The sequence below is a fragment of the Bos indicus genome, chromosome 15, assembly GCF_029378745.1.
Source record: "Bos indicus isolate NIAB-ARS_2022 breed Sahiwal x Tharparkar chromosome 15, NIAB-ARS_B.indTharparkar_mat_pri_1.0, whole genome shotgun sequence".
Classification (NCBI taxonomy): domain Eukaryota; kingdom Metazoa; phylum Chordata; class Mammalia; order Artiodactyla; family Bovidae; genus Bos; species Bos indicus.
The window spans coordinates 47,053,227-47,192,045 of NC_091774.1; the positions used below are offsets into that span (position 1 = coordinate 47,053,227).

The 138,819-nt window shown below is 48.9% G+C and overlaps 6 protein-coding genes across 15 annotated transcripts in view; 4 read left to right on the forward strand and 2 right to left on the reverse strand.

Annotated features, from left to right (window-relative positions):
* The first annotated feature begins 3,038 nt into the window (after positions 1 to 3,038).
* DCHS1 (dachsous cadherin-related 1) lies at positions 3,039 to 39,688 on the forward strand. The gene is made up of 21 exons (XM_019975273.2): positions 3,039 to 3,244; positions 17,634 to 19,544; positions 25,406 to 25,594; positions 25,686 to 25,917; positions 26,027 to 26,263; positions 26,587 to 27,612; positions 27,834 to 28,027; positions 28,236 to 28,332; positions 28,437 to 28,594; positions 28,800 to 29,664; positions 29,753 to 29,992; positions 30,086 to 30,211; positions 31,015 to 31,224; positions 32,980 to 33,858; positions 33,983 to 34,096; positions 34,265 to 34,476; positions 34,565 to 34,719; positions 34,919 to 35,049; positions 35,165 to 35,448; positions 35,805 to 35,943; positions 36,609 to 39,688. The coding sequence occupies exons 2-21, from the start codon at positions 17,754 to 17,756 to the stop codon at positions 39,218 to 39,220; spliced, it is 9,891 nt and encodes a 3,296-aa protein (XP_019830832.2). The 5' UTR covers positions 3,039 to 3,244; positions 17,634 to 17,753; the 3' UTR covers positions 39,221 to 39,688.
* A 726-nt stretch (positions 39,689 to 40,414) lies between these two features.
* TPP1 (tripeptidyl peptidase 1) lies at positions 40,415 to 48,348 on the forward strand. The gene is made up of 13 exons (XM_019975624.2): positions 40,415 to 40,551; positions 40,665 to 40,736; positions 40,983 to 41,122; positions 42,396 to 42,546; positions 42,756 to 42,883; positions 43,041 to 43,219; positions 43,400 to 43,598; positions 43,746 to 43,934; positions 44,184 to 44,253; positions 44,711 to 44,831; positions 44,916 to 45,074; positions 45,243 to 45,368; positions 45,567 to 48,348. The coding sequence occupies exons 1-13, from the start codon at positions 40,508 to 40,510 to the stop codon at positions 45,705 to 45,707; spliced, it is 1,719 nt and encodes a 572-aa protein (XP_019831183.2). The 5' UTR covers positions 40,415 to 40,507; the 3' UTR covers positions 45,708 to 48,348.
* An 868-nt stretch (positions 48,349 to 49,216) lies between these two features.
* On the forward strand, positions 49,217 to 50,633 carry TAF10 (TATA-box binding protein associated factor 10). The gene is made up of 5 exons (XM_019974229.2): positions 49,217 to 49,476; positions 49,615 to 49,769; positions 50,011 to 50,075; positions 50,165 to 50,279; positions 50,463 to 50,633. Exons 1-5 carry the CDS (start codon positions 49,245 to 49,247, stop codon positions 50,550 to 50,552), a joined length of 657 nt encoding a protein of 218 aa, XP_019829788.2. The 5' UTR covers positions 49,217 to 49,244; the 3' UTR covers positions 50,553 to 50,633.
* ILK (integrin linked kinase) lies at positions 50,602 to 58,072 on the reverse strand. 5 transcript variants are annotated; one of them, XM_019975449.2, is made up of 13 exons: positions 57,959 to 58,072; positions 57,386 to 57,503; positions 53,205 to 53,370; positions 52,943 to 53,038; positions 52,676 to 52,772; positions 52,497 to 52,580; positions 52,312 to 52,397; positions 52,079 to 52,188; positions 51,844 to 51,971; positions 51,627 to 51,748; positions 51,432 to 51,531; positions 51,194 to 51,324; positions 50,602 to 51,013 (listed from the first exon to the last, which is right to left on the reverse strand). In XM_019975449.2, the coding sequence occupies exons 2-13, from the start codon at positions 57,472 to 57,474 to the stop codon at positions 50,864 to 50,866; spliced, it is 1,359 nt and encodes a 452-aa protein (XP_019831008.1). In that variant the 5' UTR covers positions 57,475 to 57,503; positions 57,959 to 58,072; the 3' UTR covers positions 50,602 to 50,863. The 5 variants fall into 5 exon arrangements, with proteins under 5 accessions (XP_019831008.1, XP_019831010.1, XP_019831009.1 ...); XM_019975451.2 differs by having other exon boundaries at positions 57,386 to 57,498; positions 57,959 to 58,070; XM_019975450.2 differs by having other exon boundaries at positions 57,824 to 57,962.
* Positions 58,073 to 58,122: 50 nt separating this feature from the next.
* On the forward strand, positions 58,123 to 72,224 carry RRP8 (ribosomal RNA processing 8). Of its 4 annotated transcripts, none has more exons than XR_011570868.1 (8): positions 58,125 to 58,372; positions 59,524 to 59,893; positions 60,116 to 60,575; positions 60,666 to 60,795; positions 60,925 to 61,031; positions 61,115 to 61,211; positions 61,439 to 71,081; positions 71,395 to 72,224. XR_011570868.1 is itself a non-coding variant. In XM_070803757.1 (7 exons), exons 1-7 carry the CDS (start codon positions 58,274 to 58,276, stop codon positions 69,361 to 69,363), a joined length of 1,338 nt encoding a protein of 445 aa, XP_070659858.1. In that variant the 5' UTR covers positions 58,123 to 58,273; the 3' UTR covers positions 69,364 to 72,224. The 4 variants fall into 4 exon arrangements, 2 of the variants coding, with proteins under 2 accessions (XP_070659858.1, XP_019830928.2); XR_011570869.1 differs by having other exon boundaries at positions 71,791 to 72,224; XM_070803757.1 differs by having other exon boundaries at positions 58,123 to 58,372; positions 69,289 to 72,224.
* Positions 72,225 to 83,957: 11,733 nt separating this feature from the next.
* DNHD1 (dynein heavy chain domain 1) overlaps positions 83,958 to 138,819 on the reverse strand; it is a 63,518-nt gene continuing 8,656 nt past the window's right edge. Inside the window, exons 6-45 of one of the 3 annotated variants that reach the window (XM_070803760.1) lie at positions 137,306 to 137,509; positions 137,115 to 137,225; positions 134,037 to 134,193; positions 126,178 to 126,432; positions 125,932 to 126,069; positions 125,735 to 125,786; positions 123,797 to 124,062; positions 123,463 to 123,706; positions 118,598 to 118,755; positions 117,979 to 118,104; positions 117,617 to 117,893; positions 115,676 to 115,803; positions 115,378 to 115,576; positions 114,904 to 114,998; positions 114,157 to 114,364; positions 112,253 to 112,378; positions 111,861 to 111,958; positions 108,865 to 111,760; positions 108,478 to 108,664; positions 108,112 to 108,304; positions 107,582 to 107,870; positions 102,110 to 103,706; positions 101,634 to 101,842; positions 101,230 to 101,503; positions 101,051 to 101,153; positions 96,907 to 97,056; positions 96,481 to 96,663; positions 95,918 to 96,349; positions 95,231 to 95,702; positions 90,275 to 90,547; positions 89,924 to 90,076; positions 89,568 to 89,746; positions 88,484 to 89,446; positions 88,103 to 88,289; positions 87,815 to 87,937; positions 87,525 to 87,726; positions 86,735 to 86,826; positions 86,424 to 86,573; positions 85,415 to 86,202; positions 83,958 to 85,221 (exon numbers count right to left, since the gene is read on the reverse strand). In XM_070803760.1, coding sequence (XP_070659861.1) covers positions 84,871 to 85,221; positions 85,415 to 86,202; positions 86,424 to 86,573; positions 86,735 to 86,826; positions 87,525 to 87,726; positions 87,815 to 87,937; positions 88,103 to 88,289; positions 88,484 to 89,446; positions 89,568 to 89,746; positions 89,924 to 90,076; positions 90,275 to 90,547; positions 95,231 to 95,702; positions 95,918 to 96,349; positions 96,481 to 96,663; positions 96,907 to 97,056; positions 101,051 to 101,153; positions 101,230 to 101,503; positions 101,634 to 101,842; positions 102,110 to 103,706; positions 107,582 to 107,870; positions 108,112 to 108,304; positions 108,478 to 108,664; positions 108,865 to 111,760; positions 111,861 to 111,958; positions 112,253 to 112,378; positions 114,157 to 114,364; positions 114,904 to 114,998; positions 115,378 to 115,576; positions 115,676 to 115,803; positions 117,617 to 117,893; positions 117,979 to 118,104; positions 118,598 to 118,755; positions 123,463 to 123,706; positions 123,797 to 124,062; positions 125,735 to 125,786; positions 125,932 to 126,069; positions 126,178 to 126,432; positions 134,037 to 134,193; positions 137,115 to 137,225; positions 137,306 to 137,509 — 13,288 coding nt within the window. In that variant the 3' untranslated portion in view covers positions 83,958 to 84,870. Of the gene's footprint in view, positions 85,222 to 85,414; positions 86,203 to 86,423; positions 86,574 to 86,734; positions 86,827 to 87,524; positions 87,727 to 87,814; positions 87,938 to 88,102; positions 88,290 to 88,483; positions 89,447 to 89,567; positions 89,747 to 89,923; positions 90,077 to 90,274; positions 90,649 to 95,230; positions 95,703 to 95,917; positions 96,350 to 96,480; positions 96,664 to 96,906; positions 97,057 to 101,050; positions 101,154 to 101,229; positions 101,504 to 101,633; positions 101,843 to 102,109; positions 103,707 to 107,581; positions 107,871 to 108,111; positions 108,305 to 108,477; positions 108,665 to 108,864; positions 111,761 to 111,860; positions 111,959 to 112,252; positions 112,379 to 114,156; positions 114,365 to 114,903; positions 114,999 to 115,377; positions 115,577 to 115,675; positions 115,804 to 117,616; positions 117,894 to 117,978; positions 118,105 to 118,597; positions 118,756 to 123,462; positions 123,707 to 123,796; positions 124,063 to 125,734; positions 125,787 to 125,931; positions 126,070 to 126,177; positions 126,433 to 134,036; positions 134,194 to 137,114; positions 137,226 to 137,305; positions 137,510 to 138,819 lie in introns of those variants that run through there. The other 2 variants (XM_070803761.1, XM_070803762.1) reach the window with 2 other exon arrangements.

The following is a 138,819-nucleotide window of genomic DNA, read 5'->3' on the forward strand; positions in this document are numbered from 1 at the left end:
TAGGGTCTGTCTCAGGCCACCTTCTCTTCCCAATGTACATTCTGTCCCTGGGAAATCTTACTCACTCCCTTAGCTTCATTTACCACATTTCCCCTATAAGTCAACCCAAACGTAAGATGATTTCTCATTTTCCCAGTGAGAAAACCCAGAAAGCTTTTTGACCAAACTGAAAACATGTACCTTCATGGATGAGGCTGAAACAGCCAAAATTCTACTTCTATCAGTTAATGGACTTTATTATACATATATTTAAATTCATATATCATCACAAAGGGCTTCCCAGGTGATGCTAATGGTACAGAATACTGCCAATGCAGGAGACACAAGAGATGCAGGTTCAATCCCTGGGTAAGGAAGATCTCCTGGAGTAAGAAATGGCACCCCATTCCAGTATTCTTGCCTGGAAAATTGCATGGGCAGAGGAACCTGGCAGGCTACAGTCCATGGGGTCACAAAGAATCAGACACAACTGAGAAACTGAGCACAGCACAGGATCATCATGAAATATAAATATTTATGAATAATACATTGATTCATAAATATGGCTTTCTTTCCATATTCCTAGTTCAATAAATAATTTAATGCATCTTTTAACATGAATTAGCCAAAGCAGTATCTTCCTCATTATTAGGGTCACTTTTTCAGCCATCTTATCTATTTTCCAAAACAGATGACCTTCTCTTCAGTCCGAGGGCAGAATTTGGGCGAGGACACAGCACAATTTGAATCCACATGTAATGCAGTCATTGGAAACTTTATCCCAAGTTACAGGTCCCATTTGCATCACACTAAGACAGTTAGTGTTTGGCTTGCATCCTGCAAGAGTATATTCATGACCTCTAAAAACCACTTAATTTTTTTGCCTTTTAAAAATAACCTTTTAGATTTTTTTTTTTTACTGAAGTATAATATTCATATAGAAAATCATCTAAGCCATAAGTGTTTGGCTTAATGAATAGTCACAGAGTAAAACATCCATATAGCATCAATCAGGCCAAGAAAGAGAACATTTCCAGCAGTCTAGAATCCCTCACAAATACTACAGTATTGCTTTTTAAAGCACTGTTTATAAAACATCCTTAGAAACACCCAACACATGCAGTTGTAAGGCTGTATTACCAGGAATAGTTATCAAAGCTGGGACTATCGATTCTGTGGCAAGTGACCTATACAGGCATCCATTATTGAGGACATTTCAGGTTACTGTTCTTGGTCGAACAGTAAAAATAGATAGCGTTTATGGACCACTTACTATGTGCCAAGTATATTTACATATATTAAATAATTTAACCCCAAGTCCTGCTTTGTAGATGAGAAAACTGAGTCAAAGACAGGTTAAGTGAATTTCTAAAAGCCACACAGCTTGTAAATGGCAGGGTCTGGACCCCAAGTCAGGCAGTCTGGCTCCAGAGTCCACAAGCTTAGTCACCATACCATACTGCCCTATCCAGTGGTTTGTTGTTCAAAATAAAGTAAATGAGAGCAAACCCTGTAATATGAGAGACTTTGTAAGGACTCAAGTATAAGGTTACTCCCTCTTTCCTTTGGTATGATTTTGGAAAAACAAAACAGCAAAAACCTCACCCTATATTCAAGCTTATATGGTATTTGCAGATGATTCCCAAATATTTATGTCCATCCCAGACCGCTGTTCTAAGCTGCAGACCCACCTAGCCAACAGGCACTTCAAAGTCAGCAGCCCAAATCAAAAGTCATCATCTTCCTAAATCAGCCTTCTGCAAGGTACTCTTCCTCCTTTCGTCCAACGCAGTGAATGTCACCACCAAACCCAGCTGTCCAAGCCAGAAACCTGGGTGCTATCAAGGATTCCAGCGTCTTCTTCATTGCTCTTGAAAAAAATCACACTCCCTTCTGCTTTCATCGAAACTGATCTCTCTTTCCAGAAGTTCCTGATTTCTTTATACCACTTGCACAAGTCTCAAGTCCAGAATACCTTTAGACTAACAGCCTACACTCAGTCATAAGGAAAGACAGAGAAGAGGGATCAAAACTCTTCTAGTTCTTATAACACTGTACACCTCCATCTGATGGACTTATTTTCATTTTCTCTCCCAGTTGGCCCCTCAAGACCCTTCCCACCTCCCTGCCCAGTTTCCATCTCGCTTTCCTTTTCTGAGAAGTATATACCCTGAGTGAGAACACCCACCCTAAATCTTTTCGTTCCAGTCCCTTCCATCTGGAGCCTCAACTTTGGGATAAAAGAGGAAGCGAGGAAGGGAGAAGTAGGCGACGAAAAGGGGGAAAGGAATAAAGAGCATGGGATAAACAGAAGTGATCGGAGAGAATGGAGAGATTCACTAGGAAGAAGAGGATGGGGAAAGAGAGATGACAGAGGAAATTGGGAGGTAAGGGGATGTGGGGATGAAACACGGAGAAAGGGAGAAGGAGAAGCGGTTGGGGGGAAAGGTGGGGAGACAGGAAAGGAGAAGGGCAGGCAAAGGACATGGGGAGAACTGGTGCGGAGAAGAGGTGAGGCGAGAGGATCCAGGAGAAGGGATGGAGGATAAGGGTCTGGAGAGGAAAGAACGGAGAGATGGAACGAGAAGAAGACGATGGGAAGAAGGGAGAGGGGAACGGGGAGAAAAGGGTTCGCAGGGGAGGAGAATAGAACAGTGAGGGAGAAGAGGGGACGGTGGCGGAATAGGGGGCGGGAAAGAAGATGGAAGAGCAGGACGAGAAGGAGACTGGGACTCAGAGAGGGGATGCGGAGAACGGGACGGGGAAGGGGGACCGGGCGGTTGGACCGGGAGAAGGGAAGGGAGCGGGGACGCGGGGCGGCGCTGGGGCCGGATCCGGCCGGGGATGGGGCCGGGAAGTCGAGGGGCGGAGGGAGGACGGGCTGGGGGGGCAGCGGCGCGGAGAGCGGGTGGGGGCGGAGGCGGGGGCTCGCGGGCGGAGGGGCGGGGGTTCGGGTTACCGCGCGGAGGGCGGGGGAGGGGAAGGGAGGGGAGGGGAGGGGGCGCGGGGCCGCGGCGGCGAATCTCGCATCCTCCGCGGGGCGGCTGTGGAGGAGGCGGCGCCCCGGCGGCGGCGGCGGACGGACCGATCGACGGGCGGGGGCGCGCGGACCGACGGCCGGTCGCCGGGAGCTGCTCGCGGACTGAGAGACAGCGGCGGCGGAAGATGCGCAGCCCCAGGCCCCGCACGGGCGGGCGCTGCCCGGGGGGCTGACCGCGCCGGACGGCGCCCCAGGACCGGGCGAGGGAGCCCGCGCGGCGCGGAGGTTAGTGCCCGCGGCTGCCCGGCCCGTCCGGCCGCGCCCGCCGGCCCGCCGGCCTCTCCCGGGCGGCGGTGGCGGCGACCGAGCCGGGGGCTTTGTTCTGAGCCGGAGACAATGGGGGAGGGGGGGCCTGGGCCTGCGGGATGAGGGCTAGCGTGAACGTGAACGTGGGGGCAGGGCTGGGGGTCTTTGTGCTGCGTGTGTCATCGCGTCGGGTGTGTGGCGGCGTGAGTGTGCCGGGGGTGTGGGCAGGGTGTGTGTGTGTTCCTCCGAGTGTGAGTGTGAGCGCGAGTGCATCGCCTAGTGTGAGTCAGTGCGTGTCACTGGGAAGTTGTGTGTCTGCGTGTATGTGTCTGGCCGTGTGTACGTGCGTGTCACTATGATGGGGTGTGGGTCAGAGTGAGTGTGTGTCTGGTGAACGAGTCCTTGTGAGGGAGTGTGGGTGTGTGTGTGTGTGTGTGTGTGTGTGTGTGTGTGTGTGTTGCCCGCCTCTGTGGGAGCCATGTGTCAGAATGTGGAGGATGGGTGTGTGACAGACAAACTGAGACAAAGAAACTGAGGAGGGAGAAGTAAAGAGAAACAGGGAAGAGACAGGCCAAGCCCAAGCTGGAAGCCTGTCACCCAGACTGTTGAATTTGGGTCCAGGATGCCTAGATCAGAATCCCACACAGGGGACAGAGGGAGGTCACCACCAGCCTCAGCCCACGTGGAGGGGGTGGGGAAGGGGAGGTCCAGAAGCACAATGAACTCAGTGTGGCGTGGGCTGGGCCCGCAGCCACGGGGTCATAGGCCAGAAAAATATTGTTGCTAATGTCAACTCCTCAAATACCCACAGGGGACACAGTCACAGGCAGCACACATCCACAAGAGATGCCTTCACAGCCATCACATGCCCCTCGGAAGCACTGACAGAGCCAACATACGTTTACAGAAGGTGCTCTGAGAACAGTGCACACCCACAGCAGAAATGGTGCAGCCAACACGGGACTCTGTCAAAGCCAGCACACAGCAAGGGAGACACGGTTGCTGCCAGCACCTTTCCTGAGACACTGCCGGAGCAACATGCATCCACTGGGAACCTGTCACAGCCCACCAACATCTAGGTTGTACTTCAGGGCTGTCTGTACATAGCAGGTGTCTCAGAGACCTGACAGTAATGGGATGCTGTGTTGCAGTCACTCTTACCAACACCTTTTTGTACATCCCATAAGAAAAACTTTTAGGTGTCATGCACACGCCACAGACTGAGCAGTCCCAACTGCTGAATAAACTCCCATTAACTTATGATGCTCACACCAAGTCTTCTCACCCATAGACCTCCCAGGGTTACCCTCTGGTTCCTTGAAAACTTGGGGACTTAGATCAATCCTTCCCTCACCCCGTACCCTGCCATGGTTCTAAGTGTCCCTCCAAGTGCAGCCTCACAGTCTTGAGTTCTTCAGCTCCTATTGCCATCTCCTCTCCCAGGACCACTCAGTGCAACTGGTCTGTCTCTGAAATTCTGTACCTGCATTCCACTCTGCCCACAGCCTCCTGAGTCCTTTGAGCTCCCTGATGCCCTCACTCCCATTCCACTTACCCTTCAACCTCACAGTGATCCCTTGCCCTTAACCTTTTTGCTTTTTCCTAATCTTCTCTTTCTGGCTTTATACTCTCCTTCCAGTTTATATGTCCAAGACCATCACTTCACCCACTCTTTGACCGCTCTGTTCCTTTGTTATTGTCTTTAGACCACCCGTCCCACAAAGTCTCAACCCAGCTGGAATCATTTCCCAACCACACCAAGTGATGCTTCTATAAATTCATGCTTCTATAAATTGCACCCTCAACTGGGCCCTCCATAAATAAACAAATAGATGAAATATTTTCTAGTTTTTTACATCCCTTCACCTTACATCCCTCATTGTCTTCAGCAGATTAATTAGTCAACCCACTGGATCATTTATTCTGCAAACACCTATTAAGCACCTACTGTGTGCCAAGCAGTGTGATAGATGCTAGCATTACAAGGGTGAACAAAATAGATGTGGTCCTTGCCCTTATGGAGCTTACAGGCCATGGGGTGAGCACGGTGATGTGGCAGCACGTAGCAGGCCAACCTGAGCCCTTGAAGGGGAACTAGACGAGGGTTGGGGAAGGAAGTGGCATTGAAGCTTATGCTTGATAGATAAGTAAGAGGCTACCAAGCAAAGGAGAGGCGGCGGTGAGGTGGAGCATGTGGAGAGTATGCCAAACCAATGGAGCAGCACTGGAAAACCCACATTAAGAAAGTATTGTATGTCTGAGGGGAAAAGCAATCCAATGAGCCTGGCACTGATAGCACGACGTGAGGGTGGGTCAGAGAGTCTGGGAGAGGTGAGAAAGGGTTAGTTAGGTTGTGTGCTTCTTCTAGGTCACATGATTGCTTCCTGAACCCGGGGAGAATTGAAAGTCACCGAATCATTTGAAGCTGTGGTGTGATATGATCAGATTTGTCTTACAGAGACCACTCTGACAGCAGTGTGGAGACTAGAGGGAGGCATCTGAAAGGAAGGGGATAGCTGGCTGTTGTAGGAACCCAGGAGGGGATAATGCTGGGCTGAACTGGAAGAATGGCAGTAGAGGTCGAGATAGTAGGTAGCTTCAAGAATGCTTTAAGCAGTGGGGTCAGAAGGACTCAGTGACAGAATGGATACGGGGGCTGAAGGAGAGGGAGGAAGGAAGGAAGAGCAGACACAACAGACAGACCTGGTCTGTCAGCCACCCGGAAAGTTGAGGCCATCCAGTTTGAATTCCCTCAACTGTTGCAGATCCCATCCACTTCAGCCTCAGGGGAGACCTCACTCAACGAAGTAATCTTGAGTCTTATCCATGTGTCTGGTTTCTCCCTGTGCACTCATTCCTCCTATGAGCACATGAAGAGCCTCCAGGCTCTCCTACTTTCCTGCACTCTGAAATACCTGACTATCTAAGACGCTCTCTCGCTTTGCTTCACTGCCGTGTTTTGTGAAAAGCTCTTCTGCACCAAACTGTTCCCACCTCCTGACTTCCCATTTATTCCTGCCCCATCTATGTAACTGCTCTCCCTAAGATAACATGACTTCTCGTTTGCCAAATTTAGGGGCTTTTTTCAAAAGTCCTCAACTGCTTGACCTCTTGGAAGGGTCCAACATTGTTGACTGTTATTTCCTCTTTGAATCATTCATGTCTTATGCCTTTTGAACCACTATTTTATTCTGTCAACATTCGATGAGCTCTCATGTCCCAACCACACTGCTAGGTGCTGGGAATATGATGATGGAAGACACTGTTCCTACCCTCGGCAAAGGAGACAGGCAAATAAACAGATGATGATACAGTAGGGTGGGATCTGTGCATCCCTCTCTCAAAACACCTCCTGACTGTTCCTTCTCTGTCTACTTTGGGGGCTCCTTTGGGTGGCACCTAGGGCTTCCCAAGTGGCGCTAGTGGTAAAGAATCCGCCTGCCAATACAGGAGACACAGAAGATACGGGTTTGATCCCTGAGTCAGGAAGATCCCCTGGAGGAGAAAATGGCAAACCACTTCAGTATTATTGCCTGGAAGAACCCATGGACAGAAGAGCCTGGCAGGCGACAGTCCATGAGGTCGCAAAGACTGGACACGACTGAGCGACTGAGCATGCATGCATGCTATGTGTGATTGAGTGACCCCTAAGTGTTACGATTTATTAGAGGTCTGACTTGGACCTTCTTATCTCACTGTATACACCCCTCTGGGTGATCTATCGCATTCATTTCCAGGGCTTTAGTTATCATCTGAGTAAGCTGATGACTCCCAAATAACTCTTTCTTCCAGATCTCTCTTCAGACGCTCAGACCTGCAGACTTGCTTCCTTTTGGATTTTTACTACTGAGCCCATACTATAGAGTCCCCTAACATGTCCCAGACCTGAGCTCATCTTTCCTTCCTCCCCAAAACCACCGTCTCCACTCAGTCAACAAGCTACAAAGCCAGAAATTAACTGTAGCCACTCTCTTCTCTACATGTCCTATAACCTAGAACCTCTTAGTTCTCCTTCCTTCCCAGCTTTCTCTGATGTGCCATCCCCTTTTATCCATGGGCTCAGCTACTGCCTCCATCTCACCGTATTTTCACTTGAACTACAGCAGGAGCCTCCTAACTTGTCTCCCTAGACAAGTCTACTTCTAGTCTGCTCTTCCCTCTTCCAATCCAATCTTTTCCGTAAAATGCAAATCCAGCCATAGCATTCCCTGCTTGCGTTCTTTAGTATCCTTACACTATCTTGGGTGAGACTTCTACATTAATGAGGCTTCAGAGATCTGTCACGATCAGACTTCCCCCAGCCTCCCCAGCCTCATAGCCTGTCCTGTTTCCATAGTTCCCTCACATTGCAAGTCCCAGCCATGCTGAATTCCTTGTCGTTCTCCAAAGACGCTGCATTCTTCCATGCTTCTGGCCCTTTAGACATACTGCTCTCTGCCTGAAAAGCCCTTTACTCCCTTTGTCTCCTGGCTGACCCCGTCCCATCCTCAGCTCTCTTCTCAAGCTCTCCCTCTCCTGACCACCAGACCAGCTTGGAATCCTCTTGTCTCACTGTTGTCATTGCCTCTTTGCTTTTTCTCTCTCTGCCTGGGCTGGGGCGTCCTTAATGGCAAGGTTACATGTTATTCATCTTCACATCCCCCAGGTTCCTCTATAGACGCTTGGCAATGAACAAATGAATGAATGAGGCACCTCACAGCTCCTCCCTCACTCTCATTCACTCTTCAGAAGACTGACTCCTGGTCTCAGCTGCCCACACAATAGAGTCATTTCCACACATGCCCACTTACCCAGTAGAGACGTTTCCAGTCCCCTCCCCCACAAGTTGTCCTTCCTCCCCCTACACTCTCCTCTTCTTTCTCTTTCACCTGGGCTTCTCTTTTCCTGGATCCTCTTCCTCTCCCCCAGTCTGTACTTTATTTCTCTTTGATTCAGCTGCCAAATATCTAATAAACACCAGAAATTTGCAGATCCAAATCTGTAGGACCATGTGGTTGTTGGGGTTCTTGGAGGGAGTGGAAGCTGAGGAAGCTGTGACATGCTATCAGGCCACAGAACCTCGGTTCTGCTCCATCTGTACTACTCCACCAGGCCCCCTTCCTAGGAGGTGTCACAGGCTGCCCCTTCTGCTAACAGCCCCCTCAAACATACCACGCTGTGCCCTCCTGTTCCTGGCACCCAGACCCTTCCCGTATCAGGTTCCCAGATACTTGTGCCCTCTTCCTCTTTTTTTCTGTCAGTAGTAACAGAAGTAAGATCAGACTTTCTGATGCCCTGGCACCTGCAAGCAAAAGCCCCTCTGATGGGTTCAAGCTATTGGATCCCATCACCTTCCTGGGTTCCTGCTGCCTGCCCCTGCCTTCAGCTCTGGTGTCTGTGTTTCCAGGTAATCCTCTTCCTTCTGGACATTTAAGCCTCTGCCACTTAGGAGGGGTTTCTCAGTTCCTCTGTCCCCTGTTGAGAGGGCATCTCTTCCTGGCAGTCCACCTAGAACCCCCAGGCCTGTTGTTTATGTTTTTCTGTCTAAGTTGCTCAATGGAGGGAGCTATTTCTTCTCAGAGCCTGGAACACACTCTCATATTCTTGGTGAGGAAGGAGGAAAGGAAGGAGGAAAGGAGGGCTATGCTTCACACTTTCCAGTCACACCATTTGTCACCTGGATCACCTTAGCTTCTCTGAGCTTCCCTTTCCTCAGTTGAATATGGAGGTAACAGTAGAGTTGTTTTGAGGATTGAGAAAGAAAACGGCTATTAAATGTTCAACTCTTAATTTAGTTTGTTTTACTTCCACAATCTCAGTCCCTCCACTACTCTTCTTCTTCTCAACGTCTCATTCCCCCAAACTCGTTCTTCCCTCTACATCTCCAACTTCTCTGCCTTCTCACCAGCCTCCTGTGTAGCCTGGACTCTCCTTGTGAGAGTTAGACCTTAAGACCAGGCTCTTGCTGCTCATCCCGCTACCCCTAGCTCCCTCACCCTGCCCTGCCCATCCCTGCCCAAGCCTCCCAACCTGTGAACACCATGAAGGCAGGGATGTGGTCTGTCCAGGTACTGCTATGTCTCTACTGCTTAGTATGGTGTTTGGCACATTGTAGGTCTTCAATAGATACTAATTGAATAAATGTATCAATGAATGCCCTGGACCCATCCCTCCTATTTTTCCCTCTGTCTTCTAGAAACCTCCAAGCCTCCTCTGGTCATTTCCCCTCTCACCACCTGACCTCACGCCCACCTGACCCTCAGCCTAGACTCGTAACTGCCGTGTCACTGATCACCTCTGATCCACCTTGTGTGCGTGCTGGAATTACTCTCCTACCCAGAGTTCTCCTCAGGCACCTTCCCTGTTTGGTTGCCTGGCCACTTCCATGACCCTTTATCAGGCTGCTCCAGGTCCTCCAGCAGAGAAGCAATGTTGTAGATGAGAAAGCACTAACTTTGGAGTCTGTCGGAGCTGAGTTCCAGATAATCCTCTGCTACCTGCTCTGAGTTTTTGTCTCCTCACCTGTAGAATAACACTTACCCCAGGGTTATTGTGAATGTCTGGCACGCAGTAGCAGCCAACATTCATTGAGCCTTCACTGTGTGCAGGCCACCATGCTAAGTTTTTGTGTCATTCTTTCATTTAACTCCCCTATCAACTATATAAAGCAGGCACTTTGATCCCCGTTTTACAAAAGAGAAAACTCAGGCCTAGAAAGATTAAACAATTTTCCCAGGATTACACCATAAGCTGCAGCATCTGAATTTGACTCAGCAGAGCCCATCTTCCTAACCACTGTAGTAATAGTTCATGCTTGTGCACTTATAAAATGCCTACTCTATGCCACACACTATTCTAACTACAAGTACACTGTAGTGTTATTATTGTTCCTATTTTATAAAGGAGCAAATGGAAGCACTGAACATTTAAATGGTTCACTAAAGGTTACATAACTAGCAAGTGAGAAGCTGGAGAGAAATCCCAGAGTTGGTTTGGCCCAAGTCCAGACTTTGGCACTGTCCCGTCCTTCCTCACCGTGACACATTGCCTCTCTTTTCGAGGTGTGCAGTAAGCACATGTTGAAGGATGAATCTATGCTGACATCTTGTCTATGGCTAGTTTATTCATTCCCTGTCGTTTCCCATTGCAGGAGGCTTGCTCCCTTAGGAGTCTCCTGAAATGATTCTCCCCAAGATCACTATGACCTTATTACTGCTAAAACCAATGGGCATTTCTCAGTCTTCATCTTACTTGGCCTCTCAGCAGCATTGGACTCTACTGACTCCTCCATCCTTGTTGAAATGCTGTCTTCTTAACTTCTGAGATATGGCCTCCTCTTTGTTCTCCAAGAAGAATCAAGCTCTCCTTGGCTGCCCCTTGAATCTACTCTTCCCCAGCGTTCTGTCCTAGTCTCTTTTTTCTCTCCACACATCCTAGCTGATGGGTCTCCGCACCCATGGCTCTCAGTTACTCCTTGGTTGGTCCAAATCCATATCTCCAAACAGACCTCTCTCCTCAGCTCCAGACCTGCAAATCTAACTGTGTGAGGGACATCCCCATGAGAAGACCCCAACAGGCACCCCCAAAATGGCTCTCCTCTGTGGTATCCTAATGGCCCCACATTGGTCATCAGACCAGCACTAACTGGAGTCAGTCTAGAGCTCTTTTATTCCCTCACCCTTCCTGAAGGGTCGGTGGCCAAGTCTTGTCAACCTCACCTCCTCACATTTTTCTTCTGTGTCTACTCTGTCCCACTGCTACTGGCCTGGGCTGCAAACACCTTATCCTTGGTGCCCCTCCTCCCATGGGTTCTCTTCTCCAGGTCTCCACTGTCTTGCTAGGTCTCTCCCTTCAGCTCCCCTGTAATTTCTGCCTCGCTCCATCTTTCCCTTCTCCGTGAATCTCAGGCAGTGTGGAGTGCATACTCCTGGGATAAGATCAAGGCTATGTCAAAAGGAGGACAAAAATAATCACTTTTTAGGTTTTGGTAAGCTAAGTCTAGATGATCAAACTTTAAAGATAACCACAAGAAATAGAGAAATAAAATGGATAACTTTTAAGTCAGTGAAGTGCTAAAGACATACTAGAAATGATAAGAACCTAATTCTGAAGAGTAACTTTTCAGGGGGAAGGAGAAGCCATGCAACTGGAGTGGGTACAATCCGCAACTAGATTAGTAATCGTTAAATAAATAAATGTTTTATTTTAAAAAAAAAGAAAAGGGTATGTTAACTCAGGACAGTTGTTTCACTCCCAGCCCGTTTCCTCACTGAAAGGTGGGACGCCTCCCTGACCCGGGCTGTTAGGATGATTAAGATGATTAAATAAGGCACCGTCTATGAATTGCCAACACACTAACAGCTCAGAAAAGAAATTTTCCTTCTGCCTTCTCTGCTCACATCCGTCCCGGCCTCTCCCTGAGGTGCCTAATGGGAACCAGTCCACGGGAGGGACAGAGCCAGGCCCAGGCACTGCCCAGCTGCCCATCCATGAGGTTGTCCAGGGGACATCCAGGGGAGCCAACTTGTCAGCCTTCTCCTCTTCCTCCTGTCTTCACTCCTCCTTTCCTCTTTTCTGCTCCCCACACCCGCTCCCCAGCCCTAACTCCTTCCTTTATTTATGCCCCCCCTCACTCCAGCCCAGCTGTTCCCATCTCTGACTTGCCTCCCCTTTCTGTGTGAACTCCTCACTCTTTCCTTTGCCGACACACACTCACTCTCCCCCAGTCTTGCTCTCAGTCATCCCCTGTGAGAACTCTCGCCTCTCTTCCTTTCTCCTTTATGCCTGGCCCTGTACCTCCACCTCCCTTTGCCCAAGGCTACCCTCTTCTTCCTCCCCTTCTGGGCCAATCTGCCTTTTGCAGCCCCCTCCTCACCCTGTTGTCTTTCTGGTCCCTGCCCCTTCCTGGCCCTGGGACAGGAAGTTGAGGGAGGAGGCCTGCGAGGTGCCAGCTCCCCAAGCCTGCTTCCCCTCTGCACCTCAGGCCACTCCTCTGCTTCCTCCTGGAGCACCCTTCCCTTATGGTCCCCCTGCGACTCCCCCACAGCCCACCTCTTTCCTCTCCCATGTTCCCCCTGCTCCCAGGTCCTGTAGACACACAGGCTGTGTGTGTGTGTTGGAAGGGCGGGAGGGTGTGGATTGACATCACATTGCAGGCCCCAATGAACAGTCTCGCCCCTCCCCCTCCTAATGAGAACCAGCTGTGGTTCCAGAGGCCCAGATGTGGGGCTAGAGGGGGAGAGCAGGATGGAGCCAGAGGACAGAGTAACAGGCCCGGGACGGGGCAAGGGCATGTAGCAAGGAGATCTGAGCGGGGGAAGCACTGTGACCAGTCTAGGGGGAGAAAGAAGACAGATCTGGGTAGGAGGCAGGACAGACTGGGAAAACAGACAAGATGGATGGTTTAGACCAGATCTGGGGGAAGGGGTGGGACAGACCTGGAGAGGGAAAGAGACAGGAACAGGGAGGAGGAGCAAGTCTTGGGGAAGAAGCAGTGAGAAACCCTGGACAGATGGGGAGATGGTGCTGAGAAGAGAGTTGGAGAGAGGATGAGACAGTCTCGGGAGAGAGTCTGGAGTTCGAGTTTGGAGCTGGAAGCCCTGGAGCAGGAAGTGATGAGGCACAGTCCAGACAGGCCTCAGGGACCTCAAGGTCACAGCTGCAGCCGCAGAGCTGACCACGAGTGCCCCGGCAGCGTGTGTGAGAGCGTGCCGGCGTGTGGGTGGGTCTGCCAGTGAGAGTCTGCGCACGGGTGAATGTGGTCTGTCTGTGTCCATGAGAGGAAGGGTGTGTGTGAGTGTGTGTGTGTGTGTACGTGTGTGCGTGCTTGTCTACGTGAGGCCTATGGGAAAGTGTCTTTCTGTGTGTATGTGTCTGTGTGGACAAAGGCATGCCTGTGTGTGTCTGTACGTGTGCCTGCATGTGTGGATAATGGAGGAAGGTTCCAGGTGAATGAACGCGTGTGTGTGAGTGATAACCTGCTTCTCTGTATGTGTGAGGAAGGGTATCTCTGTATATGTAAGAGTAGCCTCTGTCTGTGTGAGTGTGTGTATGGAGTGTGCCAGTCTGCCCGTACTCGAGTCTGTGCATCTGTGTGCCTGGCTCTGTGTGGGCCTGTGACTTCATGAGGAGGCACCTTTGTGCGTCCACTGTGAGGGTGTATGCAGGAGTTTGCATTGGACAGGGACCCAGGATGGCACCAGGAGGGCACCAAGGTCTGCACAACTTGGGAGAAGGGGCATCTGCCTGGGCCTGGATGCCTCCTCAAGGCTGATCACTCACCTGAGAGCTACTTCACACCATTCATGCATCTTTTCATTCAGAAAACGTGCTGATCATGTGCCATGCCCTGTGCTACACAAAACGGTGATTAAGATACAGTCCTGGCCCTCGAACAGCTGACATTCTGTCTCTGGGTGCAGAGAACCCTAATATAGAATGTAAGAAGTACATTGACCTCACTGTCCGTTATCTTCTCTGCCCACCCTGCTTTCTCTGCACTGACTGATTAAATGAACAGGACCCGTTCCTAACCCTTGACCCTTACCCCAGTCTCGAGGCCTAGATCCCTGACCCTGGCCGCTTCACCACCTCTGTACACGGAGCCTCTCCCCTCTCTGGTCAGGCCTGTGTTCACTCTGGCCTTCTTGTTCTCAATTCCTCTGATCTGTTATTCCATGTGGCAGCTCCTTAGGCTTTGCAGACTTGACCTCTGGGAAGAGGGGTCTTAGTGAACCCTCCAACTCTGAAGCCAGGATGAGGCTTCATCCCTCATCAGGGATGGTGCTGGGAACCCAGGTGAGAGCACCTACAAAGTGCCCAACTCTGGGCTCCCATTTCCATCACCTGTGATTTTCACAAAACCACAGATAGTAGGCATTACCATGGCCGTTATATGGATTAGGAAAATAGCATTCAGACTGGACTCAAACTTCAGGGTCCCAGCTCTTTTCATTGCCTCACACAGGTGGGAGAGATGGGGTTGGAAGTATAAGTAGAGGGTCAGAAATTCTTATCCCTGGGGAGGACAGGAAGTCCTAGAGCAGAGCAAATCTCGAAAGACCAAAGGACACACTTCAGTAGCCACTTCTTGGCCACACTTCTGACCATGGTGCCTCGGGGCACAGGCTCACGTGCATCTGTGTGTGACCGAGTTGGCATGTCCAGGGACATTTCCCCTTCTGTCAGTAGGTGAAGGTGGTGGTGTGCAGTTATGAGATTCTGGCCATGCATTCTGCACTGATTGCCTGCTCTCACGATACCTCTACCAAGTGCTGGAGAACCTGAGACTAAGACCCTCAAGCTGCTGCCCTTAGGGATCTCCTGATTGAGTGTGGCAGGAGAGGAGAATCGGGCAGACACATGAGCAAAACAGGGCTGCTATGCAGTCTGTTGTCAGTGTGCATCCAAAGCAGTGAGAGCCCAGTAGGCTACACAGTAGGCACTGCAGGGAGGTCAAGGAGATAGCATAGAAACATCCACAGAAGACAGCATCTTGAAGTTCGAACAGGAGACGGCCAGTTGGACAGGACCTTTAAAGGATATCTCAGGACGAGAGCATAGTTCATACAAGGCAAGAAGTTGTGGGGGGAACAGTTGAGGGGTTTAGTGTAGGAACGCAGGCTGCAGTGGGGGAAAGTGAATGTGAGGCACAGTGGAGAGATGGCGGGGCTCAGGTCAGGAAGGTGTATTAAGGGGGTTGGGCTTTGTCGTGTGAATAGACATTCTATACTTAGTGTCCATGAACCCTTAAAACTGCAGACACAGTTTGGGTGTATGCATCTGCTTTCTTTTTATCCAGAGTGGGCAGCAGTTTTCTGCCATCAGCAGCGGTGAACCAGTGGAAACCTTTTGTCAGGGGTGGTTTGGTGAGAATTGTGAGGATAGCTCCAGTGAGGAGGACGTGGATTAAGGGATCCAATCCAGGAGGCACAGGGAGGATAAAGGACTGTGGAAGGAATCGAAAGGAGGGATGACAGTGCTTGGACCTGGACAGCAGCAGTGTGAAAACAGGAAAGTGCAGGCTTGAGATAGTGTCTCATTGAGATAGTCAGGTTTTGACTGAAGAAGAGCAGGGAAAGCAAGGAGAGTTTCTGAGTGGTGATGCTGTTCGCAGGAAAGGGAAGGGAGGAAGAAAATCAGGTTGAGGTGAAGGTTAGGAATACCTTGTAAGGGAGTCCGTTTTCTGGGGGGTTACATGTCTCCAGCACTCTCCAGAGCTGGAGATTGCAAAGTCATCAGCAAATAGACATAAAATGATCAATACTAAAGCTGAAGTTCCAATACTTTGACCATTTGATGCAAAGAGCCAACTCATTGGAAAAGACCCTGATGCTGGGAAAGATTGAGGGCAGGAGGATAAGATGGTTAGATAGCATCACCAACTGAATGAACATGAGTTTGAGCAAACTCCAGGAGATAGTGAAGGACAAGGAAGCCTGGAGTGCTGCAGTCCATGGGGTCACAATGAGTCAGACACAACTGAGCAACTGAACAACAAAGAAAATAAAATGACTGATAACATTTTTAATTGAAGGCATGGGAGGGGATAAGATCACCGAGGCAGTGTGAAAAGTGGGAAGACGTGCGGCCCTGGACTGAGTCCTGAGGGGCACCAGTTTTTAAGGGCAGAGGAAGAACTTGCCCAGGAGACTGAAGAGTGGACATAGAAGCACAGTGGAAGCAAGAGGTGGGGTGTCACCATGTGAAGCCAAGAGGGCTAGGCTTCAAGAAGCCAGTGATCAGTGATTCAGTATTCCAGAATGATGCAACAAGATGAAAAAGTGTCCATTGGATGCAGAGTATAGTGATGGTTGGAAACTTAGTGAAAGCAGTGTCACGGGAGAGGAAGCCTCTCTGCATAGACGGAGGAGGGTGTGAGAAGTGAGAAACTGGCAGAAGTGAGCAAACCTTTCTCCACTGATTCTGCCCTCACTCAGTCACTAAAGGCCTTCCTGGGACTTTAGGCCTCCTTCTCCTTGAATATCAGCAGTATTGGAAATGCTGTCTCCCTTAGCATTGTTGGCACCACCCTTCCCTGGATTTCTTTCTCTCTCTTTGGCCAGTTAAGGATGCCTCTGTTCAGCTAATGGTTCGGGCCAGAAATTTGCCCATCATCCTTGACTCTTCCCACTCCTCATCCTCTGCCTTCAAGCCATCGTCAAGCCCTGGCCATTCTACCTGCTAAACCTTCCGCAGAGCTATCCACTTCTCCCCATGTTCATTGCTGACACTCATCCAAGACTCCATCAGAGCCACACCCTGGCCTGGTGTGTCATGAGGGCTGTCCTAAGATAACTTCCCCATCTGTGTGATCCTGTGTTTACAAAGGGGCAGCAGCGGTGATTTTCACAAGATGTAAGTCATATTGCAGTACCCTCTCTTAGAATGCTTTCATGGCTTCCATTTGTCCTCAGCATAAAGTTCAGATCATCAGTATGGCCTCTGACCCCCTGCCCCATTTCATCCCTTCTGCCTCGGCACTCTATACCTCACACACAGGCCCTACACACCCCCAGACACTCTCAGCCCTTTCTTGACAGTAGACTCTAAGCCTCTCTTTCTGTTCCTTCTTCTGAGTCTTCTCTCATTCTCTTCCCCTTCTCTGCCCACCGTTGTCTAGCTAACACCTACGTTAAGTAGATCCTGACTTGAATGCTGTTTCCTCGGAGAAGCACTCGCTGACTCCTTACTGTGATCAGCCCCTCCTTGCTCTCATAGCTCCCTGCACCTCTCCCTCGAGGGCCACATCACACTGCTAATTACTTGTCCAGTTCCTGGACTGTTTTCTTTATTCACTGGTATGTCTTCAGTTTCTCCACAAAGCAGGTACTCAATCTCTTGTTGAATAGAGTAGAGAGGGAAGTGGAGCCAAAGGGGTGTGTGTGTGTGTGTGTGTGTGTGTGTGTGTGTGTGTGTGTATGGGGGAGAGGGAAAAGGAGACAGAGAGGAAGGGAGAGAGAGATTTAAGCATATTTAAATGTTACTAGAATACTGGCAGAGAGGAAAATGTTGAGGTTCAGATGACATTGCCAAGCACATGGTTATTGAGGTATTAGTCCTGAATAAGAAGAAAAATGAGAAAGAACTGGCCACATGTTTAAGTCTAGAGATGGAAAGAAGGGAATCTGAAGGCATTCAGACCTGAACAATAGGAATAAAACAATCTGCTGGGAGATGGTGGGGAGCAGGAATCAGGATGGATAGGACCTGTCAGTTAAAGGCTGCGGTGGATCCTGAGGAGCTTCCTGGGCCCAAGATGGTTTGAGGCAGCATGAGGGCCCTGTGGGGAGCTGAACACACTTCAGTCCTGGTGTGGCCTGGACCCCAGCCTCCCTGGAATGTTGATTCCTCCCCCATCATGACTGTTTTCCTTCTAATTTTCTCCCAGGTCAAAGAGAGTGAGCTGGAGCCAGGGTCCAAGTTGGACCTGATCCAAAACCTGAGATCAGGCTGCTCCTGGAGCCTGGCCTGGAGCTGGATCCCAAGGCACAGCTGGATTGGCCCTGCCATGCAGAAGGAGTGGGCCACTGCACCTTCGTGCCCGGGCATGCAGATCCCCAGGCCTCTCCCCCTGCTGTCATTGCTGATGCTGCTGCTCCTGGGGGCGGGGGCTCCAGGTGCCTGGGGTCAGGCTGGGAGCTTGGACCTGCAGATTGATGAGGAGCAGCCAGCGGGCACGCTGATCGGGGACATCAGTGCAGGGCTTCCAGCGGGCACAGCAGCACCTCCCATGTACTTCATCTCTGCCCAGGAGGGCAGCGGGGTGGGCACGGACCTGGCCATCGATGAACACAGTGGGGTGGTCCGTACAGCCCGTGTCTTGGACCGAGAGCGGCGGGATCGCTACCGCTTCACTGCAGTCACTCCCGACGGTGCCACTGTGGAAGTTACCGTGCGAGTGGCTGACATCAATGACCATGCTCCGGCTTTCCCACAGGCTCGGGCTGTCCTGCAGATACCTGAGCATACAGCACTTGGCACCCGCTACCCACTGGAGCCTGCTCGTGATGCCGACGCTGGCCGCCTGGGAACACAGGGCTATGCCCTGTCTGGTGATGGGGCTGGAGAGACCTTCCGGCTGGAGACACGCCCTGGTCCAGATGGGGCCCCAGTGCCTGAGCTGGTAGTTACCGGAGAGCTGGACCGAGAGAACCGCTCACACTACATGCTGCAACTGGAGGCCTATGACGGTGGTTCACCCCCTCGGAGGGCCCAGGCCCTGCTGGACGTGACACTGCTAGACATCAATGACCATGCCCCAGCTTTCAATCAGAGCCGCTACCACGCTGCTGTGTCCGAGAGCCTGGCCCCCGGCAGTCCTGTCTTGCAGGTGTATGCCTCTGATGCCGATGCAGGTGCCAATGGGGCTGTAACTTATGAGATCAACCGGAGGCAGAGCGAGGGTGATGGACCCTTCTCCATTGATGCACACACGGGGCTGCTGCGGCTGGAGCGGCCGCTGGACTTTGAGCAACGTCGGGTCCACGAACTGGTGGTGCAGGCTCGGGATGGAGGGGCTCACCCTGAGCTGGGCTCAGCCTTTGTGACCGTGCATGTGCGAGATGCCAATGACAATCAGCCCTCCATGACTGTCATCTTCCTGAGTGCAGATGGCTCCCCCCGTGTATCTGAGGCTGCCCCCCCGGGCCAGCTTGTTGCTCGAATCTCTGTGTCAGACCCAGATGACGGTGACTTTGCGCATGTCAACGTGTCCCTGGAGGGTGGAGAGGGCCACTTTGCGCTCAGCACCCAGGACAGCGTCATCTACCTGGTGTGTGTGGCTCGGAGGCTGGATCGGGAGGAGCGCGACGCCTACAACTTGCGAGTTACTGCCACAGACTCAGGCTCACCCCCACTGCGGGCCGAGGCTGCCTTTGTGCTACACGTCACTGATGTCAATGACAATGCGCCTGCCTTTGACCGCCAGCTCTACCGACCCGAGCCTCTGCCTGAGGTTGCCCTGCCTGGCAGCTTCGTGGTGCGGGTGACGGCCCGGGATCCTGACCAGGGCACCAATGGTCAGGTCACCTACAGCCTGGCCCCAGGCGCCCACACCCGCTGGTTCTCCATAGACCCCACCTCAGGCATTGTCACTACAGCTGCTTTGCTGGACTATGAGTTGGAACCTCAGCCACAGCTAATCGTGGTGGCCACGGATGGGGGCTTGCCCCCTCTCTCCTCCTCTGCCACAGTGAGCGTGGTCTTGCAAGATGTGAATGATAACGAGCCGCAGTTCCAGAGGACTTTCTACAACGCCTCGCTGCCTGAGGGCACTCAGCCAGGAACCTGCTTCCTGCAGGTGGGTAAGCCCCCCAACACACAGTGGAGTGGTGCTGTGGACGGGAATGGATCAGAGGGTCGCAGGGGACCTCAGAGCAGGAACCAAGACTTGAAGGTGCTAGCTGTTGATGGTGACATTTGCCAGAGGGTTCAGTCTTATTCAGTGAGCTGCACAGTCTGTGCAGAGGGTGAGGGTTACTGAGAAGATGAGAAAGCAGGGTGCAGGAGCTGGGCCAGGTGATCAAGGGGTTGAGAGAATCAAGATTGGATATTGAGAAATGTGTCTTGTGGTGTGAGGAGGTGAGAGGGGACTCTTTAAAGTTTCAAAGCTGTTCTGCAAGGGCAGAGATGGAGATTCTGCACACCCATGTGGCTCCTGTTCCCCAGGGGAGATGCCAGCATTTACAGAGCCCTCCAATCCTAGATCAGTGCTGGACTGTCCTGGCAGATATATCCATCCATGCTCTTGGAGCTGAGCCCTAATGCGTCTTGGGATCAGGCACAGGGATGAGAGATAACAGGAAGTATTCAGTGAGATCCCAATGTCCAGGAAGACCTCTCAGAGGACGAGGCAGGAGCCCTGGACAGGCTGAGGGAGCCACAGACTTCCTGCAAGTCAGGCCTGGAGGAGATGGGTGGGGAGGCATGCAACTGGAAAGGCAGGCCAAAGCCAGATTGCAGAAGTCCTTGGACACCAAGCTGTGAGGGGTTAGGACTTTACTTGGAAGGCAGAGAGGGTCGCTGAACTTCTTTGGTCCAGAAAAGGCAGGATCAGATGGTTTTTTCTTCGTTTAAGACTTTATGTTTGGGAGGCAGTTTTTGATTCATAGCACTATTAAGTGGAAGGTGTAGATTTTCCATATGCCCCTTCCCTGACTCACACACTGTCAGCATCCCCCGCCAGAGTGGTACATTTGCCGCAACAGATGAATCTACATAACCATCATTATCACTCAAGTCCATAGCTTACATTAGAGTTCGCTCTTGGTGTTGTACCTTCTATGGGTTTGGATAAAAGTATATTGTATGTGTATAATGGACATATATAATGACATACAGTGTAACACATAGAGAGTAGTTTCACTGCCCTAAAAATCCTGTTCCCCTCATCCTTCCCTCCTCACTACAGATTGTTTTTGTTTGGTTTTTTATTTGTTTGTTTTTGTTGTTGTTGGGCTTTATTTGGCTGTGCCACATGGCATGTGGGCTCTTAGTTCCCCAACCAGGGATTGAACCCATGTCCCGTGCAGTGGAAGCATGGAGTCTTAACCACTGACCCACCAGGAAAATCCCATGTTTTATGTTTGTTTGTTTGTTTGTTTGGAAGCTAACTTGCTTTAAGGGTGAAAATAGATTAGATCAATGGTAAGAAATACATTGAAAACTTAACTTAGCACTGTAGGCCTGGCACTGTGCTGGGTCCTGAGAACAAGGAAAGGAGACAGTCTTGTTCCCAGGCAGGTCACAGTCTAGGCAAGGAGATACACCAGTAGCTAGTGATACATCATGTGGCATATGAAGCGCTATGGAAGCCTAGAGGCAGACCTTTGCAGAAGCGGTGATACTTTGCCAAGGGGATAATATGGGGTGTATGGACAGGAACTCCAAGCTCACAGAAAAAGCTGAAGGACACCATGATATGTGTTTATGGGCAGCATTGTTCAGGTTGGCCTCAACTGTGCTGATGAGAGAGTTATGGGGAGACAAGAGAGTAGACAGGGACCGGATCATCAGCTTTGACTTTATTTTAAAAATCACAGGGAACCAATGGGAGGTTCTAGGCAAATCTGATATGTCTTCTGGAAAGATTGCTTTGGCTCTCCCACAGAATTATGGATGCAGGAGAGGAGACTGGAGGCAGGGAGGTCTCTTAGGAGGAAATGTTTATGTCTCAGAAGACCCCTGATCATCTTCTAGAAGCTGCTGTTTGCCTAGACTTTCAGGCCAGTGCCTGGACCTGGCTGACCTCCCATTTGGCCAGACTCTGGGTGCTTGCCTGCCTACTGCTGTCCAGCTTCCACCCACTCTCCCATGTGTTTACTCTCCCTCTTGGCCCAAGACCAGTGGGCTGTGGCTTCTAACTTCCCTCCTCACTAGTGCCTGAAGCAAGAGGGCATCTCTCCAGGTGGTTTCCTGGAGTTTTTACTAGTGGTAATCATAGGGAAGCAGGGGTGAAATTGACCACTGGGTGTTCATAACCTTTACAAGAAGTCTTAATATTTGATTCATTCAATATTCATTTGAATATCTGTCAGTAGGGACACAGAATACAGTAATGATTGAGTAACTGCTACCTAATTCATAGAATTTACAGTTTAGAGGGGAGATTCATATGCAAAGAAACAGTTCTACTGCAATAAAAGAAACTTCCATATGGAGATATATATGAGTTACAGATGGGCAGTTTGAATGTTTTCCCAAAGGAAAGGACCTTTGAGCTGAGACAAAGGATAAGCAGGAGCTGACGAGGGAACCAGATAAGGGAAGGGTTCCATACAGAGGTGACATGCAGAGAGAAGAGCAAGAGCCTGACCTGTCTGACTTGTTCAAGGACCTACAAGTGGCTCAGTGTCTCTGGAGTTTAAGGTGTGAGATGGAAGAGTGAGATGAGACTGCAGGAGGCCAGACAGTGAGGAATGAAGCCAAGCCAAGGAGTGTGAGCATTTTTATTTAGAAGACATTGAAGCTTTTTGAGTAGAGGAATAATTTGATCATATTTGTTCTCTCAAAAGATGCTTTTGTTAGTGCAGAGCAGTGGTTCACAACAGCTGGTGATTCTGCCCTCTGGAGGGGACATTTGTCAACATCTAAAGACATTTTTGGTTGTCACAACTGGTGGGATTGATCAGTACCTAATGGATTGCATGCGTGCGAGCTCAGTTGCTCAGTTGTGTCTGACACTTTGCGACCCTTTGGACTGCAGCCTGCCAGGCTCCTCTGTCCATGGGATTTTCTAGGCAAGATTACTGGAGTGGGTTGCATTTCCTCCTCCAGGGGATCTTCCTGACTCAGGGATCGAAGCCACGTTTCCTGCATCTCCTGCATTAACAGGCAGATTCTTTACCACCAACTGGGAAGCCCATTTAGTAGATAGAGATGCTGCCAAGCATTCTAAAATGCACGTGACAGCACCACAACAAAGAAATGTTTGGTCCAAAATGTCAGTCATGCGGAGGTTGAGAAGTCCTGGTGTAGAGGACAAGACTGGAGGGTTAGACACCTATCAAAAGGGAACTATAGTAGCCCAGGGGAGAGACGACTCAGGCCTGAGTCAGAACAGTGATAACGGTAATGGAGAGGAATAGACAAATAAGAAGGATAATGAAGATTTACTTGGTCCCCAGTTGACTGATATGTCGGCAGAGGAAAAGGGAAGAACAGATTTCTGGCTCGAGCAGCTGCGTAGATGGAAGAATCATTAGAGAGAGGTTGGAATGATCATGAGTTTAGTTTAGGACAGGTTGGATTTAAGGTGCCTGTGGGACATCCAAGTGGAGATGTTGAGCAGGCATCTGGATGTACAAGTTGGGAGCACAGAGGAGTGGTCTGGGTCAAAGTACAGATCATCATCAGAGCCACAGCAGTGGAAGAGAAGGCACTCAGAGAATGTGTAGAAGAAGATGCCAAGGAAAGGTTCCAGGGAACAACAGTGTATAACAGACAGAGTAAGGGGAGGTGGAGGAAGGCTGGACAGTGGGGAAGCAGTGGCAGGAGAAGCAGGAGACACTCCTGGGAAGGAAGTCAGCATGGAGCAAATGCAGTAAGTTTGTGGTCTAGTAGGAATTTTAGATAGTTCACACATGAAGGTCTTTATTTCCTCCTTGCATTAATGAATTTGATGAGAGCTGGAGGCTGGGGGAGGGTGGGGAAACAAGAGGAGAGAGGTGAGGTTAGTTACAGCTTTCAGGCAGAGCTGGAGAGGGAGCTGACCAAGGTTGGACTGTGAAGAGGGGCTGAGAGCCTGCTAACAATGGAGGCTGTGCCTTTGCAGTGAAACCTCTGAGCAGAGGCTGCACAGGCCAGAAAACTCACTTCTGCCTTGGTCATTTCCAGTCACTGACCCCTGTGCCTTTTGGGGTCACTTCCTGACAACCTCCTTGACCACTATTTATTGCTTTCTTCCTGCAGCAGGTCAGAGGGCAGAGGTCTTTAACAGCTTCTGGAGATGGTGCCGCAGCTGTGCTGCTGCCCACCAGATGGATGTGGGGGAAGTTTGTCTCCTGGGATATCCGGGCCCATGGCCACAGTAAAGAGTTGGAGCAGGAGCCGTTTCCAGGGCTCAGCATGGCAAGGTCTTAGTGTCTCTCAGGAGAGTAAACAATGGCACAAATCACTTCTGTCAAGGGCCTGGGCAACAATCAGAAGTCCTTGGCTCGGCTTCTCTCTGAGCAACATTTTCTGGCTGAGAAAGGGGAACTCTCCAGCTTCCTTTCCACAGCATATCATGACCCTGAGGCCCTCATAGCCACAAAGAGTACTTTGTCACAGCTACAGCAGTCTGCACCAGCTAACCCACTGTTGAGGGCCTAATGTGCACCCAATTTATAAAACTTGCTTTGAAAGAAGTTTTTGTTGTAAGGCAGGGCAATCCAAATGTCTGTTTACTCAATGAACAAATTTACATAGAGTGCCTACTGTGCGCCTGGCCCTGTCTTAAGCTCTGAAGCTTTTGGAATGGGGTTTCCCGCTGATCTGACTCTGAAATGTTCAGAGGCTCCTGACTTTGGTGTCCAATCATAAACCCTACCTGAGCCAATCTGGGAGATGTCTGAGAAGTCACCAAGAAAGCCTTTCCCTATTTCTTAGTTTGGGAGAACCCCTGGAACTTAATGACCTGAATATTGTCCTATAGACCTGCAGTTCTCTGTCTCTCATTTCCAGTGAGATTGGCTCAAGAGATGAAGGGATGTGAAGGATGTATAAGCCACATCCATAAATGCATAGAGCAGACCCTCATCAGCCCAGCGATCAATCAGATCCCACTTAATGACCAAACTCAATAAAGGGCAGGCCTATAACAGCAGTCTGAATAACTCTGTAGGTCAGCCAGTGCTCTGCTTGGAGTGATTCTGAGACTTGGTGATGTTTATTAACTTGTTGTGACCCACCTGGAACTTGCTGTCACAGCCCTTAGCACTTTCCTTTTAAATATAGTTGGTCCTCATCCATTTGCAGATTCTGTATTTGTGAATTCACCAACTGTCTAAAATTTCTCTGTAACCCTTGAATCCACACTCATGGAGTTTTCACTGTCATTCCCGGACATGTGCAGAAGGATGGAAAATTCAAGTCTCTCGATGAGCACATTCCAGCTGAGGTCGAACAAGGCAATGCCCTGCCTTCGTGTTTCAGCTCTTATGTTGTAAACAAGGGTCCTTTTCGTGGTCTATTTGGTGCCACATTTTTCACATTTTTGTGCTTTCTGTTTGGTGACTTTGTTGTTTAGAATGGTCCCCAACTGTAGTGCTGAAGTGCTGTCTGTGTTCTTAAAAGCAAGAGGGCTGTGCTGTGCCTTATACAGAAAATACATGTCAGTTTCACTTAGATATGAGTTGTGCCATTAGCCCTGAGTTCAGTGTTAGTCAGCCAACAATATATATTAAATAAGGTGCCTTTAAACAGAAACACACATAAAACAAAGTTATATATCGATCAGTTGACAAGTCAGTTGTGATCAGAGGCTCATAGGAACCTAACACAAGTGGTGAGATCTGAGCTGGGTTTAGAGTTTAGCCCGTAACCTACCAGTCCCTTCTGTGTATCCACCATCCAAAGACTCTGGGCACCAACTGGCCAAGGGTCTGCTCCTTCTAATTGATACTTAACTATGGCTTTTCTGGCCAAAAAGATGGGGCATCACTCACCCCAGCCTCTCCCCAGGTGACAGCCACAGATGCAGACAGTGGCCCATTTGGCCTCCTCTCCTATTCCTTGGGTGCCGGACTTGGGACCTCAGGGTCTCCCCCGTTCCGCATCGATGCCCACAGTGGTGACGTGTGTACGACCCGGACCCTGGACCGCGATCAGGGGCCCTCAAGCTTTGACTTCACAGTGACAGCTGTGGATGGGGTGAGTGGGCAGACTGTGGGCAGGTTGCGGGGAGGGCACTCAGCAGGGCCAATCAAGACCCACCTGACTTAATGGCTGCATGTCTCACTAGGGAGGCCTCAAGTCTATGGTATATGTGAAGGTGTTTGTGTCAGACGAGAATGACAACCCACCTCAGTTTTATCCACGGGAGTATGCTGCCAGTCTGAGCGCCCAGAGTGCACCAGGCACAGCTGTGCTGAGGGTACGTGCCCATGACCCTGATCAGGGACCCCATGGGCGACTCTCCTACCACATCCTGGCTGGCAACAGCCCCCCGCTCTTTGCCTTGGACGAGCACTCAGGTGAGGATCCTCCCATTCCCAGGGCTTGCCTCCCCACCTGCCCTCCACCCCAACCCTTCCAGTGATATTCTGTTTCCTTATGTATCTCCACTTCTGTCCCTCCTCCCAGGACTATTGACGGTAGCCTGGCCCTTGGCCAGACGGGCCAGTTCCATGGTGCAGCTGGAGATCGGGGCTCGGGATGGAGGTGGCCTGCAGGCGGAGCCCAATGCCCGAGTCAACATCAGCATTGTGCCTGGAACTCCTGTACCACCAGTATTTGAGCAGCTTCAGTATGTCTTTTCTGTGCCAGAGGATGTGGCACCAGGCACCAGTGTGGGCGTAGTCCAGGCACACAATCCACCAGGTATCCCTTATCATTATATCCACGTGGTGCCGTACCCAGACACCCCAATGTAAGCCTCAGGTATAACACCACTGACAGTCCCAATACAAAACTCTCTGGTTCTAGTCTGCCACCTCCTTGGGCGTGGTGTAGGCACTCTGCTTCATCCCCAGGTACACGAATATCAGCCTAGTGCCACCCAGCTTCTCTGCCAACACCTGCCTCTCCCCTAATACTTTGAGAGGCCCAGATGTGGACACTACCTAGCCCTTTTGGGGATCAGAGTCTGGGCTCCAACTTAGAAGGTGTCCCCATCTCTTTTCTGACTGCTCTCTTTTCCCTAGGTCGCTTGGGACCTGTGACCCTTGCCCTATCGGGGGGCGATCCCCGAGGACTCTTCTCCCTAGATGGGGCCACTGGGCTGTTACAGACACTTCGCCCTCTGGACCGGGAGCTGCTGGGACCAGTGCTGGAGCTGGAGGTGCGGGCAGGCAGCGGAGTGCCACCGGCTTTCGCTGTAGCTCGGGTGCGCGTGCTGCTGGACGATGTGAATGACAACTCCCCTGCCTTCCCTGCGCCTGAAGACACAGTGCTGCTGCCATCGAGCACTGCCCCAGGGACCCTCATCTATACACTGCGGGCTCTGGACCCCGACTCAGGAGTTAACAGTCGAGTCACCTTTACCCTGCTTGCTGGGGGTGGTGGGACCTTCACTGTGGACCCCACCACAGGCCACATACGGCTTATGGGACCTCTGGGGCCTCCGGGGGGGCCAGCCCATGAACTGGAGCTGGAAGCCCGGGATGGAGGCTCCCCACCTCGCACCAGCCACTTTCGACTGCGGGTGGTGGTACAGGACTTGGGGACCCGTGGGCTGGCTCCCCACTTCGACAGCCCTACCTACCGTATAGACCTGCCCTCAGGCACCACCCCTGGAACTCAAGTCGTACAAGTGCAGGCTCGAGCACCAGATGGGAGCCCTGTCACCTACCACCTTGCAGCAGATGGGCCAGGTAGCCCCTTTGGCCTGGAACCACAGAGTGGATGGCTGTGGGTGCGGGCAGCACTGGACCATGAGGCCCAGGAGTTGTACACACTGAAAGTAATGGCAGTGTCTGGATCCAAAGCTGAGTTGGGGCAGCAGACAGCCACGGCCACCGTGAGGATCAGCATCCTCAACCAGAACGACCACAGTCCCCGCTTGTCTGAGGAGCCCACCTTCCTGGCTGTGGCTGAGAACCAGCCCCCAGGGACAAGCGTGGGTCGGGTCTTTGCCACTGACCGAGATTCAGGAATCAACGGACGTCTGACCTACAGCCTGCGACAGCTGTCAGAAGACAGCAAGGCCTTCCGCATCCACCCCCAGACTGGTGAGCACTGGGACCCAGAATCTGAGATCCCATAGCCTCATCCTCGGAATGGTGAACACCCAGACACGATCCCCAGAGCCTGGTCATGGGGACCAGGACTAAGCTCGGAGTTTTCCCCAGGCATTCCTTTCCACACTCCCCCAACCCTAGCCTCTCACAGACCCCAGGCTCTTCATCTCTGGCTACCCCATACATGCTCTCTGTCTATCCTGCACTTGCAGGAGAGGTGACCACACTACAAACTCTGGACCGTGAGCGGCAGAACAGCTACCAGCTTCTGGTGCAGGTTCAGGATGCAGGGAGCCCACCCCGCAGCACCACAGGCACTGTGCACATCGCAGTGCTTGACCTCAATGACAACAGCCCTACCTTCCTGCAGGCTTCAGGGGCTGCTGGTGGAGGCCTCCCCATACAGGTATGTGAAGCTGCAGGGCCCTGCCTTGAAGAAGTAAGAGTATGTGGGTGTCCACTTATAACTCTAGACAGAGGTAAAAGAAACTGCATCTTGGAACAGGTGTGAGAGTAGAAAGGGGGCTTTGTCTGCACAAAGGTTAGGGGAATATATCCTGGGTTGTCTCAAGAACAGAGGGAGACAACTGTAGATGAGTTGTGTGTTCCCACAGGTACCAGATGGTGTGCCTCCAGGAACATTGGTGACAACCCTGCAGGCCAAGGATCCAGATGAGGGGGAGAATGGAACCATCCTGTACATGCTAACTGGTATATGGGGAGTGGAGAGAAGGGAGTTGGTGGTGGATGGCCTGTCCTCATGATACGCCCAGCTCTGAAATGGAAGCCCTCACCCTTGCTCTGCCCATCCCCAGGTCCTGGCTCAGAGCTCTTCTCCCTGCACCCTCACTCGGGAGAGCTGCTCACGGCAGCACCCCTGATCCGAGCAGAGCGGCCACACTACGTGCTCACATTGAGCGCTCATGACCAAGGCAGCCCCCCTCGGAGCTCCAGCCTCCAGCTGCTAGTGCAGGTATGGCTGCCCTTCCTCCAATCTATCCAGGTCTCCTTGGCCACCAACGTGGGCACCCCCTCCCAGAGTGCCATCTTCCTAAGCCCTTGTGCCCTCTCCTCTAGACGGCTACTCTGACCACCCCTCCTAATGCTCAGCAGTCCAGCCCAGATTCCCTTTTACTTGGGTCGCCCTGATTCCGTCCTCCTTCCCGGGTCCATAACAGGTGCTTCCCTCCACTCGCTCGGCTGAGCCTGCACCGGAACCCTCAGAGCCAGACCCGGTGGCGCCTGTGCCTGTCGTGCTGACCGTGACAGCAGCCGAGGGGCTCCTGCCCGGCTCCCTGTTGGGCTCTGTGGCACCGCTGGAGCAGGCGGGGGTGGGCGCCCTTACCTACACACTGGTGGGCGGCGCCGACCCAGAGGGCACCTTTGCGCTGGACGCGGCCTCTGGGCGCTTGTACCTGGCGCGGCCCCTGGACTTCGAGGCGGGTCCGGCTTGGCGCGCGCTCACGGTGCGCGCCGAGGGGCCGGGAGGCGCGGGCGCGCGGCTGCTGAGAGTGCAGGTGCGCGTGCAGGACGAGAACGAGCACGCGCCGGCCTTCGCGCGCGACCCGCTGGCGTTGGCGCTCCCAGAGAACCCGGAGCCGGGCGCGACCTTGTACACTTTCCGCGCGTCCGACGCCGACGGCCCCGGCCCCAACAGCGATGTGCGCTACCGCCTGCTGCGCCAAGAGCCGCCTGTGCCCGCGCTTCACCTGGACGCGCGCACCGGAGCGCTCAGCGCCCCGCGAGGCCTGGATCGGGAGACCACTCCCGCTCTGCTGCTGCTCGTGGAAGCCACTGACCGGCCCGCCAACGCCAGCCGCCGCCGCACAGCACGCGTTTCCGCGCGCGTCTTTGTCACGGATGAGAACGACAATGCTCCAGTCTTTGCCTCGCCCTCACGTGTGCGCCTCCCTGAGGATCACCCGCCCGGGCCCACGGCGCTGCACGTGGTAGCCCGGGACCCCGACCTGGGCGAGGCCGCACGGGTGTCCTATCGCCTGGCAGCTGGCGCGGACGGCTGTTTCCGGCTACACCCCAGCACCGGTGAGTTGGACCGCTGGGAGGGATGGGAACGAGGAGGATGCTAATGCAGAGCGAGTGTTTTCTTCCAACCTGCCCACCGCTTACCTAGGAGCGCTGTCCGTGGTGCGGTCTCTGGACCGCGAACAGCGAGCTGAGTACGTGCTGACTGTGGTGGCCTCTGACCACGGCTCCCCACCGCGCTCGGCCACGCAGCTTCTGACTGTCAGTGTCGCCGACGTCAACGACGAGGCACCCGCTTTCCAGCAGCAGGAGTACAGCGTCCTCTTGCGGGAGAACAGCCCGCCTGGAACGTCTCTGCTCACTCTGCAGGCAACCGACCCCGATCTGGGTAAGCGTGAGGGGATAAGTTGGAAGAGGGAGGGACTGGGTCAAGAAAGGGTATATTCACCCTGTGATCTTACCCCACGCTGGCTCTCCTCAGGGGCCAATGGGCAAGTGACTTATGGAGGCATCTCTGGCGAAAACTTCTCCCTGGATCCAGACACCGGGGTCCTTACCACTCTTCGGGCTCTGGATCGGGAGGAGCAGGAGGAGATCAACTTGACAGGTATACACTGACAGGCTCCCCAAAGCCTGAGGTGGCATAAACACCATTGTTACATGGGCAGGACCCCCAAAGTACCTTCAAGAAACTTCTACTCTTACAGCACAGCTTGTATTTTTAATCCTTTGGGGGAGTTTGTCAGAGTACAAGGTGAACTGACTTCTAGGCTGTAACCACTGTGATTATACTCTCAAACACATAATGTCACAGCTGTGCCTTCTAGGATTCCCTCAGATTACACTGCAGGCATTTAACAGAGGTGCATATGGAGAAGGCAATGACAACCCACTCCAGTACTCTTGCCTGGAAAATCCCATGGGCAGAGGAGCCTGGTAGGCTGCAGTCCATGGGGTCACGAAGAGTCAGACATGACTGAGCGACTCCACTTTCAGTTTTCACTTTCATGCATTGGAGAAGTAAACGGCAACCCACTCCAGTGTTCTTGCCTGGGGAATCCCAGGGACGGAGGAGCCTGGTGGGCTGCCGTCTGTGGGGTCGCACAGAGTCGAACATGACTGAAGTGACTTAGCAGCAGCAGCAGCAGCATATGGATACTGAGTACCAAAGAGGTTAGCTCAGGCTAACACAGCTTGGAAGTGGCAGAGCTGGGACTTGAACCCAGATCTCTTGTTATTTCATTTAGTGCCTTTCCTGTTACACCACCACATATATGTATGCATGCCTGAGTGCTTGTGGGGTGTGAAAAGGTAGACATATTCTGATTTTTGTGTGCACCTGGTGAACACATGTGGTGTGGATTCCTCCATGGGAGCAGGATAAATCTCATTGACTTTGCTTCCCAACAGTATATGCCCGGGACGGGGGCTCGCCTCCACTGTTGACCCACGTCACAGTGCGAGTGGCTGTGGAGGATGAGAATGACCATGCCCCAACCTTTGGGAGTGCCCATCTCTCCCTGGAGGTGCCCGAGGGCCAGGACCCCCAGACCCTTACCACGCTGCGGGCCTCTGACCCGGATGTGGGAGCCAACGGGCAGCTGCAGTACCGCATCCTGGGTGAGAACCTTCCCGTACCTACTTGCCCAGGGCTACTTCTTGTTGGCCTGTGTCCCAGACCCAGTGTGCCTGGATCCCCTTTTCCTTCCCTTTATGTTTCTGGGTCTCCAAGCATCTCTTTCTATGCCCCTCCAGTATTTGATCTCCCTCTTTGTCTCTTTTTATCCTCCTGTATCTTTTTTTTTCTTGATTGTCTCTCCCTGTAGAGTAGTTGTTCTCAAACCTTTTCATCTCAGGAACCTTAACATTATTTTTTTTAACTTTTTATTTTATATTGGAGTACAGTTGATTAACTATAACAGTTGTGATAGTTTCAGGTGTACAGCAAAGTGATTCAGTTATCATAAACATGTAATCTATTCTTTTTCAAATTCTTTTCCCATTTAGGTTATTACGTAATGTTGAGTAGAGTTCCTTGTGCTATACAGTTGGTCCTTGTTGGTTATCCATTTTAAATACAGTAGCATGTACATGTCAATTGCAAACTCCCTAACTATCCCTTCTCCCCACCCTTCCCCTTTAAGGTCTCTAAGTCTGTGAGTCTGTTTCTGTTTTATAAATAAATAAATTTGTATCATTTCTTTTTAGATTCCACATATAAGTGATATATATTTCTCTTCCCTGTCTGACTTTCTTCACTCAGTATGACAACCTCTGGATCCATCCATGTTGCTGCAAATGGTGTTATTTCATTTTTAATGACTGAATAATATTCTATTGTATATATGTACCACATCTTCTTCACCCATTCATCTGTGGATGGAAATTTAGGTTGCTTCCATGTTTTGGCTACTGTAAACAGTGCTGCAGTGAACACTGAGGGATGCATGTATCCTTTTGGACTATATTTTTCTCCAGATATTTTCCCAGGAATAGGATTGAAGGATCATATGGTATCTCTAGTTTTTAAAGGAACCTCAATACTGTTCTCCATAGTGGCTGTACCAGTTTACATTCCCACCAACAGTTTAGGATGGAGGAACCCTTATATCTTAATTTTTAAGAACTGTAAAGAACTTTGGCTTATATGATATCAGCATTTATTGATGTAATAAAATATGATATAATAATTGAACATATAAAATATATAATAAACACATACCATTATTTACCACATTTGATATTAAAACTGAGAACACTTTTAAATATCATTGTAAAACAAGCCAATGAAACATACCACTTGCTGTATTTCTGCATAGGCCCAAGGAGATTTACTGTCCATTTTGTTGGACAATAATGAGGTTGCAAAGATTAAACAGGTATGATTGAACACAAGCTAACAAAAGCTGAGTGAATCTATTGAAAACACATTTATGCTTTAAACTTTTTACCTAGAATATTCTTGAAATCACAACATTACATAAGCACACATTCCATTAACCATCCAAGTTATGACATCATCACATGTCATGCAGCATCTGGACTCCGCTCTGCATTTGTGAGTTGATGAGAATGGAAAAGTCATATAATGTCTTAGTATTGCTATGAAAATAGTTCTGATCTTATGTACTCCCAAAAGGGTCTCAGGGGGATTCTTGGGGCCCCCAGACCACACTTTGAGAAAAACTACTTTATAGTCTCTTTCTTTACCTTCTGTGTTTCTCTTTGTTTCTCTGCCTTTATTCCACTTTCCCTCTCCTGCCCTTCTCCCTCTCTCTCTCCCTCTCTCTCCCTTTCTTCTCCGTTGCCTGTAAATCACCCTCTCTCCCATGGGCTGACACAAGTATGTTTCTGTGTGCATGCCCTTCTCTGCAGATGGGGACCCCTCAGGAGCCTTTGTCCTGGACCTAGCTTCTGGGGAGTTTGGCACCATGAGGCCACTAGACCGGGAGGTGGAGCCAGCATTCCAGCTGCAGATAGAAGCCCGGGATGGAGGCCAGCCAGCTCTCAGCGCTACGCTTCTTGTGACAGTGACAGTGCTAGATGCCAATGACCATGCCCCAGCCTTCCCTGTGTCCTCCTACTCTGTGGAGGTGCCTGAGGACGCACCTGCAGGGACCCTGCTGCTGCAGCTGCAGGCTCATGATCCTGATGCTGGGGCCAATGGTCGTGTGACCTACTACCTGGGTACAGGTGCAGCAGGAGCCTTCCTGCTAGAGCCCAGCTCTGGGGAATTGCGCACAGCCACCACCCTTGACAGAGAGCAGTGTCCCAGCTATGCCTTTACAGTGAATGCAGTGGACAGTGCAGCTGCTGGGCCCCTAAGCACCACAGTGCCCGTCACCATCACAGTGCGTGATGTCAATGACCACGCGCCCACCTTCCCCACCAGTCCCCTGAGGCTGCGCCTGCCCCGCCCAGGCCCTGTCTTCAGCACTCCAATTCTGCCTCTGGCCACTCTGCGAGCTGAAGACCGTGACACTGGTGCCAATGCCTCCATCCTGTACCGGCTGGCAGGCACACCACCTCCTGGCACCACCGTGGACTCTTACACTGGTGAAATCCGTGTGTCCCGCTCCCCTGTATCTCTGAGCCCCCGAGATCGTGTCCTCTTCATTGTGGCAACTGACCTTGGCCGTCCAGCTCGCTCTGCCACTGGTGTGGTCATTATTGGGCTGCAAGGGGAGTCTGAGCATGGACCCCGCTTCTCCCGAGCCAGTAGTGAAGCCATGCTCCGTGAGAATGCACCCCCAGGTGAGTCCCTAACCATGTCTCCCAGCTTTGTATCTCTGGATGGGCTGGGGTTGCTCAGTGAAAATGTTCCCCAAACTCCCTCAGTCTAGTGCTCACACTTCAACCAATGCCCTCCTTTCTTTAGGGACTCCCGTTGTCTCCCCCAAGGCTATCCATGCAGGGGGCTCGAGTGGACCCATCACATACAGCATTCTCAGTGGGAATGAGAAAGGGACATTCTCCATCCAGCCTAGTACAGGTAAGGGAAGGAGCAAGGGGCTCTGGGGGACAGGTTCCTGGGGGAGCTCCTTTTTGGGCCCCAGGAGACTCCGGTTGAGGAGGGGCTGCCCTGCAGTGGTAGGCCTCAGAGACAGAGGCACTCGGGCAAGCAAGAGGTCTGTCAGTGATCCATTCTGCCTTCCCCTAGGAGCCATCACAGTCCGCTCAGCAGAGGGGCTGGATTTTGAGGCAAACCCACGGCTGCGACTGGTGCTGCAGGCAGAGAGTGGAGGAGCCTATGCCTTCTCTGTGCTGACCCTAACCCTGCAAGATGCCAATGACAACGCGCCCCGCTTCCTGCAGCCCCACTACGTGGCCTTCCTTCCAGAGTCCAGGCCCTTGGAGGGACCCCTGCTACAGGTGTGGAGTGTGATAGGAAGATGGGGGCAGGGCTGGGCAGACTTTGTCTGCCACCAGCCCAGTGCCAGCAGCCTCCTGTTCCCGCCAGGTGGAAGCAGATGACCTGGACCAAGGCCCCAGTGGACAGATCTCCTACAGTCTGGCCGCATCCCAGCCAGCCCGGGGATTGTTCCATGTAGACCCAGCCACGGGCACTATCACCACCACAGCTATCCTGGACCGCGAGATCTGGGCCGAAACACGGTGAAGCTTGGCTCTGTAGACCCTAAGACTCTTTCCTGGGTCCATGCAATTTCGAGTCCTGCATTAAATCCCCTTCAATCCCTAGGCCACATCCTGAGTTCCCCGCTTCCACCCCTGCCACCTGTCCTGAGCCCTCCTGTCCCTGCCCAGGGTTCTCGCTTATCCCAGGCCCCACCCCCTGATTGTGCTCTGTGTTCAGGCTGGTGCTGATGGCCACAGACAGAGGAAGCCCAGCCCTGGTGGGCTCAGCTACCCTGACGGTGATGGTCATCGACACCAATGACAATCGCCCCACCATCCCCCAGCCCTGGGAGCTCCGAGTGTCAGAAGGTGAGGACTGGGTCAAGTGAGAGGTATAAAGGGTGGTAGGGAAGCATTATTGCCCACCATGGGGCTCCAGGACTGTATGTGACTATAATAAACACACTCGTGCCATGTACTGCAGATGCACTGCTGGGCTCGGAGATCGCACAGGTAACGGGGAATGATGTGGACTCAGGACCAGTGCTGTGGTATGTTCTGAGCCCTTCTGGGCCCCAGGATCCCTTCAGTGTCGGCCGCTATGGAGGCCGCCTCTCCCTCACGGGCCCCTTGGATTTTGAGCAGCGCGACCGCTACCACCTGCAGCTCCTGGCACACGACGGGCCTCACGAGGGCCGGGCCAACCTCACGGTGTTCGTGGAGGATGTCAATGACAACTCCCCTGCCTTCTCACAGACTCTCTACCAGGTGCCAGTGCCCCCACCACCACCCCCGGGCCCAGGGCTGCTCATGATGGAGGGAAGTGACAACGCTAGAAGGAGCTGTGGTGGGCTGTATGTTGGAACTGACTTGGGGACAGAGCTTGGGGGGGTATAAAGGTCCCATCTCAAACCAGCCTTCTAAGTCCTAAGAACTGTGTCCAGGTTCTGCATTCAGGGCCCAGAAATGGGGGAAGGGGGACAATTCGAATATTAAGGGGTATAAGGGCTCCAAGCTGGAACCGGTGCCACGCAGAACTCATGGGACCAAGCTGCAGAACGCAGGCTGGGTGAGCAGCAAGGCAGCTGAGAGGCTCAGCCGTAAACCTTTGTCTTATACCTCAGGTGATGCTGCTCGAGCACACACCCCCGGGCAGTGCCATTCTCTCCGTCTCGGCCACTGACCGGGACTCGGGCGCCAACGGTCACGTCTCCTACCACCTGGCTTCCTCTGCTGAGGGCTTCAGCATTGACCCGAACAACGGTGTGTCCTTCCTGGCATCTACCCCTTATCTTTGACTGTGCTGGGGCATATTTTGACCTCATCCCTAGAATTTCTTGCCTGAACTCCTAATTCCTAGATCTCTGACCTAGGGAGGACATTTCCCTGCTTTTGTATCTTTTCTTTAAAATTAATTAATTTATTTGTTTTTGGCCATGCTGCATCTTCATTGTTGCTTGCAGGCTTTTGTGTAGAGACAGTGGGCAGGGGCTACTTTTCATTGCAGTGCATGGGCTTCTCAATGTGGTGGCTTCTTTCATTGTGGAGCATGGGCTCCAGGCACACAGGCTTCAGTACTTGCATCATGCAGGATCAGTAGCTGTGGTGCACAGGCTCTGGTTGCCCGCGGCATGTGGGATCTTCTTGGACAAAAAATCAAACCCTTCCATGTCCCCTGCATTGGCAGGTGGATTCTTTTCCACTGGGCCACCAGGGAAGTCCCCCTTCGTCTCAGTTTTAAGCACTGTCCAGACTGCATGTCTAGAAGCCATTCCCTGAATCCTGGAGCCCCTTCCATAATCTCCCAGCACACAGGCCATTCCCTGGAATCTGACTTCCAAGGCTAACTCCCCATCCCCGGAGGGTCATTTTGCTCACCCACAGTCTCTACTGATGGCATATTTCTCTTCATTCCGTTTTCATCTCAGGGACCCTATTCACAACAGTGGGGACAGTGGCCTTGGGCCATGAAGGGCCAGGCATGGTGGACGTGGTGCTGGAAGCCCGAGACCACGGAGTGCCGGTTCGGGCCGCCCGAGCCACAGTGCACGTGCAGCTGCAGGATCAGAACGACCATGCCCCGAGCTTCACGCTGCCACACTACCGCGTGGCTGTGACTGAGGATCTGCCGCCCGGCTCCACCCTGCTCACCCTGGAGGCCACAGATGCTGACGGGAGCCGCAGCCATGCCGCCGTGGACTACAGCATTGTCAGTGGCAACCGGGGCCGAGTCTTTCAGCTGGAACCCCGGCTGGCCGAGGCTGGGGAGAGTGATGGACTAGGCCCCCGGGCCCTGGGCTGCCTGGTGTTGCTTGAGCCTCTAGACTTTGAAAGCCTAACCCAATACAACCTAACTGTGGCAGCAACTGACCGGGGGCAGCCACCTCGAAGTTCGGCTGTGCCAGTCACCGTCAGCGTGCTGGATGTCAACGACAACCCACCTGTCTTCACCCGAGCAGCCTACCGTGTGGCGGTGCCTGAGGACACGCCTGTGGGAGCCGAGCTGCTGCACGTGGAGGCCTCCGACGCTGATCCAGGCCCCCATGGCCTTGTACGCTTCACCCTCAGCTCAGGCGACCCTCTGGGGCTCTTTGAGCTGGATGAGAGCTCCGGGGACTTGCGACTGGCCCGCCCGTTGGACTGTGAGACCCAAGCTCGACATCAGCTTGTAGTGCAGGCTTCTGACCCTGCCGGGGCACACTTTGCTCTGGCACCAGTGACCATTGAGGTCCAGGACGTGAATGACCATGGCCCCGCCTTCCCTCTGAGCTTGCTCAGCACCAGCCTGGCTGAGAACCAGCCTCCAGGCACTCTTGTTACCACCCTGCATGCAATTGATGGGGATGCTGGGGCTTTCGGAAGGCTCCACTACAGCCTGCTGGAGGCTGGGCCGGGGCCCGAGGGCCGCGAGGCATTTGCGCTCAACAGCTCAACTGGGGAGTTGCGGGCACGAGTGGCCTTTGACTACGAGCACACTGGCAGCTTCCAGCTGCTGGTGGGCGCTACAGATGCCGGGAACCTGTCCGCCTCAGTCACTGTGTCAGTGCTGGTGACCGGTGAGGATGAGTATGACCCAGTGTTCCTGGCTCCAGCTTTCCACTTTCAGGTGCCAGAAGGTGCACGGCGTGGCCACAGCCTGGGTCACGTGCAGGCCACAGACGAGGATGGAGGTGCTGACGGCCTGGTGCTGTACTCGCTGGCCGCCTCGTCCCCCTATTTTGGTATCAACCAGACTACAGGTGCCCTGTACCTGCGGGTGGACAGCCGGGCACCAGGCAGTGGAACAGGCACCTCCGGGGGTGGGGGCCGGACCCGACGTGAGGCGCCACGGGAGCTGAGGCTGGAGGTGGTGGCAAGGGGGCCTCTGCCCGGTTCTCGGAGTGCCACCGTGCCTGTGACTGTGGACATCACCCACACTGCGCTGGGCCTGGCACCTGACCTCAACCTGCTCTTGGTGGGAGCCGTGGCAGCCTCTCTGGGAGTCGTGGTGGTGCTTGCCCTGGCAGCCCTTGTCCTGGGACTGGTGCGGGCCCGGAGCCGCAAAGCTGAGGCGGCGCCTGGCCCGATGTCCCAGGCGGCACCCCTGGCCAGTGGCTCACTGCAGAAGCTGGGCCGAGAGCCACCCAGCCCGCCGCCCTCAGAGCACCTGTATCACCAGACCCTCCCCAGCTATGGTGGGCCTGGAGCTGGAGGACCCTACCCCCGCGGTGGCTCCCTGGACCCTTCACACTCAAGCGGCCGAGGCTCAGCAGAGGCTGCGGAAGATGACGAGATCCGCATGATCAACGAGTTCCCCCGAGTGGCCAGTGTGGCCTCCTCCCTGGCTGCCCGCGGCCCTGACTCCGGCATCCAGCAGGATGCAGACGGACTGAGTGACACCTCCTGTGAGCCACCTGCCCCTGACACCTGGTATAAGGGCCGTAAGGCAGGGCTGCTGCTGCCGGGTGCAGGAGCCACTCTGTACAGAGAAGACGGCCCCCCAGCCACTGCCACCACCTTCCTGGGGGGCTGTGGCCTAAGCCCCGCGCCCACCGGGGACTACGGCTTTCCAGCAGATGGCAAGCCCTGTGTGGCGGGAGCGCTGACGGCCATCGTGGCCGGTGAGGAGGAGCTCCGTGGCAGCTACAACTGGGACTACCTGCTGAGCTGGTGCCCTCAGTTCCAGCCGCTGGCCAGTGTCTTCACAGAGATTGCCCGGCTCAAGGATGAAGCTCGGCCATGTCCCCCGGCGCCCCGTATTGACCCACCGCCCCTCATCACTGCCGTGGCCCACCCAGGAGCCAAGTCTGTGCCCCCCAAACCAGCCAGCACGGCCGCAACCCGGGCCGTCTTCCCACCAGCCTCTCACCGCTCCCCCATCAGCCACGAAGGTTCCCTGTCCTCGGCGGCCATGTCTCCCAGCTTCTCACCTTCACTATCTCCTCTGGCCGCTCGCTCACCCGTCGTCTCACCGTTTGGGGTGGCCCAGGGCCCCTCAGCCTCAGCTCTGAGCGCAGAGTCTGGCCTGGAGCCACCGGACGACACCGAGCTCCATATCTAGGTGTGGCCCGGACCGGGCCCCGACCTGGGATGCACACAGTGTCCCCAATGCAGGCCCCATCTGAGCCTGCCCGGGCAGCCTTGGACCATGATTGGCCACGGGGGAGGCCAGCTCCCCACCCCAGAGTCCTCCAGTAGGGGCAGGTCTCACGTCTTGCTCCAGCACTGGCAGAGCCCCAGTACCGCGAGGCCCGGTTGGGCGCTGACCTATGGCCAGGTCCGACGCAGGGAGAGAGATGAGGAAGGAGGCAGCAGCCCCGGGGTTCCCCTCAGTGAGGGCTTCTTGCCCTGTGCCAGCACCCTGAGATGGAGCTGAGACTTTATTTATTGGGGGGTAGGGGAGTGGGGCCAGCCCCTGCAACTTTGTTCAGGCCCAGCTCCTTTGGGTTCCACTGACACCCCTGCCCCTGCCCAGAATCAAGTGCCAATTCTCACTCTGGAGCCTTAATAAACTGCAGTTTGTATCCAGTGTCCGGATCTGTTCTCTGGGCCCATAGGGACGGGGCAGTGATGGAAAGGCTCCTGACACCCTGTAGACACCTCAGGAGGCACAGAGTGGGATGGACATAGGGGTTTCTAGGGTGGGGGTGAGTGGGGATGGCACTGGAAACCAGAGCCTAGCCTGAGGCTGTCACATCTCTCTGAAGTCAACCTTTCCCTCTAACATGGGCAAGAGGCCAGACGAAGGCAGACAGCAGGAGCTTGCTTGTGGCAGCAATCCAGAGAGGAATTGGCTGGCTGGGGAGACCTTGGAGATGACCAGCTCTAGGCTTGAGGGTCTTCAAAGAGGTGGGGTTGGATACAAGAGTAGCCAAGTGGTTTATTTGTTTTTTGTGGGGTCATTACATATAATATATTCATATATAATAACAGCTCACATTTGTTGAGCTTCTGCCATGTGAGGCTCTCCGAGGGGTTTGCTTGCTTTATCTCTGTAAATTTTCAGTGCAATCTGCTGAGGCAGAGCAGTTTTAACCTAACAGTCTCCATATTCTACATGAAGAAACCAAGGCTCCGAGAAGCTGTGACTTTCCTGATATCATACTTCTTTTAAGGACCCGGATCTCTGGGTCTATGGGCCTCCAGAGCCCCTTTCTTAAGCACCGCCTACACTGTGGTGAGTCCTGGGCTCACCCAGTGTTTGACAGTCCACAGAGGGAGCATCTGAGTGGCCGCCCCACCCCTTCTCCAGCATTCAGGACCACCCATTTGAGGGCGGGGCCAGCACGTCACTAGTTCCTAGGCAGAGGTGGTGGTGGAGGACTACAGGGTTCATGTGATCTGTCACATGACAGCCGACAAGCCGAAAGGCAGAATGGGACCCCGATCCGGGTGAGAAACTGGGGGGCTCCGGGAGAAGGGAATCACGTTGGAGGGAGTTTATGTTGGAGGGTGGGAACAGCAACAGTCCAGCTCCTGCTGAAACCCATGTGCTGTCCCTGCAGCCTCCTAGGGCTCTTTGCCCTCTTTGTCGCTGGCAAATGCAGTTACAGCCCGGAGCCTGACCAGCAGAGGAGGTGAGTTGACTTAGCACTGACCGCCCCTTCTCCATGGCTTGTCCTGCATCTATTATCCTGGTTCTAGCCTCCCTCACTGGCTTACCAGCTCCTGGTACCCCCCACCATAGTTCCCAGGCTCAGTCTGATCATCCATCTCCTGTGATTCAAATCTGCTTCCGGAATCTTCCCCCAAATCTAGGTCTAGTACTGAACCTTCCCATCCCCACTTTAATAATGAAGTCTGTGTGACCCCTGATCCTGCAGGCTGCCCCCTGGCTGGGTGTCCCTGGGCCGTGCGGACCCTGAGGAAGAGCTGAGTCTTACGTTTGCCCTGAGACAGCAGAATGTGAAGAGACTGTCCGAGCTGGTGCAGGCTGTGTCGGATCCTGGCTCTCCTCGCTACGGTGCTTGACGGGACCAAGGGGCAGGATATGGGATGCAGTGGAGGGACACGGGGCTGGGCTGAGCATGGGACAGTGCAGGTCATGTCAAGGGCATTGTCTTGGGGCCTGCGGAGGGGGTGGTATAGGACAGATGAATGGCAGTGACCCTCACTGAAGAGTTTCTGAATAAAAAAGTGAATGGGAAGTAGACTGTCCAAAACTAATTCACATTCTTCCCTCCAAAACTTTCCACCTGTGTTCATCAGGCTAAAAAACTGAAAGTGGGTATGGTTAAGAGCACAGGCTTGGTGATCAAACCTGAATTTAAATTATGACTCTACTGCTTACCAGCTGCCAGACAAGTGGGGAAGTGGCATCCAGTACATGTAAATTTAGCTCACTACCTCAGATTTCACCTCCAACCCCTGCTAAATTCACTCTCATTTATTCCTCCACTCAAACCCTAAAGCTGTTAGTTCCAGCTCTGAAACAGTCCACTGTCTCATCGTTCCTTGTTGCCACCAACTCAGTTGATTACTCTCTCACATGGACTGCTGCCCAGCCCCCTCAATGGTCTGCCGTCTCCTCCCCTCCAGTCCACTCCCTTTAAACTTCACACTCTCTTCCAAGAGTTGGTGTTTCGCTCTAATGGTCAAGCTGGACTGTGTCCTTCCTCCGAGGGAGCCCCTTGTGGTGGGGAAGGAGTGGGAGTGGTAAGCATGTGAGGGGGCAATCTAAGGCTCACCCAGGAGGTGTGTGCATGATCCATGCAGAACGGTGACTCACCATCATGTTTAGCCTGAAATCAGTAAGTATCAAGATGTGAGCTAAATTAGATATCATCTTATAACTGGTCCTGAAAGTTTTGAAAACTTTTATTGGAAATAAACTTAAAATGAACATTCTTTTTAAATTCCACTGGCAGTCCAGTGGTTAGGACTCAGTGCTTTCACTGCTGTGGCCTGGATTCTATCACTGGTCAGGGAACTAAGATTCCACAAGCTGTGTGGCACACCCCCTGACCCCCAAAAGAACATTTTTAATCTATTAATCTCATTTGTTTTTCATGATCATGCGGTATTTGCAACCTACTCTCCTTTAGGATAAATCCATATTCCCCCAAGTTGAGCCTACACCTGTATGGCCTGCCTTTTTACTAGAAGCTTCCCACCCATCCCTCAAGCCCCTGCTCCAATTTCCCTAGGAAGTCCCAGTGTCTCCTGGTTGAAGTCCAAAAAGAGCAATTTGGAAAAGCAATGAACGAAGGCATTGCTTTTCTACTGAATCCCTGCAGGCAAGTACCTGACCCTAGAGGATGTGGCTGAACTGGTCCGGCCATCACCATTGACCCTCCACACGGTACAGAAATGGCTTTTGGCGGCTGGAGCCCGGAACTGCCACTCAGTGACCACACGGGACTTTCTGACTTGCTGGCTGAGTGTCCGGTGAGAGGAGATAATTGCCTCATAGAGGGTATTGATCACCCCATCAGGGAGATTTGTCTCCCTACCAGGGGGAGGGAGCCAAGAGTTTGCAGGTGCTGTGGGTGAAAATGTATGGGAAGATAACAACTAACTACCCGGTGATGCTCAGGCAGCCTCTTCTGCTCTGCTCCATGCTTTCTGACCTGTGTTTTCTGAACTCTGACCTCCAGACAGGCAGAGCTTTTGCTCTCTGGGGCTGAGTTTCATCACTATGTGGGAGGACCTGCAGAGACCCATGCTGTGAGGTCCCTACATCCCTACCGGCTCCCAAAGGCCTTGGCCCCGCATGTGGACTTTGGTAACACCCAGTGGGGCTGCTGGAGGTTGGAGGGGCAGAGCCAGGGATGGGAGAAGTTCAGGTGCCACAGGGGGTGCGAGTGGGGGTGGGATCACAGCGGTGAAATGAGGGTTGGAGTCTAAAAGATCTCTTCCTCAAGCCTGACTCCTCCCCACAGTGGGGGGGCTGCATCGTTTTCCCCCTACATCAACCCTGAGACAACACCCGGAGCCACAGGTGCCAGGGACTGTTGGCCTGCATCTGGGAGTGACCCCATCCGTGATCCGTAAGCGTTACAACTTGACGGCACAAGATGTGGGCTCTGGCACAACCAACAACAGTCAAGCCTGTGCTCAGGTGAGCCATGCAGGGAGCCTCAGCATCCTCGCAGCCTCCTCAAGGTGCCTGACCAGCCTGGTGATGACTCTCTGACTCTAACCCCTGGGCTCTCATCCTGTGATCTGGGACAGCATCCCCTGACCTGACCCTTGGGGCTGTGTCTTCTGACACATGAATCTCCTCTGACTCCCTCTGTAGTTCCTGGAGCAGTATTTCCACGATTCAGACCTGGCTGAGTTCATGCGCCTCTTCGGTGGGGACTTTGCACACCAGGCATCGGTAGCCCGTGTGGTTGGACAACAGGGCCGGGGCCGGGCCGGGATTGAGGCCAGCCTAGATGTGGAGTACCTCATGAGTGCTGGTGCCAACATCTCTACCTGGGTCTACAGTAGCCCTGGTACTGCCTAGGGGACTGATTGGTGGGGACAGAACTGGGGGGGAGTAGTGATCTTTGCGCCCTCAAGGGAATTCCATGAGCTAGAAGGAGATCCTGACAACTTCCCAAATGATTGCCCTTGTGCCCCCTTCTCCAAAAAACATCCAGGCCGGCATGAGTCACAGGAGCCTTTCCTGCAGTGGCTTCTGCTGCTCAGTAATGAGTCAGCTCTGCCATACGTGCACACCGTGAGCTACGGCGATGACGAGGACTCCCTCAGCAGCACCTATATCCAGCGGGTCAACACTGAGCTCATGAAGGCGGCTGCTCGGGGTCTTACGCTGCTCTTTGCCTCAGGTGACCTCCTACTCTAAACTTAGACCCCACCACCACCCACGCCCCCTCGAGATGAGAACTTTGACCCCAGAGTAACTCCTGGACCTGATCTCTTAACTCATAATCTGAACTCAACATGGACCACTGACCTGACCTCAACTCTGACCTCTTGCAGTAATAACTAACACGTGAATTTCCTCTCTGACATCTGAACCCACATTCCAAGCTCTGACCAATGAAACTGAATGCTAAACCTGGTCTCTCTCCCAGGTGACAGTGGGGCCGGGTGTTGGTCTGTCTCTGGCAGACACCAGTTCCGTCCCAGCTTCCCTGCCTCCAGGTAAGCACCCAAGCCCACCATTTACTTGTGATCTCATGGTCTAGAACCTTTGCCTTGACCCCACCAGGTGCTCCTGTGGGTCAGCACTCAGTTGTACCTGCTCTGATCGTGATCATGCAGTATTTTCAGTCTCTGCTCTGATTCCTGCACCCCCTCTTCTTCCCGAAGGTCCCAGGCCCTGAATCTCCTGAGTAGGACAGAGATCCCAGTGTTCTGCTTCCTCGGTCCCCAGGCATTTTAGTGGGAGATTTGGTGGATGTTTTGTAGGGAGAAGTGTGCACAGTCACCTCAGACCATGCCTTGAGGGCCACAAACCTCTCAGTCTTCCCCATGTACATACTTCACCAGAGTGCTTTCCCAGTCCCTCCAGCAAGACCCAGGCCACAGTCACTCAGCCCTATGCATTCTGGAGGTGTCTTAGAAGTGCTACATTCTGAGTGCTGTCTTCTGCCCTCAGTCCCTATGTCACCACGGTGGGAGGCACATCCTTTCAGAACCCTTTCCGAGTCACAGATGAGGTCGTTGACTACATTAGTGGTGGCGGCTTCAGCAATGTGTTCCCACGGCCTTTGTACCAGGTACGTGTGTGTTTGTGTTGGTGGAGGAGAGATGGGTGGAATCCTCAGTTCAGCAGATGGTACTTACTCAACAGTGTCTTTCAGGAGGAAGCTGTAACCCGGTACCTGAGCTCCAGTCCCCACTTGCCACCATCCAGTTACTTCAATGCCAGTGGCCGCGCCTACCCAGACGTGGCTGCACTCTCTGATGGCTACTGGGTGGTCAGCAACCATGTGCCCATTCCATGGGTGTCTGGTACCTCGGTGAGAATCAGTCTGGCTCCAAACCTCCACCCAGGGAATATCCCTACCTTCCAACCCCAAGACCTTGCACCCAGAACCCCTGACTCCTCAGAGACCTCCTACCCATCCCTCCAAAAAAGTCCAACCACTCTGAATCCCTGACCTCTACTTGCACCCTCACCCTTGCAGGCCTCTACTCCAGTGTTTGGGGGACTCCTATCCCTGATAAATGAACACAGAATCCTCAGAGGCCTACCCCCTCTTGGTTTTCTCAACCCAAGGCTCTACCAGAAGCATGGGGCAGGACTCTTTGATGTGAGTATGGAAGGGAGGGTTGTGGCCACTTTCATATGAAATGACAACATTCATACTCGTAAGAGTATGTTGAGTGCTAAGATGAACTTGAGGGCAATTCTGATGGGGTGGGATAGCCTCTGGAATGTGAATACAGGGTAAGGGGCTATAGTCTGTTAATATCAGCAGGTCCAGATCTGATGCCCACCCTCTCCCTAGGTAACCCGTGGCTGCCATGAGTCCTGTCTAAATGAAGAGGTGGAGGGTCAAGGTTTCTGCTCTGGCCCTGGCTGGGATCCTGTGACAGGCTGGGGAACACCCAACTTCCCAGCTCTGCTGAAGACACTAATGAACCCTTGACCCTCTCCTGCTAGAAGGGTGGGCCTGTCCTCTGCCCCACAGCAGGTGGCTGGGTCCCTTACTCTGCAGTGTTGGAGGCCCTGCTGAACCCTCAACCATTGACTGCCACAAACAGCTTATCTCCCTAACCCAGAAATGCTGTGAGCTTGACTTGACTCCCAACCCTACCTGTTCCATCATACTCAGGTCCCCCAGCCCCTGCCCCAGGTTCCTCAACAGGTGCCATAACCAGCACTATTTGGGAGCATCCCCTGCATACAACCACTCCCACCCCCACCCCCCAGGGCCCCCTGCTCTGTTTCTTTTCAACCAGGCTTTTCCAATGTGTTTTTTACACTGTCTGTGTACACTATTTCACTGCATCCTCACTCCTCAATTCATTGCCATGAGACCTCTACTCTTACTGTTTCACTCTTTCCTTTTCCCTGAGAAATACTCCCAACCTTTGCTTTGTGAGCTCCCTGTCATAGAAGCCTACTGCCTCTTCTTTCTTAGCTTCCAGGGCTTAACTTCTTCTCTGACCACTCCCTCTTCCTCCTTCATTCCCTTTTCCCTCCTTCTCTTTCTCTGCTTCCTCATTAAACGTTGTTGTATTTTGTTGCTCTATCCTTTTGTAAAATTTTATAACTCTTGGTTTTTATTTTATCAAAGTATATGGGCACATTGTCAAATACTTCTTTAAGTCTTACTGCAAAAAAATAGCCACCCCTTGTATATTACCACCATTTCCTGCTACTTGAGGCAATCATTTCAACTGTTTCTGATGATTCTTTAGTGTGTGCTAAGTCACTTCAGTCGTGTCCGACTCTTTGTGACCCCATGGGCTGTAGCCTGCCAGGCTCCTTTGTCTTTGGGGTTCTCCAGGCAAGAATTCTGGAGTGGGTTGCCAGGCCCTCCTCCAGGGGATCTCCCTGACCCAGGGATGGAACCTGCATCTCTTAAATCTCCTGCATTGGCAGGCATGTTCTCCACCACTAGTTTATCTCTAAATAACATGCTTATATTGCTGTTTATTGATTTCCCCCTGCCCAGTTATAGCCATTACTGACTTCCTATTAGCTTGTGATCATTCTTCTGCCTTGTCCCAATCACTCAAAATCCCCACCACCCATTCTTTTGTCCTCCCAATACAATTCTATCTTTGTCTGAGCTGCATACAGGATTTGCATTACAACTGTGTAAATGCTAATCATACCTAATCCATGTAGTATCATTGCTCTATCCTTTGTCTTTTGCTCTTCTCACTTGACTCATTGTCCACTGGAACAAATCAATGACTGGCATCCACAGCCATCACCGTCTCACTAAATCAGACTTTCCATCCTACAGTGATTGATACCTCAAAAGCAAGATGTGTAATTCTCAACATTTCATCTCCCTTCTTCCCAATCCCAAACTGTTCTCTTTTGTTTCTTATTTATAAATGACACTATGCTTGACACTTCCAACTGAGCCAGAAGCCTAAAGTATCATCCAAGTTTCCCATTCCCTTCAACTCCTCCCATCATCACCTTGTCAACAAGTGACTACTATCTACTGACTCTAGCTCTTAAATACATCTTTATCAACCCAAAAGTTCTTCCAATTATATTTCCAAAGTGTATCTTGAATTCATCTACTTCTCTCCAGCTCCACTGCTACTACATTAGCTGTGAGCCATATTCCCGCTCCTCTGAATTGAGGCCCTTGCAAGAAGTGTCCTTACATCCTGCCTTTCCCTAAACCATCTACCAGTTGTTTATTCACTAAGTTGTGTGTGACACTTTTGTGACCCCATGGACTGGGACTTCCCAGGCAAGAATACAGAGTGGATTGCCACTTCTTCTCCAGGGTTATTCCTGACTCAGGGATGGAACATGGGTATCTTGCATTGGCAGACATGTTCTTTAACACTGAGCCACAAGGGAAGCCGCAAAACCAACTACCAGAGTAAGATGCAAATCTCATGAGGTCATCTACTTAATTAAGAGCCTTCAAAGATTACTGGATATAGGTCAAGCTTTTTATCATCACTTACAAACCTATCTCCTTACTTGCTATTTGTTTCCGAGTAACAAATTGTTTATCCTTCCCTGTCTCCCTGCACCCGCCTCCATGCACTTTCATTCACTGTTGCTCAAGATATTCTTTGCCCTAACATTACCCCTGGCTCCCTGTGCCTGGTTGAGGTCCAGAATTCTTTCAAGACTCAGCTCACCTTCTCTTGTGAATCTTTTGGCTCCCTGAAGCTAGTTGATGTGGGTATGACAGGAAAATCTTAGATTCTTGGTTCTGATATACACTAGAGAGAACCTGGGGCAAGTAAGTTCAACTCTCTCAGACTTTTTCCTCATCTGTTAGGTGAGGATATTGATACCTGCCTCTAATATTCAGGAAACCATTAAGTGGAATAAACTTAATGGAATGCCTAACACACAGATGTAGGCAGCAACTATTAGTTCCCTTCCTCCCTTGCACTGCACACCTTGTGTCTACCTCCAGTATTTTAACTCCCATATATTGGTGAAATGGCCAGTTTAACTGTTTGCCTCCCTTTCCAAGACCACTAGTGCCTGGAGGACTAGAACCTTCTCCTACTTAACTTTGTATTTGCAGACCCTAGCTCAGGACTGACAAAAATAAATTTTTGCTGCGTTGAAAACCCCACTCTTTCACTAGCCGTGATTTTACATAAATTGTTTATTAAGACTGAAAGACAGCCAGCCCTCTGTATCCTCGGGTTCTCCATTCACAGATTCACCTAACCATGAACTGAAGATTTTTTTTTTTTTTAATTCCAATTATAAAAAACGAAACTTGAATTTACCATGCACCAGTAAACTATTTACATCGCATTTGGATATTATAAGCAATCTAGAGATGATTTAGAGTATACAATGCAAATACTATGCCATTTCATATAACGGACTTGAGCATCCACGGATTCTGGTATACAAGGGTTGGGGACGGGAGTAGGGGGGAGTCCTGGAACCAATCCTACCAACCTCTCACCACCTGTAAGGACGGTGGACTGTATCTCTCTCCCCATCTGCAACAGCACTGTGTCAGCTGTCCGGTTACCTTCACTTTGGGCAGCTGGCGGGGAAAGAGGCTATTCAACTCCACTACAAACCCTTAAAAGGCTGGATAAAGGAACTAGAAAAGATGCAGACTGGCAGGCGACCAACAGTCGAGAGGTGTCGGGGCGATGAGCCTCAAAGCAAGGATTTTAGGCGTCAGGCTGGGTGAGGGGCCCCAAACCCACAAAAAAGAATCCTCGACATTGAAGGGTTCCCATCCCAGAGGATCCACACTGGAGAACAGCGGGTCCGGACGCGAAATGTCCAAACTAGTGGCAGTTCCTCAACACTTGGTCTCCGCCCTCTGGCCTTTGTCCTGTAGCGGCTGGATGGGTGGGGAATAAAGGAAGGAGGCTTAAGGGAGGAGCAAACGTGGTGTGGGACGGACGAGTCGTGGGCGCGTGACGTCACCCCTGGTGTGTGCGTAACGTGAACGGAAGCGGAAGCGGCTCTGTTCGCCGCCTCTCCCACCGGCCCGATGAGCTGCAGTGGCTCCGGCGCGGACCCCGAGGCGGCGCCGGCCTCCGCCGCCTCGGCCCCGGGCCCGGCGCCCGCGGTCTCGGCCCCCGCCGCGCTGCCCGCCGGCACCGCCGCGGAGAACAAGGCCAGCCCCGCGGGGACGGCAGGGGGGCCTGGGGCTGGAGCCGCGTCAGGGGGCACTGGAGCCGTGGCGGCGCGGGCCGGGGAGCCTGCCGAGCGGCGCGGGGCGGGTGAGGGCCGGGACGGGTGAGGGCGAGGGCCGCGTTTTGGGCTGGGCCCAGCGGCGGGTGAGGGCAGAGGGTAAGACAGACCTAGCGGAACCCTCGAGCCTCCCACCTCCGTGTCTCAGTTTGCTGGTTTTCCTCCAGCTCCGGTGACGACTGGCGGCGCGGCGCCCCCGGAGGGGGCCATGTCTAACGGGGTTTACGTGCTGCCAAGCGCGGCCAATGGAGAGGTGAAGCCGGTGGTGTCCAGCACGCCTCTAGTGGACTTCCTGATGCAGCTGGAGGATTACACGCCTACGGTGGGCTTCCCGCCTGAACAAGGCTCCTGACTCGCTGTCATTGCCAACTTGTGCCACACCATCTGGATTTGCTGCGTCCTCTCGTGTTTATTTCCCTTCCTAGCTTTTGTGATTTTTCCCTTCTGCCCACCCAAACTGGGAACTTCCTGATAGCCAGGCCTGCCCTCCATTTCCCTTACCCCAACTCTCAGCCCCGCAGTACCCAGGGCTAACGCTTACAGTCGTCTAATTGATTTCTCAGATCCCTGATGCAGTGACTGGTTACTACCTGAACCGTGCTGGCTTTGAGGCCTCCGACCCACGCATGTGAGTAAACTCAGGGCAGGTTAGAGTGTTGGGTTGCTTGTGTGGAGTTTGTTGTCTATGACCTTCTCATACCATTTTTTTCTCTCTAGAATTCGGCTTATCTCCCTAGCTGCCCAGAAATTCATCTCAGATATTGCCAACGATGCCCTACAGCACTGCAAAATGAAGGGCACAGCCTCTGGCAGCTCCCGAAGCAAGAGCAAGGTGTGAGGGGAGGCTCATTGATTCAGTAATTACCTCCTACAGCAGCAGAGGCTTAAATTATCCTGAAACCCCTTTGAGGGAAATTAAGCCTTAGGGGAGGTGAAAGACCTACACAGGGTCACCCGCCTGGGATTGAAATCTGGAATTCCTGTGTTCAGCTGGTGCTCTTCCCTCTTCCCTCAGGACCGCAAGTACACTCTAACCATGGAGGACTTGACCCCTGCCCTCAGCGAGTATGGCATCAATGTGAAGAAGCCGCACTACTTCACCTGAGCCACCCAGTCTAAATGTACTTGTCTGTTCTCTTGTCCCCACACCAGCCTGTTTTCATAATAAACTTTATTGTGACAGGCAGGGCTGATCCCTCCCATGCTGGGAGACACCGTGTGGCAAGTGACAAAGCTTTGAGCCCATTCCCTTTTGGGGCCACAGTGGTAGGGATGGGGGCAGGGGATGGGCCCCATGGCTGGGGTAGTACCATGACTAGTGGCAAGGGAGGCAACCAGAGGCCTGCTGCTTTGGGGAGGTGCACTCCCCTAACCGTGTCCTGACACCTCTGAAGTTCAGACAAGGACTTTCCAGCTCTACTTGTCCTGCATCTTCTCCAGGATAGGCACGATCATGTCAAACTTGGGTCGCTTAGCAGGGTCTTCATTCATGCAGATCTTCATGAGTTTACATACGTGGGGGGAAATGCCTGGTGGGATGGTAGGCCGAAGGCCTTCCAGTGCCACCTGAAAACACAAGGAAAAACAAGGTGAGTCTCAGAACTTGAGTCTCATGTGGGGAGAGACGTCTAGCCCTCAGGACAGGATTCTGTATATTTGAATCAATGTGGCAGGAGCCCAGCCCCACTACAATTGTCACTACCACTACAGTTCCCCCAACACAAGTATATCCAGTTATGCTCTCACCTTCATTCCAATTTCCATGTTGGAGAGGTCAGCAAAGGGTACCTCCCGTGTCACCAGTTCCCATAGAAGCACTGCAAAACTCCACATATCTGCTGAGCGTCTGTTTGTGTCTTCAGGCTTCTTTTGCAGAGCTGGAGGGACAGGACTTATCTGTTCCAGCTGCTTGTCCTGTCTCTGTTCCCTTCCATTACTACTGAGCTGCCCCTTCTCTGCCTCACATCATAATGCCATCACTCACCTTCAGGAGCCACCCAGGCAGGTGCATACATGCGCCCGGGGCACTGGAAGGAGAACTTGACGTCGGCCATACTGATTCGAGCAGTCATGTCCTCATCAATCTGAGGAAAAGAAGATAGTTGTGTGGAAGGAGGTAAGTCCTATTCTAGGGAAAGGACCTCTGGGGCCTGGGCCGGGAGTGAAGTTGTGATCTCACCATTACACTACGGCTGTTGAGTGCATGTCGTGGGATGAGGGGCTCTAGTGTGTGTAGGAAGGCCATGCCCCTTGCCATGTCCAATGCAAACTTCACAGCCTGGCTCTGGTCCACAACAAAATCTAATTGAGAAGGCAAGAGTTAAATCACTTGGAGAGGGTCACAGACTCTCCTTCCCCACACTCTGCTACAGTGAGATTTAGCACCCCGTACTCACTGGTGCCTTCATGTAGCACATTGTACAGGGATCCGTATGGCATCCAGTGTGTGATGAGGGTGGGGTGAGGAGCAGGTGGAGACTGACAGGCACCAAGCACTGGGAGCACATTGGGATGTGAGAAAATCCTGGAAGAGGGAGAGAATGTTCCTGGCTGAGATCCAGCATGAAAGATCTCCTGAGTGCTGGACAGGGTTCCTTGAAATCAAGGCTTCCAGTTTAGGCCTTGCCCCACCTGAGCCGGGGACACTCCTCATTGAAGTCTCTGCTCTTCCTTGTACTCCAGTCTCGAACCTTTAGCATCTTCACGACAATGTCATTGCCCTGCCAGCGGCCCTTCCATAGCTGAGGGGCAGATAAGGGTTAGAAGGCTTTAACTAAGGCCACTGTTTTCTTGCCTACTAGCTGGAGGAGAAACTTAAAACAGGTGCACAACAGGTAATGGGGTGGGGTGGGGTGGGGAGTTACCTCTCCAGAGTGATTCTCGTTGAGCTTCGCCAGGAAGTTGAGCTGTTTGAAGTCAATGCCGGAGTGTTTGTTCAGAGTCCCATTTCCTGAGAGTGTGGGCAGGTCAGGTACCCAGCTTCCCTCTTTCCCAGCCCCAGGAGTCCAGGACTATTCTCTCACCACCCCTCCCCTCACAGCTGACTCACGGGGCCGAGTGCGGGTAGTCCCCTTCCAGAATGTGTCCTTGTATGGTATACGGTTCAGATTCTGGCCCATCTTCTCTGCCCGCTCTGGGGAAGAAAGACAAAAGTCTTGACCTCAGCTGTTGTGTGGAAAGAGACAGGCTAGGACAAGACGAGGACACAAGCAGTGGGTGGGGACAGACCTCGGAGCAGCTCTCTCAGGGGTGGCTTAGCTTTGTCCACAGGCATCTCTCCATACTTGTTACAGATGCTGACAAGGGCCCCATTTGCCACGAGGTCCTGGAATTAAGAGATGGCTGTGATGAGGGCATTCCCAACTAACCATGAGTGCAGATGCAGTACAAACCTTGTGAATGTTGTTCACAGGAAGGGTTGAGGGTTCCAGAGTCTCCCGCTCAAGCTCAGACTTCCTTCCCACCCATCCCAGAGCTCAGGGCCTGAGTACTCACCTCTGCCACCTGATCTTGGCCCCAGAAACAGGCATAGTGCAGGGGCACATTCCCATGCTCATTCACCGCATTGATGTCAGCTTTGTACTGCAGCAGCTGGTCCCCGTGGCCAAACAGAAAGAGGTAGAAGGTACAGTCAGTCCCAAATGAGAGAAGTGTACTGAGGCATGCAAGGAGGGAGATGAGTACACATACTTTGTACGTTATATTATAGTGCCTGTGTCTTACTTCCAGGCATGTGCGTCAAAGGGTTCATACATACCTTCTGTACAATATCACGGTGCCCATGACTGGCTGCCAGGTGCAGAGGGGTATCATCCCCACGGTTCATCACATTGATTCGTGCCCCCCGCATGATCAGCATCTCAACCACAGCAGATCGGCCTTCTCGGCAGGCCCAGTGCAAGGGGGAGAAGCCATGATCGTCCCTTTGAGGAAGGCACAAGGGTCATTGATTTGGAAGTGGGATGGGGGCAAAGGCTTTGACACAGGAAAAACTTAATATTCACTCTGCATACTCTCCCTGGGAAGCCTTACCTCTAGAACTTTGATGCTCTTCATGCCAGCAACTCCCAAAGCTGTCAGACCTTCCTCTGAGTGTCAAACCCAACCAACCACTACCTGAAATCCTAACAATTCCTGTTTTCATCTCCCTCTAGCCTTTCTTCCCTGGGTACTTTCTATCTCATTAAATGGTAACATTCTTCATCTGGTTTTCTCTGTACCCCTTTGGCAACATCTGTTAGTTCTTTCTGTTTTCACCACATCTTGTACACTGCCTTACTACATTATGGTACTTGTCACACTGGATTGTAAAAATCTGTTAAATGGGCTGTCTTGTCTATTAGACTAAGCCTCTTGAGAATTGACAACAGCTGTTCAGTGCATGTTAATACGAAGGAAGGGAAGCTTTGAGAAGAAAAGCCACAGTTTATGGAAGAGGAAGCAAGCTTACTGATTGGTTTTGGTTCTGATACTGAAATTAAAATCTAAAAAGGGAATGGAATTAAACTGATGGTTTGGAGGGGTTTATAATGAAAAGGAGAAAGGCTTTGGGTAAGTTATTCATGAGGCAGATACTGCCACATAAGACAGGATTCTTAAGCAATCCTAGGTACAGAAAACAAGAAAATGAGAATGACTTAATTAGAAAGCTGTACCTAACTTTTTTCTTTTCCCAGGAACTTCTCTATTTTATAAAGTTAAATGTACAAAAAACAACAAAAAAACCCCACAATTGGGTGGAAACTAGGCCTGCCTGACAGCCTGGGGCCATAAAAGGAAATTCCCTCCAGTCCTGGGCTGCAGATCCAAGGGGCGGAGCAAGGGGGCGGTCCCGTGGTCTGGGCCGTCAGCCTCCGGATGCCTTAGTGCTGCGGTCACTTCCCGTGTGGGGGCTCTAGGCGGGGCCTGGAGCCGATCAGGGGTATGGTCACCCCAGACAATCCAGATGTCCCCAAAGCCAAAATGGGTGGTGGGTGTGACCTTTAACTTACTGATTTCCCTCTACAGCTGCCCCCATCTGTTCACAAAGATAACCAAAAGCTTTCCTGGGAGGTATTTCCCTCCCTCTTCCTAAAGCAATCACCACCCCTTACTTATCAGTCAGTTTTGCATCCCAGCTCTTTAATTTGTGCCCCAGTTCATCAGCCGCTGGCAGTCTATGACCCCAGAGAAGGCCAGAGCCTGAGAGCAAAAGTATGGGCACAAGGGTTCTAACCACTGCCAGGCTCCGGTCACCCCAGAGCCTGAACTTTAATCCCAAAGAGACCAGCAGGAAATTGACCCTTACTTCATACCCACAATATAGCCAACTGGGGCCCCGAAGCCTGTCCACTCATACCTGCACCACTTTCACTAATACCACTCTTTCACGTTTTGGCAGCAGTCTTCCTAGATGCCAGCTTCATTGGAAAAAGTTACCTACCCTTTATGATGCCACCAACAAAATAGTAGCTGTGTTCTCTGTCTTTATCAGAGCACCGTTGGAAGAATTATATGAAAAATGGAACGAGTGTGAATTACAGAGAAATAGCGTAGAGTCTAATGGGGACCCATAAAGCCTGGATGAAAGTGACAGGTGATCCTTAACTCTCAAACCTAAAATCTATTTTCTCCTCACTTTAAAAAAAATTCCACTATCCTGAATCAGCATCACTACTGCTTTTCTTGCCTTCCTGCCTCAGCCAACCTTAAAGAACTTGTCTACATTCACTTTCTCTACCTCACATTCAACCTGCCCAGGAGACCACTGCCTTGAGGGCAAGCATTATGTCTGATTCTGGACTTCTAGCACCCAGTACATGTTCAGCATAGTTCCTTAAATGAAGGAACCAAGTATAGTATGGTTTTTTCCACTTGTTTTCCTCCGAAACAGCTCTCACAGAGATCATTAAATATATAATTAATTGTAAATTCAATGGTTACACTTCAGTGCTCAAGTTCTTTGACCTCTTAGCAGTCTAGAGTACCACTGACCACTCTCCTTTCATTGAAACATTCACTTCTTTAAGCCTTACTAGTATATTTTCCTGTTTCTTCTTCAACCTCTAGTTGCTCCTTTTTGGTCTTGTAGGTTTCTCATCCCGTTTCATATCCACCTCTTCAGGTGCCATCTACATGCTGTGTGTGTGCCCGTGTGTGCTTGCGTGTACATGCTTAGTCATGTCTGACTTTGCAACCCAATGGACCAGCCTGCCAGGCTGTGTGTATGTGTGTGTGTGTATGTGCATGCGTGCATACAAACTCAGTCATGTCTGACTTTGCAACCCCATGGACCAGCCTGCCAGGCTGTGTGTGTTGTGTGTGTGTGCATGCGTGCATACACACTCAGTCATGTCTGACTTTGCAACCCCATGGACGAGCCTGCCAGGCTCCTCTGTCCATGGGATTTCTCAGGCAAGGATACTGGAGTGGGTTGCCATTTCCTGCTCCAGGGGCTCTTCCAGACCCAGGGGTTGAACCCTCATCTCCTGCAGGCTCCTGCACTGGCAAGTAGATTCTTTACTGCTGAGCCACCTGGGAAGCCCATCTTCATGCTGCTGCTGCTGCTAAGTTGCTTCAGTCGTGTCGGACTCGGTGCAGCCCCATAGACAGCAGCCCACCAGGCTCCCCCGTCCCTGGGATTCTCCAGGCAAGAACACTGGAGTGGGTTGCCATTTCCTTCTCCCATGCATGAAAGTGAAAAGTGAAAGTGAAGTCGCTCAGTCGTGTCCGACTCTTAGCAACCCCATGGACTGCAGCCCACCAGGCTCTTCCGTCCATGGGATTTTCTAGACAAGAGTGCTGGAGTGGGGTGCCATTACCTTCTCCGATCTTCATGCTAATATCGCCCAAATCTTTGTCTCCAAGTCACATCTCTCTCCTGGAATCCAGCAGCCTATTCCACATTTCCACTTTATTGTCACTTAAATGTGTCGAGTGGAACTCACCACCCTTCAGCCTTGTCCGTATCAATAAAAGGAACCACTATCTACCCAAGCCAGAACCCTGATCATCATCTTTGACCTTCCTCACTTTCCACACCAAGTCTCACCGATTCTTTATCCGAAAGATTTCAGGAATTTGATCACTTTTTTGCCTGCCCCAATTCTAGTGTAAGCCATCACCACTTAAGATGGGCTAGGCAGTTAGTTGCCTCTCTTCACATCACCATTTGCTCTTCACAGAGCATCCAAGATGACACTTAACAGATGGACAATCTCATCATACCATTGCTGCTGCTGCTGAGTCGCTTCAGTCGTGTCCGACTGTGCAACCCCACAGACGGCAGCCCATCAGGCTCCCCCATCCCTGAGATTCTCCAGGCAAGAACACTGGAGTGGGTTGCCATTTCCCTCTCCAATGCGTGAAAGTGAAGTAGCTCAGTTGTGTCCAACTAGCGACCTCATGGACTGCAGCCCACCAGGCTCCTTCGTCCATGGGGTTTTCCAGGCGAGAGTACTGGAGTGGTTGCTATTGCCTTCTCCCATTACATGGTTCTAAACCCTTGCCCTTGCAATAAAAACATTATTATAGCCTAAATACTCTTGCATGATCTGACTGACCCTTGCAGACCTTTCCAGTCTTAACTTCCGTCATTCTACACTTGTGCTTAGAGCTTTAGCCCACAGAAGCCCAGCAGTTTTCCCTCCTCTAGCCATATGGAGCTCCGGACAGTTTCTGGCACTCTGCTCCGTGTCTTGCCCCCTAGCTTTTGCCCATGAGCTTTACTGAGGTTAGAAAACTTCTCTGCAGACTCTGCCTGTAAATTCTTATTCAGTCAAGATTCAGCTCAAACAACAGCTTCCGGTGTGGAGACCCTCTGACCCGCTGACAGGCTGTGCTTAACCCTCATCACACTGAATAGGAAAGTTAGCCGCCCGCACCAGAAGTGAGCACCCCACATCGCGGAAAGGAGTCTGTCTTTGCCCTTCCTCTCGCCCCCCAGCCACCCTAGCTCACCCCTGGTTGAGGTCGTTCTCCGTGTTGTCCAGCCACAGGCGGACCGCAACCGCGTTGCCCTCCCGGCACTGAGTGAAAATGTCGTCCATAGCAGCGTCCCGGCACAGAGTCCCCTAGACTGGGAAAGTGCGGGAACTGTAGAAGGATCTAGGGGGGTGGGTGAGCCCCAGGCTTTGTCCCCTACAGGAGAGAAGTGTGTTGGGCTGGGGGTCTGGGCTCTGCGTCCCCAGCTACTGGATGTGTGAAAGGAGTTAGGGAGGCAGCGGGATGGTCCTGGACTGTGTCCCTTGAGCGCGAGGGAAAGGCGGATCGGGCGAAGTAGGCGTTGATTAAGAGGCAGTGTCTCCCGAAGGGATGTCACGAGAGCAAGCACAGAGACCCTAACAGCGAACAGAGCTGGGGGTGGGGGTGGGGGTGGGGAGTTTAGGCGCCGTATACCCTGAAGGAGGCGATCGGAGGTCCTTGCCGGGGATCGCCCTCGTTCCTCACTCGGAACCGAGTAGATGGAGTGAGGGGTGACCGCCTGGTAGAGCTCGAGCCTTGGGGAGGGGGCACGGGTGCCCCCACACTCACCGGGACTCGGGCTAGAGGAGCCTTCTCCGGGGAACTCCCGTCCGGCCGCGCCCGCCGCCCGGCCCCGCCCCTGGCCCTCTCAGGCCAGCGCGGGCCTCCTTCTCCCAGCCCCTCCCTCCCGCCTTTCTTGCCCTTCTAGTCCACCAGTGTTTAAACTCGATGGTTTTCGGCACTGCGCCGGCTGCTCTAGCCACTTCAGCTCTCACTCTTTGGTTTCCTGCCCTGTTCCGGCGTCTCTGAGAGGTCTGATTCCTAGAGACGCTGTCTGCACGTGGAGAAGCGCGTGGATCCCGCAACCTTGCGCTCCCCAGCCCCATGTTCGAGGAGCCGGAGTGGGCCGAGGAGGCCCCTGTAGTCGCGGACCTCGGGTCTGTAGCCTTAGGGCTTCGGCCCACGGCAGTCTCTCAAATCAAGGTGAGTGGCCCCGCAGGGGTCCTCAGAACAGACTCTGCTGGATTCCGGATCTGGGGCGCGCCGTGTGTGTAATTAGGGGGAGGAGGGCCGCCTGCAGCCTCCCCAAATCCGGAATTTCCAAAAAAAAGTGACTTTGGAACTGAGAGAATTGGTGAGTAGAAGTTAGTGAAGCAAAGAGGGTTTCTTGGAAGGAAAGGCATGTGGAGAGACCCGGGCGCAAGGGAGCATGACACAGAATGAGAGGCAGTGTGGTAGAAATCGGAGGGCTACGTTAGAATATTTGCGCATGTTAAAGATAAAAGCCAATGGAGTGTTTTAGCAGGGGAATGATTTCTTCAGATTTGCGTTTTGAAAAGGTCACTGGTTGCCGTGTGGAGATTGGAAAGAGCAAAACTGAATGGCAGTGAAGGGCTGTCAGTACTACTGTTCAAAGGGAGCTGGTGCTGAGGGGGTACTGAGAATCTCCATGATGAGTAACCCGTCCAGTAGGACTTCAATCCAGAACGGTCTCCCAGACAGTAGACCTCCTTTAAGCCTCTGCCAATGTGAGGGCTACTGCACTTGCTCAGGCTCTTTCTGTCCTTCAGTCAGCCTGTGACATGAAATCTGCCTGCTTTATTCCCTCCTCTTCAACCCCTCGACCCATTGCTGTAATCCCCACCACTGGCCTCTGTCTGCAGCTTGTCCCTTTCAGTGTTTTTTTTTTTTCTTTCAGTTCTTTACACTACAACTGGAGGCATCTTTAATACACACATGTGTGATCATGTCACTCTTATTTTCAAAAATCTTCCTACTTTTTATAAAAAGGTATTAGCCAGAGGTAGAAACCTGAGATTGAGGGTTGGAACTCCTGGTCACTAGCCTTGGTCCTGTAGCTTGTGGCCTTACAGTGTTTTTCTGGGAACCCCATCACCTCATCTATACAATGAAGAAAGTGAGGTGGGTGGTTTCTCTGCTCTCCAGCCTCCCAAAGGTTGAGATGGCAATTTTGAAAGTTCTTCAGGCCCTGGCAGTCTTCGTGATAAGCTAGGTAGTTGATTGGGAATAATCCAGATGCCTCTAACCAGCATCTGAATGAGGTCCCCATCTCTCTTCTACTCCCTAGGCCCCATCCATTCTCGCCCCTTCATTCATCCCTTGTTTTCCCCCAGGGCTCCAACCGCCGCCAGCTCTTGGCCACATTACGGGCCCTGGAGGTAGCATCTCTTCCCCAGCAGTCCCCTAGCCTTCCTGGCAGTTACTCTGAGGAGGAGGAGGAGGTCGTGGAAACAAAGAAGAAACGCCCAAAAAAGGGCTTGTTTGCTGGTGCGTCTAATGAAGTAGAGGAGAAAAGGAAGAAGAAACGTCACAAACGGGGCCCACCTAGCAGTGACTCCAAGGAAGAGGAAGTGGAAAGGGAGAAGTGCCACAAAGGGGCTCTTCTTGGCAGTGACTTGGCTGAAGAAGAGAAAAAAAAGAGGAAATGCCAGAAACAGATCCCTTCAAATCTTGCCCAGCCCCTGGACAGTGTTGACCAAACAGGTAGTATATGGGGATGATGAGGGCTGGGGGTGTGGGGATCAGCTGATCCTACATATAACAGAGTTCCTCTGCCACCAGTAGGTTTGGGGTTAGGGAATAAGTACTTTCACATAGACCACAGTTTCTCTCTTAGGGACGGGGGTATGGCCAGGGTGACGTGCTAAGCCTCTGAATTCAGGGCATCTTGCTCCCCAGTATGCCTTTCTGTCTCTCTTTCTTCAGGTTCTAAAGCTTGGAATTCTAGTGCTACAAGTGATCCCACCAAGCCAACCTGTGAGACCCCTTCCTCTAATCCTCCCCATACCTTGAGTCGCAAGCAATGGCGGAACCGGCAGAAGAACAAGCGTAGACAGAAGAACAAGTTTCGGCCATCTCAGCCACCAGAGCAGGCCCCAGCCCCGGCCCCAGCCTCTGCAGAGGAGGCAGAGGTGCCTTCTGCCCCCAGTCCAGACAACCATGGAGCCCGGGCAGAGGCTCTTCGAGCTCGCATGGCCCAGCGTCTGGACGGTGCCCGGTTCCGCTACCTCAATGAACAGCTGTACTCAGGGCCCAGCAGTGCTGCGCAGCGCCTCTTCCAGGAAGACCCTGAGGCCTTTCTCCTCTACCACCGTGGCTTCCAGAACCAAGTCAAGAAGTGGCCACTGCAGCCGGTAGACCGCATCGCCAGGGATCTTCGCCAGCGGTTAGTGAAAATTGGGTGCTGTGAGAAGCTAGGTGTGTCAGTCCCAGGCTCAGACTGGACCAGTGAGCTCTTCCTCCCTTCCATTCCCAGGCCTGCGTCCCTGGTGGTAGCTGACTTTGGCTGTGGGGACTGCCGCCTGGCTTCAAGTATCCGGAACCCTGTACACTGCTTTGACTTGGCCTCTCTGGACCCCCGGGTCACTGTGTGTGACATGGCCCAGGTAAGCCCCTCTCTCCTTCCATAGAATGCACTCTGCTCACCCTGCATCCTTGTGTCTACTCCTAGCATTCAGTGCTGGCTTCCTCCTTCCCATAATGTGTGCTTAGTACAACATTCTCACTCTCCACAGGTGCCTCTGGAGGATGAATCTATAGATGTGGCTGTGTTCTGCCTTTCACTGATGGGAACCAACATCAGAGACTTCCTGGAGGAGGCAAATCGAGTGCTGAAGCCAGGGTAGGTGCTCCCAGGACACAGATGCATGACTGTGCACATGGCGCGTGTCAGTGTACTTACCCAGAACTTTCCGTCCTTCTCAGGGGTCTCCTGAAAGTGGCTGAGGTCAGCAGCCGCTTTGAAGATGTTCGGACTTTTCTGGGGGCTGTCACCAAACTGGGCTTCAAGGTCATCTCCAAGGTGAGGACCCCAGGAAATCTGTCCTGTTTTTGTCACATGTGTGGCCCTTCAGGCTAATAATGGTGTTCAGGAAGGAGGTCATTGTCAGACACAGATGTTTGCTCCTTGAAGGCTTGAGTAGTGGGAGAGAGCTGGGAAGCTTTCTGAGCAGGGGTGGGGCCTGGACAGAGGTGATTTGAAGAGCTGGGGTGAGGACTTAGAGCTCACTGGGTCTTTTCTGTACCTAGGATCTGACCAACAGCCACTTCTTCTTGTTTGATTTTGAAAAGACCGGGCCCCCTCGGGTAGGGCCCACGACTCAGCTCTCAGGCCTGAAGCTTCAGCCTTGTCTCTACAAGCGCAGGTGACCTTTGGAGCCCCCCTTGAATGAGGAGGCAAATCTTGAACTCCAAACTCAGTACTCTGAAGACTGTATCCAGCCAGACTGTGACCTGGGGCCTGGTACCACCCTTACTCCATCTCAAGAAGAAAATGTAATGAAACTCTTGGCTCAACCCTGATGTAAAGACGGCTTCTTGGTTCTAGGAAGCATAAAGTCGTTAGGGCTAGCTACAGAGTAAGGAGTTCATTGTGAGAACACAGGAGTATGTGGGAATTACGGATCCCCTCAGTGTCATGGAAACTACATGGTTTGGAATTCAAGGCATCTCTGGGTTTGGTGTCTGTTTCCATCTCTCAGAAGCCATATGAGCTTTCTGTCTGAGCATCTCCACTCTCTGTTCTAATTTTCCTGTTGGTACATCAGATCCCTCTGCTCACCCAAAGCTTCTACAAAGCTTTAGTCTGCTCGGGCCTTTAAGGCCGCAGGCAGGCATTGCTTCTTGGCTCTAGGGCAGCTTGGCTCTAGAGCAAGTGCAGCAGCCCTCACATCAGCAGAGGCAACTTGGCTGTTGTCCACCAACATCATCTGGACGTCTCGGTCAAGATGGTTTGATTGTCCCTGTACTGAGTACTTTTTCCCCCTGATTGTCATCTCCATCTTCGGAGCTGAATGGCCCTAACCTTCCTAGCATCTGTTGTTCTGTTGGGCCCTGGTGTTTGTCTGGCTGAGAGCACAGATATTGGAATCAGGTTGGCCTGTCATTGACTGCTGAGAGCCTTTTACTCTTTGAATGTCTTGCTACTCACTTGGTAAATGATAGAATTACTGACTCAGGATTGTTGTATGGGTTAATGAGGAAATCTGTAGCCAAGGCTGGGCACGTAGGAGATGCTCAGTAACTGTTGCTGTGGCTGTTGTGTGTTGCAAACCTTACTGTTTCTAAAGACCTTCCCTAAGCAGGATTAGGGGTTGAAGAGTAAAGGATGAATTTGTTGATTGAGGAAGACTCTGGGAAAGCTCAAGATAAGCCTTTCAACAGCCTTATTTTATAAGATTTTTAGAGATTCTTAATAGATTGTGAGCAGTTCTTTGAGTGGGGGTGATGTGGGAGCTGGGTCTCTATAAATCACAACTGATTGATGCCATTTGGGGTGGGGATTGGCAGAAGAATGTGTCTGTTGTTTCTGCCTTGCAGTGGGCCTAGATCAGCATATACTAGGCCAAACTATGGGCAGAGAAGACTAGTTCTGGGAGAAGATGACTGGGATGACAAGTCCTTGGCCTCTTCCAAAAGACATCTGCCGTGGGCCCAGGTATAAAGATACAGTCTGTTCTACCTATTTCTAAGGGCTCCCCTACTGGCTCAGACGGTAAAGACTTATTTCCAAGAACAAGACCTGAGAGGAACCACTGGCACACAGGTTCCAGGACTCTGCACCAGTTGAGTGCCTCCAGTAAGGGGGTGTTTTGAGGCAGGTTGTGCAGGCCAGAGGGCATGTTTGGAGGCTGGGCTGTGAACCATCCAGCAGACACTGTTCAGTACCTCTGCACGTGCTTCTCGCTGCCGAATACTCATCTGACTAGCAGAGTCTTACTCATCCTTCCAGACAGCCTAGTTGTTTCCTACTCCATTACTCCCAAAGCAGAACTAATTTCTCCGTCTGCATTCTCAAAGCACTACAGGAAGAGGTCAACTGCAACATTTAAATACTGTGTGGCGATTGTTTTGTGCATTAGGCTGCAGTCTTCTCAGCTCATATTTATCTTTGTATTTCCAGAGCTGGTCACTTGAGATCCATCTAAGGAGGTGATAAAGATGACAGGGTTTGTGGAGCAGTGAGAAGCAGGGGTGTTGCAGGAACCCAGGTTTGGCCAGATGATGAGGTCACTAGTGACGGTGCAAGGAGTGGGCAGGTGGGAGAACTTCAGCTAGGAGGACTGGTGGGGCATTGAGGCTTGGTGAGAGGAATTCTGAAGCAGGTCTTGGGTTTCTGGCTTAAGCGACTGGTTGCGCTGGTGACGCCATTCAAAATGTTGGGATTTTGGTACCTAGATGATGATTTGGAAGCGGGACATAAACTCAGCAGCCAGGGGAGGTAATTCAAGTCATCGTAATAGATAAGATATCCAGAGTAAGATAACGAGAAGAGAAAATGGCTTGGAAGAGAACTCTGAGGAGCATTTAATGGATAAGTAAAGGAAAACGAACCAGTAAGGGTGACAAGAGAAGGTGGGGCCAGAGATGGAGTAAAACCAGGAAGAGTGGGTTTCTTAATGTGGAAGGAATGGGAAGGTTTTAGGCTGTTGGATGCTCTTGAAAGGTCTGTTAAAATGAGAGAAAGGTCAGATTGTGGCAGGGAGAGGATTTCTGCTTAATGTTGAGGGGTTTGAATTTATAGTGGTATTATTCATGAATGTATAGTTACACCAGTTGGCCCAATGTTGTGGTTATCTCTGCCTGCTCAGGAATCTAGGTGTAACTGTAGGAAAAATAAGTACTAAGGGATCATCCAGAGTTGAAACCTTACCACACAATTGAAATGAAATTGAGCAAAGGAGTTTCAGACCATTCACAAATTAGTAATGTCTATGCTGGGCCATGGAACTTTGTAGAACAACTGAGTGGAGTGAAGACAGGAGTAGGTAGTTTCACTGAGGGTAATTAAAAAAGTAACCTGGGAAGATGGGAGGCTGTGGTCAGAAACTGGAATGTCCAAATAGTTCATACTGGAAGCAGAGCAAACCCAGGCAGTGGCCAAGTTAAAGAGTGTAGTTATAGGAGTGAGTGCCTGAGAGGAGTGCATGGGAGGTTGCCTGGAGATTGATTATTGCATGGGGGGCTCAGATATTGGGAGTGGGTCTGCATGGACTTTGAAGTTCTCCAAGATGATGACAGAAGTTAGCATGGAACAGTGCCAATGTCTTGAACAAGGGGACAGATTCAGGAAATCTGCAGACATAGTAGGAGAGGCCGGATAGCACAAATTCAGAAGGACAGAGGGTCACACAGCCTACTAGAGAGACTTCTGTTTGGGGGATGATGTGAGGCTGGTGAGCGCCAGGCAGCCAAGACAATACCCTGACAGTTGTCTCCAACTTACCGGGATCCTCTGGGGATTATAGGGGCAACTGTTGCGGCAGCTTCGTGGGGTGGGAACCTCTTGGGATCATGGGGAGGCAAGCTGTAAAGTCTAAGGACATCTGCCTCATTATAGAACATACATCACCTTTTTACAGTGTCATAGCCCTGTTTCCTCCCAGGTGTTACGTATATTCCTAGATCTTGATTAGTTTTTCCTGTTTTGTTATCATGCTCAACAGGACAGCTGGGGTCTGCCTTCCTCCCTCTCTTGCTTTCCTTCCCTTACTTAAAATTTGGATTCTTTCTTTGCCTGTTCTGGCTCAAGCCACCTGAATAAACATCTTTCTGGGTCTGACTCAAGCCCCCGACTCCCCCTATCTCAGGCCAGCCTCCACCTGCTTTTCCATCAATTCTGAAAGCAGGACTTCTGAGTCTGGGTCATCGCTGCTCCATTATCAGCTTCAGGACCATCTCTCGTTCAAGCCTGGGCTTCAGTGTCTGATACTGAGAGCCTAGACTGAAGAAAGAACAGTGTATACTCCCTTAAGAAGAAGCAGCATACCAGCTGTTTAAGGAACAATGAGATCAGTTTAAGGTACAATTTGAGAATAGGATGAAGGAGTGGCAGTCATAGTAAGAGGTAAATGAGAGTGGGAAAGAGTCTTAACTGGAGACTCCACTGGGAGCATTCAGGAAGCTTGAGGTCTTTATTCCTAAAGCCAAGAAATGGTACACCTGGAGTCTGATTCCTGGCCTGGAAATGCAGAGGGCAAGCAGAGGCTCACTTTCAGTGGTGGAGCCCGGGGCGTGCTGCTGCTTTTGCATTGGTCTGTGTTCTAGAATTTGCTGAGGTGAACAATGCAGGAGTGTATCCTGTGCACTTTGTAGCAGGGGAAGCATCAGGTGGTCTAGAGTGCTGTCCAGTAGGACCATTGAAGAGGTAAGGAAGCACAGAGAAGTTAGGAGTGTGCCATCTGGACTAAGGAGGGAATTGTAGGATACCACCCAGAATAAAGCTGCACCCACCAGGGTAAAGGGGACTGTAGAAAAAGGACAGCAAGATGGCCCCTTTAAATCTGTGAGGCCCATGGGACCCAGAAATATCCAACTGGGCAAAAGCTGTCTTATCCCCTTCCTTCTCTGCAGTTGGGCCCAGAGCAGTCAGCAGCTATTAGGCACAGAGGAGATGGGAAGAGCAGAGAGCCTAGAGATCACCCCCCTGCCCTTCTCCAGTGCAGGCTTCTTGAATTTAGTGGGACAGAGCTGAGAGGTGAAAACAGCTAAAGCCAGAAGAGGTACAGATTATTTATTGTTACATAGGATTAGATGTTGTAATCACTTGAGATTGGGTTTGTATCTTATACTGATCCTAAGAATCTGGAACTGAGAATGAGCCGTAAGTCACAGGCTTGCCACAGCTTTTCTCTGAATGAAAAAAGGTTGGAGGGGTGGTGGGAGACAAGAATACAGTTGGGTTTGGATAGCAGTCTGTGCTCATGCTTCCTCAGCATCCGTTTCAGAGGTTGACTACCCCTGCAGGCACTGTTGTGCTCCAGCTTTTGTTCTTGTAACACAGTCCTAAGGGAACACAGTCCCCAAAGAAACAACATGATCTTGGCGGAGACACAGCTCAGCTCCAGTCACTCAACCACTTAGATAATTGCACAAAGTCCTTTACAGGTTTTCACAGAGACCTCTAGGTTGTCCTCCATCCCCGGTGACTTCCCAGGCTGGCCAGCTGGTTCTGACTACTACAGTCACCACATTACCAGTCCATTTGCTTCCACTCCTGTTCCCAGAGCAATTCATTTGCCGCACAGCCAAGTGAGCCTTTTTAGAATGTAAGTCAGATATGTCACTTTTCTGCTTAAACTCTTCAATGGATTCTCACTGTTCTGAGAACGAAAGGCAGACTCCTTTCCAGGGCCTAAGTGATCTTGCCGAGGCCTCCCTCTCCAACTGCATCTTAATCCACTCCTTCCACATGAAAAACTCTAGCTGCACAGGCTTTCTTTTCATTCCTCAAGCGTTCCAAGCCATTTCTACTTCTGGTTCTTTATAATTGCCACTTCGTCTTCCCAGGGCACTTTTCCCTGGTGAGTTCATTTTCATCTTCCAGATCTTACACTAGCATCACGTTTTCTGTAAAAAACAGGCTAGATTTCACCAGAATGTCCTTTTCCTGGACACATAGTTAAATTACATTTCCCAGCTCCTTGCCTCAAGGTGAGGCTGTGTGCATAGTCCTTCCGGTGGAAGGTAAATAGAAGTGATGTTTCACTACCAGACAGGGCAGTTAAAGAGTGGATGAACCTTCTCTGTATTCTCCACCCCTTCATCTGCCTTTCAAGGTGACCTTGATGCAGGTATTTTGAAGATGGAGTCAGAGAATAGACCTCTGGATGTTTGAGCCCCGGCTTAGAGGAAAATTGCTTGACCAAGAACATCCACGTTGGTTTTTACAAAGAATACCCTCTTTTGCATTAATTTAGTGAGTTTGGGGACTGTTACAGTCGTTAGCATTATATGCCCTGGCTAATATATCTTCTCTGGACATCCTGTCCACCTTAGTCTTAATCACAAAACAAGGAAACCCGTGTTTCCTTCAGGGTGCTTCAGACATTTAATTATTTTACCAGATGCCAGTTTACACTATCCCTTGTCCTATTAATAGGATTGGGGAAAAAATGCTCACATGAGGAAATTGAGAGAATGATTTTACCAGTTACATTTTGATTGTGAGCTCCCTCCCCCCGCACCCCCCACCAAAAAAAAAAATCCTCCTAAAGAATATCTCAAGTTAGATTTTTCATCTCATAAGACTAGAAACCTGATGGTTGTTGGCATTGGCTCAGGAATTCAAGGATCTTAGCAGTTAGGTCTGTGTGGTTCTCTTGGTCTCGATTCTCATGGTCACAAGAGACACCTTGTGATTTGATTAATCAGGAACACCCTACTTAGCCTCCTCAGGAGCCTCACAGATTGCCACAGTCCCTGTCTTTTTGGTCTTACTTCAAGGGTCCTTCTACATTGTTAATACTCTGGTGTAAATATGTTCCATTATTCCCTAGAACATGACTGAGATCAGTCTGAAACACTAACATTTTAAATACATTTGCCTTCCCCACCCCTTCCCACATCTCAGTGACTTGTCAGCAGCTCCTCCAGTTTAAGGCTGTTCTCCCTCTAGCTCAGTGGGGGTGGGGAAACTCACGGTTCTGTTTACTTCACTCATTCTTTACCCCTCTGTCACTTCTAGGATTGGGATGGGGAAGGGTATATTAGAGGCAAAAAGGCTAAACTTTTGGTTTAGTTTGGCTTTATCAGTGTGTTCTACTAAGACAAGCATTTAAATGGTTCAGTGTGTGAGGTGTTGGGGTTCTTTGGAGCCACCCCCTGCCCCCTGGGGGCTTTTGCACTAACTGGCTCTGGTTCCCTCCTTAAGATACTCATCCCACACCCCTCAGCTTCTGACCCTGACAGTGTATCCATAGCCTCCTAGTGCTAAAGAACCTCACCCTGGCCGGCAGCCCTCCTGAGAGAGGTCTCAGCAAACATCTTAAGAGTGGTTACCTTTTTGGGAGCCCCCAGGAAGCTCCCACATGTTTGTCCAGCCAAAGGGCAGAAGTGCAGCCCGACTAGCATCTGACTCCTCTCCCCTCGCCCTGCCACAGCTAGCCTGACTCTGACCTCTCCATTCTCTCTGGCTCCAGACCCTTTTAAGTGTCTTGGGTTACTTTCTCCCAACAAGTCTCCACCCCAGTGGCCTTGTTGGAACTGGGGCTGTACGTTTCTGAGTGCAGCAAGCCTCCCGCTAGAGAATGTGATGCTGAATGAATATAAGGTCTCTCCCTGTCATGGGAATACAAAATGACTACAAGTGGTCCTCTTAGAGCCCTCCTCACCTGATTGAGGATAGAGGGAACAGCCCTACTTCTTTACCTTTCAGGGGGACGTTCTCTCTATTCCTCCAAATTCCCATCAATCAAGCTGGTATTTCTAACTTCATGTACGGTAGGAGGGTTAGTGAGCTCTGGATCAGCTTTATTATCTAAGAGTAAATCCTATGTTGGGCTTCCCCAATGGCTCTTCATCCACCTGCAATGCAGGAGATGTGGCAGGAGCTGCAGGTTTGATTCCTGGGTCAGGATCCCCTGGAGAAGGAAATGGCAACCCATTCTAGTATTCTTGCTTAGAAAATCTCATGGACAGAGGAGCCAGGCGGGCTACAGTCCATGGGGTCACAAAGAGTCGGACATGACTTAGTGACTGAACAACATATCCTATATAGATATATCTAGGGCCTTTATTTAATATCCCCTTATTGTGCCAGTATTTTTAAAAAATATCTATTTATTTGGTTGTCTTGGGTCTTAGTTGTGGTGTAGGGATCTTTCGTTCCGGCTTCTCTTTAGTTGTGGCTTGCGAGTTTAGTTGCCCTGCAGCATGTGGGATCTTAGTTCCCCCACCAGCATTGAACCCATGTTCCTTGCATTGGACGGCAGATTCTTAACCACTGGACCACCAGGGAAACCCTTGCACAAGCATTTTTATAAAATGTGAATTGTTCTTGTGTGTGTGCTTAACTTACCGAGTACTGTCAACAAATTTTGTCTTATGTCTTACTTTTTTCCTTCACTCAACTATATTTTTACTATCTATCTGTTTATCAGGGCTCAGTCAGGAGAATAGAAACCACACTAAATGTTTCAAATAGAGGATATTTAATGCAGAGAATTGATTCCTAGTGACAAAAGCCAAGTCAAAAGAAAATGCTTGATGTAATTAAAAATTGAGAACTGGAGAAATCAGATACTGTCCAAAGGCCTGGGAAAACCAAGCGGAAGAAGCAATGTGATTATCAGAAACCAGGAGCTCAGAGAAGCGGCCGCTTTTGACTGGTCAATACTCAGACTTTGGTGGGGGAGGCTCCCTCCACATAACCTGGCCTTGAAGGTGGGGGCACACGGTCTGACTCTTCTCTGGCTGTCATGCCAGAAACTGATCTGCTGCTGGTATCTCAGAAGTGTAGCGAACTGCTGCAGAGTGCAGAAGAAGCCGGTAGCCAGAGCCAACTGTCTGCAGCTGAAGTACGTAACAGCAGCTGGAAAACAGGAATGAAGACCCTCCCCCCTGTGTTTCACTTTCAGTTTCCCTTTATGACATCTCTTTGGCAGAACGTAATGGAACCACCTGGCAGTGGATTCTGGGAAATACAGTTTGCAGAGTCACAGCTGCAGCAACACAACTCCAGAGTGTGTATGTGGGGGTTGAGAGGGAGGTGTGTTGCAGAGGGGGATACAGAGAGTGCAGGAGCCAAAAGAAAATAGATAAATAACCAGAGCATTCCATGTATTAATAGCTGCTCATACATCTAGATTGTTGTTTCTGTCAGCTCTGAAGTTTTTCATAATAAGCATCCACCATAGTGAGCTTATCCATTCTCCTGGTTGCCTCAAATTCTTTGCCATCTGGATAAATTAAAACCCTTGCAGTTTAGGATTCTGAGTACAAAATGAGTTCCCCCAGTTATATGCACTCTGAGATTTGGGAGGTAAGTGTCATGTTCCTGCTGCTTGGCTGTTGCCAGAGGCAGGTTTAGATGTTGGGCTTTCTGCAGCAGCATTTGCATCGAAGCCAAGGACAAAAGGATGCATACTGTAGTGGCTAAAGTTCAACGTAGAACTGGAGGTTCAATAGGTAAAATAAATCTACTTTGTACAAGTTTGGCTTTGATGGTTAAGAGGGAAAATTATTGGAAGGATATCATAAGTTACTCAGAGAACTAATGGAAAGTCCAGGGAGTGAGGCTTAGAGAACAGACAGGAGCCAGGGGAGGATGAACAGCTGCAAAAACTAAGGTCAACTTTAGAGTCATCATGGTTAGGATGGCATTGCTGGCACCATTGCTACTTGACTTTTTTCCTCACTCTTGTCGGTACATAGAGTGATGCTGAGAATTCCATTTCCCTCTAAGTTCATGGCACTTTAGGATTGGTTCATGAAAGGCCCCTCTCCCATTCTTTGTTATTTTGTTTGTTTCCTTTATTCCCGATTCATACTTCAGTTTCTCTTATAGCTTCACAACATATTTGTTGTGTTCGCCTGGACACCTGTGTATCCTTGGCAAAATAGATGGTGGTTTTGGTATATGTGTGTTTTGGCAGAGACTGCCAGCTGATCCTCACACCCATTTTCTTCTTTGTGGGAAATCAGCTGGACTCTTTCCCAGCTTCCCTTATTCTTAAGTGTGATCAAGTGGAAGATAGTAGAACTAAGGTGTGCTATTCCTACGACCTGGGTCCTTAAATTTTCCTATGCATGGTCCCCCATGTTATTTCCAATTTGGCCTTGGAGCATACGACCTTGAAAGCTACACCTTGAAAGAGCCAGAAGATGGAAGGAGCCTGAACACCACTTAGAGGAGAGCCACCCACCAATTGGGAGCATCTGTTCTGGATGTCTCGTGAGTGAGAAATAAATTTCCATCTTTTTCAGCCAGTGACTAGTGATGTTTCTTTAAAATCCCTTTTAATCGAACACATCAGAAAAGTAAATAAAACAGGGCCCTAAAGAAAAGTAAACAAAAATGTTAAGCCTAATGGTTTATCACAGGCCAGTGCCCAGGTAGGCACCACCTAGACTGAGAAACGAAGTGCTGACAACACCCAGAAGCCTCTTTTATGTCACCTCCCAAACGGGAGCAGCTTTCTCTCAACATTACAGAATTGCCACCATCCTGACTTCCAGAACACTGATTTCCTTGCTTTTCTTTATAGTCTTATGGTTGAGCTGTTTAGTTGCTCAGTCGTGTCCAACTCTTTGCATCCCCGTGGACTGCGCACCAGGCTCCTCTGTCCATGGGATTCTTCAGGCAAGAATACTGGAGTGGGTTGCCATTTCCTTCTCCAGGGGATCTTCCTGACCCAAGGATCAAACCCACATCTCTCATATCTCCTGCACTGGCAGGAGTGTTCTTAACCACTAGTGCCACCTGGCTGAAATACAACCAGTTTTTGTATGTTGACCATGGAGCAGCACCCTTGCAAAGTAACCTCACTTACTCTAGTGATTTATCTGTATTCTTTTATTTTTCTACACATATTATCCTCATAATATGTGATTATCATATCAGTTTATTTCATGCTTTCTAATTCTGTATCATTTATTCTTAGCCATGATGTACTCCAGGAGGTCCATCACTGTGTTCAAGTGATGTTGGTAGAAATCTTTGAATCATTCTCAGACCTGAAGGAAGAACTTTCAGTGTTTCATCACTGGGTGTGATATTTGAAGTGAGATTCTGATTAATGGATGTCAGATTAATAATATGCTCTACTTGCTATTACTTGTATTATGAATCGAATTTTGAATTTTGTCAAATGCTGCTTCTGAATTGAGATGATCATATATTTTTAAAAATTCTGTCCGTGTAGCAAATAAAAGATTTATTTATTTATTTTATATGTGAAATCAACCTTAATTTTTTGGAATAAAATCAACTTTGTTGATTACACCCATTTTACATATTGGTGAAATCAGTTTGATAATATTTTGTATAGGACTTTTTAATCTGTGCTTATGTGTGAACATAAATGATCAGATCAGATCAGTCATGTTGCAATCTTCCTTTTCCCACACAATGCAGTGTTTTTAAGTTCTTTTCATATTGTTCTATGTACTATAACTCACTTTCAACACCGTCTTCAAATGTTCTAATGACTTCCCATCTTATAGTAAGAGTTCTTACTATAGCTAAAAAGGCCCTGTCTTGTTTGGATTCCAGATAGCTCTTGAACACTCACCGCCTTTACACACACCCTTCCAGCCATACTGTCCATTTTGCTATTTATTGAATATTCTGGGTATGCCCCTGCTGTTGCGTTATTTCATCTATCTGGAATATTATTTCCACAGATATCTTTATGGCCCACTTCCACACTGTATTCAGGTCTCTGTTCAAATGTCAGTCTATCAGATTAACCCTGTAGCCAATACTTCTTATTTTTCCTCCCAGTATTTTCTACTGCCTTAACTCTGCTTAGTGTTTCTTCACCTTTTAGATTACGTATTTATTTGTTTATGTAGTTACTGTGTATTTCCCTGCACTTCCAAGAGAGCAGGGACTTCTCTTATTTAATACTGTATCCCTGATAGTACATACTTGCATCCAATATCTGTTTAGTGTTCCAGTGTGTATCTGTTTAGAACATTTAGCTTAGCCATTCCTCTAAAGACCTTTAGATTATCCAAGTCCTTGTGACTACAAACATTTTGGGGAAGGATTTTCTTATAAATGTTCTCTTAAATGTAATATGAGTCTTTGTTCCAGATTTCAAGTTAATTGGTCAGGCCAGTTATCCCGTAATTAACAACTCTAAAATCTGAACAAAATACAAACAAAAACCAACTATTTGAAGGCCCTGGAAAGTGAACAAAAAGCAGGCAGAAAGCAGAGGAGAATTTACCCATGAAAGACTTTAGCTGCAATGGGTAAGAATTGGGATCTTTGTGGTCTTTCTGTCTGAAGGCTTTCCTTCCCCACCCCATTTTCCAGCCCCACCCTATCCCCAAGTTCCAAAAGCAGAAAACCACAGCCTTACTTGCTCAGAATAGCAGAGGACAGAGTTCAGGGCTGGTAAAACTGCTGGAAATGTAAGAGCAGAAATCTGGAAGAGAGAGTGGTATAAGGGGTGAAACCAAAATATGGACATAAACTCAGCCCAAATCCCTGGATGACCACTAAATTACATGTGCATAGTGGAGACTCAAGGGGAGCAAAAATAGCTGACAGAATCCAGTGAGGACTCTACCTTTGAATGATAGAAATGCACTGAGGAAAGGTTTGCAAATTTGCTGCTTTTTTGCCTGTGTGCATTCCTCAATCCATGTCCAACTTGGGATGGCAGCTTACGTGTCAGAAGACAGGGTTTGGCAATGGAGTAAAGCTGGAAATTTAAAAGGAAAGTCCCAGAAGCAAAAGAACCATAGAGATGTGTCCCTAAATCTGTCCAAATCTTTGACAAATGACTAAATTGTGTAAATGCAGGTGAGATGCTCTGAGGCCAGGCTGAAAAAGCAGCTGCTGGAAGCCAAAAAAAGTAAGCAGGTATATCAACTGTTGCATACATACTACAGGAAATATGAAATTTGCATTTTGAGCCCACCCCCCCCCCCCCCCCCCCCCCCCCCCCCCCCCCCCCCCGCCATCTCAAAAGTTCAACAACAACAACAACAAATTGTCAGAACGTAACAGAATGCAAATTTCCATTTGGTTCTTGTAGTTTCTATGTTTCTACAGCATATTATCTATAATACCCAGTTTTCTCCCCAAATTACAAGATATGCAAATAAATAGGAAATTATAGCCCAATTACATAATTATAAAAATATGAAATTATAAGCAGTGACTTATACTCCAGGTAAAAGAAAGTCAATAGAAACTGACTCTAGTGGGCTCTCATACTGGATTTAGCTATCACATAGTTCAAAGTAGCTGTTACTAATGTGTCCAAATAATGAAAATATGTCTAAGAAATTTAAGGAAATTAAGGCCTCAGTGAATACACAGATGGGGAACCTTGCCAGAAACACAGAAACTACAAGAAAGAACCAAATGGAAAACATCAGTAAAATTACAAACTTCTAGCAGGACTAACAGAGAAAAGACACAAATTATCAATATCAGGAATAAAGCAACAAATAGCACTACAGACTGTGTAGACAGATACATAAAGATAAAGGAATGCTGCAAACAACTCTCTGGAGGTTTATTTAACAACTTCGTTGAAATGGAACAATTCTCCTCCCCCTAAGGACACCAGAATACAATTCATACAGTATAAAATAAATAGCCCTATAAAGATTAATGAAATTAAATTTGTAATTCCAAACCTCCCACGAAAAAAATCTCCAGGCCTTGATTGTCTCACTGGGGAATTCGACCAAATGTTTCAAGAGGAAATAACGCTGATTCTTCATAATCTTTTTCAGAAAATAGAAGGGAACACTTCCCGATTCATTTTAAGAAGCTATTGCTCTGATACCAAAACCAGAAAGAAAGAATGTAAACACAGACTAAAATCCTGATTAATATAAATGTAAAAATTCTTAACAAAATGTTAGCAAATAGAATCCAGCAATATATAAAAATATATACCATGGCCCAGCAGAGTTTATTCCAGGAATGCAAGGGCTGGTTCAATAGTAGAAAATCAGTCAATGTAATCCACCATATTTAAAGGCTAAAGAAAAATTACAGGATTATATCAATTGATGATAAACAAGGATTTGACAAAATTCAACAACCATTCATAGTCTCAGAAAACTACAAATAGAGGGAAACTTGTTCAACTTCATAAAGAGCATCTAAAAAATCTGCTAACATATTTAATGGGTTAAAAAAAAAAAAAAAAACTTAATGTTTCTCCCCTAAAACTGAAAAAAATGCAAGGGTCTCCACTTTTACCATTCTTATTCATAGACAATCCCAAGGAATCTACAAAAAATTCCTAGAATAAGTGAGTTGAACATCATAACAAGATAAAAAGTAGACCACAGAAGTTAACTGCATATCTATGCCGTTTCCTGGTGGCTTAGACAATAAAGAATCTACCTGCAATGCAGGAAACTGGGGTTTGATCCCTGGGTGGGGAAGATCCCCTGGAGGAGGAAATGGCAACCTACTCCAGTATTCTTGCCTGGAGAATTCCATGTACAAAAGAGCCTGGCAGGCTGTAGTCCATGGGGTCACAGACTCAGACACAACTGAGTGATTAACATACAAAAATTAATTGCATTTCTGTATAGTAGAAACACGTAGACACTAAAATTTAAAATAGCATTTACATTTGCTTGAAAAGAAATTAAATACTTAACTATAAATAATACATTTGTAGGATTTCTATGCTAAAAACTGTACAGTGGTGATGAAAGAAATCAAAGATCTAAAAAAATGGGCTTCCAGGTGGCACTAGTGGTAAAGAACCTGCCTGCCAGTTCAAGAGATGTAAGAGATGCTGCTTGATCCTTGAGTGGGGAAAATCCCCGGAAGGAGGGCATGACCACCCACTGCAGTATTCTTGCCTGGGAAATCCCATGGACAGAGGACAATCCATGGGGCTGCAACGTGTTGGACACGACCAAAGCAACTTCATGCATGCAAGCAAATAAACGGAAAGACACACCATGTTCTTGGATTGCAAAAGCAGTAAAGACGTCAGTTGTGTACCCGCATGGGTATGGAGGTCTAAACACAGTTCAGTTCAGTCACTCAGTCATGTCCAACTCTTTGCAACCCCATGAATTGCAGCACGCCAGGCCTCCCTGTCCATCACCAACTCCTGGACTTCACCCAAACTCATGTCCATCGAGTCGGTGATGCCATCCAGCCATCTCATCCTCTGTCATCCCCTTCTCCTCCTGCCCCCAATCCCTCCCAGCATCAGAGTCTTTTCCAATGAGTCAACTCTTCCATGAGGTGGCCAAAGTACTGGAGTTTCAGCTTTAGCATCAGTCCTTCCAATGAACACCTGGGACTGGTTGGATCTCCTTGCAGTCCAAGGGACTCTCAGAGTCTTCTCCAACACCACAGTTGAAAAGCATCAATTCTTTGGTGCTCAGCTTTCTTGACAGTCCAACTCTCACATCCATACATGACTACTGGAAAAACCATATCCTTGAATAGAAAGACCTTTGTTGGCAAAGAAATGTCTCTGCTTTTGAATATGCTATCTAGGTTGGTCATAGTAAGTGTCTTTTCATTTCATGGCTGTAATCACCATCTGCAGTGATTTTGGAGCCCCCCAAAATAAAGTCTGACACTGTTTCCACTGTTTCCCCATCTACTTGCCATGAAGTGATGGGACCGGACGCCATGATCTTAGTTTTCTGAATGTTGAGCTTTAAGCCAAATTTTTCACTCTCCTCTTTCACTTTCATCAAGAGGCTTTTGAGTTCCTCTTCACTTTCTGCCATAAGAGTGGTGTCATCTGCATATCTGAGGTTATTGAGATTTCTCCTGGCAATCTTGATTCCAGCTTGTGCTTCTTCCAGCCCAGCGTTTCTCATAATGTACTCAGCATATAAATTAAATAAGCAGGGTGACAATATACAGCCTTGACACACTCCTTTCCTGATTTGGAACCAGTCTGTTGTTCCATGTCCAGTTCTAACTGTTGCTTCCTGACCTGCATATAGGTTTCTCAAGAGGCAGGTCAGGTGGTCTGGTATTCCCATCTCTTTCAGAATTTTCCACAGTTTATTGTGATCCACACAGTCAAAGGCTTTGGCATAATCAATAAAGCAGAAATAGATGTTTTTCTGGAAATCTCTTGCTTTTTCAATGATCCAGCGGATGTTGGCAATTTGATCTCTGGTTCCTCTCCCTTTTCTAAAACCAGCTTGAACATTAGGAAGTTCACGGTTCACATATTGCTGAAGCCTGGCTTGGAGAATTTTGAGCATTACTTTACTAGCGTGTGAGATGAGTGCAATTGTGCGGTAGTTTGAGCATTCTTTGGCATTGCCTTTCTTTGGGATTGGAATAAAAACTGACCTTTTCCAGTCCTGTGGCCACTGCTGAGTTTTCCAAATTTGCTGGCATATTGAGTGTGGCACTTTCACAGCATCATCTTCTAGGATTTGAAATAGCTCAACTGGAATTCCATCACCTCCACTAGCTATGTTCGTAGTGATGCTTTCTAAGGCCCACTTGACTTCACATTCCAGGATGTCTGGCTCTAGGTCAGTGATCACACCATCATGATTATCTGGGTCGTGAAGATCTTTTTTGAACAGTTCTTCTGTGTATTCTTGCCACCTCTTCTTAATATCTTCTGCTTCTGTTAGGTCCATACCATTTCTGTCCTTTATCGAGCCAATCTTTGCATGAAATGTTCCCTTGGTATCTTTGATTTTCTTGAAGAGATCTCTAGTCTTTCCCATTCTGTTGTTTTCCTCTATTTCTTTGCACTGATGGCTGAGGAAGGCTTTCTTATCTCTCCTTGCTATTCTTCTTGCTATCTGCATTCAGATGCTTATATCTTTCCTTTTCTCCTTTGCTTTTCGCTTCTCTTCCTTTCACAGCTATTTGTAAGGCCTCCCCAGACAGCCATTTTGCTTTTTTGCATTTCTTTTCCATGGGGATGGTCTTGATCCCTGTCTCCTGTACAATGTCATGAACCTCCGTCTATAGTTCATCAGGCACTCTATCTACCAGATCTAGTCCCTTAAATCTATTTCTCGCTTTCACTATATAATCATGAGGAATTTGATTTAGGTCATACCTGAATGGTCTAGTGGTTTTCCCTACTTTCTTCAATTTAAGTCTGAATTTGGCAATAAGGAGCTCATGATCTGAGCCCCAGTCAGCTCCCGGTGTTGTTTTTGCTGACTGTATAGAGCTTCTCCATCTTTGGCTGCAAAGAATATAATCAATCTGATTTCTGTGTTGACCATCTGGTGAGGTCCATGTGTAGAATTTTCTTTTGTGTTGTTGGAAGAGGGTGTTTGCTATGACCAGTGCGTTCTCTTGGCAAAACTCTATTAGCCTTTGCCCTGCATCATTCCATATTCCAAGGCCAAATTTGCCTGTCACTCCAGGTGTTTCTTGACTTCCTACTTTTGCATTCCAGTCCCCTATAATGAAAAGGACATCTTTTTTGGGTGTTAGCTCTAAAAGGTCTTGTAAGTCTTCATAGAACTGTTCAACTTCAGCTTCTTCAGCGTTACTGGTTGGGGCATAGACTTGGATTACTGTGATATTGAGTGGTTTGCCTTGGAAACAAACAGAGGTCATTCTCAGGTCATTTTTGAGATTGCATCCAAGTACTGCATTTTGGACTCTTTTGTTGACCATGATGGCTACTCCTTTTCATCTAAGGGATTCCTACCCACAGTAGTAGATATAATGGTCATCTGAGTTAAACTCACCGATTCCAGTCCATTTTAGTTAGCTGATTCCTAGAATGTCAACATTCACTCTTGCCATCTCCTGTTTGACCACTTCCAATTTGCCTTGATTCATGGACCTAACATTCCAGGTTCCTATGCAATATTGCTGTTTACAGCATCGGACCTTGCTTCTATCACCAGTCACATCCACAACTGGGTATTGTTTTTGCTTTGGCTCCATCCCTTCATTCTTTCTGGAGTTATTTCTCTACTGATCTCCAGTAGCAATTTGGGCACCTACCAACCTGGGGAGTTCCCCTTTCATTTTCATTTCATCCTATCATTTTGCCTTTTCATACTATTCATGGTTTAAACACAATTCCTATCAAAATCCCAGCATGACTTGTTTGTAGTAGATAAGATGATTCTAAAGTTTGTATGGAAATGCAAAGGAACTAAAATAGGTGCAGTTTTGAAAAAGAAGAACAAAGTAGGAGGAATCAGTTTACCCATTTTCAAGACTTACTACATAGGTACAGTAATCAAGACTGTGTGGTATTGCTGGAGGGGAGTATAGATACAAAATCAATAGAACAGAGAACCCAGAAACAAACCGATACAACCATGCCCAGCTGATTTTGACGTAAGTGCAAACACAGTTCAATGGGGGAAAGATAGTCTTTTCAACAAATGGAGCTGGAGAACTTGAACATCCACAGGCAAAAATAAATATATTCATACACACGTAAATCATATCTGTCTTGACCTAGTCTCACACCTTGTACAAAAATTATCTCAAAATGGATCACGGACTTAAGTGTAAAATGATATATAGTATAAAACTCTTAGAAAAGAAACACAGAAGAAAGTCTCTGGTATCTAAGGTGAGGCATCAAAAGCATAATTCAGAAAAGAAAAAACTGATAGGCTGAGATTTCACCAAAATTTAAAACCTTCACTCTGTGGAAGACCCTATGAAGATAGGAAGCTACAGACTGAGAGAAAATATTTGCAAACCACATATCTGACAAAGAAGTATCTAGAATATATAAATAACTGAAAACTCAGGGGTCAAAAACCTGGTAGCCTTATATTTACTAAAGAAATTGACTTTGTTATTAAAAACTTCCTCAGCAAAACAAAACAAAATCTCCAGGCCCAGATGGCTTTAATGTGAAATTATATCAACCACTTAAATAATATCCATCTGACACAAACTCTTTTAGTAAGCAGAGTAGGACAGAACACTTCCCAAGTCCTTTTGTGTGAGCCTAAGACAAACCCAGAAGCAAAATTACTAGGACATACTGTATTTAATTAATTTCACTAAGTGCTGCCAAATTGCTCCCCAGAATACACCAGTATACCCATCTACCAACAATACATAAGGACTCTTGTTTTCCACTGTCTACTCAACATTTCTTACATTAGAAGCAAAAAGAGTGCCACAGAGAGAATGGATTCTGGAGACAAATGCCTGGATTCCATAACTGGCTCTGAATTTTTTATAATAAGCTATAAAGGGAGTATAACCTTTAAAAACTGTGAGTCACTATATTATATACCTGCAATTTACATAATATTGTACATCAGCAATATTTCAGTTTATAAAAGTGCAAAAAAAGGTGTTGGTGGCGGGGGGTTGACTTGCACGATTGTTAAAAAGATTAAAAGAGATAAGCAATTTGAAAGTGACTGTTCCAGTACCTGGCATAAGGCATGTAGGATCTGCTCCCCAAAATGGGTTAATCTGTTCATCTAAAAGGACTAAACACTCAAAAGACCCATGTCTCTACATCCAGTGCTGGCACCAACCAGTCTTCCATCAGACTCATACTGCCCAGGGATGGGCTAACCGTTCATCCATGACCAAAGAGGGGCCTCCTTCACCCGATTCACATACATCTGGAGAAAGCTATATTCAGTGGGGACACTCGAATCCCCTTCTAATCAATGGCTCAGATCCTCAGGGTTGATGATGACTTCAGTTCAGTCACTCAGTCGTGTCTGACTCTTTGTGACCCCATGGACTGCAGCACGCCAGGCTTCCCTGTCCATCACCAACTCCTGGAGCCTGCTTAAACTCATGTCCATCGAGTCATGATGCCATCCAATCATCTTATCCTCTGCCATCCCCTTCTTCTCCTGCCTTCAATCTTTTCCAGTATCAGGGTCTTTTCCAGTGAGTCCTTCGCATCAGGTGCCCAAAGTATTGGAGCATCTGTCCTTCCGATGAATATTCAGTACTGATACTGATGGTGACTGTGCTGGATGCTTACTCTGTTCTTCCATGCAGAAAAAATTCCAGTGTAAAGTAATGCTGTCTTAGGTTCCATGCAAGAGGATTTGTCATCTTGTAGTTTTAAAAAGCACTCTATTTAAATGGTATTAAATGGTATTCAAAATACCATTCCTTGCATGGCTCTCAAGCACAGGCTCATAGTCATATGGTCTAAAATGGGTCCAATTTTCTCTCACAAAGTGAGAAAAGTATGTCAAGTAGAGTGAGAACTTCAAAACTGAGTAAGGGCACACTTTACTCAAAATAAGACCCAGATATTATTTGGTTGTAATACTACAGACTAAATCTTCTTAAAGAAAGAAATGTATATAAACAACAAAGGTAAAAAAACAAACTGGCTCTAACTTTGTGACATTGAATAACTGACTGAATCTGTATTTCAGTTTCCTGACCTGTGGTATGGAATAATAATATTATAGTACCTAACTTACAGCTACCAGGGCTCCTTAGGCATTAGTGGATAAACTGGCACTTTCTTCTTTTCTGTTTCAAACATTTCCCATATATATGCTATTTCTGAATAAGGATTTTCAAATTGAAAAGCTGAAAAAAATATGTTTCAGGTGAGCTGCAGAGCACTAGTCAATGAAATTTTTGGTCTTTGGATTATTAATGCATATATAGTACAGAGCCAGATCACAAATTTCCTCACAAATTTGGATATGCAGATAAAATTTAGCTCCTTTCTCAATTACTGATCTGATTTCCCTCACAAGTCGCACTCCCATCCTCCCAGAAGAGGCTAGAAATAAATTTTGTTCAGTCTCTTTAGGTTTCATTTGTTCGCTTTGAAATACATTCTAAAATTCTGAGCATTCTACCTTTGTTCCTCTCCAAAGTGGCAGCTGGGTGTTGCGAGAAGGGCTTGTGTGGCATTTTGATGTCGGAAGAAATGGATCCCTGGCCTAATACTGGCTCTTGGGCATGCACACGCTGGAATCCTCTGGGTAGGGTTGGCCTAGTTCCACACCTGGGCGTCTTGCCAGAATTTGCTTCTAAAGCTCATGAATTCGTGGTCTTGTCTTTTTCAGCTGTTGGAGCCTTTTGCCCCTGCCTGCCAACTTGGCCTCCTCTCAACAACTCTTGTTTGCTGCTGCAGACCTCAGTGATTCTCTGCCTCATATTCCCTTGAGCTTAACAGATCTCTATTCAGTTTCTACACTACGCAGGGATCAAGGGACACTTCTTCCTGTCCATGCCACTCTGCCTTCTTATTGCTCTTGTGGCCACAGTAGGTCAGTGTTGCAGAGCAGTTCCCTTCTAAAATCACAGGTAGGGAAAAGAGGAAAAGCCTCTTTGCCCTCAGTACCTCAGTTTACTTCTGAAGTCCCAGATCATGTTTATTTTATCATATTCCTCCCTCCCTTGACTCCACTTCTTCATCCCCCACCCCTCCCCCACCACCTGATCTTTCAGGACAGGATGGGACATATCTCTTCCCTTTGTCACATGTCTTACTTCTTCCTTCCTTTCATTGTTTGAGACTTTACTTCCCTAATGAGATTTTTTTTTTTAATTTTTAAATTTGGGGTTTTTGGGGGGTTTTTTTTGGCCATGCCACTGGACGTGTGGGATCTTAGTTCCCTGACCAGGGGTCAAACCTTGGCCCCATCAGTGAAAACACAGTCCTATTCACTGGACCACCAGGGAATTCCCCCTGAGATTTTAATTTATCTGACAGACAATTTCAACTGTGAAATTGTTGAATCTGGAATATTTTTAGACTCATTGTATTTGGGCTACACTGTCACTTGCTACTTATAACCTCTACTTGTCTAAGTTGGTACTTATAACCTCTGATTGTCTAAGTTTAAAAACAGTTTGCTGTGCATAATTCAAGAATGAATTTCAGTCAATTATGCATCAGTAAAGATTAATTTAAAAAAAAGAAATTCTAGGTTTAAAAAAAGAATACATTTTGGTCTAGAGAATGATGTGGATTTATAGAAAATATTCTGGTCTAACCAATTGCAGATGGTTTTACTTGTGTATCACTATTGTTCCCTGTTCCCAGTGGGGAAAATAGTATTGATGGTACATATGGACAGAGAGTTCATTTATCCAAAAGGACTTCTTTAATACTCTGCTAATCTCCTCACCTAAAGGGATAGCCATGCCCCTGGTTATAGAAAAGAAAAGGGAAGAGTTTCTGAAGAAAGAGGGAGCTTTTGCCTCTTTGCTCAGCCTTTGTTAGGACATCAGTTGCACTGCAGTCACTAGCAAGTGGGGTAACTGAAGAGCCTATGCACTGATGCTCGGTATACATCTCTGCTTGCATTTCCTCCCACCACGTAGCTCGTACCTAATCATACAGCAAGGGAATTAATTTGTACCTAGTAAATTCTGGTGCCTGGGGGCAAGGAGAGGAGCTGGTGTTGGCTTTTAACTGGTACTGTCTGCTACATTCTAACCCAACTTTTATCCAAGAGGTTTGCGCTGGGGGAGAAAGCAATCATGAAACTAATAATAACTGAACATATCAAAGCAGAATTCCTGATTCCCTACCTCCAACCTGTCTCTCTCTTTCTCAAATTTCTCATCTTACTTAATGACACCATGATCCACCCAGTTGCTCAAGTCATCCTAGATTTGCCCTTTTCCCTCACATTCAGTCCGTCGGTAAGTTCTGCTGGCTTTGCCTCCAGAATATTTCCTAAATCCATCAATTCTCCATCTCCATGGTTATGATCTTAGTCCAAACTCCCATCATCTCTCACTTGATTTACTTCAATAACCTCCAAACAAATCTTCCCCCTTGTTACTCTGGATTACCTTCCATCCATCTACCCACCATGGGTTTCCCAGGTGGCACAGTGGTAAAGAATCCACCTGCCGCTGCAGGAGACACAAGAGACACGGGGTTTGGTCCCTGGGTCAGGAAGATCCCCTGGAGTAGAAAAGGGCAACCCACTCCAGTATTCTTGCCTGGAAAATTCCATGGACAGAGGCACCTTGTGGGCTATAGTCCATGGGTCGCAAAGAGTCAGACACAACTGAGCAACTGAGCACATATACACATCCACCCGCCATAGAACAGCCAGAATGGTCTTTGAAAAAGATAATTTCCCATCTAGTACTCTCCAGTAGATTCTGTCTTACACTTTTAAAAATACAAGCTCATCATCACGATCTGCTCCAGTTTATACCTTTCCATACTTTCGGCTCACTTCGCTCCTCACTCACAGTGTTATAGCTGCATGTTCTGTTCCTTGAACACCCCAGGTTGTTCTTGCCTCAAGCTCTTCACATCTACTGAAGGCTCTATGTGAAAGATAGGTACTCCTAGATTTTCTCCTCCTAGATCTAGCAGATCTACTCCTAGATCTTCAAATAGCTCCATTTCAAATATTCAGCAAGCCTTCCTTGACCACCCAAACTAGATTAACTGCTCCCCTCCATTCACACTCCAACACATCAGCCTGTTTTGTTTTCTTTATAGCACTTAAAAATCATCAAATTTAACTCATTTATATGTTGGCCTTTTTATTGTCTCCCAGCATTAGAACAACCTCATCAGTGCCTGGAAGAGCACCTCATTCCGAAGAGGGCTCATAAATGACCATTGAATGAACATAGGACCTTGTGTGTTATTTTGCTTTTGTTTCTTCATGTGTGTGCTGAGAATACATCTTGCGGTGATGACTAGCTGGGCAGAATTGGGGCATTCCCAGTAGTACTACTAAGTGCCTGAAGAAATGATCTTGAGTTCTAATGTTCTCCCTTTAAAAATATCCCTTGTGGGTTTAGCACACAGCTGAGAGCACAGTTGTGAGCTGGGCAGGGATTCAAAGTCCTATGTGTTAGCCATCCTGAGATCTGCCTAGCCCCTTGGAAACAGGACTAACCCCAGGTCCATCTCCCCACGGTGTCCCCACACTTGCCTCTCCCCAAGGGCCAGGCACACACCCTCTTCTACCTTCAGTGTGAACAGACCTCCTCTTTCTCGGATGCACACACTGTCCCCTCAGTGTGTCACTTTGTCTGTGTGCACACATCTACACCCCTTATAAGTCTCAGAAGCATTTCATCACATCAGTCCAACTTTATTTTGGCTGTGGGCTCAGGACAATGGAGGGCTGCACACATGGACCCTCCTTTGGATGCAGGTGGCAGGGCTCAGCTTGGTGGGCAGGGGCAGGTGCATCAGGACCTTCCTCCTGTGTAGCCTAGTGGTGCCCAGGGGCCCTTCCAAGTACACAGGACAGGAATACACTGCCAGGCCGCCTCGGGGTGGCAGGTCATTGGCCCCTGGGGCCTGGGCACTGACGCTGACAGGAGGCAGAGGGCTGGGTTGACTGGAGGAGCTGTCCTGCAAGGCCCCTGCTACCGGGTCCCACTTGGCATTGTGAAGCTGTAGTCCAATCAGCAGCAGCCCCATCTCTGGAACTGTGGGATGTGGGCCATTCGCCACCTGGGGGTGCCAGAAACTGATCAGGCACGGCTAAGAAACTAAGGGGTTCCGGTGGAGTCAGATCAGAGAAGCAGGTGAGCTACTGAGGAAGTAGAACCAAGAGGAGCTAAGGTGAGGGGCTTAGCTACACTGCGAGGTGTAACCAGGAATTTGAAGGGACGGAACTGGAAACGAAGGGGTAGCACGAAGATACCTGGAAGTGCAGAGGACTGATCAGCTCCTGACGTTTGTGGGGGAGTTGACAGGAGCTGGAGGCTTGGCAAGCTAGGAAATTTGTCGGGGCGACCACAGCAAAGGTAGCTTCCCATCGCAGGGACAGCAGCAGGCGGCGCGGGTGGCAAAAGGCTGACAGGTGAAAGATGCGCTCTGGTACTTGGGTTCCCACACCCAGGTAGCGAAGCAACAGCTGCCCACGGCGCGACAGCTGTCGCAGCCAGTGCCAGGGTGGCTGCGGCCCGGCAGGCGCGTGGGGTCGCCAAGGCGGGGGTAGGCGGCCAGTCCAGAGAGCCTGAGCCACCTCGGCACAGCGCCGGGCGGCACACAGGGGCGCGCCCTTCAGCTGCTGCAGCAGGCAATCCAGGTCCCTCTGCAGCGCGCCCACCAGCTGGCTCAGTTCCAGCACCTCCGTCTTGAGGAAGCCCTCCACCGGGAGCGGCGCACTCAACCCCAGCTCCCCGAACCCCACGCCAGACTCCTCTTGGCGCGTGGTCTCGGTCAGCTGAGCCTGCAGTGACTCCAGTCTCCGCTTGGCTTGCTCTAGGCGTTGCCGCAGCCGCCTTTCGGCACGCCGCGAGGTCCCGCGGGCCGCGGGCACCCAAGTAGGTGAACATCGCTGCAGCGCACTCAGGATGGCGCGGCTCTGGCGTCGCAACAGCCATGTCTGGGAGCCAGCACTCAGTCCGCAGATCCGGGGTTCAGGCGGTGTGGGCAGTAGGTGCATCTGAGCCTTGCACTCTTCCAGAGCATCCAGCTCCTTTAGTTCTTAGGGGTTGGAGAGGAGGGGTGAGAGATAAAGACCATCTTTTTCCACCCCAGACCCAAGGAGTAGGCCTTCCTCTGACATTTGAACCCATCATTATCCCATAACTGTGTCAATATCCTCCTTTCTATACCTTTATTGGTACCTTTGTTATATTCCCTTGAGCAAGGTGGCATTACTGTGCTGCTTCCCACCCCAACACAGATACCTGACTGCAGCTCACCTGGGCTGGGCATCAGAGTGGCCAGCAGATACTGAGGTGTGTGTGGCTGGGCTCCATTCCCACTGCTGGAGCTCAAGCAGGCTCGCGTGAGGCTAACCAGGACCTCCCTGTCCTTGTCATCTCCCACAGGACCCCCATAGAAAACTGAAGCTGAGGATGAGGTCAGAGCCCCTCAGTTTCAGTCCCTTCCATTTCCACCACCTCCCAAACCGAAGTAGTACATTATGTCCCATCTCAGTGCTCCCCCAGCCCACTCCCTTCTGGGTTCTCCTGGGGGCTGGTGACCACATGGGGGACAGGAGGAGTCTCACCGGCCAGCTCCCTCATGGCAACACTAGGATTGCTAAGGCTGGCCCACAGCTGGTCTTGGATCTGCAGGACGTGGGTCAGGGTCGCTTGACTCCTGAGGGTGGAGAGCAGGAAGTTGGGTTTCAAAACTGTCTATATGCTGAGGATTTTCACATCTTTCTCTCCAGCCCAGACTTCTCTCCTGAGCTCCAAACCCATGAGGCTTATTAGTCATTGCCACTTGGCACCTCTAATTTCCTTTCAACTGAAATCATTTCCCCCCACACCAGCTACCCAGTCATCCAGTGCTGAAATCTGAGACCCATCCTTGACTCTTACTTCTTCCTCACCCCATCTCATTTCTCGATACTGCCAGAGCCTCCCCAAACTATTCTGCTTGCCTCCAGCCCACCCCATCTGATCCGTTCTCCACACTGCTGTCAGACTGATCTTTCCAACAAACAAATGGGATCATGTTTCTTCTATTTAAAGCCCTTTAGTGGCTTCCCACTGTCCTCAGGATCCGATCAGTCCCACAAGCCTGACCCCTAGCATGTCCACCTCAGCCACACTAAAGCCTTCTCTCTCCTGCTAAGCTTAGTTCCCTCTGCTCAGAAAGGCCTCATCTCCTCCTGATCTGCCTCTGCTATCAGGACTCAATTCAAAGCAAGATTCCAAAGTCCTTGGCGACGCCTTCCTTGACTTCTCCTTGCCCTCATATTTTGGAGCTCCCCAGAGATGAATCCCAGCATGTGAAAAATATTCAGTGTTTGTTGAGCGACTGACAGAGCAGGATGGGTGGGGATCCCTCACCAGTGCCCCCTGTGAGCCTGCAGCTTCATTCCATAGAGCTGCCGGTGTAGCAGGAGGCCATGTAGGAGAAGCAGAGGCAGCACCCTGCTTGGGGGTTGCACAGAGAGTCCTTGCTGGACTAGCTCCATACTGTCGACCAGGACATGGCCCAGCTCCAGGGACTGGTCCCAGAAAACAGGCATGGAGTGCTGAGTGAGCACGGCTGGGGAGGAAGGAAAGTGCTGAGTCAGCACAGTGCAGTTGCCCTCTGGGCTCCAATCCAAGAGCCTATGGGGAAGCTCCTTCCTCACCTGGTAAGGAAGCAGTAGCTTCTGCAGACACAGTAAGCCAAAGACGGAAATCCCTGTGGACAGCAGCCACATTCCCATTTGCTTGTTGAGCAAAAAGCAGTTCTAACTCCAGGTCCGAGACCTCTAGGGGTCAGACATGGGGCTGAGATCAATTTCTGGATAGGGATCAGACTTGAGGCTAAGGGGTCATACAAAGGGGATGAGGGGATAGACCATGAGACCCAAGTTCAAGCTCAGGCCCAAGTTCAGGATAAAGTCCTAGAAGCCATCTCTAGACAGCAAACCCACCCTTGGCTCCATCCAACAGTCCCAGCAAGGGCTGCAACAGCTCTTTTGGCCAGTGAGGCATAAGATGACAGTTCTCCAGCACCAGCCATTCCCCCCTGAGCATAGCCTTGTGGAGAGAGCTGATCACGATGGAGACTGGGTCCCAGGTTTCAGAGCCCAGAGCTATCACCTTCAGATGCTTCTTTCCCTGGAGACAAACAACAAAATGGCAGAGTAACTCAAAGAGATCCTAGGATGACCCAGAGGACCCAGAGTAATGCCACAGATGACCCAAAGTCCCTGAGTAATCCAGAAAGAGAATGCTCTGGGGGAGCGGGGGGGTACCACCCACCCCAGCCCTAAGAGCCCCGTCACTCTGTGGCCCAGAGGCTGGGCTCAAACCTGTTTATGTCTGGCAGCCAGCTTCTGGATAACGGTCAGGTGATGCAGGGTGGCAGTGGGATGACCAGGTGGTGGTAACAAGATCAGTATGGGCTGAGTAGCCTGAGTGTGTTCAATGGGGATGGTGTGGGCACTCAGGTTTTCATCCAGGGGCCGGCCCAGGAGGCTGGTGGTGAAGGTTGCCAGGGTGCTGACCAGGCACTCAGGTCGCAGCACACGCCACAGGATCAGCTTCTGGAGGAGGCTCAGTGGGTGAGCCCCCGGCCCTGGTGCAGGGCCCAGCACACTGGATGATAGCGACAGGTAAGCCTGCCAAACACTGGCATGGCCCGCCAGGGATGCACACAGCCCAGCGAATGGGGGCAGCACCTCTAACATCTCACATTCGTGCCAGGTTCTCAGCCCTAGCCAGGCCGGTCGAGCCACACGTGGGACTGGTTTTTCACAGCCTGTGCTGGGAGAGACTGCCAGTCCAGGCCAGAGGGCCAGCCTCTCCAGCTCCGGCGCCTTCCTTGCCACTCGCAACAGAGCCAAAGCACCCAAGACACCCACCAAGGGTACTCGGGTCAGGCCCAGTGTAGCCATGGTTGTACCTAGTAGCTGGTGGGTCAGCTGTCTCTTCAGCTGCAGCAGACGGCAGGTTACTTCCTCCCGCTGGTGAATCTCACCCTTTATGCTGTGCAGAGCCCGTTTGGTGGCAGCCAGACAATCCTCTGGACTCAAACGGAAAAGTGGTAGTAAGTTCTGCAGTGAGCTAAGAGCCTTTATGATGGTCATGCCATGCCAGACCACACGCCGATAGGGTGCCCACAGTGCCACCTCCTTCAGCTTCAGCTCTTCTAGGTCCTCTAAATGGGCATGCAGCTGACACAGCTCCGCCTGGGCCCTCACCACGTCTCGCAGGAACTTGGCTGGTTTCTGACGCCGTGGGCCCTGGAGCAGTAGCATCGTCAGCAGCCGCTCCTACAAACAGTTCCTTATTGCATGGATCTGGTCCTTCTCCACGTAGATCCCCGCTCAGTGACATTCATCTCCACCCCCATACTGGGCCCCATCCCAACCCACAGACTGAATCTCCAAGCACCTCAACAGCCCCTGCAGCTTCCCAGGAGTCCAGGAATCTGACGGTCAGGTCCCACCAGTGGGTCTCAAGCTCAGGACGCTCCGTGCATAAGATTTCCCGCAGCATCCGTTCTTCTAGGATTTCTGTATTCACACCCAGGTCCAGCACATTCAGCCCCTTCAGCAATTCACAGCCTAGCACTTGGAGTCACACAGGAGAAATGCTTAACCCCTTCCCTTTGGCAGAGCCAGGGGTGAGGGGCCCAGAGAGTGTGGCTACCAGCTATGGTCCTGAGCCTGCTTTAGGTCAGACTGAGTGAAGCTCGGGCCCTGGTATGTCCACAAAGGTGTGCTGGCAACTCACCCACTGGGCCTCACCTTTTTCCAAGGCATTGAGGGGGACAGTAGTACTCAGATAGAGGCAGAAGCCAGGCTGCACCTGGGGTGGGCTTAGCTGTTCCCGCTGAAGTAGCCATTGCAGTTCTGGGCAGTCTAGGCCCAGCTCCATGTTGGTCAGTAGCACGGGCAGGCCTGCGCAGGGGAGACAAGGACACCTTACCCACCATGTCAGCACCTGGGTGCTCCCATGCACTAAATCTGGCTCCAACCCAGGGTTCTTCCAGAGGATTAGTGCCTGGGGTGGAGGTTAGACTGGGGGTTGAGAGGCCTGTGGGGCCACTGGGTAGGGCAGGACACAGGAGACCTTGGGCGGAGGGCTTGCATTCTCACCATGGGCAGCTGCCTCCTGGAGCCGAGGCCCCAACTCTGGGCTGGCGCCTGAGAAGACTTGGAGGTCGGGAGCGGGTGAGGACTGAGTTTCCTCCTCATCCTGCTGTTCTTTCTCCTCTTGCTCCTGTTGCCCTTCCTTTTCCTCCTTTGTCTCCTTGATTCTCCTTTCTTCTGCCTTCTGCTCCTTTGTTTTATCACACTCATCACTATCATCATCTTCATCTTCCATGTTCTCCTCTTTAGACTCTTTTTTATTTCTCTTAAAGCCCTTCCCTGTGGCAGGAAGATGAAGAGGTGTTCTTCTCAGGGAGGGAATCAGGCTCCTGGGGAGCTTTATTCACCCAAGGACTCCAGCTCATGAAGGAAGGTCTGGTCTGCAGGAAGACACCTTAGGAAAGTCACTTAAGCTCTCTAAGACTCAATTTCCTCATCTGCAAAATGGGTTGATATGAGTGCATTACTAACACCACATAGGGTTCCTGTGAAGATGACGTGAAACAATGCACAGAAAGCACTCCGCTGGCGCCTGGCAAGCACTCAGTAGAGGGCAGCTCTCAGTAACTATAAAATTCCAGGGAGGGGTTCTAGTCACCCCTGAAACTAGCTCCATTTCTGCCTTTCTGTAGGTTGGCTCGAAGAGTCAGTGCATTTCCCTTTTTGCCTGAGCTAATTCTGTCACTAACAACTATACGAGTCACCACTAGCATAGAGATCAGTGCCTGGAAGTATCAATTTGTAAAAGAAAGTCCATAAACTGTGGCCTTGGCCACCACATGGGCAGTGCTATGGACATGGGTGGTTGTAACCAACAGCTATCTGCAGTCCCCTTCTCTTTTGCCTCCTCTACTGCAGGAGCTGGAAAAGATGAATAGTGTTTTGTTTTGTTTTATGTTGGGAAATTTAAGAATAAGTTTTTTAAAAAATTAAGTGTTTAAGAAATCGGCAAGTAGAGGTTGCCAGACCCACAATGTTTGTTTCCTATTGCTTAACAAATTACCACAAACTAAACAGCTAAAAACGACACACATTTATTATCTCTCAGTTTAGTAGGTTAGAAACCTGACCAGACGCTCTGCTCAGAGTTATACTGGGCTAAAATTGAGACTAAAATCATGGGTTGCACTGCTCAACTGGGACTTGTGTGTTCTTCCAGGCTTACCATTTTATGGGTTTTGTTTGTTGTTTTATTGAAGTACAGTTGGTTTATAGTGCTGTTAGTTTCAGGTATACAGCAAAATGATTCAGATATCTATAGGTGTATTCTTTTTCAGATTTTATCCTTTATAGGTTATTACAAGATATTGAATATAGTTCCCTGTGCTATAAGTAGGTCCTTGTTTTTTATCTATTGTATCGATAGTAGTATACAATAATATCTGTTAATTCCAAACTCCTAATTTATCCTCCCCCTCCTTTCCCTTTAGTAACCATAACTTTATTTTCTGTAAATATGCCTGTTTTGTAAATAAATTCATTTGTATCATTTTTTTTTTAGATTCCACATATAAGTGATATATGCTATTTGTGCATCTGGCTATCCAGATTTCTGGAAGATCTTTTATTTTTCTGATGAAAGGGACAGATATTGGCTAGGAGCACCTCTGACATGATGCTTGGAGGGATAGTAGCATTTGATAGCAAATATGGTGGCTTTAAAACAATAGAAATTTATTCTCTTAGTGGCCTTGAGACCAGAAATCCAAAATCAAGGTGTTGGCAAGACTGCACTCCTTCTGAAGGCTTTAAGGAAGATTTCTTTCTTGCCTCTTCCAGCTTCTGGTGGTTCTAGGAGTTCCTTGGCTCGTGGCTACATAACCCCACTGTCTTTCCCTTCACATGGCCTTCCTCTGTGCACCTATGCCTTATCTTCTATCTCTTATAAGAACACTTATCATTGGATTTAGGCCAACCCTGGAAATCTAGGATGGTCTCATTGCAAACCCTTAACTTAATTATATCTACAAAGACTCCTTTTCCAAAAAAAGATCACATTCATAGGTTCTGGAGGTTAGGATGAGGATATATCTTTTGGGTGGACACCATCCAACCTACTACAATGTGATAAATGACTATACCAAGGGTCATAGGTCAGAAAGCTAGAAGATTCTGGGTGCTTGGAGGCAACACTGAAGCCCTATACCTGCTTATCCCGGTCCTTTTTATAGGTTAAAAAGGACTTATCCAATAAAATAAGTCCATTTGTTTAAGCCATGGTGAGTGGGACTTTTGTTACAGGCAGTAAGCAGCAGTGAGGATTTTTCTTTTCCTTACTGGTAAGGTAGCTAAGCTATGTGTAGCTAAAAAGCTGGCTTATCTCATGGGACTTGGCCCCTGTGCTCACTGAACTTTAGTGGACTTAGTAGAAGATGCTGGAGCAAGCTGGCTACACTTCTTCTTAGTGAAACAATCTCCAGAAAGAACTTTAAGGGAATTCCTTTCTTCTCATATCAAGCAGTGTTAGATCACACATGATCAGATACTCATGAGCCTTGCTGACTTCTAAAAAATGATTCTGTACATCATATCACATGGAATAGGAACTCACGGGCTATTGGAAAATCAGGGATGCCTCCAGGTTCATCGCAAGCACTTTTCTCCCTGCATTCCCTGCCTAAGTAGTCTCTCTCCCCATTTGATCCACATACTTCCAAGTAGGGGCTGCATTCCATGGCCAGTCAGCCTAAGCTCCCCCCTAATACTGTTTTCTTACTACAGCCCTGAGTTAAGGGCCAAGGTTTAGATGGATGACAGTTACACTAAGGCTTAGTGGAATTGGTGGAGTCCCCAGAACCAATGTTAAGAGACAGAAGCCAGAAGTTGGGGCTTAAATTCAACAACGAGAATATATCAAGAGTTCTGGCATCAGTTTAATAGGATCTTTACAAATGAAATCTGGAGGGGAAAAGATGAGAGATTTTAGGGGATTAACCAGAAACTCCCCCCTCTGGTAATAAGTGTTTGCTTAACTTTACAGCACATTCTAAGCCCCCATACCCATTCCAATAGGAAGTGGACATTTACAGTATAACGGCTACCAACAGGGTACTCTTGCCTGACCTTCCTCTCACAGATACTTCTAGGGAACAATGGGCAAGGAAAATTATACTATTTATCAGAACTCAGGGCAGCTGAACTGGCTGTCCAGGAACTGACTCCAATGAATTCAATTAGCCAGTGAAATGATGCTAATCTTTTACCTTCTGTCTGGCATTGCACAGTATCTGCTAGAGACCAATATAATGTGTATTTCTTACCCTTTCCAAGTTTCTAAACAGAAGTTTATTATAGTTATCTTGATTTGATTTTGCTTCTCTTTGCTTATCAGGTGTATTCTTAAGGTGAGATTCACTTAATCTAGGATAGTTTACAGAACCACCATGAAAAGCCATATCCAGATCTGATCAAGAGATTATTCAGAGTTTCAGGACTCAGAATTGGATATAGCAGCTGGATGTTTCTTTAGGGTGTCTCTTATTAGAGAGGGGGTAAATTAATTTATAGCTACACATGTGCTAGCGGTATAGTGGATGTTTTTGCAATGGTGTATGGGCACAAACAGAAAGTCATATACTGGACAGCCAAGGGATGGACTGTAGTATCGATAGCAGTAAGACACTGGTAGTAATAATGACTACTGACTCAATGGACATGAATTTGAGCCAACTCTGGGAGATAGTGAAGGACAGGGAAGTCTGGCATGCTGTAGTCCATGGGATCACCAAGAGTCGAACATGACTCAGTGGCTAAATAGCAACAAGAACAAATAATGACTAATGTTTTTGAGAACTTATTATACATTAGGCACTGTGTAAACTCTTTTTTTCATGAATTATCTTAATTCTCACAACACTTTATGAGATAGCTATAAGATCCTGATTTTATTGGCAAACAAACTTAGGCTTTCAGTTCAGTTCAGTTGTTCAAGTTGTGTCCGACTCTTTGAGACCCCATGGACTGCAACACGCCAGGCCTCCCTGTCCATCACCAACTCTCAGAGTTTACCCAAACTCATCTCCATTGAGTCGGTGATGCCATCCAACCATCTCACCCTCTGTCATCCCCTTCTCCTCCTGCATTCAATCTGTCCTAACATCAGGGGTCAGCTCTTCGCATCAGGTGGCCAAAGTATTGGAATTTCAGCTTCAACATCAGTCTTTCCAATGAACACTCAGGACTGATCTCCTTTAGGATGGACTGGTTGGATCTCCTTACAGTCCAAGGGACACTCAAGAGTCTTCTCCAACATCACAGTTCAAAAGCATCAATTCTTCGATGCTCAGCTTTCTTTACAGTCCAACTCTCACATCCATACATGACTACTGGAAAAACCATAGCCTTGACTAGATGGACCTTTGTTGGCAAAGTAATGTCTCTGCTTTTTAATATTTTTTAAACTTAGGCTTTAGAGAGATTAAATACCTTGCCTTAGGTCACACAGCTAGCAAAGTGCAAATATTTGACCCAGGTAGTCTGCTTATAGAGCCCCAGTTACAGACTACTTTATTATATACCTTCTGTTCTAGAAATCTATTATTTTTACCAGTACAACCCTCAGCCCCTTCTTCTGGGAAATAAACACTCTTCCTTCCTTCCCCTAGGAAATGCTCTTTCTGATGCTCTACTCAGATGGGTCCCTGATCTAAGCAGAAACAATGGAAATATTTCCCCAGAATTCCTGATAAATTTGAATAGGAAAACTCTGAGTCATAGTCCAAGGTTCTAATAGTGCTGAGCAGACCAGGAAGTGGAAGATTATGGTCAGCCACATAGATTCACAATCATTGCAGTATGGGCCCAAAAATATACATGTGACCTGATTTATGAATATCATATTGGCTGAAGAAATCTGGGATACCCTGGCCATGAATATTTAGTGTCTTCATTGTGAAAGGGAAGAGTGCATGTGGCTGAGAGTGTTGAGCAGCTCAGATATCAGTTTATTATCCCTGGATTTACCTGTGCCATTGGTGGGACTGGTGGCCAAGCGTCCAGCCTCTTCCAGAGGCAGCGGCTTCAGCCAGATGAGGGCTTCGTTGCCGGGGTCAAGCAGCAGGGGCCAACGGCAGCTGAAGTAGTGAGTGCAACTTCGCAAAAGCAGCGCCGCCAGGCGGGCTGACTTTGCCTGGGGCTTCTTGTCTCGGTCCCACTGGAACTGTTCAGATTCGGAGCTCAGCAAGGACACAAGGCTGAAGGGAGAGCGTATGGAGAGCAGAGGGTTCTTTGGCAACCTAGCGACAGATTTCTGCATCTGCTTCAGGGCCTGTGCCACGTCATCTGGGCCCAGCGGCTCCTGACAGCCCCTGCAGAGAGCCAGCCACTTGTCCAACAGCTCCTGGCGTCGCACTGGTGGGAAGGGACCCAGGTAGTTGATGGCAGCTGAACACAAGAGGGTATCTCCGAGCACCGTGGAGGAGTGACCCTTCAACTTCTGGTGTGGAAGGGAAGACCAGACAGTGTGTGGGCTGGCGGGGAGGGTTCAGGTAGAAGGTCTGGTGGGGAGGGAGCAAGGCAGGGTGTGGGGGAAAGCATGGCAAGGAGGGCAGACTGGGACAGAGGGAGGCGGTGAGGGCATGGGGAGGGGCAGAGGAGTGGTCTGCAGTGCAGAAATGAGCTTTAGGGGGCAATCTAGAAGGAGCTGGTTACCTGGAGTTCCGTAGTCCAGGAATGCATAGGTGTGAGCAGGGCAGCCTCAACCGGCCACTTGTGATGTTTGCCACACTGAGCCTGCCCCAGATTCTCGACCACACGCTTGTGGGAAGTTTGGGCATTTTCCAGATTCTTAGACAGGGCCAAACTGTGCTCTAGAATCTCCTGGGCCTGGAACTCATACTGGCCCAGGCGGGCCTGCTCCCGAGCCAGTGTTGCCTCCACCTGCCGCAGTAGCAGGCCCGTGGGCAGTCCTCGGCGCTGTGCCAGCCCATAGCACAGAACGGCCCAGAGCCAGGCTGCCAGGCTTGCTATAGGTATGCTCACTGCCCGCAAGTCTGCATCGCTCATGCCTGGAGCTTTCAGAGCCAGGTTTAACTTGATTATCTCTGCGTCTGTCATCTTCTCCTTGGGGAAGAACACCAGCTCCTGGGGGAGTTTGTGTTAAGAGGGGTGGAGGAAGACATGGATGCTCTGACCTTGTCCCAACAGCCTCGCTCTGCCAAGTTGCCGCTTTATGCCTGCATTTCTCCTCCTCCGTGGAGCCCCACATTTCTTACCTGATAAAAATCCTCAGAGCATAGCAGCTGCTTGGCACTGGCCCAGCCTGTTTCACGGTGGAAGAGGTCGCACAGAGCATCAGTCACCTGGACCACAGACTCTGGTGGTGCTCGATAGCTTCTTATCTCCTCAAAGTCAGCCACCTGCAGCTGGCTCAGGGGCCCCAGAAATGCCTTGCCCATCTAAACAAGGAGAGACGTGCAGTTGCAGTGAGCTCCCAGAATGTCCTTTCTTCCTTCAAGGTATTTCCAGGAGGGACCATCTTCTCCTAGGGTCTCCAAGGGACCACACCCCAAGCCATCCTATTACCTTTGCCCCAGGAGACTCCATGACAAGCCAACCCATCCTCTCCTCTGGGCATCCTAGGAGAGGTTGTTCCCTTCCAAGAGGGGATCAGTGCAGGGCAGGTGGTAGGAAGAGCGCACCTGCTCTAGGAAAGCCTCATACTGAGCCCGCAGGGCATCCCGCTGCTTGGTCAGGTTCTCAATGAGGTTCTCCTGCTGCCGACACTCTGTCAGCTGCCGCTTGTACAGAATCTTGCTTTGGTCTAGCTGATGATTCAGTCTGCCAAGGCTCTGTGAACAGAGTTTAGGCTCTGCAGCTCCAGATCTTGGGCCAGGTGGGACTACCCCAAGGGAAGACCCCACATGGGCTTGGACTCAGCCATACTCCTGACAGTTGTATGACCAAGTTGACCATTAGGGTGACCCAGTTGAACTCCAAGTAGGCTACAGATACGTGCTGAGCTCTGAAACTGTCATTCCCCAGTCTGTGAGTTATACATCTAGTCAGGCAGCCTCACTGTGTGGGTTGGGTGCTTCTGACCTACCATACAGGCCTAGGCGATCTGAATCCAAAGCCTACGTGCTTAACCACTGGGTGACACTCTATCTTCCTTGACCCGCTAGTGGCATTTGTCACAGAAGAAGCTCCTCCCTGTTGAAACATTCTCCTCTCTTGACTTTCATCAGACCATGTTCTTCTTTGGCTTCTGTGGCTGCTCTTCCTCATTCTCTTCCTCTGCTATCCCTTAAATATTTCTCAAAAAGTTTTCAGGGCCCCCTTATCTTATCATCTTTCTGTGTACCTCCCTAAACTCATGGCTCTGATTATCACTTATATTTTAACAACTCCAAATCCTTATATCTAGCCAGATTCTTCCCCAAGACCCACACCTCCATATCCATCTGCTTAGTGGGAATTTCCTCTTCAGTGTCTCACAGACCCCTCAGACTCCACATATTCAGAAATGAATGTATTGGTGATGGCTCCTCAGATCTCTTACAATCCTATTCATCTCTTCATGTATTCTTTCCTCAGAGATCTGTGGCAAAATACATCCAAGTTTCCCAAGGAAGAAACCTGATGGTTACCCTGACTCCACCTCTTCTAGTCCCCCAAATCAAACCCATCTTCAAGCAAGGCCTTTCTGTTTTATCTGCAGTATGTCTCTCATGTCTACTTCCATCCCCAAAACCATGACTCACACCCACGCGCTCTCACTCCTGATCTTTTGCACTGGCTTCCTAACTCCTACTCCCCCTCCTCTAATCTGCTTTTCATGCTGCAAGCCTATTTGGTTTTCTCAAAGGCAAATATCAAATCATCATGTCTCTTAACACTCGCTGCTGTTATATTTGGTTTACAGTACCTCCGTGACCAGGAGGCTTCTGTTCATCTTTCCAACATCATTTGCTTTTCCTCTCCCAGCAGCGTGCTCTCCAGCCATTCCTGACTTTCAGTTCCTCCAACCTGGCACACACACTCTTGCTTCTGGGCCTTTGCACTTGCTGTTACTTCAGCCTGCAACATTCTTCCCACCCCCTTTCATACCAAATCTCACCTGACCTTCAGGTATCAACTTTGATGTACTTCATCCTTGTGTTTACATATTTAACGAATGCTTTTGGTGCTTACCAATGCCTCTGTGCTACACAGTGTGGTACTATGCTCTCTCTAGGAAGTTTTTTTTTTTTTTTTTTTTTTTACTTCTTTTTTATTTTTTTAATTATGAAAAGATGATAACACATTTACCAGAAACTTGGAAAATACAGAACAATGGTACATATAGTTCTACTATATATTTCAATTATTTTTCAAGTAGATAAATTAAGATTTTTAGTTGGAGTTCAACATCAAGCTCTCAAAAATTAATAGAATAATTATACAGAGAAATATAAGGATACAGTAGTCCCAAAAAGCACTATGAACCAATTCAACACAAGACTTATACAATTTTAGGAAGTCTTTCTTGACACTTCAGAGCATCCTGGACTCACTCTGTCATAATGCATTGTTTTGTAACTACTTGCACGAGCCTATATCTTCCAGCAAACTAGGTACCATGAAGGACAAGGAGAGCGCCTGTCTTTATCAGGAGGCCATCTACCATCAGTACATGATGACATATTGGGCTTTTGCTACGTGCCAGCACTTTGAAGTACTTTACATGTAAAGGCCTCATTTAATCCTCATCCTAACCCCTCTGGATCTGAGTTTTTTCATCTGTAAAATAGAAGAAAGAATGGCCTCCTTAGGAAAGTGGAGGTGAGAATTCTATCTACCTAGATAGGAGTCGGACACGACTGAGCGACTTCACTTTCACTTTTAACTTTCATGCATTGGAGAAGGAAATGGCAATCCACTCCAGTGTTCTTGCCTGGAGAATCCCAGGGACGGGGGAGCCTGGTGGGCTGCCATCTCTGGGGTCGCACAGAGTCGGACACGACTGAAGCAACTTAGCAGCAGCAGCAGCAGATGTAAACATAAACGTCTCCTGCATTGCAGGCGGATTCTTTACCAACTGAGCCATGAGGGAAGAAGTCAGGATAGATGTAGATATGCACAAAAGTATTAATGAGTGCTCACACAAAAAATACGGAATTCAATTAAGCTTTGCTGAGCACAGTCATAAATATATGAACCAACTGAATATGAAAGGGAAAAGAGATGGAGGGGTCCAAGATGACTCCTGGGGTTCAGCTTAAGTGACTAAGTGGAGGGCGGTGCCATTTCCTGCAGTGGGCAACTGAAACAAGTACACACGGTTATGGCTGTTAAGTGAATGCCCCTGAGACTATGAACATCTCTTATCCAGCTTTGGGCTTCTTATGTTCTGATCCAAGGATCAGAGAATAATAGCTCCCCTAAACTATATAAAAAATCCCTGGTATTAATCATTTGGAGAAAAAGCAAGACCTGAGATAGACAACTGGAATTTGGAAATCATGGGAAAGAGGACTCCCGTTCATCAATGAACTTCTTAATTTTTTGCATCTCAACCGAGTCTTAATTTTTAATCTAAGCTAGTGATCCTCCATGGTGAATGGTAGGCGGGCAACAGTACTACGAGGACTCCACAGGACACAATGAAAACCACGTATGGAGATACTGTGTAAGCCATGCCCCTGGGGCTGTGCCACGCCGAAGGATAGCCCTGACCCATCAGAAGAGGAGGGTTCGGCATGGGGAGCTGGAAGACCTGAAACCCCAGGAGAAAGCAAGTCATAGTATCTGCTTGTGGACTGATCACTAGTAACTATCTCACTGTAGTTACTCCTGAACCTTCATCAAAGTTTTGTGTAAGCAGGAAAGGGGAAAAAATGCAATATCAGAATTCCTCTTATTAAAAATGAAACAAAAACCAAAAAAATGTCTATTTTAGGAAAGCATTTTTAACTAAGAGTGTTTGACTACAGAACATGTAATGATGCCACTGCTACCAATTTTAGCTAGATATGAGCGGTTTGCTTATTCAAAGAAGGAAATTGCTCTGTATAAGAAAGCAACAGGATTTAGAGTAAGGACTGGGAAAAAAATCTCTTGTTACATAAGCATTGCCTTTGGGAAGCGCTAAAGGAAAAATAGGGTGACTGAACAGCATTGGGAGCAGTGCCGTGGAGATGGGACAGGGAGAGAAAACTCTGTCACTAGGAAATGCCCTGTAGAGGAAGGTGACAGGAAAACTGAGATCTAGTAAAGCATTTAAACCTATTTCTGGTTCTGTTCGAGAATGTAAATTGCCCCCACTGCCATCACCCATCTGCATTTCCCCACTGTACCTGACAGTGTCCATTTTTGTATACAGAGTGTATAAATTTGTATATTTGGTGTATTGTGGAAGGACATGCTGCAGGAACAAAGGGGTATGGGAAGAGAGGACAGCTACAAGAGGTGTGCCAACCAGCAGTGAGCAATAGAGAATCCAGGAGAAGAGGATTAAAGTGAGAGGGGACCATGAGGATGTAATCCTGCCCCATCCCCAATGGGAATCTCTGCAGAGCTTGGGGAGCATACTGAACTTCACACAGTCAAGGTACTAGGGACAACCAGAAGCAGACACTTGGGTTTCATGCATTTAGAGGAATCAGCCTGATCTCAGATGTGCCACAGGGAAGTTTGAGCCTGAGCTCTAGAGGAGGAGGCAGCAGGGATTAGAGACAGCCCCTGGGGGAAGAGGGGCTCTCAGGAGACCAGAACTAAGGTTCAGTCTGGTTGGTTTCTGCAAAGTCATTGTTTGGGCTCCTGCTTTGACCTACTGTACATGCCTCAAACTCCTCTCCCCCTTACCTTATGGGAGCCTTTCAGCTGCTCCTCCAAGTTGAAGACCAGGGTGGTGTGGGCACTGTGCTTCTCAATCAGCATCTTCAGATTTTCCAGGGCATTCTGTATCCTGAAGACACAGTGTGCCAGTGAGTGGACCTGAGGGAGTGGAAGGAGATACAGGGGAGGGAATGGGGGTCACTCACCGCTGGGCCCTGTTCTTAATGTGCAGGGTCATCCATTGCCGCTGCAGTACGAAGGTGTCCAGGAAGTCCAGGAAGGTCTTGGGAGTGACGAGTGACAATTCAGGGCACAGGTGCCCTTGGTAGCTGGCAGCCGAAAGGTGGATGAGAGCCATGGCTTTGGCCACGCTGGGAACTGAGGCCTGGATGTCTGGGAACCTCAAGGAGTCTGCAACAGGCATGACTTTAGCCTGGACTTGTGCGCTTGTAGGGGAAGAAAGGAAAGGGACCCTCTCTCCTTGCTCAGGAAGGAGGGCAGAAAAGGTGAAGGGAGGCTCAACCAGGTTCTAGAGAGAGACTGACCCAAGTATCAGTCCTCTTTAGAACCTGGTCTAGATGAGGGGTGAGGGCAGGTAAGGAGGGCTCACCGTTATCAAGGGGTGGGCTCTCAGCGCCCTTCAGGTGATGCTGGGCCACAGCGACCAGGGAGTCTTGGTCCCAGGGTTCATAGCGGTCAGTGCAGGCGATGGCCAGTTGAAGGAGCCTCAGGAAAAGGGTGGAGGGTAGCTGTTTGCGGGCCTGGTCATCTCCGATCAGGATGAACATGTGCAGGTGACTCCGCACCTGATGGCAGAACCTGTGGGGCCGGAGCTCTGATGCCATCCTCTCCTTCATCCCTGTCTGCCCACAGGTCCCCACCCCAACCCGACCCTCAGCCCTGCTCTTCTGTGATGCCGTCCTCTCCTTCATCCCTGTCTGCCCACAGGTCCCCACCCCAACCCGACCCCACAACCCTGCTCTTCCGTGCCCCCTCAGTAGCCCTTAAGTTTTGTGGGGGCTTTTGGCCTTTGGCCAGGGTGGAACCAGAGCAGAGCGACCCCTGGCTTGGGGGTCTTGGCCTCACCTCTGCCACAGAATTTCCTTCTTGATGTTCTGCTTGACACTAAGGCTGTCCCTGGGGAGATGTCCTTCAATGTTTTCCAGATCTGCCTCTGTGTACAGGTCAGGAAAACTGCCTGAGGTTGCCAGGGCCAGCAGGCGATGAAAGGTAGTAAGATCCACACCCTTGGGCACCAGCAGGGCCACTGGCTGGCCTAACATGCCAGCATGCCAGCTGGCCTCCCTTAGACACCGGAGAATGGCTTCCTCTGATCCACACGGCAGACGGAAGAGGCGGGTCTGACAAATGCCAGCAGCCAGAGTGATGGCAGTACGGCGCCCAGTCCCCTGAGCCCCTGCGAGTAAGAGGCCATGCTGCTGGGGCCTGGCCAACACCCGGACCAGGCGGGCCACGTGCCGGGCCATCGAGTGGCACCGGGCAAGGTGGGGGTTCAGCCGCAGCTGAGCAGCTGAGGTGGCCAGCTGCTCCTCCAGGCTCATCCACTGGCGTTCCAGGTACAAGTTGGAGCTCTCAGAGTTGGACTCTAGTATCAGTTCCTGACTGAAGACCAGGTCTGAGGGCTTCTCCTGGGGCCGGAGTAGCAGCATTGGGAGCAACAAGGGTGAGACCATGTCTTCTTGGGCTGCCTTCTGACCCAAGTTCTTAGATTTATTTGGCTGGAGTTTGTAGCTGGAGGTCCTTGTGCCTTCCTCCTGGCTTATCTTCTGACTCATGTTTCCTATGGTCATCTTCCTTACTGGTGCTACGGGTGGTGCTGAATCATTGCATGGTGAGCCTGTGATGACCGGAAGGTCGTACGGGGCCTCCTCCTCCTCCGTCTCACTCCCGCTGTTGCTCAGGTCCTCCCACTGAGCCAGCTCCCCTTCAGATTCCACTTCAGGCACCTTCTCTTCCTCCTCCTCTTCCTCATAACCCTTGCCCAGGCTCTGGGGTGCTGGCCCACAGCAGAAGACATTCTGAGCTACCTCTAGGAGCAGTCTGGCACAGAAGGAGCGTTCCTTGAGGCTGTCCAGCCGGTCACAAAACGTTCTCTGTGCCTCATGCAACCAGAGGCGCACGATGTTGCGCGTGGCCATCATGATCATCAGGCGGGTGCCACGTAAGCCGGACACGCGGCGCAGGTGCTCTTGATGGTTGAGACAGTCCACAAAACCCCGGGAGCCCACCCTGATGGGCAGCAGCTGCAGGCTGCCCAGAAGCTGGCTCACAGAATGTATGGAGAAGCGGTAGTGTGGGCGGAGGGGTGAGGGCATAAAGCAGTTGCCCACTGCCTCCCAGGCCTCCAATGAGGCCCGAACCAGGGCTCTTGCTAGAACACTCTCCCGCTCCACAGAGGGGAAGCGCTCAAGCCAGGCCTGTATGCTGGGCATGTGCCTGCTCAGCAGCGTGGCCTGGGTCACACTGCCCAGGGCCAGCACTGTGAAGAGCCGAGAGAGGCGCGGGCAGAGCAGCTGCTCACAGAAGCCTGGCACCGTGGCAGTGGCCAGGAAGTTGACTCCAGGCTGCAGCGTCTGCAGCTCCAAGGTGCTGTGGGTGTACACAGTGCCATCTATGGCCTGACGCAGAGTCTCCAACAGTGGCTGACAGCTCTTCTCTGGGTCTGGGGGCCATGAACAGAGAAAACCTGCGTGAGGCCGAACAACAGTGTCACCCTGCTCCTCCTCTCCCTGCCTCTGTGGGTCTGCTCCTGGCACACGTGGGATTCTGAGGAAGCTTATGCATCTGGGATGTTGGGACTGGGTCATGTCTGAGTACATTGTTCTCTCTCCCTAGAAGTGAGTGATTTTTTTTTTTCCTTCTTCCCTGAATCCTACCTCTAAGACCAATTACATATTCATTAAGTGAAGGTTAGTGAACAGAAAGGTTTGGAAACCTGATCTGACCACAGTAGAGGGAAAAGTGCAGTCACTACAGTCAAAGATAATGGAGTTATATCTCATGCAGGCTTTTATAAAGTCAACTTTATTGAGAAATTATTTCTATAAAATAAAATGTACACATTGTAGATAGTTCAGTGACTTCTGACAAATGTATATGTCCGTGTAACCAGCACCCCAGTGATATTTAGGACACTTTCATCACCCCAGAAAGTTTCCTCCTGCCCCGCTGCAGTCAATCACCTATCACACCGTCCCAGGAATTTCTATCTGATCTGACGTCTATCATTATGGATTAGCTTTGCCTATTCTAGAACTTCATACAAAGGCAATCATACAGTATGTGGTTTACCACGTCTGGCCTCGTTCACTCAGCGTGATTCTGAGATTCATCCTATTTTGCGTGTATCAGTGATTTGTTCTGTTTCCTTGCTGAGTGATATTCCATGATGAAAATATCACAGTTTGTAGATCCACTGACACTGATGGACTTTTGTGTTGTTTTGAGGTTTTGACTATTCAGAATAATGCTGCTATGAACATACATGTGCAAGGCTATTTGAGAACATACACGTGCTTTCATTTCACTTCGGTAAATACCTGTGAGCAGAACTGCTGGGTCATATAGTAAACATACATTAAATAGGGAAGAAACTGTCACACTTTTTCTCCCCCTATAGTTGTATCATTTTCCTACCAGCAAAGTGTGAGGGTTTCAGTTGCTCCACATTTCACAATTACTATCAGTCTTTCTACTTAGAATCTTTCCAGTAGGTGTGAAGTACTGTCTCACAGGTTTTACATTTGGAGTTCACTGATGCATAACCGTATCAAACACATTTTCATGTGCTATTCGTCACTCACATATTTTTCTTTTGTAAAGTGTCTACTCAAAGTTTTTTGTCCATTTTTTAAATGGAGTTTTTCTTACTGAGTTGTAAGAGCTTTTTTATGTTTTCAAGGTACAAGAGCTTTGTTAGATATATGTATCTTGAATTTTTTCTATGGATTTTTTTTTTTTTCGTTTTCATAAGTGTCTCTTGAAGGGCATAGGTTTTAAATTTTGGTGAAATATAGTTGTATCCTAAGAAATCATTGCTTCTAGCCAAGTTCACACAGATTTTTCTTCAATATTTTTTTAAGATTTATAGTTTTAATTTTTATACTTGTCTATAATCTATTTATAATTGATTTTTGTGAATGTTGTGAGGTAAGATTCAAGATTCTTTTTTTTTTTTCCTCACACATACATACAGATGTTTCTACCCCAAGAATTATACTTTCCCCCAGTGAATTATCTTGGAGCACTTGTTGAAAATCAAATGACCATAAATGACCATATAGCAGATTCATGATTCTGTTCCATTAGGCTGTATCCATGTCCTTATACTGATATTGGTATTTATTACTTGATTACTGTAACTGTGTACAGTAAGTCTTAAAGTCACTAGTTTAAGCCCTCCAACTTTCTTATTTTTCAAAGTTGTTTTGGCCCTTCTAGGTCTTTCGCATTTCCATGTAAGTCTCAGAAACAGTCTGTCAGTTTCTAAAAAATAAAAAAAAAAAAATACAAAATAAACCAGACTTTCTAGTTTAGACTGGGGCTGCACTGAATCTGTAGATCAGTTTGGGAGAAGGAACACCTTAACACTGGTGACTCATCTGATCTAAGAACATGATATATTTCTACATTTACTTAATTCTCTTTTATCTCTGCAGTATTTAGCAATTTTCAGTGTGTATCTTTCACTAAGTTTATTCCTAAATACTTTAAGCTTTTACATGATATTTTAAATGATACTTAAATTTTTAATTTCTGGTTGTCATTAGGATGTAGAAATAATAATGATTTCAATAGATTGACTTTGTATGCTGTGAGCCTGCTAAATTCACTTATTTATTCTGATAGTTCTGTAGTTTTGTTTTTGCTTTTGGTAGATCCTTAGGACTCTCCATGTAGTAAATCATGTTATATGCTAGTAGAGATAGTACTTCTTTTCTAATTTTAAAGGCTTTTCCTTCTTTCTCTTATTGTATTGATAGCAGTCTCTGTTCACTATTAAAAAGCAGCAGTGAGCGTGGACACTCTTGCCTTGTGACTGATCTTATGGAAAAAATGTTCAATATTTCACAATTAAGTATGTAATTAGCTATAGATTCCAATAGATATCCTTCATCAAATTGAGAAAATTCCTTTCTATTCCTAGTTTGCTGAGAGTTACCATAAATAGTGTTGAATTTTATCAAATGCTTTTTCTTTATCTACTAGGATGATCTTATACTTTTCTCCGTTATTCTCATGTCATGCATTATACCAATTGATTTTTGAATGTTGAGTCAACTTGCATTCTTGAGATATATCCCCACTTGATGATAATGTGTTGCTAAATTTTACTTAATATCTCATGAGGATTTGTTTTGCATTTATATTTATGAAAGATCATGGCCTATAATTTATTTTCTTGAAATATCTTTCAGAACTTGGTATTAGGGTTTGGTGGCCTTATCAAATGAGTTGAAAAGTATTTACTCCATTTTCTGAAAAACTGTAGGTTTCCATTTTTTTCTTAAATATTGGATATAATTGAACTGTGTAATAACCATCCAGGACTGGGAATGTTTATTATTATGAATTCAAATTTTTAATAGATCTATAGGGCTATTCTTTTCCTATTCTTTTTCTTCTTGAGTTAGATTTTGATAAGGTGTGTTTTTCAAGGCATCTGAATTACTAAATTTATTACTATAAGTTTTTCTACAATATTCCCTTGTTATTCTTTTTAATATCTTTAAAATAAAACCTCTTTCATTCCTGATATTGATCATTTATATTTCCTATTTTATTTCTTGATTTGTGTTACTTAGGGATTCATTTATCTTTTTAAATTTTTGCTTTGCTGATATTTTCTATAGTTTGTGCTTTTTATTCTATTTCATAGATTGCTGGTCTGATCTTTATTATTTATCTCCTTCTAAGTATTTTAACTTGCTCTTCTTTTCCTAGATTCTTAAGCTGAAAATATAGATCACTGGTTTCAAATTTTTCTTATTTTCTAATTAGGAATTTAAAGGTGTAAACTCTCTGAGCACTGCTTTAACTACATTCCACAAATTTTGATATATTGTGTTTTCATTATTATTCAATTCAAAATAGTTTCTAATTTCCCTTTGAGTTTCTTCTTTTATGCGTGAGTTATCTAGAAGTGTGCTGTTTAATTTCAAAAATTGGGGAATTTCTAGTATCTTACTGGTTTTTGTTGCTAAAGTCAGAGAAAATATTCTGTAAAAGTTAATCCTTTGAAATTTGTTGAGACTGATTTTATGCATAAGGTCTATCTTGGTGGATGTTCCATGTGCACTTGAAAAAAAAGTACATTTTGCAGTCAGTGGATATAATGTTCTCTAAATGTCAATATGGTCAATACTGCAAGGGATGCAAGGGACAAGATTATTCAGTGAGCATATGTAGACTAAGAAGATATTAAGAATGGAACACTCAAGTCTGGACTGTAGATATAGGTCTGAGAGTCGATAAATACAGCTAAGGATTTTAGAGTCAAAAGAAAGGACGATGACTCCTTCCCTCCCGACTCCTCACCGGAAGCAGCCAGGTGCAGATCCTCCAGCAGGAAGAGGAGAAAACCTTTAGAATCCAGGTGCCGCGCAGTCCATGGGCCGGCTTGTGATTGCCCCTGGACCTCCCGGCTCAGCAGGAGGCGAAGGTGGGTGGTACTGACAGCGGGGTGAACGGGGCTGTTTATGTAAGGGTGCTGTGGCTCCACCAGCACTTCCACAAAGGTTGTCTTCCCTGTTGCTGCCTCTCCAGCCAGCAGCACTGGGTGTCCCTCTGACAGAAGCAGGTCCACCACGTACAAGAGCCGCTCAGTCTGCAGGACAGGAGCAGGGCTTACTGTGGCAGCTCCTGGTTAGCACAGTAATCTAGCTGAAAGTAAAGGTCTTAGGAGGCTTACATTAAAGTTGTATTTGCAGAACACTTCATGTATTCTTGTGATTTTAAAAACGTTTCAAGGAATGGGAGCAGGCAGCCCTCGGCTATGCCGAGGACATGTACAACCCAGGATATCTCTTTGAGCCCCAACCCCAGCTTCAGCCCCACTGTCCTCACACCTGGGGAGAAGGGTAGAAGGTGCCCTGAGTTCCCTTGATGCGGCTGCCCAGGTATTGGCCAGTGAAGGGGGCCAGTGTCCCATCTTCGGGGCATACATGTAGGTCAAACACCGAGTCTGAGGGTGGCAGCTCACAGTAGTTGGAGAGGCAACTAATAGAATCCCTCAGGAAGGTGTCATAGAGGGGCCAGAGCCTGCTCAAATGAACATACGGTGAGAGTGTCATATGGTTACAACAGTTCCATTACACTCAGTTTCCATACACTCACACACCCCACCCTTCTCCAACAATGGCGCCAGGGTTTGGACACCCATGGGTCATTCCATTTCCGCCCTCTCCATTTCCCCCCTCCAGCCCTGTAGATACCTGGAGGGAAGGTGGGCTCCGAAGCCCCAGATCACAGCAAAAAGAAAGCTGCTGATGGCCAGCAAGTGCTCCCTGCGCTTACTAGGCACGGCATCACTGTCAATCTGGCTCTGGTGCAGACAGCTGTTTTTTGAGGCCTTGATGCTTCGAGCCACTATACACTTTGAATCACTATAGCTGAGGTCCTCTATGAAGGTCACCATGGCCAGGAAAGGAGCCCCAGTAGGAAAAAAGAGGAGGGGGTGGGAAAGAGAGTAGAGGTTGGCTATCACTTCTCACTTTCAGTCCCAAGACCCTAGTCCACCTAAGAACCTGGGCCACAAGCTTCAGCTTATATCCCCTCTATCCTCAAGGCCATATAGCTCTCAAATCAGTCCTTGCCTCTACCTGGGATATGTGCCTTCTCCTCCTCATCTATGCGCAGGTATGGGTTGAGCAGACAACGCAAGATGCGAGCCAGGCTGGTGACTTCAGCCACACCTGGGCAAATGGCCCGCTGTCCATGTACCTGCAGCAGAGAGCTAACACCCTGGCAAGTGAGGAACTGGAATGTTGCGGGCACCAGCCCTTCAGCCAGGTGGCTGAGCTCAGTGACAGTCTGGGGCTGCAGGCGGTACTCACGGGGCAAGGCTGCCATCAGGACGCTCAGTATACCCTGCCAAGTCTGCTCCCCCCCACACCACACCAGGGCACAACGGCCCACCACTGTGGGGGACATGCCTGTGGTATCGCCCATTTCCATCAAAAGAAAAGTACCTGGGGGTCGTGCTATTTGCTGACCATTGGGGAGGCTAAGCTGTGGGGGGTCACCTAGGAGGCAAGTGATAGAGTCCAGCCAGGAAGAACTGGCAGCTCCATCACATATTATCCAGTGATGAATCCCCACTGATTCCTGTACCTGCCCCCTCGGGCCCACGGTCCTACACCGACTGGCTTCACGCAACAGCCTGGGGAAGACACCATTGTGCCAGCAGGGGCCCTCCAGCCATCCCAGGAACTCCTGAGGGCTGAGGACGCCTGGATACAGGTGAGTAATTTCCACAGGCTGGCAGCTCTGGGTTGTGGGGTCCTCCATGGCCGCCAGCCGATTCTGGATCTTAAATAAGCTGTGCCAACACATGGTCTTGCCACTGCCTGCTGGGCCCAGGAGCAAAATGCCTGAGGCCTGGCCCAGGGCCTGGCTCAGTTGATCTAGGGACCCCAAAATATCAGGGCTGGGATGCAGGCCTCCCTGCCGTAACTCCTCCACCAGCAGTGACTTCCTCAGCCTGGGGGTCACAGGCTCTGCCAGCACCTGGGAGGCGGTGGGAAAGAGCCCACAGAGCAGCTTCTGGAGGTCCTGCAGATGGGCCCCCTCCAGGAGGCTGAACAGTGGGGAGCGCAGCAGGGTGCGCAGCAGGGTGGCCTCCTCCATGGTGGCCAGGCTGCGGGACTGCTCAGACTCGGGGTCCTCCTTGGTCACATTCAGAGCCTGTATCGTGTCTTCTAGCACTTTCCTGAGGAGGGGCAGGCGGCAGGGCAGGGGCCCAGACACCAGCTCACGCTCTAGGGAGAAGAACTTGGATAGGCGGGTCGCGATGCGGGAAGCATCCCGGATCCCTGCACCCAGCAGGGTCAGCTCTGCCACTTGCTGCAGGTCGGGCAGGGTCAGCGCCACGGGCCGCAGCAGTTGGCGCAGGTTGGCAGGCATGGCAGGGCTCAGGGCCCGCAGCGTCAGGAGACAGCCGTAGCCAAGGCGCATATCCACATGATGTCTCTCAAAGAAGCTGCTGCCGAGGAGCCAGGGGTGGGTGGGGTCGATGGTGCTGGTACTTCGGGAAGCTTCCTGGTACAGCGGGGCATACAGGTGGCGCAGTTTGGCCAAGCGCTGGCCCAGGGCAGAGAGCAAGCCAAGGGGCAAGTGCTGAGCTGCTTCTAACAGCAGCCAGGCACCTCCCTGCAGGGCACCATTCAGGTAGTTGCTCAGGCTGCGGGCCTCCATCTGCGGCAAGCAGGGCATCACCACCAGCTGGCGCCCCAGGGCCTGGGCCAGGCTCTTTACTATGGCTGCCTTGCCCACACCACTGGGGCCCAGTAGGGTCCCGCAGGCCACCTCTTCCAGGGCTAATAACAGCACGAGGGCTGGCCGCTCAGGCAGCAGGCTGGGTAGGGACCCCAGTCTGGGACCCAGGTACTCATAATTGTACAAGAAAGATCGACCCAGCACATCTATCCAGCATGCAGCTGGGGACAGAAAGGTCTCAGTAGACACAGCAGTCTTGAGACCCTGCAGGGGGCTTTGTGGAGCAGTGTGAGGGGAACCCAGGTGATACTTGAGTTGGCGGACCCAGTGGAAGTCTGTCAATCCACTGACCTGGTGCTCTTGCAGCAGCTGGGATATGTCCCGATGGGTCACCGCCATGACAAGCAGGGCACTGAGCAGGCTGGTCTGGCGGACAGAGGGCAGGGGCTGCTCACCCTGAGAGGCCCTCTGGGCCCGGAGAAAATGCACCAGTACCTCTAGCTTGCGCACATGCATGGGGACCATGGCCAGGGTCCTCTCTTCAAGCAGAGCCTCCTCCATGCCGGCCCACCACACCACTTCCTCCGCCACCAACACACACTGCCATGGGAAGGCCTGGACTAAGTCCAGCCAGTGCTGGACATACATCTTCACGGGCAACTGGCTTTCCTGGGGAAACTGGTTTTCCTGCTTGAAGGCCTTGTCTAGGGACGGGCCCAGAGCAAGACGGGCAGCCACGCAGTCCTGCAGATTGTGCACCAGTGCCAAACGCAGACTCTCCTCCAGGGAAGCCAGCCACTTGGGGAGATCGGGATGCAGAGGAAGGGGCCCCCGCAGCTGCACCTCCTCCCCACCCACCCCGAACACCGCGAGTGCCTCCACCTGAGTCTCTATGCTTGGGCTTGACTCCGGGTCATCCGTGCCTTTTGCAGTTTCACTGGACTCGAAGCTCACGGCATGCACGTGAGGAAAGCAGCGTCGAGCCCACAGCTGGGCCTCACAGGACTCCAGTGGGGCAGCCAGCAGGGCCACGAGCTCACTGTCACTGAGGAAGAAGAGGCGGGGGAAGTGGGCGCGCACGGCATAGAGCACACTCTCCAGTGCCATGATGATGCCCTCCAGGTCCATGGAACCCTCCTGCAGCAGTTGTTGCAGCTGCTGGCCTTGGAAAAGAGGGTTCCGCTTGGCACTGGGCACTATGAGTGACAGAACCAGGGGGTCAGCTACAGAGATCTGCATCAGGGTCCGATACTGCGCATCCATGGCCTCGAAACGGGTGCTCTGTGGTAAGAGAGGGCAAGGTGAGGGCAGCGCCCCCACTCCGACCCAGAGCCCTGCTGCTCAGCAGCACTGGTCCACCCTGCCACACCCACTTCCCTACCAGCTCAGGACTCGGAAACTGGATCTGCATCTCATGCAGAACTTTATTTAGGAAGATCCACTTCTGCTGGAAAGTCACCCACACCTGCAGCAGGGCACCTGTGAGGGCAGTCAGGGGAACAATGGAGGGAGACTAGGGTTCTAGCTTCTGCAAGAGGGACCAGCCTCCTCCTGCCCTCTTGGGGCACCCTACCCCCCAAAAAGCTGCTTAGTAGGACCCCGGGACCTTGCACGAAGAAGAGAAAACCTGCAACGTGAATAAAGACCTGGTCACTTTAGCCCAAAAAATGGCTCTGAAGGTGGTGCTCACTCTGTCTTCCCCAGCCCGCACCTCTCTCCCCGTCATCTCCCGTCAGGTCCCACCTATGAGCCCAGCTAGAGGCCTGCACTCACTCAGGCCGTGCATGATGGTCACCCACTCCAGAGCAATTCTGTTTAAGTCTCCTGACTTCTGGATGGCCAGGATCTTGAACAACACCTGAAGGCTTTCATGGATAGAGTCCTGCAGTCTGCTGTAATCTAAGGAAGAGTGGACTTGAGCTGAGCTGAGCTGAGCTAGCAGTCAGATGGGGCAAGGGCGCAGGCGACTGATACCCAAAACACGCTGAAACGCACAGATCTCAAACTATTCTCTGGAAGATATAAACATTTTTTCCTCCACTAGTTGAACCATATGCTCACCAACAGTCAGAGTGTGTTTGCAAAACTGTTTATGTGAGTTCTGTTTATTATGTGAGTTATATTTTAATTATAGAATTTAATCTAGTATTATGTTAATCAGTGAAATACAGGTGGGGAAAGAGTTGCTGGTTCTATAAAAACTATGGAAGCCTTCAGAAGTAAAGGAAAACTATGAAAAAATAAAGGCATGATATTAAATTAGGTATCCACGCTGTTGCTTTAGTCTTGTCCGGCTCTTTGCTACCCTGTGGACTGTAGTCTGCCAGGCTCCTCTGTCCAAGGGACTCTCCAGGCAAGAATACTGGAGTGGGTTGCCATGCCCTCCTCTAGAAGATCTTCCCAACTCAAGGACTGAACCCACGTCTCTTTACATCTCCTACACTGCAGGTGGACTTTTTTTTACCACTAGCACCACCTGGGAAGCCCAAATTAGGTATAGACAAGTCAGTTTTTTTAAACTGTGAAATTATAATAAAACTCTAGAAAAATTCTGGACTCAGCTTCATAAGTGTCCTCGTGTCACTTCTCAACTTTCAGAAATGGAAAGTGGAAATAGCAGACAATGTATTAATACTACAAAGGCAGTGCGGAACCTCTATCAGTTGACTGCAAATCAAAGAAAAGCTCTTGTCCTCAGGTTAAAAGGTTAGTAAATACATGTACATTATATGATTTAAGCTAACATAAAAATCTTAAGCCATGTATGCATATTTTATGACTGATTGCCCTATTTAACTAACTTTTTGAATCCGCTGGCTGTTTTTAATTAGACCGGATAAGAGGATTTCTCCTTTACTGGCAGTTCCCTAATTATTCCATTTTCGGTGCCTGGACATACACTGCGCCCTCTGTCCAGCAAGCCCTTCTGCCCTTGCATGTTTAGCAAACTTGTACTCCTTCAGAAGTCAGCGTGAGGCCTTTTCCTAAGGAATCGGAAGACTTCTCTCAGTCTCCTGCTTGTTTCAAGTTGCTCCTCTTTCTGATGGCTCAGTGGTAAAGAATCTGCCTGCCAACCAGAAGACCTGGGTTCAATCCCTGGGTTGGGAAGATCCCCTGGAGAAGAGACCAGCTACCCACTCCAGAATTCTGGCCTGGAGAATTCCATGGACTGTGCACTCATGGGGTCGCAAAGAGTTAAACACGACTGAGCGACTTTCACTTCTACTTTTTCACTGCTCCATCGCACACCCATCTCTGTTCTCTTGTCCCTGTCTGGGAGTTCACAGGAGACAGGACTTTGGTCTGATAATCTCAAGAGTCTCCTGAATTTGGCTCAGAAGAGGCAGGTGAGTTTGACGAGGGAAGGACAAAGGAATGAATGAGCTGGTGCAGCCTAGAGGACAGAGCATTGAACACTGTGGAGATGTGACCATAAAGGGGAGACCTTTGCTGAAGAGGCCAGACATTGGGCAGGAAAGAGGGAGTGAGGGGCTCCCAAGAAGATTAAGACTGTGTGGGAGCTGCATGGAAGATACTGTCTCAGAAAAGACAGATGGCTCAGGCTGTCCAGGAGGGCAGGGGCCCTGGCTAGAGAAGACAGATCTGGCAGAACTTGGTGGATGAATATGCCCCTCACCCTGTCTGGCTATCACTGAGCCCTAAGAGGGCCTCCTCACCTGAGAGGATGAAGGTGCCGCTGTCCTTGCCCACTACCTGCCACTGAGGGCTGCGGGTTGCTTGCCTCTTGGAGCGCTCAGAGACTGGGGACTCGTAGGGCACATGCAGGATGAAGTTGAGCAGTCGCAGCTGGCGTGCTTCCCAGGCCCGCCGCAGCCTCAGGAGCGCCTCGTGGGCATGAGTCCGTATGTTTTCAGTCCTCCAGATCTGGAAGAGCGGAGACTTAGGAGCTGGGACTGGGGCATGGCTCAGGGGATAGCCTGGAGCTTGGACTCGAGGTCCAGGGCTCAGAAGAGAGCGGGTCTCGGAGAGGGAGACCGAGGTCATTGGCTTCAAAGGCAAGCCGCCAGCATCACACTGTGACCTAGGGCTGCTGCCCTGAAACCCACTCTTTTGCAAAGCTCTGGCCGAGCAGACAATACATCAATCAACTCATGCTCTTTGGGGACAGGGTAAGTATTGGGGGACACCTGCCATCCTGTGTGCCCACCACTTAGAGGCTGCCACCCACTTCCTTCCCCTGTAGAGGAGGGACATACTCTCAGTCACAGAGAGTCTGGAACCACCCATCAGATCCCCATACTCCCCAGGAGGCTAGCAATCTCAACCCCCTCCCCACAGACCAATATCTGCTGTCCCCCTTGTCTCAAGGGGCTGCTGGGTCTTAACTAGCTCTTTTAGAGCTTAGCAAACAGGCCTTGGGCTTGAGCTACCCCTCCTCGGTGGGGTTGTTGGGGAGGGCCCACCTGATTGATTCGATCTGTAAACTCCAGCAGCGGACAAGAGAGCAGCTGGCCCACTGTTAGGAGCTCTATGCTGTAGAGACTGCTTAGCCCTAAGGCTGGAGGTGGAGGGACAGCAAGTCAGAGCAATACTCGGTCTTTGGCAGAGCCCAACCTAGCCCAGCCCAGACAGCACATCTCAAAGCATGACATAGAGGCAGGGGCCCAGAACCCAAGGTCCAGAGCACAATTCAGAGTCCAGAACTAAGACCCCAGCCTAAGTCCAGCCCTGGGCAGCAGAGAGGATCCACGTGGTAGTGTGGGAGGTTAAACATGCTTGTCTCAGTGAGCGGAAGGAGGCTGTGGTCCATGGGAAAGGTCAGGGCAGCCCAGGGAGGAAAGATGCTTCTCCAAAAAAGCCATAGAGAAGTGAGTTGTCCCATTGTTCTACCCCTATGTCCTTCCCTCCCCCAGCCCTCTGACTCTATCCAAACCCACCTCGCAGGAGTGCTTGGCAGTTGAGGTTCTGCACCTGGAGGCTGCCCAGCTTGTTCAGCAGGGGAAGGAGGCTGCGAAACTCCTCCAGCATGTGCATGCAGCGCTGCAGCACTGGGCTGTGCAGCCCCAGGGTCGCACTTACCCGGGCCGCCTCTGTCAGCCAGCCGTCTGTCTTCTCCTGGGCCAGAGCCAGATTGAACTGTGGGGGGAGAGGCACACCGGCAGCTGGAGACCCTCCCACCCCTAGCCCCAGAAATGCTTTACACCGGGGCAGGGGCTCCAAGGAGGGCGTCAGCACCTTGGCAAAAGCCATGCACTTCCATTCACTGATGTTTTCAGAGATGACTCTGTACAGGTGCCAGATGTGCTGCTGCTGCACGATGGGGCGGGTCCCACAGACTGGCAAGGGCACAGGACTCTCGTCCCCTGTGGAATAGGCCCGGGGGTCATGTGGGGGCATGATCAGTCAAGATCCCATAATGACAGAAGGGAGGGTCCTGAAAGTGCAGGGGACGAGGTTGGGGGGTGGGGGCATAGTATCCAAAACTGTTCAGTACAATAAACGAAGGGAGAGTTAGTCCAGGGAAAGAAACTCTAGGAAAACGTGATAGGGATGAAAGGGAAGGTGTCCTCTTCTACTGATTAGAGTCTGTCTCTCTTATGCCACTTCAGCCACACCACCCTTCACTATTGCTCAGATACTTCAGCCCTGCTCCCTCTTGATGAGGGCCTTTGACTGGCAGCTCATTCTTTCTGGAACACTCTCTTCTAGAGAACTATATGGCTCACTCCCTTACCACATTGGAGTCCTTGATCAAACGTCAGTTTCTGAATGAGACCTAGGCAGTGCCCCCCCCCCCATTAAGAATTGCTATCCACCCTCCCTGACATTCTTGACTCCTCTTAATCCCAAGGACAGAGGAGCCAATTTTTTGACTTCAGAATCCAATATTTAGCCAAGCTGTGATATAAGGACATTATACAGTCATTCTTAGTCATAAATACCTTAGAAATTCTAACACCTCCAACTCCCTTCTTAGAAAAAAAAAACAATTACTCAAAGAGTTACTGCAGCCATCCAAGGAAGAGGTGAAAAAAACTAAAAAGATGTGGTATTTTTAAAACTGGAAGTGGGTAAACAAAACCATGCAACCTTAGATGTCAAAATAGTTGTTAACACGGTTACAGAACAAAGCAAATGTCAAAGATAGCAAGTAAAATTAAAGACACAGAACAGAAAATAAACTGTAGCATTAATGGTCTAGATCTAAGATCCTAGATTGTTGTATTAATAATAAAAACTGGGAGTTTGGTGAAGAGACAGGGGTGGAAAAAGGAAATAAAATCAATGCTGTACAGTTTTCCAGGTAAAACCCCACAAGGCCAGAGTCCCCTACTCTACTTTTCCACAAACATCCAACCACTAGCAGGAAAGGCCAAGGTCTGTGGTCTACATCAGCTAGAGCATGGGATGAGGGTCCCCCAATACTTGACCAAAGGAAGTCCCTTGTTTTAGGATGGTCCCAGAGCATCTCCTCCCTGGGATTGGGGACCTCACAGTCAAAGATGATAACAGTTGGCAGCTGGCTAAGAGTCAACTCAGAAGCAATATGCCCTTGCAAAGGATACAAGTGAGCGACAGAAGTGACCGCACCTGTGAAAAGAACCTGCAGCCCACAAAGTCCTTCCAGTGCAGAAGGGAAGCAGCCTAGCTGCACACTGCACAGAAGGGCCAAGACCAAGAATTCGGTCCAGCTTTCCTCCTCGGGGCCAGGGAAGCCCTCAGCAGCCACCTCTCTCCACCACACTGGCTGGAAGCAGTGGCCATGGAGCATCCACACCCGTTTTTATCTGGGACTTGCTGCCGGCTGTAGGCCTGAGTTGAACAGGGCTACACAACAGCTAAGGACTACGACGAGAACACATTTACATTTCTCTGCACAGGCTTTTAGCCCTCCGATCCCATCACATTCTGATGGAACACTCACCTATTTGCTTTCTCCTCCAGACCATGAGCTCCCATCTAAGCACAACGTTTATCCCCACCCTAAGCACAACACTTGACATACCCAATGGATTTAGATTTTGTCCTGCGATCTTTGCAAATGAAAGAGACTAAAATGAAGGTATGTGAATCTAAGACTTGCTTAGGATCACCCAGGACACAACCCAGGATCACACCACCCAGGATCATACCACCCAAGGGTGGTGGTGGCGGAGGGGGCGGGGCCCTGGGTACCAGTGAAGGTGGTGTAGGCATGGTGCAGGTCACAGAGGCTGCTGACTGTGCTCTGGTACTGACGCTCCAGGGAGATGAGCTGGCGCTCGGTGCTCCTCTGCTCCTGTGCAGGGTCCATGAACGGACCAGACAGGGCCTTCTCAATCACGCCTTCCAGCTCCGCCAGTGCCGTGGCCATCAGCTGCTGCAGCTTGGGCACGATGGCATGCCGCTTGCTGAGCAGGAACTCTGAGGCCTGGCTTTTCTCATACTGGAATGACTCCCATGTGTCCATAAGCTGAGGGGCAGACAGAAGTGTGGTCAAGCAGAGCTGGTGGTGGTGGGGAGGAGCAGCGGGAGGGGCAGAGGAGATGCCTTCTCACCGAGATGTCCAGTGCCTCATTCTCAGCACTGAAGAGGCCAAAGTGGTTGCGGATGAGCTCATAGAGTGACCGTGTGTATTCCATTTGCTCCTCCAGCTCAGCGTACCGCTCATTGGCCTCATTCAGCTGCAGGGATGACAGCATGAGACCAGCACCCTCATAGCCCTGTGCATCTCTCTGCACCCATCCTGAGGGGCACTCCCTCCTGCTAGAGGCTCCAGGTCCCAGCAGTTGCCTTTTAACCCACCGAGATCAGGGCAGCCCAGGATCAGACCCCCATCTGACCGAGGTCTCCCTGAAGACAGCACAGCTCCTCCCCCATCGAGTCATTGCCCTGAGGACAGGGCAATGGATCTCTACTTAAGCATACAGAGAGCAGAACTCTGTCTCTGAAAGCAGGACTGTCCCTCTCTCATCACATCAGGGCCTCCCCATATCATAAGGATACTGAGGGCCATGTGAACAGGATGAGAACTGGCCAGGGCAGGTCACACAGGTGAATGCAGTTTAAGGGCATCAAGCCCCACTGGGAGCTCAGCAGAGACCGGAAGGGAGTGTGCTTAGCACGTGAGCGGGATGGCCCTGGATAAGCCGGGGAGGAAGGATTGGGAGCGCCCACCTTCTGGGAGCACCATGCAATGGAGTGGATGTCTGAGTTGATGGTTTGGAAGGCCTTCATGAAACCTGTGAGCTCCGTTATCAGCTGCTGACTGCGGCTCTGGCACTCGTTCTGTACCTGTTCAAGAATGTCCTTCCTGATGTTTACCAGCTTGGATTCTGAAGACAGGAGAGAGTGAGGCGTGAGGGGCTGCAGTGCCCAGGGAGCATCCAGGGGAGGCTGGAGTGAGAGCAGCTTGAAGGGGAAGCCAGAGCATGAACTGGTTCCCTCAGTCACTGAACACGTACTGGACCCCTGCCTGGTGTCATTAGCTGCAGTTCACTGGGGCCCGTGCTGGGCACCAGCAGACAAGGGTGATGAGTGAGACAGAAAGGTTCTCACCCAGAGAGGCTCACAATATGGCAGTAGAGACAAATATATAAATGGACAATCACGTATCAGTGCAATAAATGCTCTCCAGCCAGCCCTCAACCTGGCTCAGTGAAGAGGAAGGAAGCCTGCAGAGACTGGGAAAGGCGTCCTCAGGGCAGGGGGCACTGGAGCCGACTGCACTAGGTGGTTAAGGCTCCCAGGGGCACACCCAGTGGATGAAAGCATGTGCAAAGGCAGGGGAAAGCCATGTCCCTGATAAGCAGAATGCCCACCAGATAAACAGTTTCTGTCTGAGGAGTCTTACTGCATCTGCTCTAGCAGAAGAAGGACCAAGAAGAGTGTGCACTTTGCCTTTTGTTTTTTAAGGATTAAAGAAAACAAGCTGTCAGGTGGATTTGCAGCCGGAAGATAATCTTGGAAGCTGGCTTTGGCAATATGAACAACTCCACTGTCGCCAAGGACAGGAATAATACCAATATGATGGGTCATATGGTAGAGCAAGGATTCAAACTCTGGCAGCCTGGCTCCATCTTGTTATTTTTTATGCTTTGAAGGGTTAAAAGTAAATTGACTCATCTTTCATGAGCATCTCTGCAACTGGAAAGTAGGATAGTGAGTTCCAGGGGCATATAATTGAGACATACAAGGAATGGATCTGATGGGGTTTTGAAGAAAGTAACCAATAGGAATTGGCACCAAGAGCTGAAACTGAGAAAACCAAGACAAGGGAAAGTAGGATAGTGAGTTCCAGGGGCATATAATTGAGACATACAAGGAATGGATCTGATGGGGTTTTGAAGAAAGTAACCAATAGGAATTGGCACCAAGAGATGAAACTGAGAAAACCAAGACAAGAGAACCTCCAAAGGGTACTCAAGGTTGAGCAGAACACAAAGATGTGAACTTATCCTTTTCCAAACTGTCCCACTGGCCTCTGACAGTAGCTGGACCCTTGCAATGGTGCTGCTTTCTGAGCAGCAGCACCAGGTTGGTGAAGACCAAGAGCTCAACAGTGACACCATGTGGTAAGAAGGAGCAGTAGACTGATAAAGTACCAGGGTTCCTCCGGGTTGCAAGTTGGAGATGGATGAGAAAAGACATTTGAGAGATACTTAGGAGGCAGAAGAATGGAAAGGATTTGGTGACAGGTTGGATGTGGTGGAGTTAGGGAGATGGGTGAGAAAAGTACGAACTCAAGTTTCTGTTGAGGCCAACTCATTATCATTCTCTATTAAAGGGAGCCCAGATAGAAGAGGAGCAAAGTCGCAGGATAAATACATAAGACTAGAAGGATGAAAGAAGGATGAAAGTGAACAGAAGAGAACAAGGTGAAACGAAAAAAAAACTAAGCATTTGCTGCATGCCATACTCAATGCTAGGAATATTACAAATAGTATCTCATTTAATCCTCCTTCCCATAACCCAGTGAGTGGCTACATTATTATGTCCATGTTACAAATAAAGAAACAAGCTCAGTGATATGAAGTCATGCAAACCAGTAAAAACAGAGCCACAGTTCTGAACCCAGCGCTTTTCTCTCTCCATCTGTTCCTCTTAAAGAGGTCAGTTGACCTTGGATTAAGGACAAAGAAGTCAACAAATTAGAAAGAACACCGACTTCCTGAGCAAGAGTGGAGCAAAGCCCACTGCAACCAGGGTCAGAAAGAAGGCAGGCCAATCACATGCCCTCCTGCTTCTGCCTGGCCAGCCTGAACCCTCTGTACATTTAGGAGGGAGGGTGGGGATAGGAGTAGGGAGTTCTGTCACCTAGGAGATACCTAAGGAAGCCTGTGCTTTCATCTGTGGAGGGGCAAAGGCAGGGAGAGCTAGGCAAGCAAGCACTTTGATGCCCAGCTCCAAGGCCTCCCACCTTCATAAACCAAGCAGGCCTAGAGGGTATGAGTCTGAAAGTACCTAATCTCTGCAGAAAGCAGACATTGCCATATGGGGATGTTAGGTCACAAAATAGAACCTCTCAATTTCCTGGAGGAACCAGCTTCCCAATCTACTGTGCTCTGTGTCTCTCCACAGCCATCTCCTGGGTGGAGGCATTTAGCCAGCAAACTGTAGTGTGAGACACGCTTCCCACAGGAAGGGAAGAAGAGAAAAGAGGAACGAGGCTACGTCTTAAACCAGACTTCTCAGAGATCCAGGGAGACCAACAACTGGGCCTTGGGCTCGTGTGGGTAGGTAGACACCTGAAGTGGGAAACTGAGATGGGCTGAGGGGCGAATAGATAGCAAGTGGGCCTGAGCTCCACTTTCCATGTAGTCACTCTGGGGAGATGACTTGCAGGGTGCCCTTATACTCGTGTGACATGAGACAGTCACAGCAGAGCAGAAACCAGGGCATGAGAAAGAGGATCAAAGTTAATGTTCCCAAGACCCCACAGCTCTCAGACGGCAGTGGATACAGGAAACAGTGGAGAGTTGATAGCCAGCAGGCCCGGATGGTGTTCCTGGGTTGAGGGGCGAGGGGCCCTTCAGCAGAAGCTATGGGGGTGGCCAGCCTAGGACAAAGACTGGATGAAGGGTTCACTAAAACGTCAAGGACATGTGGTGTCAACAGGAGCCAGTGCAGAGCCAGGTCAGCAAGGGCAGACCCTCTGGGTTCCTACCAGCTGAGAGAACACCGGCCAGCTACTCCAGCTCAGGACGCAGCTGCAGCGGAAGCAGCAAGGTCAGAAGGAGGGCAGAGACCTCATGGAAGTCAACAGAAGCCAGCCAAGAAGAGCACACGGCCCTGAAGCCCCCTCCAATGCCAGGTGCCACCCTGGGAGGAAAGTGAGCTGAGGACGCTTGAGAAACAGAACAACCCAGAACCGTAGTATGAATTTTGAATTGACCAATTACCCCAAATAGACTGAATTAGACCAAAAGTCCTACTTTAAATGGAAAAAAAAAATGTGTTCACTTTCAATTGGAATACAGTTGTCCTTAGGGGAATTGGTTCTAGGACTTCTGAGGATATCAAACCCCACACATGCTCAGTTCCCTTATAAAATGGCATAGTATTTGTTTATAACCTATACATGACCCCCTGTGTACTTTAAATCATCTCTGTGCTGTGTGCTAAGTCACTTCAGTCATGTCTGACTCTGTGTGACCCCATGGACTGTAGCCCATCAGGCTTCTCTGTCCATGGGACTCTCCAGACAACCATACTGGATTGGGTTGTCATGCCCTCCCCCAGGAGATCTTCCCAACCCAGGGATTGAGCCTGCATCTCATGTCTTCTGCGTTGGTAGGCAGATTCTTTACCACTAGCGCCACGTGCGAAGCGCCTTAAATCATCTCTAGTTTACTTAAAACACCTAAAACGATGTAAATGCTATGTAAATAGTTGTAAATACAGTGTAAATGCTATATAAACAGTTGTCGGTTCAAGTTTTGCTTTTTTGAGACTTTCTGGAATTATACCCACAGACATAGAACATACAGATATGGAGGGCCAACTGTCTGTTCTTTTACCATCAGCAGAATTTAAGGCTACAGCACAAGCCAAGATCAGTTAAAGAGAGTAACTTTTTATACATACAAATCGTGGTGTCGATTTTGACTGCTACATGTGGAGAGAGGGCACCCTTGATTCCTGAGGGTCTCAGTAAAGAAACTGAATTCTTCTAGCCTAAGGAGCAAGCAAAGATTTTCCTCAGTCACATTTGGTCTGACTCCTTCCACACCATAAGAAGAGAAAATGTCAGGTGACAGAGATACCTTTCCTGAGAAGTGTGGGGGATGAGCTGGGCCAACACAGATGGAGAGGCCGTCCCCTGTAGTGGACAGCTGGCAAAGGGAAGGATGGGACCTGGGGCTTTGCGAGGCTCTACTAGTTCCTGCACCAAAGGTCTCTGGGGGACGCTGAAGGCCCAAAGGGCCATGTGGATACGGTACAGAAGGCGAAAGAGAGAAGGGAGGATAGGACTTCGCTGGTGATGCAGTGGTTAGGAAACCGCCAGCCAGTGCAGGGGACACAGGCTCCATCCCTGGATTCCACATGCCATGGGGCAACTGTACCCACGTGCCACAACCAGTGAGGACGCAACTACCAGGCTTCGCAGGTGGCTCAGTGGTTAAGCCTCCTGACAACCCAGGAGACAGGAGATGCAGGTTCGATCCCTGGCTCAGGAAGATCCCCTGGAGGAGGAAATGGCAACTCACTCCAGTATGCTGGCCTGGGAAACCCTGTGGACAGAGGAGGATGGCAGAATACAGTTCATAAGGGTCGCAAAGAGTCAGATATGACTTAGCAACTGAGCATACACGCACGCTGCAACTACTGAAGCCCGCATGGCTAGAACCTGTGCTCCACGACAAGAGAAACCACTGCAGCAAGAAGCCCCTACTCGAGGGCCACCGTAACGCGAGAGTAGTCCCCATTCGCTGCAAGCAGAGAAAGGCCATGGCATGCAGCAACGAAGGCCCAGTGCAGCCACAAATATATAAATAAATAAAATTTTAAAAAGCCAAGAACGGAGGCTAAGCAGCACTCACCCATCTCCGCCCGTATGTTGTGGCAGCTCAGCAGCAGCAGCCTGCCTCTTGTGATCAACTCCATGGGTATCCTGGAGACTTGGGCCTGCCAAGCGTTCAGGCGGGTCACCAGCATCACGTAGTTCTTGATAGGATAACCTCTCATAGACTCCAGCTTTTGACACCCCCAGGCTTGCAGGAACTCATAAACGCCTGTCATCCAGTGATAATCCCTGCAGAATTCCTGCACCTCCTGCAGCATGTCCTAGAGGCAGACAAGGGGTTTAGGGCAGAGGCGGGCGGCTGTGACAGGAACTGGTGGCCACCATCCCATTCCTTAAACCTCTGTCCTCACCTCCAGCAGGGCCTGTTGGACAGCCAGTGCCTGCTGGATTTGGGAGCTGTTGTCCAGGTCCTCTTGCAGCTGCTTATAATCAAGGGGTAAGTACTGGCCCCGAAGCCGGTGCCCATGGACCTCCAGGGCTTCAGTAACTGTGCGAGACTTCCAGGGCCACACCAATCCTATATTCGGGCCACAGAAGACGTCCACAGCATCGCTGGGCTGGCCCTGGAACTTGGGCATCATGAAGTCTGAGTCTGAGTAGTCTTCTTCATCTTCGTCTAGTGGGGGACATACCACGATTGTCCATGAGTGCCCTCCAGGGACCATATACAACCTCTCCCTCTACCCTGAGTGTGGACACACACATTACACACCTTACACATTCTCTATTCAAGAGTGAGTTTACACATACATCTATATCATAAGCATAGTGTCAGGGAATCTGTTAGGGTTTAGATGCAGACAGCAAAATTTACTCCAGCTAGCATATGCAGTGAAAGCATTAGTCGCTCAGTCGTGTCCAACTCTTTGCAACCCCACTGACTGTAGCCTGCCAGGCACCTTTGTCCATGGATTCTCCAGGCAAGAATAGTGGATTGGGTAGCCATTCCCTTCTCTAGGGGATCTACCCAATCCAGGGAAGCCCAGTATAAGTAGCTCAGTATAAGCCCAGTATAAGCAATTCTTTTATAAAATTACATGAGTTGTGAATGACTGCAAGAACTGAAAAACAAAACCACTCTAGGCCATGTGTCCAGGGATTAGTGCTGCCTGGCAAATTGGGATGTCATTGCCATACCACCAGCTACATAAACACATGATCATAAATGATTACGAGCCCCACCAGCAGAACAGATGGCATGCGTCCTGCCTCTCTCCCCTACTTACCTCAATTCTGAACTGAAGTCACATATAGCTCTAAATAACCTATGACTCCCAGCCTCGAGGAGGTCTGAGAAACGCAGTCTCAGAAATGCAGAACAGAGGAGGAGGTGCGGAAGGAAGCTGAGCAAGCCAGTCCTCAGCACCTGTCTTAAGGAATATCCTTGAACCCAGCCTTCGCCTTAATTCTTGGGTTTCCCTGGTGGCTCAGAGGTTAAAGCATCTGCCTGCAATGCGGGAGACCTGGGTTCGATCCCTGGGTCAGGAAGATCCCCTGGAGAAGGAAATGGCAACCCACTCCAGTATTCTTGCCTAGAGAATCTCATGGACGGAGGAACCTGGTGGGCTACAGTCCACAGGGTAACAAAGAGTCAGACACGCCTTAATTCTTAGAAACTGGTTAATTGCCAACTTCGGTATTTAAGATTTGCACAAAAAGGGAGAAGAGGCATCAAAATGTTCATAAATTAGATTCATACAGCAAACACGTAAACACCACGGTGCCCCCTCCCAAGGGCCCGTCCTCAGATCTCTTCCCTTCCCCATCAGGACTCACTTTCTAGAACTAACCCAGTTTCATGGTTTTAAACACCATCTATTTTCTCTGGAATTTGTGTCTAACTCAGATCTCTCCCTGAATTCCAATCCCATTTAAACAACTGCAGAGTCCACACCTCTACCTAGATGCCTACCTTGCACCTCAAACTTTTAACAGCCGCAAATGGGCTCTGACCTCCACCCAGTCCCCTCCAAATTGCTCCTCATGCAGTCTTCCAACTTCAGTAAACAGGAACTCCATTCTTCCAGGTTGTCCAATCAAAAACTTTGAAGTTATCTTTGACTCTCTTCTCTCACATACAAAGCACGCACCCATCACAAAATCCCATTGGCACACTCACGAGGAGCAAAAACATGCCTCTACCCTCCTACCTCCCAACACATGTTCAGACCCAGGTTAGAGCTGCTCCATCCATGTCCAGTGCCTGACTCTATGGCCATGAGGACACTGCATGTGCCCTTCTCCCTCCTTCCACCCTTCCTTCCCACTGCCTAGGGCTCCTTAAATACCTTCAATATACAGGGACTCCCAGAAGGCCTTCAGGTCTGTAGACTGCATTACCTTCATGCCAAGGTGCAAAGAAGGGGCAGAAAGAGCAAACAATGAGGGTTCAGACCAGGTTGAGTGCTTCTGATTCTAGATAATAGGAACAGGGTATTCCCTGTAGGGAATTCCTCCAGCCAGCCCCCTGCCCAAGCCATAATACCTTCAGGGCAGAGGCCTTCGTAGACCTTAGGCCCACAGTTAAAATCTGGATCATATTTTCAATACAGGGCTCATGAGACAGCTGACCACGACTGTCAAAGACCAGCTGTGCTGAGAGTAAAGGTTTCTGCCTTGGGGCCTGTAAAGAAAGGTCAGGAGAGGTTGTGGGGCCAGAGGGCAGTATTGCTCCCCACCAGTCGGCCCCTGACTGCCTGCCCACCTTCCCCCATGCTATCCACCACCTCACTTGCAGGATGTTGGCCACAAAAGAGGTTATCTCCTCCTCTATGATGGACACGAGGTTCTGGCAGATCATATAGTCTACCAAGCGGGCCAGCTGTCCCATCTGCAGCAACCAGGCCTCCGCCTGCTTCAGCCTCTGCTCCAGCTGCTCGCACTGCACCTTCTGAAGGTACACGGAGGTCTGGTCTGTCCTGATCCTCTTGCAGTTTTTCAGCCGCTTCTGCAGGCCCTGTTGCATGTGGTATGTATCCTCGTGGATCTGTCAGGAGAGTGGAAAGTTCACTGGAGAAAGGGGGATGGAGACCAAACTGGCCACCCACTGGTCTGTTGCAAAGCTCTTGGGTCTCAGAGTCTAAAACCTTGACCCTAGATATGCAGATGGAGGGCTGCTTCTTAGTAGAGATTGGCCCTGGAAATCTTTAAGTGACCAGAGAAGATGTGAAATGGAGAACATATATTGAGAGGCTACAATAAGTTGATTTGATAGGCCAGGCCTGTCTGCCAAATGCTCCCAGTGAAGTGAGAGTTGCTCAGTTTTGCAATTCTCTAAGCCAGAGTGGGTAGCTGTTCCCTTCTCCAGGGGTTCTTCCCAAACCAGGGATTGAACCCAGGTCTTCTGCATTGCAGGTGGATTCTTTACCATCTGAGCCACCAGGGAAGCCCAAGAATACTGGAGTGGGTAACTTATCCCTTCTCAAGCGGATCTTCCCAACTCAGGAATCAAACCAGGGTCTCCTCCAATGCCCCCGGCGGGGAACTCAAATAGAAAGTTTGTGCGTGTGTAAATAGAGAGATTTGCCATGCATAGATTAGACAAAGAAAAAAAAAAGATATTCAACAAATAAGGCTCAGTAATTATTCCAGGTTATGGTGTCCAGTCACTAGGCCTGGGTGATATGGCATGCTGACCAGCATAACATAGCCTTCTGTGAGAGCAGAAGCTCTCTGTGGCTACTGACATAGGCTTTCTAGTGGGGGATGGGAAATGTGGGATAAAAGCCTGGGAGCTTCTTTGTAGGTTCATCTCACAGCTGGGAAGTTCCTCAGCCTACAAGAGTGCTGATAGTTGCCACCTCTCTGGCCTGTCCTGATGAGGAACAGAGGGGAGACACCAGGAAGGTATGTTTGGCCACATGGACCCTTTTGTCCCTGCTGCTCTCCTATCCTTTTTGATGATCAACAGAGCTTGTGGTGAGAACTATGAGGTAGCTATGAATTGAATTCTGCTCACCCTGAGCTCAGATCCTAGTCTTCTGAGACCCAGACACAAGGCAGTTAAAACCTAAGCTAGGCATGTCGTATACAAACTTGCCCTGGATACTTGGCGAGGTGTCCTCTTCCATGCTCTAGCAATGCCCTCAACATCCAGTGGTTCCTATACCATAATCCTTAGTCCAGTGCACCATTATCAATTCATGTGACTCGTCCACCACACTGTAAATTCTCCAAGGAATTTACTCCTTATTTGCTTCTGTCACACTTAACCCTAACTGCTTAACACAGAGTCTGGCATGGTTAGTTCCATTGTAAATGTTTATAAAAATAAGGTATCATCTCACATTGTAAGAGGACTTACCAGTGACACCAAGGATAAAACCATGAACAACAAGGTCCTACTGTATAGCACAGGCAACTATATTCAATATCCTGGGATAAACTATAATGGAAAATAATATTTTAAAAAGAATGTATATATATATATGTGTGTGTGTGTGTGTGTGTAAAATAGAGTCACTTTGCTGTACAGCAGAGATTGGCACAACATTGTGAATCAACTATACATCAATAAAAATTAAATAAATAATAAAAATAGAGGGAAAATGGAGATTCTAAAAAAAACACTAACAACAACAATAATTACTACAATAGAGTATAATCTACTTAAAACCTTACCACTAGGGACATTATATCAATGCAAAGAAATAGAAGAAAACGATAGAATGGGAAGGACTAAAGATCTCTTCAAAAAAACTAGAAATACCAAAGGAATATTTCATGCAAAGATGGGCTCAATAAAGGACTGAAACGTATGGACCTAATGCAAGCAGAAGATATTGAGAAGAGGTGGCAAGAATACACAGAAGAACTGTACAAAAAAGATCTTCATGACCCAGATAACCATGATGATGTGATCACTCACCTAGAGCCAGACGTCCTGGAATGTGAAGTCAAGTGGGCCTTAGGAAGCATCACTATGCGCAAAGCTAGTGTAGGTGATGGAATTCCAGTTGAGCTATTTCAAATCCTAAAAGATGATTCTGTGAAAGTGCTGCACTCAATATGCCAGCAAATTTGGAAAACTCAGCAGTGGCCACAGGACTGGAAAAGGTCAGTTTTCATTCCAATCCCAAAGAAAAGCAATGCCAAAGAATGCTCAAACTACTACACAATTGCACTCATCTCACACACTAGTAAAGTAATGCTCAAAATTCTCCAAGCCAGGCTTCAATAGTATGTGAACCATGAACATCCAGATGTTCAAGCTGGTTTTAGGAAAGGCAGAGGAACCAGAGATCAAATTGCCAACATCTGTTGTATCATCGAAAAAGCAAGAGAGTTCCAGAAAAAAAATCTACTTCTGCTTTATTGACTATGCCAAAGCCTTTGACTGTGGATCACAACAAACTGTGGAAAATTCTTCAAGAGATGGGAATACCAGACCACCTTACTTGCCTCCTGAGAAATCTGTATGCAGGTCAAAAAGCAACAGTTAGGACTGGACATGGAACAACAGACTGGTTCCAAATCGGGAAAGAAGTACATCAAGGCTACATATTTTCATCCTGATTATTTAACTTATGCACAGAGTACACCATGTGAAATGCCAGGCTGGATGAAACACAAGTTGTAATCAAGATTTCTGGGAGAAATATCAATAACCTGAGATATGCAGATATGCAGAAATATCAATAACCTCAGATATGACACCACCCTTATGGCAGAAAGCGAAGAAGAACTAAAGAGCCTCTTGATGAAAGTGAAAAAGGAGAGTGGAAAAGTTGGCTTAAAAATTAACATTCAGAAAACTAAGATCATGGCATCTGATTCAATCACTTCATGGCAAATAGATGGGGAAACAATGAAAACAGTGACAGACTTTATTTTTAGGGGCTCCAAAATCACTGCAGATGGTGACTTACAGCCATGAAATTAAAAGACACTTGCTCTTTGGAAAGAAAAGCTATGATCAATCCAGACAGAATATTAAAAAGCAGAGACATTACTTTGCCAATGAAGGCCTGTCTAGTCAAAGCCATGGTTTTTCCAGTAGTCATGTATGGATGTGAGAGTTGGACCATTAAAGAAAGCTGAGCACCGAAGAATTGACGCTTTTGAACTGTGGTGTTGGAGAAGACTCTTGAGAGTCCTTTGGACTCCAAGGAGATCAAACCAGTCAATCCTAAAGGAAATCAGTCCTGAATATTCATTGGAAGGACTGATGCTGAAACTGAAACTCTAATACTTTGACCACCTGATACGAAGAACTGACTCACTAGAAAAGACCCTGATGCAGAGAAAGATTGAAGGCAGAAAGAGAAGGGGATGACAGAGGATGAGATGGTTGGATGGCATCACTGACTTGATGGACATAAGTTTGTGTAAGCTCCGGGAATTGGTGATGGACAGGGAAGCCTGGTGTGCTACAGTCCATGGGGTCTCAAAGAGTCAGACACAACTGAGTGATGGAACTGAACTGAGGGGCATTATCTTTAAAGTTCTAAGGAGATTTCTAATGGGGCTTCTCTGATAGCTCAGTTGGTAAAGAAACATTGTAAATCAACTATACTTCAAAAAAAAAATAATAAAAATAGAGAGAAAATGGAGATTCTTATTAAAAAAAACAAAGTAACAACAATAATAACTACAACAGAACATAATCAGCATACATTTTAAAAACCTTACCATTAGGGGCAATATCTTTAAAGTTCTAAGAAGATTTTAAAAACCTAGAATTCCATATCTAACCATAGTATCATTGAAGTTTGAAGATGAATAAAGACATTTTTAGATATACAAAGACTCTAAAAATTTACCATCCACAGATTCTCTCTGGAAAAAAAAGGAGTATATTTCTGACAGAAGAAAATGAATACAAGAAGATAAAGTGGTCTACAAGAAGTTGCAATGAGAAAAAAAAAATTGTGAAATATATTGTTAATTCTAAATGAGAAGCTATAAAACAAAAATATTTGTAACACTGTAGGACTAAAATTCCAGGAGATATCAGAAAAAGCATAATGAGAAGGGTGAAAGGTAGGAAGAGGAGAAAAAGAAAATTAGAAGAATACCAAGATTTTATTCTGCTTGGGAGAAAGATATAGATAGAAACCCGGCATTTATTCAGTCAACAAACATTCACTGAGCACCAACTGTATGTCATACACTACAATAAGTAATAGAAACATACTAGTTAATGAAACAGATAAAAATTCCTACCATCTTGTTGGAGTACATACAATAAACATAATAAATAATATACAATAAACATATAAATAGTAAATTTATATTGTATGAAAAAATTATGAGAGCTGTGAAAAAAAAAACAACAGGAAACAAGGAATCAGGAGTGCTGGTTAGGGGACTTCCCTGGAGGTCCAGTGATTAACAATCTGCCTTACAATTCAGGGACGCAGGCTCCAGCCCTGGTGAAGGAAGTAAGATCTCACATGCCAAGGAACAGTTAAGCCCACACCTCAACTACTGAAGGAGGGAAGGAGGAAGAAAGGAAGGAAATGGGTTTATACCAGTAATGCAAAGGTGGTCTAACACTGACAATTCACCACATTAACAGACTCAAGGAGAAAAATTACATGATCATCTAAATAGAAGAAGAAGAAAAAAAAAATCACTGGACAAAATTCAACACCCATTCATGAAAAAAACCTCTTAACAAACTAGGAGTTGATGGAAACTTCTTTAAAAATTGATGAGTATCTAAAACACTCACATATAACATCATTATTTGTTTCTAATCTATCTGAGTTATTCAATAATGCTACATTTTAATGGACAGCAGCATGCTTTTATTCAGCACAGATTATAAGCTTGGTTCTGTAACAGTTCAGTTGCCAGCTGTGATGATCACTGATTCTGCCTTACTGCCCTTGCACCCCACCTTTGGGGTGACTGCCAACAGGGACTGGTTCCATTCCACTCCTCACAGCAGCACAGGAAGTGGCAAGTGTTGCATTTGCTTGTCCTTTCATTTTTTCAATGGTGATTTTTAAAAAGTGAATTTTAATATAGACACGTTTTTTATGGCTTTTAATTTTTCTGTTTTAAGAAACCCTGGGATGATAAAAATATTATCTCATGTTACCTTCTGAAAGCTTTTTAAATTTTCTTTTTGTACTTACTGTGTCTTTTACCCACCATGAATTAATTTTTGTATATGGTATAGCAACTATCACAAAACAGCAATGTTTTAAAATATCATTTATAATAGCAACAAAAAGTGTCTAGTATCTAGCAATAAATCTAATGAACACAAATATATTCAAGACCTCTACAGGAAACCTGCAAAATCTTGTCAAAAGTAATTAAAGAAATAAAAATAAATCAATAGATCTATGTCATTGATTAGGAAACTAAATATTGTTAGGATATCAATTCTCCCCCAAATTGATCTATAGATTTAAAGCAAGTGAATAAAAAAAAATTCCAGTAAGGTATTTTGTGGAAATTAACAAGCTGATCTGAAAATGTATATAGAAATTAAAAGAACTAAGAAACCTAGGGAAATCTTGAATAACAAAAAGCTGTAGGTCTTACAATACCAGATATTAAGACTTATTATTAAGCTACAATAATTAAAATAGACAAATAGATTAATGGAGCAGAAGAGAGTCCAGAAACAGGCCCACACATACACAATCATCTGATTTAAGAAAAAGACACCACTGTAATTTAGTAGGGAAAGGACAGTCTTTTCCATAAATGAGAACAATGAAACTTGACTCTTACCTCACACCATACAGAAAAATTAATTTGAAATAGATCATACAACTAAATGTAAATGATAAGGTAATAAAATTTCTAGAAGAAAATATAGGCGAATACGGGATAGGACACTAACCAAAAAATAATCATAAAATGAGCTTCAAGAAAATAAGAACGTGTGCTCATCAAAAGACACTATTAAAACATTAAAAAGGCAAACCACAGACTGGGATAAATGTCCACAATATTTATATATTTGATACCAGGCTTATATGCAGAATATATAAAAGAACTCCTACAAATTAATAGACAACCCAATCAAAACTGAACAAGAGTTAAATACGTCACAGAAAAGAGTACCAAAATGGCCAATAAACATTTGAAAGGATGCTCAACATCACTGGTGATCATAGAAACACAAACTAAAACCGTACACTCACCAATATGGTTAAAATTAAAAACCTCAACACTCTCAAGTGCTGATGAGCTCACAGGACAACTAGAAGTCTGATGGGAATATAAACTGGAACAACTACTCTAGAAACCTGTTTGGCACTGTTAAACATACCTAAACCCTATTCTAGCAATTCCACTCCTGGAATATATACCCCAAAGAAATGAGGGTTTAAGTCTATCAAAAAACATACAAACTTCATAAGATTATCCACAATAGTAAAAAACTGGAACTAACACAAATATCCATCAACAGGAGAATTAACAAATAAATTGTGGCTGCTGCTAAATTGCTTCAGTCGTGTCCGACTCTGTGCGACCCCGCGGCAGCCCACCAGGCTTCCCCGTCCCTGGGATTCTCCAGGCAAGAACACTGGAGTGGGTTGCTATTTCCTTCTCCAATGCATGAAAGTGAAAAGTGAAAGTGAAGTCGCTCAGTCGTGATGCCATGGACTGCAGCCCACCAGGCTTCTCTGTCCATGCGATTTTCCAGGCAAGAGTACTGGAGTGGGGTGCCATTGCCTTCTCCGGAAATTGTGGCACATTTGTATAGTAAAAGACTACACAGCAATACAAAAGAGTGAACTGCTACCACCTATGGTGCTATGGATAAATCTCACTAACATAATGTGAACTGAAAAAAAAAGCCAGACAAAAAAAGAGTAAATGAAATTTCAAATCAGACAAAACTAATCTATGGTGACAGAGGTCATAACAGTGGTTACCTTTGTGGAGGCACTGACGAGAAAGTACCAGGGAACTTGCTGAGGTTCTATAGACATTATATATCTTGATCTGCCGGTAGTTATTATATGGGTGTATACATAAGGAAGGGTTTCCCCAATGGCTCAGCAGTACAGAATCTACCTGTTATGCACGAGATGTGGGTTCAATCCCTGGGTCAGGAAGATCCCCTGGAGTAGGAAATGTTAACCTCCTTCAGTATTCTTGCCTAGAAAATCCCCTGGACAGAGGAGCCTGGTGGGCTACAGTTCATAAGAGTCGCAAAGGGTCGGACATGACGGAGAGACTGAGCACGCACGCACAGGGGGCATGTACCGCAGACGTAAAGTAGGCACAAGAAGGAAGGACTCCATGACTGGATGCTTCTATCAGCCACGGTGACCTATCAAAAGTTCGAGAGGTTCCGAGATAAGCCCAGAAACACATAAGATCAGGATCCCAACTTTCAAATTCTCTACTGCTCCTGGCACAAATGACTGAAAATCAGACATTGTTATGTTCCTTCTTGACTCTGCTCAAGCCTTTAGGAAAAGATTGACTCTAAGCCTCTGCCTATTTGTTACTAATCCATCCACCTAGAGTACAGGCTGCTGTTGGTAAACAGGACAAAGACTCTGAGCCCACTGCAGAGTCCAGAACACACTGGGAAGCTTAAGCCAAGAGATAGCTGAAACCTTGGCGTGTTCAGCTTGGAGAAAAATCTCACCATAAATGGGAGCCTCTTACCAGATGAAGGATGGATGTGCAGAGACGCAGGCAGCGATAGAGCAGCCGCAGAGCCTTGTGGTTCTCCTTGGCTAGAGCCCGCCTCAGGTCCAGCAGCTCGTAGCACTGATCTGCTTCATGGGGGAGCCAGGACACAGAGTGCAGCTCCTGCAGAAGTCTGGAATCAAGGGCTAAACTGGTCAGAGCTGGCGACTCTGCCCTCCTTCCTTGGACTCTTTTGACGTATTCCTAGCCCAGCTCACCCCAGAATTAACAAAGGTTTAGAGACAGCATAATGTTCCCAGTGACTGACAGTGACAGCCTCCTCTTGAGGGTTCTTTGGAAGAGTTTAAGCCCAGGGTGTTCCTGACTGTGGAATTCTTTGGCAAAGGTTTGGGGTATGCACAAATGTTTACACTGGGTAACCCTTTCTGCCAGGAAAGAAGGTCAAAGAGATCCTAGGGCCTGACTTAGAAGGAGAGACTGCAGAGGCTTCTTCCTTGGAATAAGGAAAGCCGCAGGTCTTTACAGTCTAGACGGACAGGCAGGTTTTAGAATCAGAGGTGAAGAAACTCCATCTTCTCTATGGGCTGACCATCCCTGAAGAAACCCACTTCTGTTATTTATTCCCCCCACAACCACCCTGAAAAATCTACATCTCAAAATATCCTTGAAAAAATGGACTCCCTGATAAACAGAGGATGATCATATGGGTACCATTTACTCAGTTCCTACTGAGGCATTGAACATGGTACTTTATATTCATCATCTCATTTAATTCTCACTGCTGGTTCGTTGAGTAAAGAAAGTGAAAGTAAGTGAAAGTGAAAGTTACTCAGTAATGTCCGACTCTTTGCAACCCCATAGACTATAGTCCATGGAATTCTCCAGACCAGAATACTGGAGTGGGTAGCCTTTCCCTTCTCCAGGGAATCTTCCCAACCTAGGGATGGAACCCAGGTCTGCCTCATTGCAGGCAGATTCTTTACCAGCTGAGCCACAAGGGAAGCCCAAGAATACTGGAGTGGGTAGTCTATCCCTTCTCTAGCAGATCTTCTTGACCCAGGAATAGAACCAGGGTCTCCTGCATTGCAGGCAAATTCTTTACCAACTGAGCTATCAGGGAAGCCGTCAAGTACAGAATCCACCTGCAAAGCAGAAGACTTGGGAGAGGCTGGTTTGATCCCTGGGTCAGGAAGCTCCCCTGGAGAAGGAAATGGAAACTTAATCTAGTATTCTTGCCTGGAAAATCCCATGGACAGAGGAGCCTGGCAGGCTACAGTCCAAAGGGTTGCAAAGAGTTGGTTATGACTGTGATTTTTTTTTTTTTTTAAACAGCTGTGGAAACAGTGTCAGACTTTATTTTTTTGGGCTCCAAAATCACTGCAGATGGTGATTGCAGCCATGAAATTAAAAGACACTTACTCCTTGGAAGGAAAGTTATGACGAACCTAGTCAGCATATTCAAAAGCAGAGACATTACTTTGCCAACAAAAGTCGTCTAGTCAAAGCTATGGTTTTTCCAGTGGTCATGTATGGATGTGAAAGTTGGACTGTGAAGAAAACTGAACGCTGAAGAAATGATGCTTTTGAACTGTGGTGTTGGAGAAGACTCTTGAGAGTCCCTTGGACTGCAAGGAGATCCAACCAGTCCATTCTAAAGGAGATTAGTCCTGGGTGTTCATTGGAAGGACTGATGCTAAAGCTGAAACTCCAATACTTTGGCCACCTCATGCAAAGAGTTGACTCATTGGAAAAGACTCTGATGCTTGGAGGGATTGGGGGCAGGAGGAAAATGGGACAACAGAGGATGAGATGGCTGGATGGCATCACCGACTCAATGGGCATGAGTTTGAGTGAACTCCAGGAGTTGGTGATGGACAGGGAGGCCTGGCGTGCTGCAGTTGATGGGGTTGCAAAGAGTCAGACATGACTGATCGACTAAACTGAACTGAACTGAACTGAGTAGCAAAAATCTTTTGTTTTCAGATCAGGAAACTGGGGCTCAAAGAGTAAGGTCTCTTGCTAGTGTTTAGGACTTAAATTTGGATCTGTGCATCCAATTATGCCATGATGATTAAGCTAGACTGGAGAAAATCTAGAGCTGAGGTTGTGAACTGGTAGCACATGGGCCAAATTCAGAATGAAAGAGTTTTTGTATGTACCACTAAGAGTTGGCCAGCACAGTGTTTTAATAAAACTTTTTGGTGTTTTAATAAAAATTAAAAGATAACTAGATAAAATTAAGAGATTTTACAACAAAATGTGGATTCCTAGGTCATCCTGAAAAAATAACGTGGCTGACGTGCTGGATCCATATTCCTAATGGTAAGAATCAGTTGGAACTGAGTAGTGACTGTCCTCTTCAGGTGCAATCCCCAAGCTGACTGCAGTGCCATGGTCCCTAATGTCTTGAAAGCAGCCCACTGTGTTTCTTTCACAGCTCTTCCTTGGGCCCTGCAGGCATCTGAGCTTGCAACTCCTATCACAGAAGATAACTGCAATGGTTGAGGAGTTGTGCAGACAAAGTAAGCAAGAACTGAAAACGGGAGAAACTTTTTCTTAAAAAAAAAAAAAGAATTCAAGTAATACCATGGTAAGAGCAGAGTTTCAAATACCTACATTACATCCTCAGATTTGATATTTAATAACTGGACAATCTGGAGAAAGTTGATACAAAAATTTATTAATACATGGATATGTTCAGAATATATTTTTCAGAGGAAAAAACTGGTTACATAACAATTATGTAAAGTATGATTGCATTTGTATATATGATGGGAAAAAAGACTGTAAGAATATGTGACAAAATGTCATGGTTATCTGTAGATGGTGACACTGAAGAGTTTTTCATTTGTGCTCTTTTTGTATTTTCCAAATCTTCTAAAATGATCATGTATATTACTGCTTATAAAATACTTTTCATAAGTCCACTGCAGGGACTTCCCTGGTGGTCCAGCGGCTAAGAACTCTGTGTTCCTAATGCAGTGGGGTTAGATTCAATCCCTGGTAGGGAACTAGATCAACTAAGACCCAGCACAGCCAAATAAATAAATACTTTTTTAAAAAGTCTATAGAAGTTGTGACTTGAAGACTCACCTGCTGACATGGAGCAGCCCAGCTCCAAAGTGGGGGACAGCCAGGAGCAGGTGTTTCTCTAGGAAAGACCGATGCTGGTGCAGCCTCTGCAACTTCACACCCTTCTTCCAGCTACAAACCAGAGGGAAGTGACAGTGTACCGTGGCTCTTTGTGATGCCTCTTCCCAAACCCCATAGCCACCATCACCCACCTGGCTAAGGCCTTGCGTAAGAGGCAATACTTGAAGAACGGAATAAGCTGGAGCTGTTGCCAGAGGACAGAGTGGTGGTGCCAGGTACCCAGTGTCATCGCCTCACTGCCCTCCACGGGATGTATGTGCAGGATCCCAAAGGGAGAGAAGATGTAGTGCTCGGGATTCACCTTGTTGGCTGGCACCACCATCAGGCTGTAAGGCCTTTGAACCAGAGCACGGATCAGTGAGGGCCTTGGGAACTTGTGCAGACTCCAGGGAGGGACAAAAGAAGGGCAGAAAGGGGAAACCAGGAGGCAGAAAGGAAGGCGGAAGACAGTGGGAAGAGGGGAAAGAGAGCAGAATTTTCTTCAAGCCAGAAAGATGTGATATTAAGAAAAAGGAAGCCAAAAACAGGTGGGAAGAAAGAAAAAGGCTACTAGCCAGTTCCAAGAAGTTCATATCTCCAGATGCAGAGAACTTACATCCCATGAAATCTAAGATGTTATCAATTGTAAGCTGCAGCATTCTTTTATGAAACACTAAAAGAAAAAATGCTATCAATATGATATGCCACCAATTTGTAAGGTGCATGACAATTTCAGAAATGTTGAAATGTGAAAAAAATGTACATCTTAGAAATGATAAAATATGTATATCCTACACGCTGAAATAACATGCAGAGATAATCAGGGAAGGCTGTTTGGAGTAACTGAGGACCGGGGGAAAGCAAGGGTAACTAGAACACTAGACACAGGCCAATAAAGCAGAAAACTGCCATCTAGTGAACCAGATAAATTCCTCCAGAGCCATCTTTTAATCCCAGTAACTTGTCTTATTTCAGGAAAATGCTCCCATATCCCACATTAAATACACTCTATATGTAAGTATATAACATATAAATTATATGCTATATCTAGTTGAAGTAAACTAGTTGCCATAATGCCATGCTTGGGCACATTTAATAAAGCATTTATTAATTTTTATCCTGTGGTTTTCTTTTCATAACTTGGAGTCAGTAATATTTGTAAGCACTAAAAGTATGTTTAGCCTTTTAAAAGCTGTGTGTCCCAGGTCCAATGCCTATAATGCCTAAAAGGTAAAACCGACCTCCTCTCTCTCTCTCTCTCTCTCTCTCTCTCTCCCATCACTCCCCCCATATATTATTAAGCAAATGACTCAAGGGCATATATTTGGATATCAGAATAAACTCAGTAAGTCAAACCATATAAAAACTTTATTTCATTTTTGACAAAGTGACTAGATCTTCTCAAGTATACTATTATCCCCAAATTACAGATGAGAAAACTGAACAAAAAGAAGACATAAGTTTGCACAAGGCAGTTAAGGAAAGAATTTTTGTTGTTTAGCTGCTAAGTTATGTCCAACTCTTTTGTGACACCATGAACTCTAGCCCATCAAGCTCCACTGTCAATGGGATTTCCCAGGCAAGACTACTGGAGTGGTTTGCTATTTCCTTCTCCAGGGTATCTTCCCCACCCAGGGATTGAACCTGAATCTCCTGCATTGGCAGG

Excerpts from the sequence above, each read along its gene's own strand:
- DCHS1 (XM_019975273.2), top strand. The coding sequence starts at position 17,754 with ATGCAGAAGGAGTGGGCCACTGCACCTTCGTGCCCGGGCATGCAGATC. Across the intron at positions 25,595-25,685 it reads CAGTGACAGCTGTGGATGGG|GGAGGCCTCAAGTCTATGGT; the intron begins GTGAGTGGGCAG and ends ATGTCTCACTAG. Across the intron at positions 34,477-34,564 it reads TGGAGGGACCCCTGCTACAG|GTGGAAGCAGATGACCTGGA; the intron begins GTGTGGAGTGTG and ends TGTTCCCGCCAG.
- TPP1 (XM_019975624.2), top strand. The coding sequence starts at position 40,508 with ATGACAGCCGACAAGCCGAAAGGCAGAATGGGACCCCGATCCGG. Across the intron at positions 44,254-44,710 it reads CCCAGCTTCCCTGCCTCCAG|TCCCTATGTCACCACGGTGG; the intron begins GTAAGCACCCAA and ends TTCTGCCCTCAG. Across the intron at positions 44,832-44,915 it reads TCCCACGGCCTTTGTACCAG|GAGGAAGCTGTAACCCGGTA; the intron begins GTACGTGTGTGT and ends AGTGTCTTTCAG.
- TAF10 (XM_019974229.2), top strand. The coding sequence starts at position 49,245 with ATGAGCTGCAGTGGCTCCGGCGCGGACCCCGAGGCGGCGCCGGCCTCC. Across the intron at positions 49,770-50,010 it reads TGGAGGATTACACGCCTACG|ATCCCTGATGCAGTGACTGG; the intron begins GTGGGCTTCCCG and ends TTGATTTCTCAG. Across the intron at positions 50,076-50,164 it reads GAGGCCTCCGACCCACGCAT|AATTCGGCTTATCTCCCTAG; the intron begins GTGAGTAAACTC and ends TTTTCTCTCTAG.
- ILK (XM_019975449.2), bottom strand. The coding sequence starts at position 57,474 with ATGGACGACATTTTCACTCAGTGCCGGGAGGGCAACGCGGTTGCGGTC. Across the intron at positions 51,749-51,843 it reads TGTGCTACATGAAGGCACCA|ATTTTGTTGTGGACCAGAGC; the intron begins GTGAGTACGGGG and ends CTTCTCAATTAG. Across the intron at positions 51,325-51,431 it reads TGCCTGGGTGGCTCCTGAAG|CTCTGCAAAAGAAGCCTGAA; the intron begins GTGAGTGATGGC and ends CTGTCCCTCCAG.
- RRP8 (XM_019975369.2), top strand. The coding sequence starts at position 58,274 with ATGTTCGAGGAGCCGGAGTGGGCCGAGGAGGCCCCTGTAGTCGCGGAC. Across the intron at positions 58,373-59,523 it reads CGGCAGTCTCTCAAATCAAG|GGCTCCAACCGCCGCCAGCT; the intron begins GTGAGTGGCCCC and ends GTTTTCCCCCAG. Across the intron at positions 61,032-61,114 it reads AATCGAGTGCTGAAGCCAGG|GGGTCTCCTGAAAGTGGCTG; the intron begins GTAGGTGCTCCC and ends CGTCCTTCTCAG.